The sequence below is a fragment of the Triturus cristatus genome, chromosome 4_2 (genome assembly GCF_964204655.1).
Source record: "Triturus cristatus chromosome 4_2, aTriCri1.1, whole genome shotgun sequence".
In the NCBI taxonomy this organism is placed as follows: Eukaryota; Metazoa; Chordata; class Amphibia; order Caudata; family Salamandridae; genus Triturus; species Triturus cristatus.
Window position 1 is genome coordinate 147493751 of NC_140586.1, and position 144179 is coordinate 147637929.

Sequence of the window (144179 nt, forward strand, 5' to 3'; positions counted from 1 at the left end):
TTTGCTTTGTAATGCAAAGACCTTCGACCACCACCTTGAATGCTTCCCAGACAGTGTCTATGTCCGCTATGAAGCCTACAGTATGTTTAAAATAATCCAAAATTTCAGAATGCATTTTGGCTAAGAATACATCATTCCTCAAAGCCCCTGGTGATAGCATCCTTTTATTGGGTGTTTGCTTTGGGCCTCGAAGCTGCCATTTTAGCAGGACCAAAGCATGATCGGAATGTGTTCTAGCTAGGTGCTGCACATCTACATCCTTAGAATTGTGTCACGTGGAGAACTAATAGTCAAGCCTTGATGACGTTATAGGTGAGAAAATGGAAGTACTCTCTTTTGTGCTGGATGACTCAGCCACCAAAAATCAATCAATTGGTGATCATTTTTTATAGCACCGATTGCTTACTCTGTAGCTGAAGAATATCTGACTGAGGTATGCAATCTCTCCAATTGAGTAACCAATGCAATGTTAAACCTCCTGCCCCAAATCATTGTTTTGGAAGATAATGAGGTAACTGCTGCCCATAGAGAATAAAAAAAAACTGGGGTTCATCTATGTTAGGGCCATAAACATTAAGCAAAGTTGTGAGTCTGCTTCCCTGTTTAAGGGTGAGTTCTGAGCACTTGCCCCCTGCACTGACTCCCTGAGAAGCCTGTGATTGCTCGCCCTCGCTACCCTGAGAGTCAAATGTGGAAAGGGTGTACTTGGCCCAGTTTTCAGAGCCTTAGTAGGATGGACCCCTGGGCACGAGTGGCAAACAATCTCAACTGCTATGGCTGGGGCCTAATAGCCCATGTTTCCCCTACAGTTTCCCCGAACGGAGTCTGATAAAGTTTGATTATTCCCAATTTTCATCATTATTATAAAGATCTAAAAAAAATGTGCATTATTGGCAGGGTCTATCTATACTAAATACATGAGACATACAAGTAGACTATCATTACGAGTATGGTAGAGATCACTCTTGGAGGAGGGATTTCATTCCGCCATACTTTGAGTGGTCGGGTGATTCTGCAGCTAGGATTACCAGGTCTGGAAATAATGGACACAGTTTCACTGGGTACAGATCTGCACAAGGTAAAACTGCAGAACACTTGTCATAGGATGCATGCAAATGCATAGGGCTGCATAGAGGTGGTGTTCACTGACAGAATATCGGAACCAAAAATATTGTGTGCGCAGAATATCGTGCCAAAAATATTGAGGACCGAAATATCGAGAAGGTAAGTGTAAATAGGTAAGTATAGATTTACTATTCTTAACTCCACATCTGCATACCTTGAAGATATATATATTGTCAAGGTACACATATGTGGGGGTATACATAGTAAAACGTTGCTTATCTATAGAAACTTACCTTCACAATATTCTTGCCCTTGATATTCTTTACATAATATTGCGTCTCACAATATTTTTGGTTCCAACATTCTGTCTAAACACCAGTGTGTGAGCAACTGAAAGCTCAAGCGAGGCTCGAGCCTGAAGCTTGCCTCTGGCTCAGCTCAAGGTCCTTTTGGAACACCAAGCCCTTAATGAGCCGAGCTTTTGTGTAGCTTCTGCCTGCCACCCTCCCTCTGCACAGTATGTGGTGTTATGGCCAGAGCAGCCGACTTTGGAATTGGGGAACCAGGTTTGGGCCTCGGTGCTGGCTCAACATCCTGTGAATCTGGACAAGTCACGTAATATTCCTGTGACCCCAAAAAAAATTCATGTGATCTTGTGTAATGTAACTGGTGCTCACATACAGCACTTCAATACCTTTGGGTCCAATTCGCACTATATAAAAACTGCAGAAAAACACACAAAGAGATAAAAATAAAGCTGTAACATAAAAGAGGAGAGACAAATAAATAGCCATTTAGTGGTTGATCTCTCCAAAGTGAAAGCAGAAAACATGGATAAATCATGGATTTCCACTCTTAAATTGTGTGATCTTAGCCAAATATTTTATTTTGCCACAATCCTGTTTTCTTCATTATCACATATGAAAGCACTTCCAAATATGTGATTTCAGCATATCCCTTGCACAAAAACCTATTGAGTTTGACTTAATAGACTATAATGTTGCTCCATAATAATCTGAGTCACTTACAGGGTTTACATGACATCTGTCTTGACTCTTAGTTCACTAATGGTTCATGTTTAAAAACTATCCCCTTTAATAAGTACTTCTCAGTAAAATTAAATAATGTGATGTATTAATGTCAAAGCGTCATGTTTCGACATACATTTTTAAAAAAAATGTAAGAGACTTTATCAATCAATCAACAAAGCTTTATTTCGACATGTGATATCATAAAAGCACATTTGCACATAAAAACACAATTCAGTGAAATACATTTAAGAACAAGTCGTAAAAAACGATTTTAAATACAATAAATAGTGAAAAGATATATTAAACTTAAGCAGCTTTGTGAGTATTATAAAAAGTTAATCAGATAGCCTTCTGCCTAATCAGCCATGCCCAGCCGAGGAATTTAGCCACCCCGCATGCTATGGTAGTATTAGCATCATTTTAAAGAATTCTGAGTGCTACAGAATGGTCCCTCGTCCCCAGCTGCAGGCACACGGGTTTAAGCCATTTCAGTCTGGGTTTTAAATAAGCTGGGCATATAAAGAAAAAATGGGAGATATTCTCAATTGCGCCTGGACAGTTTGGGCAGTCAGCGGAAGTTTGATGCGGGTGATTCCATCTGCTAGTGCGATCACGGAGGGGAAGGGTCCCGAACCTAAACTGGACAAAAAGTGATCTATCCCTAGGCTTCGTAATAAAATCTAGGTAAGGTTCCAGGCGGGGCATAACCTTGTGTTGGCGAAACTCCTCAGTGAGTCTGCCTGGGTTTAGATCCCTCTGCTCCTGGAAATTAACCCATGTCCAAAAGGCTCTCCTAGTAGCTTCCTTTGATAACGGTGCCCCGGAGTCCCAAGCGGTTGTGAGGCCTATTGCCACCAGAAGCTTCTTTATGTTAACAAGCCAACCTATTTTATGGGCTCCATGAAGGTTCATAACCTCTCTTAGGCCATCAGCATATCTGGAGAGCTCAGGGGTGCGCCATAGCCGTGCCCAATATAAAAGAGGACGCAGAGTGACTAGGTCTTTGATAGATCGCCGTCCCAGATCACTCAATAGTGGCTAGGTTGGGGTGCCCTTTGGGAGCGATACAAGCTCCTTAAAAAACTTGTTTTCTCCGGTAACAAGTGCATCAACACAACCAAAACCCCATAATTCTGCACCGTAAAGGGCACAGCCTACAGCTTTGGCAGCGCATATTTCCAGAGCTGGAGCGATGGGTTTAGTAATGGAGGCACGAAATTCCCTCCCTATGGCTCCTATTACCCGCCTATGGTTTAGGACCATTTTATCAATGTGAGACTGCCATTTGAGCTTGTCAGAGATTCTGATCCCCAAATAATCAAACTGTTTGACACGCTCCAATGGCTTCCCTTCAAGAGTCAAGGTGGATCTAGATGATCTGCTCGGGTTAAAATAGAGGAGTTTGGTTTTAGCAGTGTTAATGACAAGGCCCCTCAACTTGCAAAACAAAGAGAAACGGTCCAATAGTTTCTGTAATCCTGCTGGTGTTTTCGATATTAGAAGTGTGTCGTCCGCAAAAAGTAGTGCAGGAACTTTATCCCCCACCAGGACAGGGACATCAGCATTAACTTCAAGCAGGAAAGAAACAACACCATTCACAAAAAGTGTGAAAAGTGTAGGGGCCAATACACAGCCCTGACGAACCCCTCTGTTCACCGGGATTTTATGAGTTTTTTGCTCCTAAGACCCCCATCTAATGCAAGCGTAGTTACCTTCGTGCATCCGAATCAAAAGATTCAGAATGTATGAAGGAATCCCTATCTCCTCCAGAATCAACCACAGGCGATCACGAGGGACCAGGTCAAAGGCGGTCTTTAAGTCGATAAACGCCAAGTACAGGCCGCCCTTGCCAATGGTGACCACCTTCCAGTATAGGAGCACCAGCCTGAATGCCTGGTCGATTGTGCTTGTGCAGGTCCTAAAACCCGCCTGAAACTGTGAAATTATATCATTATCATCAGCCCATGTGTGGATCCTCTCCAGGAGGACCCTACCAGCCAACTTTTGACCAGTGTCAATAAGACTCATTGGGCGATAGTTGGCTGGGTCCCCCCTTGGACCCCTCTTGTAAATAGGGATTACCTCGGCTCCCTTCCAAGAATTCGGTACCGGTGAGCCCTCCAGCAGAGCGTTAATAAAAAGCTCAAAATAAGAGGCCCATCCCTCGACATTGGCTTTGAATAGGTCACCCGGGATGCCATCTGGACCTGGGGCCTTTGCAGAAACAATCTTGTTAATTGCTGCCTCAACCTCCCTTTTCTCTATCTTAATGAATGAGACCTGGACAGGATCAATAGCTGTGATCCCAACTTGGGGACATGGGTCACCTGTTTGCTCATCCCCTACATATAGTTTCCTGAAGTGCTCAAACCAATCCCTATCTGTTATGTGGTTGGGAATTTGGTCTTCTTCGCAACTATTAGATCTTCTCACTGTAGACCAGAAGAGCTCAGCGTTTTTAGAATGGCACGCATTTTTTAGACTATCCCAGCGCAGCTCTTCCCATTCTTTCTTTGCAGCTGCGAGGGCCTGCCTATAAAGCAGTCTTAGTACCGGGTCATCGAGGGCAGAGTCAGCACAGAACGACCGTTCGACGCCAAAGAGAGCGTGAGCGACCGCCCTAACAACACCCACTGTAGCCTACAATAACGGGATACAGGTTCAATTGAACAGTTACTCTTGGGATCAATTAACCCTTCTCTCCTCACCGTAAGACCCTGTGAATACTAGGGTCTTTTTCACTACTTGGGTCCTGAAGAAAGCCTGTTTGACCCTCCGGGGCATAAGAAGGGCTGAAACATGTCGACCTTTTTTATGGACACTTTTTTAGAATGCACAGGGTCCTAATTCACCCTTTGAGTGCACATTGTAGACCTATAAAATCTTCCTACATCCAGTGCAATTAAAGATTTTTTACTGGCTCTGCGGGATTTTTAAATATATCTTTTTCACAACTTGTCACTTCACTAGAATTCACTCCCTTTTTTATCTACGATTACTACCAATACAACCAGTGGTACATTCTCCAGGTGGAGGAAGCATTACAGTAAACCCGATGATGATGCTGTCACGTTACAAATAACGAAGCGGAGAATGAAAATATACCGCTAACATCGATCTCTGTATAACGTGATTGAGGGTTTTTTAACAGCCCCTTATACTGCCTTTACACACCCTGGTTCATTTGGGACCAGTGATCCACCCCCCTATTGATTTTTGGATACTTGAGACAAGGAAGCTGAGTGGATCAGAAGCTCTTCCTTCTCCCTCCAGTTTGATTATTATTATAAAGCAGTCTTGCCAGCCGAACATCGCCCGGATTATTAGATTTAATGGCGAGGACCAGGCTATCTTTTTTCAATCTACAATCCCTGTTGAACCACTTCTGCGCTGACTTGGCACTCGTCTGACGCTTTTTGTTGTGATCTAGAAATAAAGTGCCGATCGAACCAATGGTTTCCACGTAAACTTTCACTGCAGCAGCAGGGCCAACCCCATCCCTGCAAACTGTAGAAAGCTTAAGAGTCTGATCAGCAAGAATTTTTTTAAGAGTGATTAGTTTTACGTCACTCAGAATAAATTTAGGCCATTTAAGGAACCTTTTACAGTTAGATGGTAGCACTGTCTTGGTCAGCATTCGTGTTTCAGGGGTGGGGATTAGCTCTTTCCCATGCCACACTTCCAGCATTTTAAGGGACAAAACGTTGTGATCGCTATTTATTGTTGGTATTATAACCATGAGACTTTATCATATTTTACATGATGTTTGGCGTATGATTTAAACAGCAAACATTTTCAGAGCTCATCCCGTGCATGGGCTCTAAGAGCTAAGCCAGGCCCTTGTCTTCACTCTGGCTCAGTTCTCCCTGTTAATAGGTTGGCTTCCCCACTTCTCGGCCTACATCCATTCAATGCCCTGCAGCACAGCCTCCCATGGCCAATTCTTGTCCCCTGCCCCCACCCCTCAAGACACATTAGCGCCCACTAATATTTACCACCTGCATAATGCATATGGTAAATGTCAGTAGAGTAGTACATGGATTTGGGGAAATCATAGATTGTCAAGGGTATTTCTGAGTCTGTAAAGTTATTCTTCATTCGGGAACTATAACTCATAGCATTTGGATTTAAATGCGGGGTTTTCAACCAGAATCAGAGCAACTGACCGAGTTTTCCCACACCTAACTTCGACCAACACATCATGAGGGTCCAAGTCTCATCTCATCGTGAGGCAGCTTTTGTTTTACTGGTGACATTTAGAATTCTAGTTCTTTTTTGTTTGGAATTAATTACTGAAATCTATTGATTTTGAGTATATGTAAGATATTTAACCTAATGTTACAGTGCCTGTTAAGAATACCACTTTGTTTATTGGTAGAAATGGTTAGGCCCAAACTATCTAAACTGGGGGAGAAGAGAGAAATAGCAGAGTTGCTTTCCTAAACATCGGAGTAGCAAAAGATTGCTCAACATCTGATTAGTTAGAGACTCACAGTGGCTCTTGGAGCATAGAATGTGGGAGGCCGAAATTACATGCACTAAGCGTAAAACTTAATGACCTGAATAGGATCAATGAGTAATAGACACGTTACTTTCCTTCTGTAACAGCCTTATCTAGTAGAGACTCTATCTAGCTGCAGATTCTTTCCCTTAGAATTATGCCTAGGCGTCAGACTGGATCTGGACATTTTTTCGTGAGCAGTACGCCTGTACACAGATAGGTGGTGTCGCTCCACTCTGCGTGGCGTCGGCAGCCTCATCTATGCTGGAAATGATGTTTGTGGTGCCTATATAAGTGCCACTCCATCACGCTGACGTCAGTTTCTTTTTGCGATTATCCACACCAGGAGTGTAGAACCACAAAGAACACTGATCACTGGTTTGTGGAACTAGGGCCCTGAAAATGGAGCAGCCCTGTATCTATAAATCAGTTTGCAGAGTATGCGGGATGGGTAGGTCTGTTAGGATTCTGCAACTAGAGTCTCTACCAGATAAGGCGCTTCCGAAGGTAAGTAACTTGTCCGTCTGATAGAGACTTATAGCCTCAGATTCCTTACCTTAGAATAGACACCCAAGCATTGCCTTTCCGGAGGTGGGTCTGCAAACTTGATTTAGACTAGGAAGTCCTGCAGGACTGAACAAGCAATGTGCCCATCCCGATGGACCTAACTGTCCAGGCTGCAGTTCTCGGTGAATGTATGCAGTGAGGTGCACATTGCTGCCTGGCAGATGTCCAGGACCAGAGCTCTGTGTGCTAAAGCAGTGGTCGCAGCCTTTTCTCTGGCGGAATTAACATGCAAACCCTCTGGGGGTTGTTTCTTGGCCAATGCGTAGCAGATCGTAATGCAGAATATGATCCATTGGGAGATGGTTCGTTTCTGTAAGGCCTTCCCTTTTTTGTCTCCGACATTTCCCACGAAGAGTTGATCGTCCACCCGAAAAGGTTTTGAGCAGTCAAGGTAGGACGACAAAGCTCTTTTTGCGTCCAGACGGTGGAGTATCTCCTCTTCCTTAAAGGTAAGAGGCGGAGCATAAAAAGCAATCAATGTGATGGGGACCACCTTCAGCAAGAAGTTTGTTTGGAAAGAAAGAGACATATGGAGCTGGGATGACAGGGGCTGCAGTTCAATTACCCTCTGGGCAGATGTAATTGCCACCAGAAAGACTGTTCTGATGGTGAGAAACCTAAGAGGGTAGGTATAAAGTGGCTGAAAGAGAGAAAACATTAGAATGGTAACAACAAAGTTAGTATCCCATTGAGGCACAACAAAGGGAGCTGGATGAAATAACGGTTGCAAACATTTAGGGAACCTATTTACAATTGGGGACTTGAAGAGAGAAGGCTGGTCTGGCAGCCGCAGGAAGGGGGAGATAGCAGATAAATAACCCTTCAATGTGCACAATGCAGAGCCCTGCTGGGCCAGGGTAAGGATAAACAAAATAACTTTGGAAAGGGTTGCAGATAAAGGCTTAACCTGTTTGCTTGTACACCATGCCACAAATTTGCTTCAATGGCCGGCATATACAGTCTTGGTGGAGGGATGCTGAGCTGCCAAGATAACATTACAGAATTTGGGTGAAGGCCGAAAGCTGCCAGTTGTTACTGCTCAATATCTGTGCATGAAAGTGGAGCATTGGCAGGTTCAGGTGGAGAACCATCCCTCTGCTATGTGAGAAGATCCTTCAAAAGGGGCAGCCTGATCATAGGACCGATGGCCATGCTCAACAGCCCAGGATACCAGACTCTCTGAGCCCAGTCAGGAGCCACCCGGACGACTAGGGCCCGGTTGTTCCTGATGTTCTTGACAACTCTGGGTAGGAGTGGTATGGGCCAAAAGGCGTACAGGAGATTGGAGCTCCACTTGAAACAAAAATTGTCTCCCAGCAACAGCCGCCTTGGAAACTACAGCACACAGAACTGCGAATTCTCATGGGTGGCGAACAGATCTAACCATGGCTCTCCTCACTGCTGAAAGAGACCATACACCAGCTCTGAATGGAGATACCATTTGTGATCTGCTAGGCATCTTCAGTTGAGTTCGTAAACTCTGATGTTCAGAGACCCAGCTAAGTATTGAACCACCAAGGAAATGCCCTTACGTTTCAGCCATACTCACAGATGTCGGGCCACTTGACAAAGTGTCCACAAACCCACACTGCCCTGTTTGTTGGAGTGCAACATGGTGGTGGTCTTGTCCATGAGCACCTGCATTGGCCTTCCCTTGATGGAGGGTCGAAAGGCTTTCAATGCCAGTCGGATCACTTGAAGTTCCAAAAGATTGATGTGGAGTGTGCAGCCCAGATTCTTCTGGAGACAAGAGACTTCTGACCTCCACCTCTCCCAGATGGCCGCCCCAGCCCAGAAGTGATGCATCTATCGCTACTGTCAGATCTGGTTGGGGAAGGGAGAGGGGTCTGCTGCTGAACCAATCACGGTTTGTTAACCACCAATGCAAATCTTTTGCAGTGCCGTCTCAGATCTGGACCATGTCAGAGATATTCCCCTGATGCTGCGCCCAATGGAACTTCAGGTCCCACTGCAGAGCATGGGCGTGGGTCACACACAGGATGCAGGAGGCCATGATGCCCAGGAGGCTCAGAGTCAGTCTAGCCGAAATCTAGGATAGAGGATAAAACATCACTATCATAGCCTGAATATCTAGATGTGTCGATTGGGAGGATAAGCCCGAAACTACACTGTGTCCAGAACAGCTCTGAAGACAGGATGCATCTAAAAAGGGGTCAGGTGTGACTTTGGCATGTTCAGAGTAAGCCCCAGTGAGTGCAGGTGGTCTGCTGTAGTCTAGAGGTGGGAGACGACCACCTGGGGTGAGTCTGTATTCAACAGCCAGTCGTGGAGATAACGGAAGACTGCCACCCTGATCGCCACAGATGAGCTGAAACCACAGCCATCATCTTGGTGAACAGCCAAGGGGCACTGGGAAGGCCAAAGGGGAGCATGGTGAACTGAAAGTGCTTGTTATCTACCATGAACTGCAGGTATCTTCAGTGGGCAGGCAGGATGGGGATATGGAAGTATGCAGCCTGCAAGTCCAATGCTACCATCCAGTCTCCCGGGTCCAGGGCAGACAGGAATTGAGCGAGCGTGAGCATTTTGAATTTCTCCTTTTTCAGGAAGAAATTGAAAGGGTGCAGGCCTAGGACAGGATTAAGACCTCCATCTTTCTTGGGCACCAGACAGTAGCGGTAATAGCAACCACAACCTACTACTGATGCTAGCATCCTCTCTATGGCTCCCTTGGCCAAGTGAACTGTCTTTCCTGGTGGAGTAAGGAGATATGGTCCTTCATCTGCCTATCGCACATGGGTGGCATGAGTAGAGGAGTAGTCATGGAGGGGAGGGCCCCTTCGGATAATCTGTAAAACCCAGTGGTCAGATGTTATTGACCTCCAGTGATGCAGGTGATAGCATATCCTGCCTCCCACTGGATGTCCTTGAGGCAGACGAAGTGTGGGTCTGTCACCAACATTTTCTGGTGACAGGCATCACAGGCCTTAAGTAAGCCTGCTTTATGGACATCCCTGCCACACCAGGAGACAATGCCTCAAAAATCTTCGACGAAAGGGTTGCAAAAAGGTCCGTCATAAAGTGACTGGAGATAGCTCTTCTACAGATCTCCGCTGACTGGCATGGGAAGAAAAGAACAGACGTCAGTACGCTGGGGTGGCACCTATATAGGCTGCGCACAAGTCACTTTCAGCACGAACAATGCTGACAATGTCACATACTGGCATGCAGGGGTACTGCTTACCCGTCTGACACCTGGGGATAATTCTACGGTAAGGAACCTGCAGCTAGAAGTCTCTGTCAGAATCCTAGGCACACTAGTTAACCCAAACTCACAGGGAGTGATTTTAATGGAACATTTGGTTTAACAGAAAGATGAGCATGTGATTCCTTGCATACTGATCTGTGGACATATGTATGCATAGTTGGATGGAGCAATGGATGTATATTTGGGTGGACACTACAAAGCTCTATAGGTTGCTCTGTGACCCGGATAGTCCCATAGAGCCTTTAGGCAGAGAGAATGGGACACTGAGAATTAATCCAGATAAAGCTTTTGTTCGTTTTGCCCTGCTCTGAAGGTCACATGTGCATTGATGTGAAGCCAATAAGGTGAATTCTCGTTCGGTTGATGGTATCTGAGAGCTCCTTTGTAGATTTCAGCCTGGCTGCAGTGGTCTGGGCACTGAAAGGCATATCAGCAGGTAGGTAAAGATTGAGGATGTTAGCTTTGTCCAGGTGAGAGAAGACACAATTGTTGCCACTTATACAGATGAGGAAGCAGTAAAATTTCAGAACATGCATGGTTAACAGTGTGACCTACTGGTCTTGCCTGAGTACTCAGATTAACTTGCCGTAGCGAGATCAGTTGTAGTTTTTTTTTTTACTTTGGCCTTGGTGACTTACTGACTAAAAACATTAAGTATTCTTGCCTGTAAATGTTCGTGCCATTGCGGCTGTGTACATTTATTTGGAATTTTCAGCAACAGTGTGTATCGATCTGAAAGCTTGCGTGATTCTGTTTTGCTGTACCTCATTGTATAGGTTTATCTATACATTTCTGTGCAGATTTGTGTGTGTGTGTTTAATTATCTGTGAGTATCAGCACCTTCTCTGAAGTGGCGGATGGCACGGATTGGGGGTGGCAGGGCAGAGGAGGAAGTGAAATTAAAATCGAGAATTACCTCTTCACGGCCACTGTCCCTCCTCTGTTGCTGCATCTCTTCCTGACGAGTCCCGAAGCAGGAAGCAAATAGTCTCCCCTAAACCAATCGCAATGCTGCTGTCAGCAGCGTCGTAATTGGTCTGAGCATTGTGGTTCGGCACTTAGACAGGGAGTAGGGGCCTGTGCATGTTCTCCACCCAGGCTGTGCAATACAACCTGGTGGAGAACATGCATGGTTGTCTGGCCAGCCCAAGATGGCCGGCCAAACCGCCATGCACACTTCGGGAGTGCTCACCGCTCCTTCCCCTGCTGTTGACAGCCCAGCCTGCCTCGCCCTGTCCCACACCTACAACTGAGCCACTATCGCAAAATAAAATGATAACAATATTGCGTTATTATAATTTTATTTTTCCTTTTTTGCACTGCTGAAAAGCAGTTGAGCCACGCTCCTCCACCTTAGCGGAGGAGCCACCACTGACTGCCCCAATGTGTCTGGGTGTTTTTCCTTTTTTGCACTGCTGAAAAGCAGTTGGGCCACGCTCCTCCGCCTTAGCGGTGGAGCCACCACTGACGGCCCCAATGTGTCTGGGTGTTTATCCTTCTGTGACAGTGTTTGTGTTATCGCCTGAGTTCAGTGGCAGGGTATACCTGTCTGTGGATCAGTGTGTGTCTTTCAGGATGTTTATTTGAAGCTTGCTTCTGTGCGTTTTCTGTAAAACGAATGCTCTTTATTATATGTTACCTTACTGGATTACATGTGAGCGCGCCTAAGCATTTCTTTTTGTTAATCCGTGCCATGTCTGTGCGTTTCTCTTTAAGTGGCAGTGCCAGCAAGTCTGTGTGTTTCCTTGTGCGTTCCTCTGCCCGTCGCTCTCCGACTGTTTGCCTCCGTCTTTGTAGGCATCTGGTTCAGTACCTGTATTGTTTTACCAGGTCTGCTTCTCTGCTTTCTGTCTCTACAAGTTTTATCGTTCGGTGTATGCCTTTATACTACCTGTTTTTAGGTGTAGGTGTCTGTGTTGTTTGTCTCATAATTATCTGCTTCGAAATTCAATGTGTATATTTCTCTACTCAAACAAGTGCTTGAGAAATTAGAAAAAGACAACAGGTCGGTCTGGAAAGTTTGCAATAACAGTCACACCCTCAAAGTAATTACTGGTGCCAGGGTGTTAGGGATGTTACGCTGAACCACTGCTGTGAGCGGGTGATTGTAATCTGTACTCTCTCCCAAGGAAAACATTCATCCTCCCAGTAAGCTGCTTTCGTCCTTCCCTGAAACTTTGCCCCAGATCCCGCACAGGTTGCCATGGCGAGCGGTCTCCAGCCATTCTGGCTCCATCGGAGCACAGGTACGTCCACCAGCGAGACTGTCATCCAGAAGGTAAAGGAGCACTCAGTCGTGAGTGGCTCTTCCAGTGGGGGGGTCGTCGGAGACTACCACTCCATGGTCGACGGGGCCACCGATTTTAGCAGCAATGACTACGCAGCTACGTCCTCTTCCACCCACGTGACGACCAATGACGGCCATTCCGCGCAGTCGACCGACAGCGACTCTGATAGCGCCCCGCGAACGTCATCCACAGAAAGGGTGACGTTCCAGGAGAACGGAGCCAATCTCGACACGACTCAGGACGACGAGTGTGCGTCATTCAAAGACAAGGTGAGAAAGAGACTGTAGTTGGCCAGGGGACATGCTCGTTTGTGCTGGGTGAGTCGGAGGCAGGGGAAAGGAGTGTTAACAATGAGTTAGTGATGGAGAGGCGCTGGGGGAGAAAGGAGAGATGCTTCTTCGAACCCAATATGTAATATGAAGAAGAAACTATTCCCTGAAACATTCACGAGACACTATCAGACAGACTTCTAGATTGTATGAGGGATACATAGGCTCCATTCTTTACTGTCCATCAGTCTACCCAAATGGCCCTAAATTCAGCTTTCAGCTGACAAGGGCGATTAGGCACTCGGCTACTGCACCACGTGACTGTCACGTGACTTTCTTGGTGCAGCCTCTGCACTGTAGTGCATTAAACATATTGCATGCCACTTTGGAGAGTCTTGTGAGCTTCTACTTTTATTCACTGACTGACTGCCCTGTTCCTTGGCCTCACTTCCTTCCTGGCTCCTATTCGCACAGTCCTGCTCTCCAGGCTTCCTTTACTCTGCCCATCACTTCCAGTGTCCCTCTCCCTGTTTTACTTCCTGTTCCCAAGTCTCTGCCCCCGCCCCACTAGTCATACATCTCTCTTCCGCCCTCATTGTCTCTGGTTTCCTGATCCCTTTCTACTCCCATCACTGTCCCTGGCTTTCCGTGCTGCCCATTCCGCAGCCAGCATTTCCCAATAAAAGTCCTATAGTCACTACAATTATATTTTCTCTTTCTTCCTCTTACTCCCCAACCAGGAGGAGCAAAGATGCATAAGCAGGTTGACTATTCAGGGAATTATCACAGACTGTACCCTTCTGAAGCGTTCCCCTGGAAAGACCCTGAGGAGAGTCCACCGTGCAGGTCCATGAAGGGAACAGTGCCCTTCTTCCATTCCGTTCCCTTCTAGGCTACCTTGATGGTAGATTCATTGACAGAGATGTTTCAACAGTGTTTGTCATAGCTCATCCTGTGATAGACTTTATGTTCATGTTGGGTGCAGTAAAAGGTTTCTCAGGTTTGCAGCTGAACCAGAGAAGGCCTCTGAGAGGTAATGGCGCTATCAATGGATGGGAGACAGCAGCTGACCTCTCAGACAGTCCTGCTAGCAGAGGAGGGTAGATGGCAGTTGAGATAGTGACGACCTGGTACAAACAGTAATGCTAGCACTCGATATTAGACTGTTTGTGAGATGTAGAGGGTTTCTGAGTGACAGTCATTCTAGCAGTTTGCGGTAAACCACAGCTAATATGAGAAAGGCCTTTCACAGACAGCGATTATAGCAGCAGACAGGAGACATCACCTGCGTCTGCTGCTAATACTGACATCAGAAGACGCGTGCACCTTCCAGTAAGACTCCCCCGTTGCCCTATTCTCCCTAAGTTGGTGGTTCTTTAGGGCACCCTGACCCTAAGCTTTCCTGGTAGACAACTGTTGATATTTTCAGGGATTGATCCCATGCTAAGGCCTTCACAGAGGAAGGATCTCCTTCAGTAATTGGCACAGGTTAGAAGCGGATCAAAGGCAATGCAGCACTGCTGGGTGAACTTGGCAGTGGCAACTCCTCCGATAGGGCAGAGGAGCATCGCATCCCCTGCCAGATGCCTCAAAATGTGAAAAATAAAAATATAATAAGTGTTTATTATCTCTTCTTTCCTGTTGCGTCGTGTTGGCGGGGTCATCGCGGGGGGGGGGGGCAGGCAATCACAGGAGGAGTGGTGGCATGGTGGCACTGCACTCACTGCGCATGACGGTCTGGCCTGTTGACCAGGATGGCCAAACCGTTATGCGCACTGACATCTCCCCGACCCGAGCTACATTGCTGCACTACCGGGTGGAGAGAATAGCAGGTGTAGGCTCCCAGTCCCCTTTGGAGTGGAAAACAAGCCTGCTCAGGCCAATCCCATCGCTTCTCGTATGCATGAGAGAGTGCTGGGATTGGCCGTAGGGAAGTCCGGTAGCCTCTGCAGAAAGGAGAAGTGCGGCGATCGTCAAGGGGAAGATACGTTCTTTTTTTCCTTAATTTTGTTGTCCGCCCGTCTCCCCACCTCACACCCTTCCCCTGCCCGCCACTCTGCCGTAAGAGCCGTAGCCATTGGAACTTGGACAGCTGTGTCGTAAGTGTAAGGATTTCCGGGTGCGATGACATGGTATTACTATTATTTTGCCTTCAGTGGCACTCTTAGGGAAGCACTTCGGTTAATGCAAAATTACCACTTTTTAACCTGTTTTTTTTTTAAGCTTGGTGAATATTAACTTTCACCAAAATATGCTAGGACTAGAGTTAGAATGGTAAATAAGCCTCCTTGACTTCTTTGGGGAAAGTTGCACTATCCTCTAATACTCTAGGACTGGAGTTATAATAGTAAATTTGACCTCGCTGTGTCCACCACACCCACTACTGTCCTGAAGGTGCATCTCAAAAGCTATTGAAGCTGCTTCCATTTTGCAGATCCAGGAAATATCCTGCATTGAAACTGTTAGATAGGAGGAGGTTCTGGGCATCCCCCATCATCTTCATGCCTACAGTTGAAAGAGTCTCTGAGTTAAATACAGAGATTTCATATAACCATGAAAAATCTCCTGGTCTTATGACCGTCTTAATATCTGGCTACTCTTATCAAATAAATAGCTATCAATACGTTTTCTTGCCCCCTTAAGTATAATATCTGTTTCAGGGGTCCGTGACATGATTGAAGCTGGAACTCCGAGCTCTGATTCTGATGTCGGGACCAATGCTGGGACTGGTGCCATAGGCAAAGAGTGGGGTAAAGTTGGCTTTTTTGATTTTTCCACTGAAGTTGGCGATAGTGCCAGGCCAAGAGTAAGAAAATGGTTGGTTGAAACCAAAGCCAATACCACTGACACTACTGCAAGGGTAGCACGAGCAGCTGGCACCACAGGAGTGCTAATGCAGAAGAGTTGGACCCTCTGTCTTACCCCCGTGACTGATCTTCTTAGGGTGCTTGAGGAATAAAAGAGTTAGGTTTTGTTTCAATTCACAATTATGGTGCAACCCATTTAGTCACACGGTTAAGCTCAGAGTCATTTAGTAGTATTAAGTATGGATTGATTGCAAATTCAAAGCCAAAGTAATATAAATCAGTCTGAATAACATAGTAAAGCAGTACAAGATTATCAAACGAAAGCCAAATCAGCAAACAAAGTTTATCCTCAATAATGAGTGACAGATGAGGACTTAAGTAGCAATTGTGCAAAGTGTAAGAAAAATAGTATGTTAGTGGGATTGAAAGTTTCAGTTCTCTTACCTGTAATGCTTGAAAAATTCTAATTTTCTCCAACTAACCTACTCTAAAGAGTATTCAATGAAACCCAGATTAGATCCAATAAAGTAGAAAGGTATCCGCATATAAGATCTTCTATAGAATTTCCTTAAAGCAAGAGTATTGCTTGGCATGAAGCTGCGCAATGAGAATAGAGCATAGAGGTGTTTACCTCCTCTAGTCTGAAAAGAATCAGAACAAAGCTAAAGAGCATTCCCTAGTTATAACCACAAGGACCCTTGTAGAACAGTATCAAAGGTCCAATTAGTGACCACCTTCAAATGATGCTCCTTGGCAGGCAAACTCTTAATTCTTCTTCTTTGATCCACATATTCGAAGCGACCTTGGATTCCATCCACAGACAGTAGTCCTTCCTTCTGCTCATTAATTTTTATTACGCTCGACTCCCCTCAAGCCTTCCTATCTTCTTCACACAATGTGCCTTTCTTTATTCAATAGATCGCGCACCAGGCACCTGCAGAGGAAATAAAAACACTGCACCCAAAGAAAACATTCACGTTGAAAGTTAAACATTGCGAAATCCAAATGCTTATGGGCTTTGTTCAAGTTAGCAAAAGCTAAGATTCAGTACACATTGTAACCACATGAATACAGATACATAGGCCGTTACGTTATAAATGTAAAATGCAATTCTGATTGATACATGTTGCATTATATAATAAATGCAAAATATCTTTAAACAATAACATGAATATATAAAGATTCATCAATATCATTAAAATACACATGTGTAAATATACATGAGAACTGCAATTTGTTGTTACTGTATAAGAATCATTAATGTACACTCATATAAATGTTGAGGTTACATGGTAAATGCACTTTCCATATTGCTTTAAGTGCGCTTCACTTCATTCGTCATACCACACCACATGAGTACATAAGGCCCTTAATATATGTATATGTGGCCTAATCAATAATAATGAAGGTGGAGCCAAAATTACTCTGCTCCAGGAGCAGTAGCACTAATGTCCCAGTCTTCAAATATTGAAACTTGCCCATATTGTCTAAGAAAGCTCTGAATTAGTTCAACTGAAACACAAGGAAAGCTGACATAAGTTTGCAGCTTTTCAAGCATGGGAATTGATTCAGAAGATATTTCAGGGTAATCTCTGAACCCTCCGTCATGTTTTCTTCCATTATTTTGATGGCAAAAGGTGGAAGATAGTGGATGTTTTGTATGTTTCTTATGATACAGAGGCATTTATTTTCTCAGGAGAAGAGCTTTTCGATTGCGTCCTGGTTGTTATTTGGACTTTGTTCCCAAGTACTTCAGGACAGGACTGATATCCTCTGCTCCACAGACAACATTTATGGACCTGCTTGGTGATTTCCTTTGGCATCTTACTTATCCACAGGTCGAGCCACACAATTCCACCTGATGTCAATCGATCGACATTGCTACAAAAATAAATTCTGGTTGCTGTCTAATGCCTCGGTTGAAGGTACAGATGGGTAATCACCTAAAAGAAGTAAATGGACTTCTATGGCTCTGACACTCCTTGCTAGATGGTCTCTACATGCATGGGGGAATAACCTCATGTTTGGCACGTTTGCGCAGAATTCCAAAACACCTCATAACGCATGAACTGAGGTATCTATATGAAGAGGTTATTCATTTACTTTGAGATTTTCTATAGAAAAGTCCAATTTACTGTTGGACTATGACAGTGCCATTTACCATGCTGCCCACATATAAATATTAGGCCTCCTCTAGCTGGTACACAATGAAGCAGCAAGCTAAAATCTGGGCCTGCAGAGGAGGGACCCCATCATCGCTGGGCTTAGAACCATACATTGGCTTTCAGCTCAGAGCAGAATCATCTTCAAGTGCTATGACCATCATTGTCTAGGAACTTCATGACAACACCCCTGTATTTTGGATTGATAAGATAGGTGGCCTACTCCAAGGTAGGCCACATGGTCTGCTTAACAGTTAAAACTGTGTGTGCCTAAAACAAAAATTGCCACATTTTCGTGACCACGTTTCTCAGTTTGTAACAATCTCCCGCTTTTCCTATGTGGTAAAACAAGTTAAATCAGGGTTAGGAAATGTCTTTAACTACAGTTGTAGGTTTTACATGCTGGTTACAAGTTTTCTCTGAAGCGTTATTAGAGACATACGCTAAATAAATAAATACATGATAAACCAACACATTATAACATCATAACATAACTTACTCCCGCTATTTCCCAAAAGGTAACACCATCTAAGAAGAACACAGAAAGCATCCTTACAACTACTGCATCAGTTCTTACCTTTCTGCCATTTCCTACAATGCACCTCAAATGCCCCATTGTGTCTGTTTTTATCACTTTCTTATTAGCTCCAGTCTAAAATAATGATAACTACGACATAACTGCCAGCAACAGTGGATCGATACTATGGGTAATGCTGAAGTCCACATAGACACTGATCTCAACAAAATGGGGTTGACCATTCTAACCATTGTGCAAACCCCTTTTTGCACGGTGGTCCAAATTATGAGCTGTGCAACTTTTATCACACTGTAATTACCAGGTGCAATAAAGCCCACAGCCCTTACATTTCAATAGGTTAAACCTACTATATGTTGACAAGGGAAAAAGGCCCAGTAATTACTAGGACATGCAGATTTTGGTGCAGTAAATACTAAAATCCACATGCTATGCCCCATTTATAAGACAAAACTTGTAATAATTGCTAGTTATTGCATCCCATAAAATATGAACCCTACTGTGTCAGAATTTATCGGGAGCAATAGATAGCTAAAACTGTTCCAGATCACTAGTAATCAGCGATGCAGAGCCTGATTCACAAAGGTAAACTTACCCTTTTGTTGACTTTTTTCGATTGTTTGCTAGTCACAACGGTATTTTACTAGTAGTATTTTTACAACTGCAGAGTCTCCACACATATAAAGATAGGACCATCCTAGACTCCGCAGTCGTAAAGATATTGTTAGTAAAATACCTTTGTGAATAGCAAACAGTCATAAACTTACACATAGGTGAAAGTTTACCTTTGTGAATCAGGCCCATAGTATTTTTGAGCAAGGAGAGTATAGGTATTAGACAGACTAGTACTGGATAGAAGCTTCACATTCCATCAGCTTCTCTGTTTCTGTGTCAGATTACACCATGAGAGTCCAACGTTGGTCCACTATGGTTGTATCCTTTCCCAGTCTTCAGGTTTTGTGACCGAGAGGTATGAGATATACTTACACACAGTGGGGCAGATTTATGAGCCCCTTGCGCCACTTTTGCGTCACTTTTAACATTGGAAAAGTGACGCAAAAGTGGCGCAAGGGGCTCATAAATCTGCCCCAGTGTACCTAAGTAAAAACTATTTGCATATTCAGTGGTTATCCTGGCAATCTGATATGGCTCTGACCCTCAAGCACAAAAGCTGGAGGATTTGTGCGCCAGAAAGAAAGCAATCCACTGCCTGATGGATCATGATTATCATTCAAAATGTGGTTAAAGCACTCTTTACATTTTTTGGGCACTTGCAGATCCGGTTCCTTGAGGAGGAGAAGCGGATTCTACAGGAGCGGTGGTCCATGCTGGAGATTACTGACGATTCCTCGGATTCAAGTCGCACAAACCTGGATGCCCTCTACAAGTCATATATCGATAGGCTGCTGAAGGAGTTGAACACCATCTATGAGGAGAATGGAGACAGCCAGTCCAAGCTGGTGGACATGGTGGGCTCCGTCCATGAACTTAAAGATAAGTAAGAATTATTTGCTTCTAAACTTTGTGGGGACGTGCTGAATTGTGCATCATTTGCTACCCATATGGAGATGTTCAGATTCTCCAACACACTATCAGATTGGAAGATTCGGGCTTTGTAATGAGTTCCAAGACTTCAACATTGTGCACAGAAGAACCATTTAGCAAGAAGAGAAGACTGTTAAAAACTTAATGATAGAAAAAGAAATATGGAGAGGCAGTAGTCATGGTGAGGGACAAAAAGACACAATAGGAAAAGTGGAGACGGTCTTAAAAATTGAGACATAGGGTGGTAAGTGGGACACTACAAGGGAGACATCAAGAGGAAGGTGGCAGGTGAGAGAGAAGGTGACATGAGTGGAGAAGAGAGGGCAAGAGATAAATAAGCAGAGTGAGGGGTGTGGAGACCTGGTGAGGAAGACAGAGCAAGGTAGACATGTACACATTGAGAAGGAGACATGGCAAGAGAAAAGATATGACTGGGAAGCAGGAGACATAGTAAGAGAGAAGAAAACATGAAGGAAACATGATGAAGGAGAAGCAAAAGATTGCCAGAGGCTTCAGAGGGATACAAGATATAGTGGAGGAGAAGATGAGATGGGAAGAGAGAAGGTACAATGAGGGGGTACAATCTATAGTTACAGAGAAGTAGAGACATGATGAGATAGAAGAAGGCACTGTGAGGGGTGTAGAAACATTTTCAGGCACTTGTGAGTGATAAGGAGAAGTGGGGTGGCAGGAGGAGACAAGGTCAGCCAGAATAAGGCACAGTGAGTGCGACAGTGAACGAGTTGGAAACTGAGGGAGAAAGAAAAATAGTGATGGAATAGCTGAGACACGGAGAGGGAGAAGGAGGCATGGTGGGGAGCAATTTGGCACAATTGGAGAGATGGAAAGGGGCAAGGAGAAGAATACAGCCTTGCGGTTGAGAGCATGTTATGGCAGTAGAGGAAACCGAAAGAGGTACAGTGAGGGACAGGGGGACATGGTAAAGTAGAAGGAAAAATGCTGAGTGAGACGGAGACATAGGGAGGAAGAAGGAAACATGATGAGTGAGAAGGAGATATGATGTGGATGAGGTGTCATAGTGAAGTAGAGCGAGGCTCAGCAAGGGAGGACACAAGGTGAGGGAGGAGTCACAGTGAGGAAATAGAATAATACCATGAGGGAGAAGAAGATAAGGCAGTGGAGAAGGAGGCATGGTAGCAGAGACGAAAACATGATGAGAAGAGGGGAGTGAGCGATAGGGGATAGACAAGTGGGAAGTAGAGATGGCCAATGAGTTGGAAATGTGGCATGGTGAGGGAGAAGGCGCAATGTCGAGGAAGCTGTGATGGAAAATGAGAAATGGAAATGGTAAAGGTATAGTCACTGAGGTGAGATGGTGAGTGGCAAAGAGACATGCTGAAGGAGACTGAAAGAGAACAAGTAAGAAGGATGCTCATTTGGCCATGGCATCCTGGTAAGGGACAAAGGGGCACTGCAATGATGAAGGACACAAGGCGAGAGAACAGTTATAGTGAGTAAATGGATAAACATAGAGAGGGAGAATGAGACATGAAGAGCAAGAAAGAGCAAGAAAGAGATACTCAAATGGAGCACCCAGTGAGGGTGATGGTGGCACAGAAAAAGTTTAGAATGGAAATGAGATACCAAGTGAGAAGGAGACACAACAAAGAGGAAGGAGGCATGGCAGTGGAGGAGACACAGACAGGGAGACAAAGCAAGCGAAGGTGAAACACATTCAGAGAGTAAAGAGATGAAGAATGATGGATAGAAAGATAATGAGAAGGAGGCACAGCAAAGATTAGTAAGGTACAGCAAGGGTGCACTAACGAGGTATGGTAATTAAGATACTGAGGAAGGAGACATAAAAGAAGAAGACACGTACATTGAAAACGAGCTAGCTATCAAGTGAGGGGTAAAATGAAACACCGTCAGTGACAGGTAGACAGAACAGTCAAAGGAGAAGTACAGCTCTGTGGATGGAGATATATGTTATGGTTGAGGGAGACAATGAGTGGGTGGGAGAGAGAGGGTAAGACTGCAAGAGCAATTGAAGACAAATGGAGAAAAGAGAAGACCTTTTTGAATTAGAAAGAGGTAACTGAGAAAGTGGCAAAAGTTGGAAATTATTTAGATAGCTTATCTTCAGGCACAATTGGGCTTGAAAGGTACTGTGCAACTTATGCCACAACCAAAAATGGAGTCCACTCCAAGTGCATGACCGACATGAACAAATGTAAGCATTGCCCTCTCTAGTGGAAACAGATTACCAGAAAGGCTGGACACACAGAATTAGATACTGGTCACTGGATTGACGGCAATCACACCCACCAGTGATACAGGCTGAATGTGAGTGGTAAAGGGAGAATAAGTGTCATTTTCCCCTTGCTAAGCTCCAAACTTTTGTAAGAGAAGCCAAAGTAGTTCTAGATCTTTGTTGACAAGACACACTTAGAATGGCGCCCAACACAAGTGTAGCCTCCGCCGGGAGGGATGCAGAAGATTTTTTTTTAAAACAGAGGGACGAGATAGAGGAGACGGCATATGGGTCTTAGGAGAAAATAATTCTGGAGGTCCTCCTGGAGGCAGCATATTTGTGTCTAGTACTCAAAGTTTGGCCAGAACACGTCTGGACATGGCCAGAGTAGAAGGCATTGGAAGGGTAGGCATAAAGACGAGAGAACAGTAGTAGGAGACCAATTTTCCCTAATGAAGCTTCCTCTGTCCTACGCAGAGCTACATGGAACCTGGGCCTTGTATGCAACATACCCATACACCTGTATGCCACCCCCCGGGGAAAAGCATGAATATTTGCGGGGGGCATCCCCCCCCCCCCCCGCAGCCCTGGGGACCGCCACCCCCGGGGCTTGTTATGAAATCTATGGGGGGGTCTTGGAAGCCACCCAAGCCCCGGAGACCGCCACCCCCGGGCTTTTATTTATTAATTAGCGGGGGCATGCCCCCCCCCGGTGCCCCGGGGACTGCCACCCCCCGGAGCTTTTGTTTTTAAAATAAAAAACACCTGTGTGGCACCTCCCCGGGGTCCAAAAACCAAACCAGATTGCTTTTCCACATGGGGAGCTGCATCTTAGCGGCTCCCCGTGTGGAAAAGCAATGCCGGCTCCCACGGGAGGCGGGGAGCCGGCAGGACCGTGGGGGAATTGGGGACCCTCCCCCGGTCCCCAACCGATGTGGCCAGTAGTGGCCAGGGAGGGGGGCCGCGTGGCCCCCTCCCCCATAATTAAAAGTAAAATAACAAAAAAAAAACGCAAATGCAGGCCCCGGGGGATGAGGTCCCCGGGGCCATAAATGGCCTCAGGAGGGGGGCCACGCAGCCCCCCCCTCCAATTATTCTTTTTAAATAAAAACAAAACCACTGGCCATGCCCCAGGGGATGGGGTCCCCGGGGCCAAATATGGCCTCGTGAGGCGCTATGCGGCCCCCTTCCATTAAAAAAAATAAAATAAAAAAGGGGTGGTCAGACCCTGGGAGATGGGGTACCCAGGGCCCATAAAATATAAAAGGAAGGGGGGGCCACACAGCCCCCCTTCTTAAAAAAAACAACAACAAAAAACACGCGATCGTGCCAGAGGCCCCGCCCCCTCCAGCAACAATCTTCAAACGCGCCCTGTAGCGCGTTTTAAGTTGGGGAATTAATTCCCGTTTAATACTGGGGGTCCCTGGGGGCCAACTAGCCCACCAGGAACCTCCAGTAAGTCCCATAGGGCTGCATTGCAGAGAGGTGGTCCAAGCCATGCCCCATATTACACCTCTCTGCAACGCAGCTCTGTGGCGCTTACTGGAGGTACCTGGTGGGCTAGTTGGATCCCAGGGACCCTTAGGGTTCAAGGGGACTTAATCCCCCAACTTAAAACGCGCCACATGGCGCGTTTGCACAGTGGTGAAGGGAGGGGGCGTGGCCTGATGTGATGTGTGCAAACAGGCCCTGTGGCGCGTTTTAAGGTGGGGAATTAATCCCCCTTCAATCCTGAAGGTCCCTGTGGGCCAACTAGCCCACCAGGTACCGCCAGTAAGCGCCACAGGGCTGCGTTGCAGAGGGACGTGGCCTCAGACCACCTCTCTGCAACGCAGCCCTGTGGCGCTAACTGGAGGTACCTGATGGGCTAGTTGGACCCCAGGGACCCTCAGGATTGAAGGGGACTTAATCCCCCAATTTAAAACGCGCCACGGGACGCGTTTGCACAGTGGTGAAGGAAGGGGGTGGGGCCTGAGGTGACATGTGTGCAAACACACCCTGTGGTGCATTTTAAGTTCAATCCTGAGTGTCCCTGGGGCACAACTAGGCCACCAGGTACCTCCAGTAAGCGCCACAGGGCTGCGTTGCAGAGAGGTGGTTCAGGCCATGCCCCTTTTTTTTTTTTTTTTTTTTTGTTTTTGGTCCTCATTTTCCGCCCTTGGTTACCAATTAGGGGCGCAAGAGAGTTGCGTCTCCCCAAGACAACCATTGAAAATATAAGCAGGGAGGTAACATTGCTGCAGTCAAGTACCCATTGCTATTGATATCGAGGGCGCCCTGATGGATATACAGCACATGGAGTTCCCCAAGCAGCTTAATCATTGGACCATGGGGGGAAAAAAAAAAAAAACCCCATCGCCCGGTATACCAATTACACCCAATTCAAACGAGTCCAAAAAATTATTTTGTCAGGGTTACCAACTCTTGTTAAATACACTTTAGATGTTTGTAGAACTGAAGTGCGCCAATCAAACACAGTTGATGGAGTCGGGTCCTTCCATTTCCTACAAATTTCTCTTCGGGCCAACAATATGCAATAAAAGAGAAGGTTCTTCGCCGGACCCCGAACTTCATATGAAACTCCAAAAATTACAAGAGAAGAGGTTATCAGGACTTCAAAACCCAGAACCGATGAGAGTGATATACTAATCGCCTTCCAATACGGGATCAGAAGGGGACACTCAAGGAACATATGTATATCTGTGGCAGCAATCAGTCCACATTTGGGGCATGCCACTGGAATGCCCTTAGAAAACTTTGAGAGTCTCTGTGGCGAATAATAGGCCCTATGTAGGGTAAAAAGATGGTTCCTACGAAGCCAAGCAGGTTTCACTATGTCCCACATAATCTTAAAAGATGTAAACCATAGACTCTCAATATTCTGGTCGGTAATGGTAGAGGCCCACAACAGATCTGGTAGTTTGAATTCGCCATCCATCTCTTCTAATAATAACTCATACCATGTCGAGACCTCCTTTCGGGCTGGTGGTTTATCCAATAACTGCGTCCCTAGGTTACTATCTCCTCCTAGTAAACAACTGCCCCTAGCAGAGATCTGTGAGTGTGCCCAACTTGTAATCTGAAGGAACTTAAACCCAGAGAGGCCTGGTCATATTTTAGATAACAGAGCCTCCCATGGAAGCAAACACCCTTCCAGGAATAAATCCCCCCAGACCTCCAAACCTGCCTCCCTCAAAGGTATTGCAAGGCTATCCATCTACCAATCTGGGGAGCCTGGTGAATTCCACAATGGTGACCTATTTATAAAATAACCAATCTTTAGAGAACACCTCAGTCTACTCAAAGTTTTTGCCATGTCACGCAGCACCTTCAATTTCACTTTTAAAAAAAATTTCGGATCTCCAAACTTAAACAAAAACCCCTGATGGGTCACCCCCTCTCCACTGAGTAATGCTGCAAACATACATCCAATATGAGAGTTTGTGGGCATTTTTAGCAACATCCTGGCATCGGAAAGCTGAAATGCCCATGCATATAGTTGAAGATCAGGCGCCGCTAAGCCCCCCTTCTCTCTACGCCACCTGAGTTTTTTCCAGGCAATCCTGGGTGTATGGTTATTCCATATAAAGGAGCTAATATGTAGTTTAGTTATTAGGGAAGGTTAAAAAAAAAAGTGGAATAGTATTAAACAAAAAAGATATTTTTGGCAAGATAGACATTTTTATTACATTTACTCTGCCCAGGATTGATAAAGGTAGGGAAGACCAAGATCGCATAAGTCTTCTACATTCTTTAGCAACATTGGAAAAGTTTAAGGATGCAATTTTATTTATATCTCTAACAATATTAATCCCTAAATACCGTAGACTAGAGCTCAATTGAGCCCCGGCCACAGGTACGGGATCATTCCAAACCATTATATCGGTTTTGGAAGCATTGATCTCATATCCTGATATTTTCCCAAAATCAAGTGCCAAAGCGATCACTGTGGGGAATGCCGTACTTAACTCTGAGGAGAAGACCAGGATATCATCTGCGTATAAGGCTACCCTCTTCTCCCACCCCTCATAAGTGAAAGATTTAATATTACGCTCATCCGTCAGCCGTTGAGCGAAGGGTTCAATATATAGATCGAATAGGAGGGGGGGAAGAGGGCAGCCTTGACGCGTACCACGCGATATGTTAAATGGCATGGACAGCTCTCCGTTTATCAACAAGGGGGCGGAAGGATTCTGATATAGGAGTTTCACAGTTCGCCGGAATCTCTCCCCCATGTTAAACCTACTCAAGACCCTCGACAGGTATGCCCAGTTCACCCTATCGCAGGCCTTGGTGGCATCTAATGTAAGTACGGCCAATGGGAGAGACTCTGTTGTTGCCATATCGATGGCTGCTATGAGATCATATGTCAGCTCATATAGTTGTCGGCCCCTCACAAAACCCTTCTGATCTGGGTGTAAGACCCCCGTTATTACTGCTCCCAACCTATCTGACAAGACTGACGTAAATATTTTATAGTCAGAGTTTAAGATGGAAATCGGTCTATATGAGCCGCAGCTGGAAGCAGGCTTTCCTGGTTTCAATATAAGGGTAATGGAGGCTTTATTCCACGAGGAGGGAGGAGACAAACCTTCCCGAAAGATCTGATTAAACAGAACTGTAAGAAAGGGGAGGATTTTTGACTCCAAGGCCATATATATTTCAGATGGCAAGCCATCCGGACCCGTTGCCTTACCCTTTTTACACTTTAAGATAGCACGCCTAACCTCTTCTTGTGTAATCTCACGATCCAAGGAAATGCTCTGTTCAGGGGTCAATACTGAAAGGGATATATCCTTCAACCAATCCTCTGCTTGTGCTTCATCAATATTCTTATCTTCATGATATATGTTACTAAAGAAATCTCAAAATGCTCGTCTAATATCTTCATCGGAAGAATATATTACTCCCCCAGAGATGACTGAGTCTATATTATTTCTAACCTGGTCGGTTTTTACCTTCCAAGCTAATAGCTTCCCTGCTCCCTCTCCGTATTGGAAATGAGCTAAATTGCTCGCTTCCCACCTCTCGAGAATCCTTGAATTCAATACAGAATCCAATTCTCCTTTCAAGACAACTAACTTACACTGCCATTCCTGTAAAGTGTTAGCAGGAGCGTCCGGATATAGCTCTATTTCTGCTTGTATTTTAACCATCTCAGCTTCCAGTGAGGCTACCAACTCTCTATGGATCCTTTTCTTGTATGTGGCCTTGTTCGTTATCATGCCTCTCAAAGATGCTTTAAGAGTGTCCCAAACCCACTCAGGGGAGGCCGAGCCAAAATTATTATCCCAAAAATTCTGGACTTCAATTTGGAGAGAGTTAATAACCTCTGACGATAAAAGCAAAGAACAATCAAAAGACCAGCTTCTCGTAGGGCTTTTAAAAAAGCCCCCTAATTCTAAATATACTGCCGCATGATCCGAAAGGTGAAATGGGAGATACACAATACATTTCGTCGAGCTAGCCAATTTTTGACTAATCAAAATATAATCGATTCTCGACTGATGGTGATACTTGTAGTTGCGGAATGAAATTGCTCTTTGTTGCCCAAACTTTACCCTCCAGATATCAATATACCCTAACTGTTTCATATTGTCGAGCAGAAAAGACCTAGTTCTAGACAAAGCTAAAGCTCTACTAGACGGGGATTTATCCAGTAGAGGATCTAAGACTATATTAAAGTCTCCTGCTATGATGGAAGGCTCAGGAAACAAAAGCAAGTGGGAAAAATAGTTTTTAGGACTGAAGGCTCATCGCAATTAGGGCCGTAATATCCTACTATAGTAATAGGAGATCCAGCTACTATTACCGATACAATAACCCATCTACCACCTGGATCCACCATCTTAGAAATTAATCTAGCTTTTACGGATTTCTTAAAAAAAATTGCTACACCCCTAGTATGTGATGTTTGCGAGGTCGGTACCCAAAGGTCAATCCATCTGTTCTTTTTGACTACTGAGAGCAACTCACATTCCGTTAAATGTGTCTCCTGGAGTATAGCTACCTGCGCATCAGAGTCGCGCAGATATTGCATTATCTTATTCTTTCTTGGACTAGTGCACAGGCCTTTAATATTCCAAGATATAAACTTCAAATTATTCATGACAAAGAGATCCTCTCCCCGTCAACACCACCCTCCTCATGCAAAAATAAACCCGGTAACTACTCCCGCTCTTCATGACTACACTTCTACTACAATAACTACTCTCCAAAAAATAAGCTAAAGCGAGAGCGAAAATGAGGAATTTTTTTATTTTTACCCAATGCAAACCTACCCTGTGCCCTACCCAACCCCACCCCCCCGTGGAAAACCCATTCCCTTGCCCTACCTATCTGGAAATTCCAGAAGGTGGTGCCCCCTCACTAACTCCCGTCCTAGCCAACTAAGTCTAGTAGCCGTCTGCTGTTTGCGTGCTAATACAAAAAAGTACCAATACGTGTATATACTACTAGATATCTATTCTCAAAATAACTTTTTCATACCATTTCAATTTTTTTTTCTTCATATATTCACACTACAGCTGCTCTGATGTCCCCTTATCTTTCCCCATGATCATTAATAGCTCATCTGCTGCCGGCACCGATGTAATATTGTGCATCTTATTTTTATACATAATTTTCAATGCAGCAGGAAAAACTAACTGGGCTACTGCGCCATAGCCTCCGAAAGCTTCAAGCCTTCTTCCAAATTCCCATTGTTTATCTAAGGTGGACCTAGAAAGATCAGACCGAATCTGAAAGTTGTATCCCTTCCCACTCACAGATTTCTGCTTAAGGGCCAGATTGAGAATTGTCTCCTTAAGAGAATAAGTATGAAAATTCACCAAGATCTTCCTTGGCTTGGTTCTTTGAGGATTTTTCTTAAAAGGCTCTCTGTGGATACGTTGAATGTCCAAGGATAATTCTTCCACTGATTGGTCTAGCCTTAGAGACTCTTTCAACAATAGAATAATGTATTTCTTTATATCTGAGCCTTCACTATCTTCCGGGACATTTAAAATGCGGAGGTTATTTCGTCGAGCATGATTCTCCAATGTTTCCATCCTCACGGCCAACATCAAGTCCTCTTTTTTGAGCTTAACAATATCTGCCTTAGCTTCATCTAGATACAGGGACAGCTCTGTTACAGTGCTTTCCAGTGTTTCTGTTCTTATAGACAGACCACTGATCTTATTATCTAGGGACTCACAAAAACTTCTTATTTCCAACTGGTTTGCTGCTGATGTTTCGAATCCTTTTTTAATGTCTGCAGACAGAGATGGAAACATATCTTGAAGAGAATTAATGGATGATGATGGTACCCTATACTGGTCCTCGTCTCGGGGGCCAGACAGAGGAGATATGCAGTTTTGGGAAACTACGTGTTGTGGAGTCTCACTACTCTTACTGGACACTCCCTGTAGAGAATTAGGAGAAACTGCTAAAGGTGTTAAATCTGAACCCAGGGCAGGAGAGAGAAGAGGATACGAAAGCCCCAGATTTGCCGGAGTACCGTTGGAGGACTCACTTATATTTAGAGTACCGTTTGCCCTTACGCCCCCCTCCGTCGTCCGACCCACATCTTCTAAAACAACCTCATCTGTGATGGTTATGTTATTTTCCAGGACCACAGCCATGCCACCAGGTATATTCGCAGAAACTACGGAAGTTGCCTCACATGGATCTAGTGAGACCATAGGGGTCAGCTCGTTTCCTGAATATTCTTTCTCAAGATTTTGCTCTGCGAGATGTAAGACCTGTGGGACAACTTTAAAGTAGGATCGAAGGGACGGGGTTATTTTAGATCCTGCGTTGTTAGTGTATTTGGGATTATTAACAGCCCTGCTAGTTTTATTAGTATATGCTCTTTTAGCTTTAACCTGCCCCGATAGAAAGGATGAAACTTTATTTTTATTCGTAAAGTTTAAGTCAGGATTAGGTTGCTCGAGCTCCACATTTAGGGCTGAATCAGGGGTGGTTTTACTTTTTGCTGTTTCTATTATTTTATTTTTTCTTCTTAATCCCCTTAATCCCCTTAACCCCTTTACAGGTTAATCCAACCTTTCCTTTTGCTTCCCCTGAGTCTTCCACAACAGCTTCACTGCCCACGGGTTCCGAACAATTCAAGGAGACACCGGCCCCCCCCTTGGAACCTCCTACCAGCATTGTTGTCTTGCAGCTGATCTCCCTCTCTCCATTCGATGTACTGGCGCAGGCACCAGCCGAGACACCACGCGAGTCTCGGATGAGGCTGCGGATTTTTTGCCCTCGCCGCAGCTCCAGGGCAGCCAGACTCCAATGCCGCAAGCCTGCGACAGCTCGCTGCGGCACCAAAGAAGCGGAGCGAGGCTGTATGAAACGCTGTATGAAACGCTGCGGAAAGGCTCGATCTGCTGAATCTGGAGAGCCTCGTCCCGCCCCGTCCACACACATGGGGCTCAGCGCGGGCGTGCAAGGGAGGCAGAGATGCAAACGCGGAAATATCAAAATATCCAGATGCCCAATAAACAGAAACACTCAGGCCCCCAAGAAAAGGTACCCAGACATAAGAAATAACGAGCCACGGCAAGTGGACGACTTAAATTGTTAGCTGAAAAAGACTGCTAGACGGGAGCTCATGAGCGGAGCACCACGGCAGCTCAGCTCGCCGCCGCCATGTTTTCCCCCTCTCTGTACTGAGGTTAAGGGGGTGGGGCCTGAGGTGACATGTGTGCAAACACACCCTGTGGTGCATTTTAAGTTGGGGAATTAATTCCTCTTCAATCCTGAGTGTCCCTGGGGCACAACTAGGCCACCAGGTACCTCCAGTAAGCGCCACAGGGCTGCGTTGCAGAGAGGTGGTTCAGGCCATGCCCCTTTATATACCTCTCTCTGCAATGTAGCTCTGTGGCACTTACAGGAGGTACCTGGTGGGCTAGCTGGACACCAGGGGCCCTCAGGATTCAAGGGGACTTAATCACTCAACTTAAAAAGCGCCACAGGGCGCGTTTGCACAGTGGTGAAGGAAGGGGCGGGGCCTGAAGTGACATGTGTACAAACACACCCTGTGGCGCATTTTAAGTTGGGAAATTAATTCCCTTTCAATCCTGAGGGCCCCTGGGGGTCAACTATCCCACCAAGTACCTCCAGTAAGCGCCAGAGGCCTGCGTTGCAGAGAGGTGGCCCAGGCCATGCCCCTTTTTACACCTCTCTGCAACACAGCTCTGTAGTGCTTACTGGAGATACCTGGTGGGCTAGTTGGACCCCAGGAACCCTCAGGATTCACCCAACTTAAAACGTGCCACGGGCTTGTTTGCACAGTGGTGAAGGGAGGGGGCGGGGCCTGAGGTGATATGTGCAAACACGCCCTGTGCCGCGTTTTCAGTTGGGGAATTAATTCCCCTTTAATCCTGAGGGCCCCTGGGAACCAACTAGCTCACAAGGTGCTTCCAGTAAGCGCCACTGCGCTGCGTTACAGAGAGGTGGTCCAGGCCATGACCCTTCTTACACCTCTCTGCAACGCAGCTCTGTGGCGCTTACTGGAGGTATCTGGTTGGCTAGTTGGATCCCAGGGACCATCAGGATTGAAGGGGAGTTAATATCCCAACTTAAAACGGCCACTAGGCATGTTTGCACACATGTCACACCAGGCCCCCCCTCCCTTCACCACTGTGCAAACGCGCCCCGTAGCGCGTTTTAAGAGGTAGTTTTAATCCCCCCATGTGCTAGGGACTTACAGAGGAGGGCATGCTAATCACGGGGGTATCCCAACGCATAGTGTTCCGTAGTGTATGTAGGTGCTTTCACTGTATTCTAAGTGTGTTTTAGCATGTCATCAGTGATGTCACTGACTATGTCATGAATGATGTAATATGTGACGTCATCAGCAGTGCATTGCGGGGGCGCGAGTTATAGTTAGCTGAACTAACTATAACGGGGGAGTTTCACGGGTTTTGTACGAGTGCAATGTCCAACTAACTATAACTTTCCCTAAAACCTATGGTTTTTTCAGTGAAAAAATATATATATATATATATATATATATATATATATATATATATATATATATATATATATATATATCACAAAATACGTAGCCGATAGATGCGCTCTCAGTAACATAGAACTCCACAGCCAGTCTCTTCAAGAGGTGTTTTAATACGACGCGTTTCAGCTCCTTGCAAAGCCTTGATCACGTAATGACTTGTGCAAACAAACAGGGTGACTGATAAAGTTAATCATGGACATCGACAAGGGACAACATAAACAAATACCATACTATTGTGTGTATGGCAGACATGTTGGAACGGTATAATATAGATAGAAACTCATCAAAGTTGTATCCTATATACACAAGTTCCTCGGAACATAATGTCCTTATATATACATAGTATCTATACCAAGTATGTCATAAGACTAGGGTGATAAGGACGATCCTTAAGACCATAGGCGTGGTGTCACAACATATGAAAAATGAATATTTGACGGCCAAAACCACAACAATTGTTGAATATTATGGACATAAAGACACATAATGACACAAAATGATATGCTCCCAAATCGTATACATATATGGAGGCAAGATGATGTAAAATACATCATGAGCGCGGGTCAGCTCGTGAGCTAGTGCATGCACTAATAGTGCTGTTGCCACGTGTAGGAGCAAAGGTGTCCCTGTCTGCCAGACATGAGCTAGTGCATCTGTGCAAACTGATAGACAGTATGTCGTGTTGTAGGAAGGCAATATCAAAGAAACTCTATATGTGAATATAGGGCATGTTTGTGTTTGACCACATTGTGAGGGTAAAGTGCAAATGCATTACAAGTGTACATGTTGGACCAGTGTCCAGACTACTCAATGGTAGAAACGACCAACACCGTCAATCTGCCAAAAGTCTCTGTGGAGTCACATACTATACCCTTCAGACGCCCAATTTAAGTGATGATGAGGGGAAAAGGGTAGGTTGCCCGTGATACGTGAGTGCCGGTGACTGGGCCCCTTCCTTTCCTCCTGTGGAAAATAAGACAATAAGGAAAAATTAGGAAAAAGTATAAAAACATGTAAAAACACATTACCAATTAGCAATGATACAGTGCATAAATACTATTCTCCTTTCAATGCACAGTTGCAACTAAAGACGAATGGGATGAGAGAGAGAACAGAGGAAACATAATAGTAGAATATGCATTTCTGAGACAGCATAGCAAAAGACATAGAGAATTAAGCCTGATCATAGGGAGTAAAAGGTATATAACGTCAGTGATTATTCTCTAAGATGAATTGCCAGTTCCTCATCCTGGTTGAGTCCCCCAGGATTCTTGGTTTGGAAATTGACAATGTACTTAGATTCCTTTTGTCTGAGTTTAAGAACTCGATTGCCACCCCTGGGGTTGTTGAAAATTTGTTCCAAAATGAAGAATTTAAGAAGAGCAGGATTCGAGAAATGTTTATCCCTGAAATGTCGGGCAACAGGATATTTTTCATCTTTGTGTACGATTGCCCGGTAGTGTTCTAAAATGCGTTTTTTGGCCATAAGAGTGGTACTGCCAATGTACCACAACTTACACGGGCATTCAATCACATAGATGACAAAAGTGGAACTACAGGTCAGGAATTGATTGATCTCCTTGTTAATCCCGTTGCACTTGGCACTCTTGCAGAAAGGGCTGTTTTTACATGCCGTGCAATGGCCGCAAGGGAAGAACCCTTGGAGACCGTGTTCCTGTCTTTTGGGATAGATGGTAACATCACTCTGTACTAGTTGATCCCTGATGTTCCTCCCTTTCCTGTAAGTGATGCTCGATCTGATGGGAATATTCGCACCAGCGATATTATCGCATTGGATATCCCAATTCTTAGTCAATATTTTTTTGTATATTACTAGAATCAGAATTGTATGTCATGATCAACCTGGTATCATTCGCAGCTTCCTCATTAGTGATAGGAGGTTTATCCTCAATGGTAGAGGCTCTACTGATGCCATCCGCCCTGTCCTTGGCTCTACGTAATACCCAATTGGGATAACCTCTAGCCTTAAAACGATCTAGCATGCGAATGCTCTCAAGTTGGTAGGCTTCTTCAGTATTGCAGTTTCTCTTTGCCCTCAACAGTTCTCCAAAAGGAATGCTCCATTTAAGAGTGTCTGGATGGCTGCTGAGGGCATGAAGAATGCTGTTGCCTGCGGTGGATTTCCTGAAAAGGACAGAGCAAATGGAATTATCTTTGATGTCAAGCCTGACATCGAGATATTCAGCCATCGTGCTGCTGATGTTACTAGTGAGGACAATATTGTAAGTGTTGATGTTAAGCTGTTCAATAAATTGGGTAGCTTCAGACTCAGTGCCCTTCCATATGATGAACAGATCATCAATATAGCGCATCCAAGTAGTTACATGTTCAAGGTGTCCTGCCATTTCAGGGTTCGCAAAAAGTTCTTCTTCCCAGCGCCCCATAAAAAGATTCGCAAAACTGGGGGCGAAGCAAGAACCCATCGCAGTACCGATGTTTTGTCTGTAAAGAGCACCATTGAACAGGAAGATGTTATTGTTGAGACAGAACTCAATCATGTCTAGTATCATATTGGTGTGCTCTCTGAAGCGAATGGGCCTATTTTTAAGAAAATAGTTACATGCTGCCAAACCCTGTTTGTGATCAATGATGGTGTATAGAGATTGAACATATAAGGTGATAAACAGAAAGCCTTCCTCCCAGCTTAACTTTTGTAATTTATTTAAGAAATCCTTGGTGTCTCTCACATAACTGGGCAACTTGATAACAAAATCCCTAAGGAAGTGATCTACGTACTTGGAAATGTTTTCGGAGACACTCCCCCTGGATGATACAATCGGACGCCCTGGTGGATTGATAGGATCCTTGTGTAATTTGGGCAATAGGTACAGCACAGGAAGAATGGGATGGTCGTTCTTAAGATAACAGTATTCTTCCCATATTAAAATGCCTTTGTCATGCCAAGTGGTCAGTTTCTCCCAAATGGTAGTGATGCTGTTGTTATAGATCTCAAACGAGATCGACATGTAATATTTGTCGTCTGACAGTTGTCTCAAAGCCTCATGAATGCATTTGTCCCTATCTAGTATAACGACATTCCCGCCCTTGTCAGCTGGGCGGATGACAATCTTAGTATCCTCTGCAAGTGATCTTAACGCCTCTCTTTGTTTGTATGAGAGGTTGTTGGTAGTCCTATTCTGATATCTATTCTTGTGTCTGAAGGTGCAAAGTGCCTGGCTGACACTATCCTGGAAAGTGTCTATGCTATCGTGTGACATCATGGGTAGAAATGTTGATTTGGGTTTCAAACCTGTAGCGCATGGTGAATCAGTGGATAACTCTAAGCTCACAATGAGTTGTGTAGTGGAGAAGTCACTGTCAGTTGTGGATGTACATGCTTGTGTGGATTCTATGATATTATTGCTGTTGTTAATATCTGATTCTTGTCCTAACTGTATCATGGTGATTAGTGTATCTATATCACCAGAGTTAATGTTATCCTAGCATTTAGACATGGAAGTTCTCACCCTTCTATTGCCCCCTAATCTTTTCAACTTGTGCCATTTCAATAGTTTTAATTTCCTCGTAAATTTGAAAAGATCTATTCTGGTCTCAATTAAATCAAATGGTTTAGAAGGACAAAACGACAAACCTAGACATAAAGTTTGTTTCTCAACATCACCCATGACTCTGCTGGAAATATTAATTATAGTCTTATTAACCATTTTGTGATCCATTAGTAGTTTTTCTTGGGACGTGATCTTCTGTTTCCCATGTTGCCCCTTGATCTGCCTCTTCTGCCATCGCTGGTGTATTCGTTTGCTTCTGTTTCTCCGCTTCCGCGTCCTCTGCCCCTCCCCCTCCCCCTCTGTCCTCGTGTCTGAGGTGCGGGGGTTTCTTGCATAGTCCGTCGGCTCCGGCGTAAGTGTTGATATTCCTCCTGACGGGAAATGGAATTAGTGGTAGTGGCATTCTCCACTGAGATGTCAGATTCCGTATTGCTTGTAAGGGAGGTAGTAGTTGCCTGGCTTTCTTCTTTGTCAGTGCTGGTAGGCAAGATTGTTTCTTTTTGTTTGTACAAATGATCGTATTTGCGACTAAATGTGAGAATCCATCCACTCTCATAGTCACCATAGTCACGGTTGAGTTTTCTTTCTTTTCGCGCCTTGATGTCCTCCTCATACTTTTTAAGGCGGTCTTTCATGGCGCTCATCGCTTTATTCGCTTTCTCCACATCAGGGTTTTTTTTAATGTCTTCCATGATTTCCTGTATTTGTTTGATTATCTTGTCGCGGTCTATCCAAGCGTATTTTACCAAGATTTCAAGCATTCTTTTGGAACTTAGAGCAGAGTTCTGAGACCATTCTTGTAACATTTCTGGATTGGGCATTTCATATGTTGGCGTAGTGAAAATGCGCAAACCCCTGGGAACCATGTCCTGATCGATATAATTTTGTAAGGAACTTGCTTCCCACCATTTGGAAATCTCTGTTTTTTTCAGTTTTTCTAATTTGCGTAATTTGTCATCTATAAGTGATGCCGGAACAGTCTCCACAGTTGTGGCTGCTCTTGGCTGTCTCTTTGCAAACATTGCGTGTGCTGCCGCTCTTCTCTCATCGTCTTCGTCCATGTTGCTGACACCTCTGAGATAACTCTTCTAGAGAGCTGGGAGTCCAGATTACCCCTGTGTAATCACAGGTTCCTCCTGCCGCGTGATGCGTGAAGTCTCACTCTGCCATCAATTGCCGAAAATTGTACTGACAGGCAGGTGATGTATCCGGGGGTGAGGGGAAGGGGGGTGTTAGTTGGAGTAGCAACGTCCGTAATGCGATTCACCCCAAACAATGAAAGTCCTGCAAAACCCGGAAAACATGCATACAAACTTCACTGTGTCCGCAATATCAATAAGGGGCACCTAGCGATCACAATGCTGCTTCCCTTGGGACGGAGGTCAGGAGCCACCCTGAACAAAGGAGATCCACCCCCTCACCACCAAAAGGGCAGACAAAGTCAGGCTACAGGCTTACCTCCGATTCAAAAGCAGTCCACACCAGACCTGCGAAGTATCCACAGCGGCCGGCCCAAAGTACGGTCTCAATTTCAATTCTCAAAATCTCGCTCCTTCTGACCATATGGGACCCGAGGGAGGTGGCGCATATGCATTTGAATCGGAGGTAAGCCTGCAGCCTGACTTTGTCTGCCCTTTTGGTGGTGAGGGGGTGGATCTCCTTCGTTTTTTCGGCAATTGATGGCAGAGTGAGACTTCACGCATCACGCGGCAGGAGGAACCTGTGATTACACAGGGGTAATCTGGACTCCCAGCTCTCTAGAAGAGTTATCTCAGAGGTGTCAGCAACATGGACCAAGACGATGAGAGAAGAGCGGCAGCACATGCAATGTTTGCAAAGAGACAGCCAAGAGCAGCCACAACTGTGGAGACTGTTCCAGCACCACTGGAGGGTGATTAATTGAAATGGACGGACATGTGGACTGCATATGCCACGCCTCTGAAGAAGTGCGGAAGCACTGAAACGCGTCAGGCGTTAAGAAGATTAGCTGACAATAATGCTGTTGTTACGTTCGGCATCCTGAGCCTGCTTTTACCCGGGAAAATGATGGTTGTCGGAGTGCGTTTTCAACCGGAGGGTAAACCTGGAGCGTTTATGTTTTGCGGCAGCCCAGCTGCAGAAAATGCACCACCCCGCGATCATGGGGGCAATGGGGCTCCATATCCAATGGAGTTTCATTGTGGGGACTTCCATAGGGATTAATAAGCGGGACCCACATGCCGAGGCCCATCGGAGGGCTTGAAATGCCGCAACAACAGACTACATGTCCCACAATTCCATTTGGGCTCATTTGAGCTGCCCATTGGAGGGTGATTAATTGAAATGGACGGACTTGTGGACTGCATTTGCTACACCTCTGAAGAAGTGCGGAAGCACTGAAATGCGCCAGGCGTTAAGAAGATTATCTGACAATAATGCTGTTGTTACGTTCGGCATGCTGACCCTGCTTTTACCTGGGAAAATGATGGTTGTCGGAGTGCGTTTTCAACTGGAGGGTAAACCTGGAGCGTTTATGTTTTGCGGCAGCCCAGCTGCAGAAAATGCACCACCCCGCGATCATGGGGGCCATGGGGCTCCATATCCAATGGAGTTTCATTGTGGGGACTTCCTTAGGGATTAATAAGCGGGACCCGCATGCCGAGGCCCATCGGAGGGCTTGAAATGCCGCAACAACAGACTACATGTCCCACAATTCCATGTGGGCTCATTTGAGCTGCCCATTGGAGGGTGATTAATTGAAATGGACGGACATGTGGACTGCATTTGCCACGCCTCTGAAGAAGTGCGGAAGCACTGAAACGCGTGAGGCGTTAAGAAGATTAGCTGAAAATAATGCTGTTGTTACGTTCGGCATGCTGACCCTGCTTTTACCCGGGAAAATGATGGTTGTCGGAGTGCGTTTTCAACCGGAGGGTAAACCTGGAGCGTTTATATATATATATCAAGAAGCAGTATCTTTAGGTCATGATGGTTCATTGCAGTAGGAAGAACACACGCCTCTCATTGAATCGGTGTTTACATCTCAGCCATCCTACCACAGTCAGTAGGCGTAAAGACAGGGAGCCAAGAAGCGCCCTGACATGTATTGTTTATGGAGCTGACTCTGGTTACCGCAGACACATTCCCACATGACCCAACAAGACGGTATTCGACAAATTAGTTCTTGTACCTTATTTCTCTTATATGCATTTATTGGAAGTGCCTAGAAACATGCCGCGCGCCAGGAGTAGTGAAGTGACATACATGGGATAGGTAAGATGAGCCCGAGGACACGAGGGCAGAACCTACACCAAACGGGGGAGAGGTAAGATGTAGGTTACAGAAACATACAAGGAAGGCTGGTACAAAAGAAACTCTTGTACAATCGTGTAGATTGCTTGCAAGCCTGTTAAACTTGCTTCGTGTCGTCCTTTGGTATGGGGCCCACAGTAGAGCCATATTACCACCTGAAGTGCCATGAGTCAGGGTATGTGCCCTTTTGGCACTACACCAAGCCTTCACATTGCAATGTCTGTGCAGCACAGCACAATGGTGCTGTGCAGCTTGTTGGGTGCATGTTAAGGTGGCCGCCTTCCAGAATTGTGCAGTCATCGAATTCTGCACTTCATTCGTTCAAAACCACCCAGAGTGGTGATAAAGTATATGTTGTACTGTATTTTCTTGTAGCACTTTTATAGCACTTAAATACTCAATACCCCTTTGTGGGATACCGAAGCACATATTTGAATGCATAGCATGCTACAACATGGGGAAGTGTTGGATTTGTTTTGATCCAATGTGGGAAACATGTTGGTGTTGTCGTCAGTGACCAGACAGGTGCTCTTAACTTCGGGTGCAGCACCTAGCAGTGTGATGGAGGAGGTGTGAGAAATAGGCAGCACACACTTTATAATCATGATTAAGACTAAAATATATCGGCAGCTGAATAACACCAGCCTAGAAGGAGAGGCAGTGGTGTGCTATGTGCCTTTACACAAAAAACATGGGGGCAGATTTACCTTAACTGGCGCATCCCTGCATATCAGCAGGGATGCGCCAGTCATTGTGCGTCACGGCTCCGCCACCATGGATGCGCCGCATTTACAATGCGGCGCACCATGGGGTAAAAACGGACAGATGCATCTGTGCCTTAAAGGCGGCGCATTGCTGGAGTTGCGTCGCAAGCGCGACGCAGCTCCAGCAAGGCTCTGGGGTGCCCTATCGTTACAATGCTGCATCAATCCTTATGCCTGCTTCAAGCAGGCGCAGGGTTTTGACGCAGCATGGGCTCAAAAGTGACTGAGTGAAATCTTGTAGATTTCACTCAGCCACTTTTAGGAGGCGTTCCTGCGACGGAACGCCCCCCTGCACAGGAACGCCTACTTCTGGCGCAGGGCTTTACAACGTGGCACATCTCCCAGATGCGCCACGTTGTAAATACCCCGCAGCATGGCGCTGGTTTTGCGCCGCCGCTGCATCACAAAAGTGACACAACGGCGGCGTAAAAGAGGCGCAAGGGGCTTGTAAATCTGCCCCATGGTAATCAGAGAAGGCGCAGTAATCCATATAGCAACATGCAGAAGGTACAGATGCTGTCAAATGAGTACAATTGTGTCAAACGGGTAAGAATATGAGTAGGTGAGATGAGCAGAAGAAACGTTTTTCATAGGTAGGGACACTGCTGTACAAATGGAGTGAGCAGCAGAAGACACCCGTTTTTCATAGGTAGGGATACTGCTGTGCAAATGCAGCGAGCAGCAGAGACACCCGTTTTTCATAGGTAGGGATATTGCTGTACAAATGCAGTGAGCAGTAGAAGACACCCCCATTTTTCATAGGTAGGAATACTGCTGTACAAATGCAGTGAGCAGCAGAGACACCCGCTTTTCATAGGTAGGGATACTGCTGTACAAATGCAGTGAGCAGTAGAAGACACCCGTTTTTCATTGGTAGGGAAACGGCTGTACAAATGCAGCGAGCAGCAGAGACACCCGTTTTTCATAGGCAGGGATACTGCTGTGCAAATGCAGCGAGCAGCAGAGACACCCGTTTTTCATAGGCAGGGATACTGCTGATCAAATGCAGCGAGCAGCAGAGACACCCGTTTTTCATAGGCAGGGATACTGCTGTACAAATACAGGGAGCAGCAGAGACACCCGTTTTTCATAGGCAGGGATACTGCTGATCAAATGCAGCGAGCAGCAGAGACACCCGTTTTTCATAGGCAGGGATACTGCTGTACAAATACAGGGAGCAGCAGAGACACCCGTTTTTCATAGGCAGGGATACTGCTGTGCAAATGCAGCGAGCAGCAGAGACACCCGTTTTTCATAGGCAGGGATACTGCTGATCAAATGCAGCGAGCAGCAGAGACACCCGTTTTTCATAGGCAGGGATACTGCTGTACAAATACAGGGAGCAGCAGAGACACCCGTTTTTCATAGGCAGGGATACTGCTGAACAAATTCAGCGAGCAGCAGAGACACCTGTTTTTCATAGGTAGGGATACTGCTGATCAAATGCAGCGAGCAGCAGAGACACCCGTTTTTCATAGGCAGGGATACTGCTGTACAAATACAGGGAGCAGCAGAGACACCCGTTTTTCATAGGCAGGGATACTGCTGAACAAATTCAGCGAGCAGCAGAGACACCTGTTTTTCATAGGTAGGGATACTGCTGATCAAATGCAGCGAGCAGCAGAGACACCCGTTTTTCATAGGCAGGGATACTGTGGTACAAATGCCCTGCATGACAGATTAAAGATTTGGAAGAGGAATCGAACTTGTCAAACAGAGAAGAAACTACACAGTCTTTAAAAGATCAAGATTTCACCTCCTCCTACTAGGTCCAAAGAGGCCACCATTTTCTTTTACCAGAGATTCATGGACCAAGTCCCTCTTATGCTTCCATAGGTTCCCAAAGCACAAGTACCGGCCCGGGAGTCCTGGCTAGGTCATGGCTGAGATCATACCCAGATTGACTGCCTGCACAGGAGAAGTTGGGAGATGTAGGGCTTGGAAGGTTGCAGCCATGGCCCGCCTCCTCTTACCCTTCCATTTTCTACCCACCGGGTGATCCCAGTACTTGTGTCTTCGTTCCCGCGGTTTCCCAGAATCCTCAGTGCGAGTGTAACAGCACATCGAATATTTTGTGTGTTACATGGCTTTGCTATCGAACTCTGATCTGTGGTTGCCCTTGTGATGGGGTTTGTCATGTGTGTGGCAGTGCTTGCCCTTACACCCATTGGGTAGTGTGCAAATAGAGGCCAATGGGCAGTGTAGAGGAGGAGACACACAACAGCAACACAGCAAACCACGCCAACTTCACAGTGTTCCAAGCACCCAAGAACCCTTCCTTGAGCATACAGGACCCTTCAGTTGGCCATTGTGGAAGTAGAGAGGGGTACCAAAAGTCTAGGGGTGTTAAAAGTCTTGTGGAGCTGGGGCAGTGTCAGCCACATGTTAAGTCAGTACCCCTGAAAGACATATGAAGGGAGGGCCGAAACACTCCTGCTACAAGCATGTCACAGCAAAGGACTACCTGGAAACCTCCTTAATTCACCAAAGCCAGAGAAGCGGCGAGAGAGTGGAAAAGGCAAAGAAGTGAGAGCATGTCAAGGAAAAAGAGTAAAAGCAGGCAAAAGAAGGAAAATTAGATAACAGTACATGTAGATTGAAATGGGAAGTCATAGAAATGAAAAAATATAGCAGTCACCAATTCAGAAAGTCAATTTTTGTCATTATAATCCCCATTCACAAAACGTAATCGGAGTGACATGATTATTAGTTCATTTACTGCGATTACTTCTGCGACTTTTAACATAATTCGGTAGAGGGGGAGAAGGCAGACAGAGGAAGGTGAAGTTGGTAAAGAGGGTTAAAGGAGAAAAAGAAGAGAAGGACAGGTGGGGCAGGTAGGGAAAGGGAGGGCGTGGTAATGTGAAAGGGAGGGGTACGTTGAAGAGTGAATGCTGGGGCAAGGCAGAGAGGCGGAGTGAGAGTGCACAGTGCTTCCATTCAGCGCCTCCTCCCGTCAGCCTCCACTAATGCAAACACCAAAAGCCTTAGGAAAACAGGCCACCCAGAACCTGTTCTACCCTTTTTCATGTTCAGAAATGTTTCTGCTCTTGTGATGCCAAGTATGTGACAGCGAGATGTGGATCTGGGGAAGCACTCCAATGTGGCAGCCCGTGATCCTTGCAGGGGGTCGCCATAGGAGGGCGGCCACCTTAGTGCCACATGATGGCACACTACTCAACCTAATGTTTGGGACCCTCGGGGTCTGGCGCGTCCCACGTCATTTCCGGCATTGGGCAAATAAGCCTTTAGCAATTTTCTCCACGAACAAGGTGGCTGGTGTCTTTATTTTATCGGGAGATTGCTGTATTTGTGGGGGGGGGGGGTGTTGCAGATATTGGCACTATGCCAGGGAATGGCTGGCCGTGCTAGCCTCACCTTCCCAAGGACCATCAGGGTTATGCTCACCTTCTCGCCACACCTTTCCAGAGATGCTCGCACCGCTGTTCCCGCTAGAGGAGCCCTACACGCTGCTTACCTCTGCACCCCTCATCCTGCCAGCAATGCCCAGGCTCCTGCCTACCACTGGCCACATCAGATTGGCATGTTTCCCTGTACAGCTCCTCCTGCCAGCACCCACATACCCTGCCTAGCCAAAAATACGTAAAACGCCTCATTCTGTCAGGAATCCAAAGGTCCCTTTACACCCGTGCTTCGTCCTTCTCAGGGACACTTTGTTCAATGTGTGCCATCCCTCGTATTGTCCTGGCGGGAGCTCTGAGCCCACTGTTTACCTCACACTCAGGGACACTCAGGGTCCGCAGTAACGTGACTTCCTCTACCTCAGTCTGCCAGTGACCCTCTGCACCTCTGCTCGTGCCAGGAACACCTTGGCTCTTACACTAACTCTGCCACCCGCAGGAGTAGTAAAGTTAGGAGTCCTAACTTTACTACTCCTGAACTGAGAAAAATCCTAACATTAAGACTTTCAGTATTCACAGAAGGCTTTTGGGAGTCCTAAAGTTAGGACTCCTAACTTCTGTGAATACCGAAATGAGTAAGTGCCTTCTGTGAATACCAAAATGGTAGTAAGTTTAGGATTTTGTCTTAAGTTAGTTCTGTGAATCGGGCCCCATATGAATAACTACAATGACCATAGTGAAGTGCGAAAAGAGAAAAAGGGAGTCAAACCCCCCCCCCTTTTAAGCAACAGATGAAGAGTGAAATAATTACCATAAGGCCCACAAAGCAGTGAAACTCAGGAAAGGCTGTTAAAGGCATAGTACACACCATAGGGAAAGTGATGCTGGCTTGTTGTTGCTTGGCCAAACCATTCTGCTTTTTAAATGTAGATATTTATAACATGTTTGTAAAAGGCCCTTTCATCTCTTCCTATGTTTATTAACTAATGAGTCAAAATAAACATTGCTCTCGCACCGGGTGCGTTTTATGTAAAATCCGCCTAAAATGGAGCGCGGCATTCCGTAGCTCTATCTCTGTTTGCAATCTAGCTAGCAAAGCCGCGACCAAAGTTTACCTATTGTGTTTCAGCGGGAAAATAGGTGGTAAAACGTAGGCGTGGACTTGTTTGCATCTTTATTGAGGGATTGTAGTGCAACCATGCCAAGATTTTGACAATCTTCTGCTACTTAAACACTCATTAAATATTACAGCTAAACACCTGGGGCCTGATTAGATCTCGGCAGACGGGTTACTCCATCACAATGGTGACAGAGATACAGCCTGCCACAATATAAATCCCATAGGATATAACAGGATTTATATTTCAACGGACGGGATATCCGTCACCGTTGTGATAGAGTGACCTGTCCGCCGAAATCTAAATCAGGCCCCTAGTCCGAAATGTGAGCTCAAATTTTCAAACTTTGTTTGCCATTTTCCAGTTTTGGGACACCTTGATGTTCTTGTTATAGTTTCTTGACGCTGATGTGGCCGCACCTCCACGCCCATAACACTATCATTAATTGTAGAAGCTAGGTTTAGTTTGACCTCATTGCTCATCGCCCCTGCCCGCAGCAGCTCCAGGAGCGCCTCCTATAGGCTATCCAGAACATCTCTCCTCCTACTTGCAGATGATTGAGATCTTCAAATACAGAGGCATATGCCCCACAATCAGTAGCCCCCTTCTGTGAACAGTTTTCACAAACAGTTATCTCATGGCCCATTCTGTGCAATGCTATATACATGCACTAGTATTGTGTTCCTTGTTCTCTCACTAGAGCACCCCTTACAGCCGCGGCGTTCCAGTCATGTCTAACGTTCCTGCAGCTTCTGTGCCACATAGAGTGCCACTCTCACCCTTCGCACAACTTATCCAGTCCCAGTAGGGCTTACCCGAGTGTTGCCTGGCTCTCTTTTTACCAGGCCTTAGAAAGGATTTACCACTCATACCTTGCCATGAAGGCCTGGCGGTCTGGGATTTTGTCACCCAGAGATCAGACACTCTGTCTTTCACCTTTCAGGATCTGGGCCCTATACTTTACTGGCCTCTATCTCAGACCTTCATGTCTCACCCCTTTTCCTCTGCCCAGGTAGCAAAGAAGTTGTTAACTTTAAGGTGGGATACCTGTGGCTCACTGCCATATCCTTTGTTTAAAGGCTGCTGTCAGGGTGGCCGTGTGGGACATAGTGTCGGAGCGAGGGAATACCCTTTCTTAGTTGACAGGGACGTTGAGTTGTTTCAGGTGACCTCATATTCAACAAATAATCTCAGTACATCCTCCGCTACCCTTCCTTACCATACATCGAAACATCATTGGGTGTGAACCAAGAAACAGGGTGTCTTCCAGTAGATTCTGTACCATGAAGGCCTAATGCAAGAGGCTCCGTAGAGACAGGTAGTTGGAAACTCACCCCATGATTCCATCAACCACAATCTGAGCGCTACCTGCCTCCGTTATCACGCTCAGGGACCTTCTTATGTGATTCCTAGTAGCTGTATTATTTATGACTTTACAAGATTTACCACACCCTCATGATGGTAATATGGAAGCAGTTTGCGATTTGAATTAGCAGCAGTGATAGCGGTATCTATTTGCGACTATACAAGATTTACCACACCCTCATTATGGTAATATAGATGTAGTTTGCGTTTTCTATTATGTTAGCAGCAGTGATAGCTCACTCTTGACTCAGGTATTAGATTTTGGGATACCACTGTGATATTTTCCACTGGGCATCTGCAGTAAACAGCTTTTGTGTAAAGCAGAGTAATTCACCACTTGTGGTACTTCACTATTCCCGCCGCACTGTTGCGTGCTGCCACACTTTACCTAATAAGGCATATTTTCTCTCAAATCACTTTGCAATTTCATATCTCAGAGTGCTTCCCATACAATACAATGTCATGCTAGATTGAGTAATCCAGCTCAACCATCTCTTTTATCCTACACCTAGTATTTACCTTCTTGAGCCTGAAAGAATGAGAGGCGTAGCTAGCCCTGCGAAGATTCAAATGTATGAAGTGCAGCGTAAGCACAAACGCCTTCAGCAGCATCATTACCTGGCTTTGCTATCTCACTGGCTTGTGAGAAGTGGCAGCAGTGTGGAAGTGCTTCCAGATCAACCACGTTAGACCCATTTCAGGAGAGGCTAAATCTTGGGCTTGTGATGGTGGGTTCATGGCATTGTACTTACACTCAGAAGTATGCATGCACGATTATCCCAAAGGTTTTTACAAAACCAGTAGGAGCATCCCTTTTTGAAACACGCTCAAATTAATTTATGAGACCAGAAACCATTTTGCAGAAGAGGATTTTCAATGGGTCTGGAGGTTGAGTGGCTGGGACAGCCGCGGCCCGTGCAGGTAGGAGTGGTGGACCGGGTGGGGGGGGGGGATTTCGACAGACGATAAGGGAAAACTCCTGCAGACCTCCTGCAATTCAGGAAGGCCCATAAAACTTGGCTATTTGCACAAATCTAGATTCAATGTTCCTCTTCGACAGCACTCAGAGCCTTTTAGCGCCATGAAGCCACCCGGTGTACGCGCGCTCTATAAATTATTATAAACATTAACATTAAATTAATAATTCATTTTTCCTCATAGTCATCTGCCGAATACCCCCCCCCCCCCCCCAGCCCGGCGCCACCGCATTAACCTGCATAGGCTGCAGCTGGGTTGGGATAGTGCTTTAGGTGAAGTATTCATAACAAAAGAGAAATATGATGCATTTTTAATTCTCCTCTTCTGCTGTGCGAAACTGGGTTCATTTTAGGAGCATTAAGATTTCTCTTTAATGTATCCATTGGCTCTCCAGGCTCTGTCCTTGGCCTCTCCTTTACTCACCTCTCCACCACCTCTAATGAGGTCATTCTCTCTTAATTTTGGCTCTCATGTCATCTTTATGCAGGTGTCACCGATATCTTTTTCTTGTTTCCTATTTTCTCACTCCTCATAGGGCCAAGGATATCTAAGTGCCTCAGTGCCATTCGCCACTGGATGGCTTTATGAGTCTTAATGCGGAATTCCTCTAAACTGAAGTGCTGTGTTTTCCCCCCTAATCAGCTTTTGCCTCTTTACCTGACTGAATCAACTTTCCTCGATATCTTGACGTTTGCCTCCTCTTCTAGGAACATTGGCGTTCTTTTTTGCCTATCAATGAACATGAAATCCTTCACATCCACGAATTCCATTGCTGCATTATACCAAGTACAAAACATATGCAGGATCTGGCGATTTGTCCACATTTAATACACCTAAAATAGTCCTCCACTCTCTAGTGCTAGGCAGATTGGACTACTCTAATAGCCTATTGGTGGGCCTCCCAATATTCCTTTGCCAACATGACAAGGTCTTAAAATTTCCATATGTGAAGTGGTTGAGTGCACACCCACTTCCAATTTATGCAATGCTCTAGGCAATGTTGGTGCATGTTATCTTGGAACAGGCTCCGTCCATGCGCGTGGGTATAATTCCTATGACTGGAACCTCGTCAGGCTCTTCATACCAAGATGCACAGCTGAGAAAGGGTATATGAACCTTCCAATAGGATAAACACATTTTTATCCGCACTTTCATCCAATTTATTAATAAACTGATTACGGATCGAATAAATTGGATAAAAGAGCGGATACAAATGCGTTTATCCTATTGGAAGGTTCCTATACCTTTTTTCAGCAGTGCATCTTGGTATGGAGAGCCTGACGAGGTCCCAGTTATAGGAAGGTATTAACATTTGCCACTAGAACTGTATACAGTTTCCTTAGACACACCTAGTTCATTACATCACCCTCTAGCTGTCTCCTAAAATCTGAGACCATATCTAAGCAACTGGCTCTGGTATACCTAGCGGTTAATGATGCTGGTCCTCACTATCTCGCGGACATCCTATCTCGATACACTCCAGCCACAGATCTAAGATCCACAACCTTACTTTCCTAACCACACCCAAGCTGCCCACTGGTCGCTCATGTTTGGTCATTTTACCTTGTGTGCTGTCTGCTTTGGAACTCTCCATCCGTAAGCATTTGTGCATATCTATATCCCCAGGAGTTAAAAAAAGGATTGAAATATCATCTCCTGCTAATAGAATAGAAAAAGGGAATATTCCAAACACATCTAAAATCTCCACAAATAAGTAAAAAATATCTGCCTCTATGGTCTCATCAGTGTAATTAAATGTGTTTATCTTTGTTAATCTTGACCTGAATGGTTAATCTTGGTTAAATATCATACACACTGCTCCAATTGTTTTATGTACTGACAGTTTTCTTATGTACAACGTTTTGTTATGGCTGCTAAACAAATAAAAGAAATTATGCTCATTACATATATAAATAACTTTTTTTCCCTTTTAGGATATAAGAATCTTGCACAGTACTCCATTACATTTTTATTTGCTGAAAGATGCATGTTAAAGTACAACAGACATGCACCATGCAATACGTTTTGTGAGATTAATTGGTGGTGTTGCCTAAAAAGTTCAGTACCTGCTCCACCACAGGCGGAGATTGGTAAGGACTGCCCCATTGCCCCACCGCTAGTGGCGCGCATTGCAACAATGTTTGTTGACGCCCCCACAATGACCACCTCCGCCAATGATTCGCTCGCTACCACCATTTGACAGTGCCCCTCGAGTCTCCATAACCACTGTCTCTCAGATTCATTTAGTTTTATAGCGCCACTCATGCCAGTGTAAGATGTCAGAACACTTTACATCACACACGCACTGCACAGACCTCACACACACACATTGCACAGAGACAATCAATCAACAGTGTGTAAATCAGTGTACAGGAAATGTGACATAAGAAATAGGCCTACAAAGAGTAGGAGTCACATTTCACCCCTACTGGTAGGCAGGATAGTTTGAGTGTGCTTGTTCTGGGGAAGAACAAATTCAGAACTTAAAATGTAACACCATTGTTAGGGGTTTTCTTTAATAATAAGAATTGATTTCTACCCAAATGAACCCCTTTTGCAATATAAGGACAACAACAAACTGATCAAAAAATATGTAGCTCTAATATTTTCCTTGCAGTTTGCATGCAGCTCTTTGATGGCAGTTAATAGCTCACTGCTCTATATTAGGATTTTAGCTTATAAACTGCAAGTATCAAAAGGATCTCTGACAAAAGCGGTAACCCGTTCTTTGCAGCAGGCACATTAACCCTTTACGCTATGATGAGTCAAAACTTTCACTAGACAGAGCTCCTTTCTCTCTCCAGGAAGAACATTAATCACCGGAGTTGTCATTTTTATTGATGCCTGAAAATTGCTGGGACAATATACGCAGCATCAGGTGCCTTTAAAACGATGAACATAGCGCCCCCACCCCAAGTCAGAGCCCGGTGCAGTGGCACCTATCACACCGCCCTAGAGCCGACCCTCCCGCTAGGCTCAAATTGGTATCTATGTTTTACCGAGCTGAAGCAAGTGAAGGCTGCTGGTGGTCTCCAAGCTTGGTCTGTGTTCTGCCACAAGTCAGGGCAAGTGAAGACCGCTGTCACAGTTCATTCCCTGTAGCTTGTTCCAAGCTTGGCCGCGATTGACGTCGCCTTCAACTGCCTTTGTGCCCTGTGTCGGAGGTCTGAGAGACCCTACTACACAAGCAAGTTAAGAAAGATTCATGCCGGCTTCCACAGGTCTTTGAGCTGCAAGCATGGTTTCCATGGTAGCACTTGACTGCTGAACCCCGCCTTTGTCTCGAGACCGATGTACGTCAGTTGCATTTTCATCCGCATCTCCGTGTGGAGAGCAGTGAGTATTGCTTATCCTTTTTTATCGGTGTTCACCAAGCCCAGCCAACACTCTAGGCTCCATCTGTCACAGACGTTTGGCACCTGCTAGTGCGATAGAACCCACTCCCCCAAGCATGAGGCCATCAAGTTACTCAATTTCACGTGTTTAACATCCACCACCATGTGTAACGTCTGCTTAGCACCCACATCACACACGATCTCTGCTCAGCAGCCAACTCAAAAGCAACCTCGGTTCAACATATCGCTCAGCGTCAGCTGAGTATCCACTGCAAACAAACACTGCTCAACATCACTCCCCACATGCAAACTCTGACCACTCTTCCCAAACACAACCTATGAGCTGCTTCCACCAAAATCACAACAGGCTTAGGTGGACCTGCTGCTTCAGCTGTGCCTCCAACCTCGCAAACGTCCAAACCTGGCTCAGCTAAGTGTCCACTCCAGCTGTGACCTCCATTCCTTATCCACTTTAAAGGTATCTGTGGTAAAGGAAGATGCAGGGTAGCCAGTAGTAATGTCAAAAAAGGATCAGGTTTATTGATGTCCCAGGCTACAGGTAAAGTAGGTATGACGGAAGCCCCACCGGGAGCAGCATCCTTGCTGCTCAGCAACACATTCAACTGACACTCTCTCAAACCAGCCACACGCCAGCATTCGAATTACAGCACAGTCACTCAGGCTGAACAGCAGGGGACATAACACTAAGGGGAGAATGCATGGCAAAGAGGAAGATACCAAACAAACCTCCACTGACGTTGCACCCCACATGCAATTTGTACTTTGAACCAACCACCACAAAACCTGTGACTGGCAGTTCTTGATGGAATATAATCAGTTTCACCAATGCAATTCTATATCAGTATAATCCAATAATGACTTGTACTCCATTACCTTGCTAGAACAGAATCTATTGTAGCCAGAAGAGTGGTCCTACTCCTGTCCTGCCACAGAAAGCGTATCATATGCCCCACTTGTGTAGATTGTCTTGCCATCACACCATTCTAATTGGGTGTCATCTGTCCATCTTTGGAATATCGTGAGCTTCTCTCCTGCCATCACATCTGTCTACTGATGTAATTTCACCTGTCTATTCAAGGAAAATATTATGTGCCTCTTGTTATCATATCTATCTACCAATATGATGTCACAGTTCGTTCACGGACTGTCTTGCGCATTTCTACTGCCACCTCTCCTGTCTATTGATATGATGTCAACTCAACTGTCCAGTGACAGAATGCCTTATACCTATGTCCTGCCAACATATCTGTCTACTGGTGGGATGTCACCCGTCCATCGACGGAACATCAATTCCCTCTTTGCAGCAGCTCAGTCACATCCTATACCAAGGGTGTGCATGAATGGAGAACTGTGTTCGCCCCATTGCGGTTAGATTGTAGCAGATGGTTAATGGTGGGCATTTAACACACCTTCTTACTGCTCAGCTCTTCAGACAAATGACAGAGATTTACTGAAGGAAGTGTTTCTGCTTAGGACATGAGACTGGAGATTTTGGGGTGCTCTGTGCTCAATTACTACAAGCCAGTGTCAATTTGCTGTTATTTGCCTCTAGATACCAAGAAAGAACTGGGATAATAAATTTAGTTTTACTGTCTGATCTGGACCAATTCCTACTCTACCTTTCCATAGACAAGAAATTTGCTAAGAAATTATAATATGTATAGTGTTAGCTGTAGGGACTTTGGTTACAGCATATGAAGAATCAGGTAAGGTAGTAAGGGTGCTTTATCACCTACAGGATACCTAGGCTTATTTGTGAGTATAGCTCACAACAGGAATGAAGTTCATTTTAGATTCGTGTCTGCGAAACCTTGTTTATTTGACGATGTCTAAGCTTTGATTTTTATCAAGCACGCGAGTAGGTCTTTGTGTTTTTAAAGCTGTGTGGGGACTGTGTTCCTTCTGGGCATTTGTGACAATTGCACAAGTCACTTTACCTTTGTATTCTGTGCATGTGCATTGTTGGAGTGCATTTTTCTGTTCTAGGGAAAGAACAAGCTCAGTTCAATATGTTCCCATTAAAGGTGGTCAATGAGTTTCTCACAGATGATCTTGCCAAGTATCAAGCCTTGTTTCGGCACCATAAGTTCCAAGTTTCTTTTCGACTTGGAAGCAGTAGGAGTGAAAATTGAACCTGATGAATCTGGGGCTATATTTCTGTCCGTGTGCAGGCTCAGAGCGGGTCCATGCACCTTTTTTTGCAGAAACCTCATGCCTAATGAATGCTTGGCCGACGCAGGCTACCTCACGTCGGCCGAGCATTTATTTTGCATGTGAAGAGGCTCTTTTATCTGGTAACTTCGGGACCCAAATCAGGGAAATGTCTATCGGTCCTTAGAGACTGAACAATCACGTTCCAGGGACGTTTCTGATGTGGAGTGCAGTGCTCCAAACCACCAATATTGCGATGATATGGAAACAGCAGTGGGATAACACACCGTTGGATTAATTTCTTGAGACCCCTGCATCCGGAAACACAAAGGCGAAGTGTAGTAACAACACAGAGTTCAGAGACACGTCTCACGACATAACGTGTCCAAAGAGAGAGGGGTTGGCATTCCCTACTCCTTCTACAATATCAGATGGTGCACTAAGATATTATTCTTCATGGCTCCCTGATGAAGGCTGTAGAGCCGAAAAAGCGTGTAGGTCGCTATTGGTCAAAATCTACTAGCCATGTTGTATTTGCACATGTTCTGAGCTGAATTGAGTTTACTCCGTGTGATTGTCACAAGCCAAGATAAAGAAAAATGTTTGGCCAGTGATATAAAATTAAATAGATGCGGTCTCATTTGGGCCACTATAATTGAATCCACCAGAAAGTGAACAGGTACATATTAATGTTTAGGTGAAAAATGAAGATATATATGTATACCTCATAGGTTTGTTTTACATACAAATTCACAAACCCATTGTACCCACTCCAGAAGGATGAATGTGGAAGGTTGATTGAATATCCAGGCCCACTTCAACATTTTCCGGATGGAGGAATATATTGCTCTTTTAAAATATTCATAATTATGAAGAATGAATTTTGGATCATGTAATTATTTATGTACATTTGATCATGATTGTTGTATAACCTGTTTTTTGATACCATTAAATTATTTTTGATACAGATCTGGATCTGGGTTTCCGTTCTTCTATATGTTTGCCCATTTTTTCAACAGTTGCCTTATTAATTATATGTACATTAGTTGTTTAATCCCTGATTTAGGAACTTATTCAGTTACAGGGGTGCCCTCTTTTTTGCACAATTGGTGGAATGTCACTTGGCCATTGATGCAATATCATGTACTTGAGTCCTGCCACCATGCCTGTCTGTTGATGGGATGTCACCTGTCAATCAACAGAATATGATGTGCTTTTGTCATGCCACCACCTCTTTCTGTCGGCAGGATGTCACCTGGCCATTGATGCAATATCATGTACTTGAGTCCTGCCACCATGCCCGTCTGTTGATGGGATGTCACCCATCAATCAACAGAATATGATGTGCTTTTGTCATGCCACCACCTCTTTCTGTCGGCAGGATGTCACCTGGCCATTGATGCAATATCATGTACTTGAGTCCTGCCACCATGCCCGTCTGTTGATGGGATGTCACCCGTCAATCAACAGAATATGATGTGCTTTGTCATGCCACCACCTCTTTCTGTCGGCAGGATGTCACCTGGCCATTGATGCAATATCATGTACTTGAGTCCTGCCACCATGCCCGTCTGTTGATGGGATGTCACCCGTCAATCAACAGAATATGATGTGCTTTTGTCATGCCACCACCTCTTTCTGTCGGCAGGATGTCACCTGGCCATTGATGCAATATCATGTACTTGAGTCCTGCCACCATGCCCGTCTGTTGATGGGATGTCACCCATCAATCAACAGAATATGATGTACTTTTGTCATGCCACCACCTCTTTCTGTCAGCAGGATGTCACCTGGCCATTGATGCAATATCATGTACTTGAGTCCTGCCACCATGCCCGTCTGTTGATGGGATGTCACCCGTCAATCAACAGAATATGATGTGCTTTTGTCATGCCACCACCTCTTTCTGTCGGCAGGATGTCACCTGGCCATTAATGCAATATCATGTACTTGAGTCCTGCCACCATGCCCGTCTGTTGATGGGATGTCACCTGTCAATCAACAGAATATAATTTGCTCATCAGCTGTCACTATGCTTTTCTGTCTATGGAGTGTTCACTCTCCATGGATGGACTGTCGTATGTTCTAAGACCGGTAATTCATCTCTTCTGTCCTTAGTAAATGATATGTTGAAGCATAGGTTAACATCGATGTATGTCCAAAAACTGCCACCTCTTCTATCCCATAGATTGAGTATTGTCGCACTGGCGTTTGCTATGTTAGTTTGAATGCATGCTCTGTTTTCTAACATATGCATCTTTTGATGCTCTAAGAACAAAGCAGAGAAGTAAAGGAATGAACATATTAACCCCTAAGTTGTCTCTAACGCTCACTCTCACTTTCTCTCCCAGGCTCGAGGATGAAATCAGTACCCACACACAGCTTGAATATGACTTTGTGCAAGTTAAGAAGGTAAATTTGGCCCAATATCAGTCCCCCGTCGGCTTTAGCTTCACCCACCAGACTTCTACCAATGCAACTTATGAACTGGCACCCAGGGACTGAAGGCCATGGCCCTACGTCTCGCTCTCTCACTTGCCATCTCCCTCTGGCTCTTTCTCTGTCACTTTCTCTCTTTCTGCCTATTTCTGTCCCTCTCTGTCACACACTCTTTCTTTCTCTCAGTTTTTTTGTTTCACCCTCCTCTACTTCTTTCTCTCTCTCTTCCTTCTTCTCTCCACCGCTTTGTTTTTCTTTGTCATTTTCTCTCTCAGTCTAGCTCTCCCTTTGTCTCCCCTCGTCTCTCTTTATATCTTTTCCTGTCTCTCCTTCTTTCATCCGCTGTCTGTCACTCCGTCTGTCTCTGTTCCTTTATATCGGTTTCTTCCTTTCTCCATCTCTCAGTCTCTGTCTGTTTCTTTCCTTCTCTCCGGATATTTCTTTCTTGTTCCTTCTAACTCGCACTGTTTCTCTCTCACTCTTAGTCCCTCTGCCTCTCTTTGTCTCGCGTTGTTTCTTTCTCTATCGCTTTGCCACTCTCTTCTTCTTCTCATTCCCTACATATCTCTTTCGCTCTCTTTCTTTCTTTCACTCGGCTTCTGTCTCTCTGTGCCTTTGACTCTCTTTGCCTCTATCTCTTTCTGTCTCTCTTTCTCTCACACTTTGCCTCAGTGTGTCTCACTCTCTTCTTCTTCCTCTCATTTTATGAGATCATATTAGCGATATCATGAAACTCAGGAGGAGCGCCAAGTCTACCAGTATATTTTTTATATTAAACCATTTACTTCTGAATGCAGTAATGGTCCGCTTTATCTTTATTTGATGCTCATTCCCTCACTCGCTCAGTGCCAACTTCTACGCTCTTGGGTGAGAGGTCCTGGTCATATAATCTCATATGCCGCAACAGGCATGAGACGCACACAGAACAGTTTGATAAATTGGTCAGTGCTTAATTTGTGCCGGTGCCTTCCAGTGCTCAGCACCGGCACTTAATTGCCAGCACCGGGGTTTATGACTGTCTGTCACATGGTAGTGGTGTCTGCCAATGTAGGTATGAGCACAACAACTTCTGTTTATTACATTTCCAATTATTAGTATTTGCCTCTAAAGCCATTCTTATAGCTTTGGGGCTTGTAATAGTATGAATTGTCACATTTTTAAGAGTGTGATGATTAGTAGTGTGTTTGTGCGGTCATTGGCAGTGCTGCCAGGGGCAACGGATGGTGCAAGCTCTAGTGTCCTCCTGTCGAGGGCCCGGCACTATGTTTTTTACAAGTTAAGCACTGATGCGCCCATTTCAGTGCATGTTGTTGACTCAGACTCATAAGCCTTGATGTTCTGATCTCTCGTTACAGGATTTGGATAGCTGCAGCCTGGAAAAAAGTGAACTGGAGGCAAGAAAGAAAGAGGTCATAGAGACAATGGAACTGATGAGAGACGTTTATAAGCATGTAAGCAATGCATACCTTATACATCTTGGATGTAAACAACAATGCTCCTGCTCTAACCAACCAGTTGAGATCGCCTGCAATGAGTCCCACAAAAGGAGTCCTGAGCATGAGTTCGGACAGGCGAGGTTCAGGCCTAGCCACACTGTCCTAACTTCAATGGATCCAATACAGCAACCTCCGACGCCAAAACGAGTCCCCGACAACTCATTAACTGAAGTGGCTCCCTTAATCAAGAGCGCTCATGGCCACCACCGCCACCCCAATCATAGTCTAAACCAATCAGATCTATCCACTCAAACACTTAAACTATGGTTGCGTATGCACCGGAACACTGCAACGCCAACCCCCTTACAAAACAAGGAGTACTGGCTGCAAGTTCCCAAAGGGAGCCTAGAGGCAGGCACCGCTCTGATAATGCTCAACCCAAGCCAACCTAACCACTTACTGGAGCCTCAATGTCTCTTAGGTCCCAAAAGACAGATGTTCCAACCAACATACATTTCCTGATAGCAATCTGAAACACAGACCATTTGTTACCTGAGTAGAGTCCCAAACTAAGCACCCCATTCCCAAAGCCAGCACGTCCCTGATAGGAGAACTCAAGACTGTCGGTCTCCAACATTACCTTCAACTGAGCAGATCCCCTACAAGGAAATGTGCCCGTCACACTGTCAGGCCGCAGACCTGAGCCAAAACATCTCCAGCAACCACATGGGCCCACTAAGTTGCAGATTCTACACCACTGCAGAGTCTTCCTATATGAGGCCCCTGTATAACTTTCACAGAAACTGCACTTAGATTAGCAGAGGTCGGGGGAGATCAGTGGATGGACTGGGAGGAGGGAATCCACTATCTGCCGTCAGCAGGATCGTAATTGCAAGAATTATGTGGTTAGTTTTTTTAATTTATAAAGATTTACTGAAATCTAAACACCCCGAAAAAGGTTATCAAGCAAGCCCTTCTCTATCAAGAACCCCCAAACTAGCACATCCTAAAAGAGTCGACTCCAAGGATACCCCCAGACTCCAGGATTGTAAAACATGATCCCACTAGACCTCCAAGTACTAGACACTAGCCAAGCAGGTCCATTTCAAGAGCACCAACCCAGGCCTCCACCCAGCAAGCATTTACACAGAGGAACTCTCAAACATAGGTCCTACATCATGCATTCCTGTGTCCCTTCTCCAACATGTAGCCTGTATCAGGCATCCGCCCCAGAACTTTCCAAACATAGGTCTTGTACCATACGTCCTCTCTGCAACATAAGTCCCAAACCAAGCATCTCACTGCAACTTATCAATTCAATGTCCTGTAACATGCTTCCACTCAGCAACTTCTCATACATAAGATCTATAACATGCATTTGATTTGCATCTTATCCAACCAGTTTCTAGCACAATGCATCCCCTTTGCAATATCTCCCACATACGTTCTGCAACATGCATTCCCTAATTAACTTACACAGCATATGTACCTGCATAAAACATCCTTCCTGCAGCATCTTCTTGCATTAGAATTGTACCATGCACCCCATCAGCAATTTCTTGAACATAGAGCCTATACATCAATCCCCTCTCCGTGTATTCCGACATACACCTTGGACCATGCACCCCCCACCATCAACTTCTCCAACATAAGTCCTGTACCATCATTCCCTTGCAACTTCTCCAAAATAGATTCTGTACCATGCATTACTTCAGCAACTTCCCCTTCATCTGTCCTGTACTATGCATCCCCACAGCAATGTCTACAACAAAAGCCCTGCATCATGCATGTCCTCACAGCTTCTTTAACATAAGTCATGTACCAGCCATTTCCTCAGCAACTTCTCCAACATAAGCTCTGTACCATACATCCTCTTGTTTACTTCTCCAACATAAATGGTGTACCATGCACCCCTTCAGTCACTTCTCCAAAATGAGTTCTGTCCCATACATCCTCTCGTTTACTTCTCCAATGTAAATTGTGTACCATGCACCCCTTCAGCAACTTCACCAAAATTAGTGCTGTACCATGCATCCTCTTGTTTACTTCTCCACCATTAATAGTGTACCATGCACCCCTTAGGCCTCTTCTTCAAAATTAGTTCTGTACCATAAATCCTCTCGTTTACTTCTCCAATCTAAATCGTTTACCATTCACTCCTTCAGCAACTTTTCCAAAACGAGTTCTGTAACATACATCCTCTTGTTTACTTCTCCAATGTAAATTGTGTACCATGCACCCCTTCAGCAACTTCTCCAAAATGAGTTCTGTCCCATACATCCTCTCGTTTACTTATCCACCATGAATAGTGTACCATGCATCCCTTCCAACTTCTCCAAAACGAGTTCTGTCCCATGCATCATCTTGTTTACTTCTCCAATGTAAATTGTGTACCATGCACCCCTTCAGCATCTTCTCCAAAACGAGTTCTGTACCATACATCCTCTCGTTTTCTTCTCCGATGTAAATTGTGTACCATGCACCCCTTCAGCATCTTCTCTTCTGTACCATACATCCTCTTGTTTACTTCTCCGATGTAAATAGTGTACCATGCACCCCTTCAGCATCTTCTCCAAAATTAGTTATGTACCATGCATTCTCGCAGTAGCTTTCCCAGTAGGTCCTTTGCCACACAGCCAGTCAGCAGCGGCTCAACCCAGGGATCTCCACTGACAGAGACCGCACAAATCTTAATCTCCTCTAACCTATAAGGGCATGTGCCAAGCGTCGACTTGACAGAACCAAAGAGCCCAGCATTTTCCACCCTCAGTAATCCGTGTCCAGATCACTTCCTAACAGCAGAACAAACGAAGACAAAAAAAGTTCTATAATGAGCACCTCCCTGACAAGAGTGCTCAACCGAATACTTTGCTCAAAAAGTTGACCAACTATGGGGTAGATTTACTAACATTTGCACAAACATTGCCCAACTTTCTATTCACAACTTGTTTGCCAACGACATAATCGGCCACATAAACGCAAATATCTGGCAATTTTGGTATTATAAAAGCGATTTCACTAAGCACCAAGGCACAAAGGCTGCAGAACTGTAACCTGCATGACTCTAGTGCCCATGGCATATTCTCGAGTCCACCTGCATTTCAGCAGAGGACTGCTCTTGAGTACTTGCTTGATATTGTTCTTTTTTTATTGTTACACTTATTACGCATTTTTTAAAAAGCATGTCACTCATCTCAAGTTTTGCCCCTTGTTTTAGCCAGTTTTCATTTGTCGTTAGTATCCCACATAATGTTAGTCGGCACTACTTTGCATGACTTTAGTAGGTATGAATTTGCGTAGAACCCTGTAGGTGTTTGCCCAGCTCTTGCCCGTATTGCCCACTTTACATACATTATCAGGTTTTACAGCTGCGTTCGTGGACCTTTTTAGTGCAAAAACCTTTAGTGTGCGAAAGGTGACTGACACCATAATGCGCATCACACAGCGACCTGCGATCACTTGCACAAAACTTTAGTAAATTCCTGGCCCAAATAGCCTAAATCCAGAAACGTGCTGAACCAAGCACCCCATCCTAAATGCACCCCTAACATGCACCATCCATTACCTTACTTGCACCACCCCGTGATTCTGAACCCAGCAAGTCCACCAGTAACCTACACCATCCATCAGTTTACTTACAACACCCAGTAATCCTGAACCCAGTAGCACCGGTAACATGCACCATCCATCAGTTTACTTACACCGCCCAGTAATTCTGAACCCAGCAACCCCATAACATGCACCATCCATCAGTTTACTTGCACCGCCCAGTAATTCTGAACTCAGCAATCCCCGTAACATGCACCATCCATCAGTTTACTTGCACCGCCCAGTAATTCCGAACTCAGAAATCCCCGTAACATGCACCATCCATCAGTTTACTTGCACCGCCTAGTAATTCTGAACTCAGCAATCCCCGTAACATGCACCATCCATCAGTTTACTTGCACCGCCCAGTAATTCCGAACTCAGAGATCCCCGTAACATGCACCATCCATCTGCTTACTTGCACCGCCCAGTAATTCTGAACTCAGCAATCCACGTAACATGCACCATCCATCAGTTTGCTTGCACCTCCCAGTAATTCTGAACTCAGCAACCCCCGTAATATGCACCGTTCATCAGTTTACTTGCACCACCCCGTAATACTGAACCCAGCAACTCCCGTAACATGCACCATCCATCAGTTTACTTCCACCGCCCAGTAATTCTAAACCCAGCAACCCCCGTAACATGCACCATCCATCAGTTTACTTCCATGACCCCATAATTCTGAACCCAGCAACCCCCGTAACATGCACCATCCATCAGTTTACTTGCACCGCCCTGTAATTCTGAACCCAGCAACCCCCGTAACATGCACCATCCATCAGTTTACTTGCACCGCTCTGTCATTCTGAACCCAGGAACCCCCATAACATGCACCATCCATCAGTTTACTTGCACCACCCAGTAATTATGAACCCAGGAACCCCCGTAACATGCACCATCCATCAGATTACTTGCACTGCCCTGTAATCCTGAACCCAGCTACCCCGTAACATGCACCATCCATCAGTTTACTTCCACGACCCCGTGATTCTGAACCCAGCAACCCTGTAACATGTACCATCCATCAGTTTACTTACACCGCCCAGTAATCCTGAACCCAGTAGCACTGGTAACATGCACCATCCATCAGTTTACTTACACCGCCCAGTAATTCTGAACCCAGCAACCCCGTAACATGCACCATCCATCAGTTTACTTACACCGCCCAGTAATCCTGAACCCAGCAGCACAGGTAACATGCACCATCAGTTTACTTACACCGCCCAGTAATTCTGAACCCAGCAACCTCCGTAACATGCAGCATCCATCAGTTTTCTTACACCGCCCAGTAATTCTGAACCCAGCAACCTCCGTAACATGCACCATCCATCAGTTTTCTTACACCGCCCAGTAATTCTGAACCCAGCAACCTCCGTAACATGCACCATCCATCAGTTTACTTCCACGATCTCGTAATTCTGAACCTCGGAACCCCTGTAACATGCACCATCCATCAGTTTACTTGCACCACCCGTACTTCTGAACCCAGCAACCCGCCCCTTACACGAGGGCTTTTACCACGTTGCACTCCTTGAGTGTCACTGAGCACTCCTCACTCTCACCTCAGTTTTACACTCACTGTGTCCCCGGATTGGCCTTTGCCGAGCAGACAACCCTCCCTACCTGCCTCGAGCAGTACAAGTGAGGCCTCCCTCGGAAGCCGAGCAAACTTCCGGTGTTTGCCAAAGATTTAAAGTGTCCGAAGAATAATGAAGAACCTTCTCTCTGGAATGAAATCTTTCAGCGCCTTGAACTAGCCTAGAATGCCAGACAAGCACAGCCGACGCTCCGTTAATCAATCAGAACAAAAAAGTGTTGACTTAAATATATTTATATGAAGACATGTGGTGTTTTTATAAGGAATACTAAAAGGCGAGCACGGGGAGGAAAAGGCGGGAATCAGAGCTGGTGGAAGCTCCAAAGAGAGGAGGAGGTGCAGCGGAAAATACAACGAGGTGTGAGGTGTGGCGAAGGAAAAGGGTAGCAGCATAAAAGGCGAGGGAGAAGTGGGCTTCAAATAAAAGGGTATGAGAGATTTCGGTGGGAGCAGAAAAGTGAAAATCAAATTAACAGAGCGGTCATAGTAGTCAAAGGCAGGAGAATTTAGAGTTTATATCGCAAATCTACTGCCTCTGAAGATGCTTGAGGGAAAAGATAGAAAAGATGAATCTGTAGAGAGTGAGGGAAGTAAGATGAGAAAAAAAAACATACCACAGGAGAGCAAAAAAGTGTGGGTGGGGGGTCGTGATTAAAGTCCCGCCACTGATCTGTTCAGCGAGCTGGTGATTGTGCTTTCTAGTACAAACTAGGCCGATTCAGCTTTGAATCCTTCCGAAGATGGCGAATTGAGTACTGTTAAAGTGGGTTAAACATACATCTGCTCAGACTCGTCCCTCCACATAATTGGGGGAGACATTAATGATGTCATGTGTATTGAAATGAATAGGTCTAGAATTGTCTCATGCACCACTGAGGAAACACCCATGGCCCGCTTTGCCGTGACCAGGAGACTCACAGACCTGTGGCTCCATCTCCACCCAACAATTAGGGACTTTTCCTACCATTCGGGTGTACATGGGGTGTTCTCCAGACTAGATTATGTCTTCACACTGGCCTGAGAGGTGGGATCGGTCCAAAGTGTCAAATCCCTGGCTAGAGTGCTGTCTTACCACTTTTCCCCCTGGGTCACCCTGGGACAGAAACCCTGGGGTACCAGGGTGGGATGGAAACAACGCATGGGAGTTGCTGTATAAGACTATAGCACGCGCACTTCGCATGGAAACTGAACTCTGCTTCACTGAAAATAAAGACTCTGTAGACTCAAAACAGTGTTGGGGGATAGAGCCCAGAGCATTATCGCTTTCAAGGAAAAAAAAGTGGTGCAAGAGGTGGAGGCCTTAGAATCCAATTTGAAGCAGGTGGAACTGACCAATGCAGCATCCCCAGACCCCATTCAGCTGAGAAAGATAGAGCCTATGCGTGATGAATATAAAGCACGGAAACATAATGAGGTGCGTAATCAAATACTGGTCACTCAACCATGCCTCTATGACACCAGGGACAAGACGGGGAAATTGTTAGCGTTGCTGGGCCGCCGACAGATATAGGCTAGATGGGTAGACAGCATAGAAGGGGCATATGGTCACACCTACACAACAGATAGAGACATAGGAGGAGCTTTCACAACCCTTTATGAGACTTTATATAGTGTGCAGGCCCAAGTAACGTAGTCTGAAATAAAAGAGTATCAGCGCACAGTGTCTGTACCGACCCTTGAAGCAGATGACCATGATGCACTCGAGGAGAAAATTTCCCTTGTAGAAATACAGGCAGCCATAGCTAAACTGAAACCTGGTGAAGCTCTGGGACCCAATGGCATCCCAGCAGAATGTTTTAAGAGTAACGCATTGGAACTTGCCCATCACCCCTTCTCAACATGTACCTGAGCACAGGAAGATGGAATACTTTCACTCGATCTACGTAAAGCCATGATAGTGGTGATCCCTAAAGTTGGGAAGCCACCCTCTAGGTGTGGGTCATATCGCCCTATCTCATTGCTTAATATAGAGACTAAATTCCTCGCAACAGTACTGGCCACAACATTTGCAGGTGCCATATCCCCTCTCATCCACAGAGACCAATCAGGCTTCATGCCTGGACAGTTGACTAGGTACAACCTTCCCTTGCTTTATAATTGGTTGACAGAGGCCCAAACTCAAACAGACCCTCATGTTTGTATCTCAATAGATGCAGACTCTACAAACCTTTGGCCCCCAGTTTTTGAAGTGGGTAACGCTCCTTACAGTGCCCCTATGACTGTTGTACAAGTGAATGGAGTTCTTACCCTGGACTTCCCCATTCAGGGGGAGGGGGACTCTGCAGGGTTGCCCCCTGTCGCCTCTACTGATTACTCTGGTGCTGGAGCCTCTGGCATGTCTGGTCCAAGCACATCTAACTATTAAAGGTTTCCATGCCCCTGGGCACCCGCTAGATAAGGAAAAATATCTTGCTATAAGCAGATGACATCCTTCTTTATCTCACTTGTCCAGAAGAATAAATTCCTGCAACATTCTGAGCTTTTAACAGTTATGGGGCCCACTCAGGATGTATCATAAATTGGGACAAGTCAGAGGTCGGTTGGACCCATCGGTTCTCCCTAAGAGGCTATTCATTGATCAGGAGGGATTTCAGTATCTGGAGATTTATGTGACCCAGGTCATCGGGAAAAAGGTATTAGAGTGGAATCTTTTTTAAAGTGCAGACCACATTCTGGGCTGACACGTAACGCTGAAGGAAACTGCCCCTCACGATATTGGGATGGGCAGCCATGCTCAAGCTGGTCACCCTCCTGAAATACCCCTACATCCTCCAGGACACCTACTTTAAAATCCTTGAGGAGATCTTTACTAAGATCGCTGAAGAACTTAAGATATTACTGTGGGACCACAAAAGGCCAAGGGTGGCACTCAGGACGCTGCAGCGGAACCAATGCAACGGAGGTGTCGCCCTTCCTGACATCTAAGCCTATTACTGGGCATACCACATAATTGCTATTGATGATTGGATCCAGGCTCCAGGGGACCATCCTACTTATGCACTTGAGCGGACTCAGTTTGGCAGGTGCCCTTCCAGCACTACCTTTACTGGGAAAGGGAATGGGTTGCTTCTTTCTTGCGACTCAGGTGGAGTTTGAAGCCTGGGTTTGAACAAACAAATTAATTGGGTGGACTCGCAGAATCACCCGGGAAACACTGTTATGGGTGGGTACATATCTTAATGAGGGTGGGGAAACTCTGGGGCTTTCCCTCCTTGGACCTTATTGGCATCTCCAAGGTGGGGGATCCTATTGAGAGCGGGGACTTTATCTCTTTTCAATCCCTCCAGAGGGACTATTAGCTCCATGACACGCAACGCTTCCAATACGCGCAGCTCAAGCATTAATGGGGAGTAAAATATATAGTGTTGGACCTGAATATGCACCCCTAGAGGGCCGGCTATTAATGGGAGAGATGACGAAAAAAGCTGTTTCCTCGGTTTACATGACAATTAATATTAATGTACCAGACAATCTGAAGATAGTGAGAATCAAATGGGAATCTGATTTGAAAGAAATTGATGATCTAGATTGCGAGACAGCCCTAATGCAACCCCCTAAGGAAGTGGCAATCAAATCTAGATTGAAACTCATTCAATTTAAAGTTTTGCATCAGGGTTATTTTGATTGTGCATGATTGCATAGAATTGGGAAGGCGATGTCTCTGGAGTGTCTGAGGTGTACAGGCCCGAGAGGAGACTTCCCACATATGCCGTGGGATTCCCAACCATTCGTATGGACTGGGAGAAAGTGATGCACGAGCTTGGTAGGGTGGTGGGGGTGCCACTCCCTAACAATGCCAAATATGTCCTCTTGGGTGCACCCAATGATGTGGATGTTCTCAGCCCGAAGCTGCTCTTCTGTAACCTAGCTCTAGTGGTGGCGAAGAGGAATGTGCCGAAACACTGGGGGACCTCTCGAACCTCCCTCTATGTCGGAATGGAGGAAGGGGATGGATCTGTACGTAATTGCTGAGAAGGTCACCTACAGCACCAGAGGGTGCCTACGTAAGTTCCGTAAAGTCTGGGGTCGGTGGATTGCATATCACAATCTTGATGTTATGGATGAAGAACCTGGGACTGCACCTACTCAAACCTGATGATGGGTTCATCCATAATGATTGCAATGGCTTATTGTTTGTTGATTACTTACCTGCTCTCAGAATACCATGGCTGGCAAATGTGATTTTTGGTGCCTGGACTGTGCTCGCCTGTAATGTTTGCTGGTTGATATGGACACATGTTTGTGTCCACTTGTGTTGCTCTCTTAAAAACTCAAAGAAAAATATTTTTACAAAAAAGCATACATCTCCTATTTACAGAGCTAAGAAATCATAGAAGTGCAGTATGGAGCGTTATACACAGAACAAAATGTTATTGTTGTTTTTAGTATTAATATTGTTAATGTTCTTGTTGTTGTTATAACACTGAAGAACTAACATACCCTTCAGACTAGAAAACAATACAAATATAATATTATATAATTATATAATATAATATTAAGAGCCCTGGGAAACAACAGAGACCAGGGAGGGGCAGACAGAGAAGATGAATTTTACATCCACTATAGAACATCTCAACCCACACTCACCAGGAGCTGCACTTAGAACTGGTGCAGCCCAGAAAGGGTGATCTAAGAATCTTTGGCCACCGCAGGCTGGCGGAATTAGAGGCATCAGGCAATGTTTATAGATATGGCAGCAGTGATCACTGTAGGGCCTTCGAGGCCATCTATCGTGCACCTCATGCCAGTGGCCATGGGGGGGACAAATGCACATAGTGATGCGTGGTAAGAGAAAGAAAGCAAGAGAAGATGAAAAGATGGAGAAGGGTTGTAAGGTAAGAATGAAAACAGCATACGAATGGAGAGAAATAAAAAGAGAAGTGAGGGAGATAGGGAAAAGAATGCCGGCGACCCTATGAAACAAGCATTGGCAAAGCCAATAGGTCTCACCGTTGAGACCTATTGATTTTGTCTATGGATTTTAGCCTTGCTGTACAGCATCTCTGATGCTGTCCGACATGGATAAAGAAAAAAATGAATTAATCAAAAAAGCATGAACAGCTATGATTTTTAAGTAAGCCTAAATAAAAGAAATATGCCGCAGATGGACGCGGAAGCAAAACAGTGGATGTGGGCGCAGCATTTGTATATTTTACAGAATAATGAATTAACCAGCAAGGGTACAAATAGTAAATAGAATCCAAATGTTTTCAGCAGAAAGGTCCAGAGCCCGTTCGTCTGGCCAAAAAAGTCCTTTGCGGATTTTGATCCACTATTGCGGAGCAGGGTGCCCCGCAACCGAATTTCCTCCAAGAACTTTAAAATCCCAGTGAGGAATTATTTAGAAATAAAGCGCTGCACAGTTCTGACAGGGGTGATCTGGTGGCAAAAAAAGGCTCTAGGGCATATAACCGGAAATAAACTGCTTCTAAATGTTGCCATTGGATCCAGTTTAAAAGGTACAAATTATAGTGAAAGTAAAAGCTGCTAGGTGCAAATGTGGAGAAAGGAAACGGTATCAGGAAGCTTACATATCTGAAAAAATACAAAAAGTGATTTGTTTTTCTCATGGTAAATGAGTGGTTACTTTTTTCCATTTCTCACGGTATTCAGATTTCACAGTGAGATACTTGCTTCACTGTAGTTTGGAACTTTAACACTTGAACAGCTGGTTAAATGGCCATGTTAGTTAAACCTTTTTTGGGACCAATTCCCACTGTCATTCTCCGAGGTTGATAATATATTGTGCATACTAATACTGCTTAATATTTATAGTGTTATATAAAAGCTGTTTGTTTATTAGAGGCGCCTCTTATATAACTTAAGCATGGTTGAGCCAGCGTTTCTCTACGAGGAGGACATTTTTTTGAGTTGGGCCTCTACCTTTTATAACACTCCCGCCCCTCGGATGAAAGATACGTCTACATTATACACAGACCCAGTAATTGTATTATAGTGTAAAGCAGTATGGCTGCACAACGACCACTATTAATTTTTGCATCGTGAAATAATCCGAACCATACAATATATGTAACGTAAAATATACTGTAGCTTTCCCTTACTACCTCACGAGAGCCCAGCATGCATTTCAGCATATATCACCGAGAGAAAACGGCATTTATATAATTTTAAAATCATCTACTGGGCATGCTCAGAAAACATTAATTAGGAGATTCGAATGTTCACTGTAAATTAGCAAAACTTAAACGTGATATGCCAGCAGATTACTGAAGTGGTTTAGTGCTGCATTTAAAAGTATTAATCAGGGTCTTGTTCCTGGCAAGTAACACCCTATGAGACAGACTCAAGTTACACCTGTTTAGCCAAAACTCAACCTGAAAGTATTGGAGCTCTTTAAATGAGCACCAGTTACATTACACACCAAGATAGTAACGATCCTCAAGCAGAGATAGCTTATTGGCAACAGCTTTTCAACACAGATGCCCCGAGCGTCGCATTGCGTGTTAACTGCGACGAACAAAAACAAGTAGATAGTAACCTGACCCCCACGCGGAATGCAGCTGCCACCCTGTATGCTGCTGCTTGCTCCGGCAGGCAAAACACAGTGGGAGTGAACATTAGAAAAGAGGTGGGACATGCACCCGCCTTTAGCCATTTGGGTGCTTTCATTATTGAAAGACACACGCAAAAGCCAACCCAATGCGTGGGGGGAGTCAGACCCACACAGAGCAGTTACAAGAAGCCTCGCAGAGCAGTGCATGCACGCTGTGCTAGGCTCGCCCTAAAAAGCAGGGAGAAAACACTTGGAGAGGTACTAAAGAAGAGAAATATATAGAGGTGGATTGCACAAAGAGTGCAAGCAATGACAAGGTATGTAGCCACGACACAGCCCTTGTTCTCGAATTTGCGGGATTCCTGATGCAGTAATACTTTATGTGGGAAAGCAGGTGAAACTCAGAGAGAGGTAGAAGATGTACTCAAATACTGATTTCTGCATCCTTTGCCTTTCTCAAATACCTGCCTTCTGTTGGACAACCCCTCTACCCGAAGAGCAGGTCTTGGGCGTCATAGCTTCTACTTTGTTATGTTTAAGGAGCTCGAGGAGCTGATGAATGAAGTCGAAGACATTTCTGTGACTGTGAAAATGGACAGCGGGTGCCCGGTGAACCTGGAGCACATTGTGCAGGAAGTGAGAGAACTGTACGAGCTTCTGGCCATCAAGAGCAAAGAGGAAGCCGAGGCCTTCTCCAGGCGCAAGGTAAAGTGTGACAAGAGAACAAAATGTAAACAAGGAGAGCGTATATTGCCGCCACAGAACGATGCAGAAAGGATAAGGTAGTGCTTGTAGTATAACTGTAAAAATAAAAAAGTACAAAGAGACGAGCACCAGAGAAGAACATCATTCCAACCATTCAGATCTGTCCATTTCAAATCCCGCACATTACAGAGACACAACCACAGAGGCCAATAACAACAGAGAATGAAGTGGAAGGCGAAACAAAATGGATTCCACATGGAGTCAAAGGGTGGGGAAAGTGACATCATGCACCCACCCTTTAAGTCCCTGATGATATCATAGGGTTGACCACATGCTCCACCCTTAGCCTCTCATCGCATCACCATTTACCCTTGAGGTTCCAGGTGGAGGCCAAGAAGTGGAAGAAGAGTCTTAAAGCCCTCTGTTTCTGTCATCATGACCCCTGAGATCCGCGCTAGCAAAGCCAAAGCCAGTTCTGCAAAAGGACAAGTCAGGACTAGAAACTTCAGTGCCTGCCTGGCTCTCATTGATATCCATGTGAAACATTAATGGGCAAAATAAATAAGAAGGGGTGGAGAATGGCTGCAAGTGAGCTGACACTTAGGCCAGTTGTCTTTACAAGAAGCTGTTTGTCCTCTTGGTGGTTGCCTTGTTTTTGATCCAAACAGTGACTTTTGTTCTCTGGAATCCCTTGGGCAGCTGGATGATCAGGCAGCCAAAGCCCGAAAATGTGGGAGTGATTTGCTGTGCAGCAGAAGTGCCATCGGAGACCTGATCGTCAATATCCAGAAGATGAGGTCAGAGATCTTGACTCTTCAGAATCAGGTGAGCCCACATGTTCGCGAGAGGCTGTGGTGGACCTTCAAAGGTCAGACCCTAAAACCAGAGATCCACGAATCCTAAGCAGGGGTCAACCAACCAGTAACTAGGGGTCCTACAATCTACACCTGAAAACAGGCATTCACTAGAATGAGAACCCACACAGTTCAAAGTGGCTTGCGAGAGAAGATCCTTTAAGTGCTTCACATCACCATAAAGTTCTCTTCTGATTCTTCCCTTTTATGATCTTCTTTGTTGGGGTGTTCACATTGATCAGCATTCAGAATTCTAGAGTGCCATTTACAAAACTTTCTGACAGCGGTATTCCTTTATTGCTGCTGTTCCACATCCAGCATGGAAAACGATCATCTAGTTATAATATATTACCGCGGGGGAAGCTTCCTTATAAAAAAACTCCAAGTCATGTTGGTGGGAGGGCATTTTATTTAGGGACCATTTTGTCTTTGCGGCACCAGTTCTTTAATTCGTCCATACGCGGTGTGCTCATCCTCTACAAACCTGTCCTGACAGGTTCTTCTTTGGAGCGATGTTGAAATAAGCACTTGCTTTCTAGGGCCTTAATATAAACAATAAAAAATCCCAGGCGAAAATAGTGGTGCAAGGGCAGAATAGCTATAAAAAAGTATATTTGTCAAGAGTTACCCCTTAAAGAAATTCTTCACTAAAAAGGGACAGTGCAGAAATCCAAAGGTTTACAAATGAAATTTCCAAATCCTTACAAAATTGATGAATGTATCCATGCTACAAGAAATATCTATGAACTTCCACACAGAGGCCCAAAGTCAAAAGTAAACGAGGACATTTTCAAGCCAACTAAATTGAAGTTCAGACAATTCCTACACTTGAAAGGTCAAAAAATGTTCAGACTGTGTCTAAAAGTCTTAAATGTGAAAATGTGATCTACATTGAGTAGTACTACTCCACCACAGTTAAAATAGTGTCTCGTTTTTTCCTGTTGCTAGAGCATGCATCTGGAGAATTCTCTTTCTGAGGTTGCGGGTGACGGAGAGCGAGCAGTCGAGGATGCCAGCGCCAAGCAGTCTGAGGTCGAAGTGGCTCTGCAGGAGGCCAGGAAGGACATGGCTCGCCAGCTGCTTGAGTTCAAGGAGCTGATGAACATCAAGCTGTCACTGGACATGGAGATAGCCACCTATAAGAAACTTCTAGAAGGCGAGGAGAGCAGGTAAGCTGCAGAGACTTAGGATGTGGTACAAGACATACAGCCTTTTGTGTCTAATACGGGTGAGGGTGGATCATTGCTGATATCCTTCATTTGGAATGGGGAATTCTGGGATAATCAGGAGACTATGGTACTTACTTTCAAGCAGAGAGTGATAAGGGTCCCCCCTAATGGTTCATCAGATGTTCACAAATATGCTGAACATCCTTTATTTTATTGTACAATTTTCCAAAAGGATATTCTCTCCTAGTTAAAGCAACTTAGTTAACTTGCAAAGGTTGACCAGATAAACACACATATGCTCCTACCTCTTCTATAATAACCTTTCCATGGGCATTAACTTATAGAACACCACCCATCTTTATGATTATGAGAAGATTTGTCATGATCAGGCTATTATTCTCTTGACAGAGAACACAAAACTGCCCCTTTATCTCACCATTAATAAAAGTAGGCACAGTTTATAAACTCTCCATCTTGATGTGATGTTTGATGGGAGGCAGAAGAGGGGTGATGGTTTTGTGCTCGGAGAGGCCTTACACTTTGCCTATTTTACTAATGCTGAGATCAACCGAATACTAGGTGAAGTATTGGTAGTTACATTTTCAAAGAGAGGGGAATTATTGTGTGATCACAAGTCTTTTGATAAGTATATTAAGGTAATTGCTATGAGATACATATTATAGAAGAGTTAGGGTACTTGAGTGCCTGTCTGAATGATTATCCACCTCTTGGTGACGTAATCGATTCAACTTGGCGAGACAGCTCTCTGGCGGATAAAGTCATAGAGTTATAAAAATACAGACTCTAATCATATTTGGTCAATAATTGTGAAAATAATGGTCAGGACTTTCCTCTCTCTCTGCCGTAACACAGAAAGCACCTTAGCAGGTGTAGCCAGAAGCCCTTCACTGTCAAAGCATGCTGTGCCAAAGCACAACAGGGCCTAACTCAAGGGGCCTACCTTCTAATCTTGACTTTAGTTCAAGCAAACAGAGGCGAATCAAAACAACCAGCAGCTTTCACTGGAAGGTGAATGGGATTTGAAATTTCCTTGGTGTGGTTGAAGTTAATCCTGTGCAGCCGTTTAATTCAAAGCCAGGACAGCTTGCACACAGTTCACAGTTGGGAATGGACACACACTAGACTGCTTTCCAGCATACCTAATCAATTGGCTGGATTGGACTAGGACAGAAAATAGACCTGGGCACCAAAATAAAAGTGGCCCAATTAGCGAATTAGAAAGCTAAAAAATGGCCCTTGATTGCATATTGGGACAGTCTTGAACTTGTAAAGAGGCAGTGTAAGAGTTTTGTAAGGTATGGAAGACTGTGGGTATTTGGACTTGCTGCAGGCAATATTTGTTTTAGTTACAGGGAAATCAACAGTAAAACCCCACAAGCATTTGCAATGCAATTGGTCTCGGCTTTGGAACCTTATACGTTTTTAGCTATGCAGCACATTATCCAGGGTGCTACAACATCTAGTTTTCTTTAACCTTCAATTTTTTTTTAATAGTTTTATATAGCGCGAACTAGACACAAGGGTTTTGGGGTGCTTAACATGAGCCTCTGTTACATTATGCAAGGACACATGGGTGGGTGGGAGCCTTAAAACAATGGGGGAGGGGGCATTTTGGTAACTGGTTTGGAAACCACAATATTAATGCTAACAAAACCCTGCCGTCCAAAGATCAGACCCTCCTGGAGGTGAAAAAATGCCAGGGAAATCCTGGTGATTAGGATTATTAAGATGAATCCTACATAAACATAGTGTGAAACACGACCACGTAAAGGCTGATTTCTGTGAATAAGAGGCATTAATTGCGTGAGGAGGTAAAAACTAAATAAGCTCACATAGGCACGCCATGCACCATGATTGGGCTATGTTGTGTCTGTGGGTGGTGTAAAGAGAAAAGCACTGAATGCATGTGGGGTTAAAGACAAAGAACCTTCAACACTGGAATTAATCCCAATTGGTACACAGTACACAAACATTTAAGTGTAGCTGAAAGGCAGAGCAAGACAGCAGTTTGTCAAAATCAAAGTGTGGCCAATGGGTCACATTAATGAGATTAATAATGCCATAGTGAGAATGCAGTCCCATGCAGTATGCTGTGATATCCCAATGGGATGAATGTCGCGCTTTATAAATAAATAAATACAGCACAAGCAGTACTGAGTGCGACCCCTGGCAAATTAAAATGGAAGTGCAGGACGCGATGACAGATGGGCAAAAACAGGGAGGTCAGGGGATGATAGCAGATTGCCAAAAGCATAAGCACTATTGCAACCTGGTAGGAAACATTAACAGAGGTCTGCGCACACATCGTAAAAGCAATCGAGGTTGGGAAAAGATGCATGCACACAAAATCGCATAGGGGTGCACTTATATAATCCAAAAACACACACTGACTGGAGGTAATAATGCACACGCTCACATAGAGAAGGCAATAAATAGTACATGCAAAGACACACACGAGCAGACACACAAATGTACACACACCACGAACCGACACTAACACTGCACAATACACACAAACACATTTCCTTCTACTGGAGACACTGATCTCCCTTAATCTGTTTCTGTGTGACCTGCATGCAACCTTTCACTGACAAACACCCGTGGAGGGACGGACATGCTTTGACTGGATTCTGCCCTGTTGTTGCCTCACGCGGTGCCCGTGTTATCTTCCGCCCCCTCTCATGGAGAGAACTGCAGACGACACGTAACATGAAAATATTGCAGTTTATTCAACAGCTTGAGTGGTAGCTGTTGGGCGTAAGCCTTTACCTTCACACTGGATCCGCTGATGTAAGTGTATGCCTCTATGCTCTCTCCCCGGTCCTTCTTGTACGAGGGGCCTGCAGCTTGTATGTGGAGGTGGGCTTTACCGGAGCCCCCGGGGCCTGATTGTCCTGGGCCCATTCCCGAGAATATGGCAGTACGGCGCTCCACTTCTAGCGCCGCCAGCTGCCGTGAGCTCCTGCCTGCCCTAAGTAAAGCGCATCGCAGGATGCGCATTTGCATTACAGCCGCCATGCTTCCGCTTCCGGGTAATGGAGCCGTGTGAATCACCACTTAAACGAGAGACTGGACAGGTCAGGCAAAAAAGAGTGCAAGTCCACTCAGCCAATCAGAGGAGAAGACAAGCATTTACAAATGCAATAGGACTCGTATTTACGCAAGCCCTATTGCATTGTAAATAAAACTGCGGTCGTGCAAGAAGGCAGGAACGGGAGTGGGTGGGGGGTTGTGGTGGGCAGAGAAGTGACGGACTGCGGGAGGGAACGGGGGGAGGCAGGGGAACAGAACTGTTTTGAAAGTAAAGGGGCCGATAGCCATGGAGGGACAAAAATGACGTCATGGCCGTCAGGAGGCGAGACTACCTTGCCGAACACCAATGATAATGCGGCATTTACGATTTCGGCCAATTAAAACGATAGCTGGCAAGTGGGCGGAGCTTCCCCCACTATACTGTATTCAGCATCTCTTGACGAGACAGCGCATGCGCTGCCTAGGTAGGCCGGGACCTAAAAAAGACCATAAAGGACTACAAACAGTAAAACAAAATGGCCCACACGTTGACACTTAAGCCTACCCCTTTGGGCTTTGCCTGACTGCCCTAGGGGCAAATCTGATCCTGTCAATATTCAAATGTGCCCCATTCATACTAAGTGTGTGCACATTTATCAAATGAGTATTAATAATGGAAATGTCAATCATGAGTCTGGCTAGGATTGCCCATCAAGGCTCACCGGTCTTATTCTTAGTGTTCTGAATGTCAGCCGACAAGAGAACTGAGGCACGAGACGATAATGTGATTCATCCAGAACATACAGCTGATCAGTTGTGAGATCCTGGTCTACATCTCAGATAGTCCGTGGAAACTGAAGCAGGGGCAGAGCTTGAGGGGGGTGTGAACCCCCCCCCCCCTCCCAATATATACAATTCTGGTAAATAGTTGGGCTCAAGTGCAGTCAGTCGGGTTTGGTGAGGTATCTGTCGGATTTAACCAGTTTTAACATACACACAGACAAAAACGCCCACACATCTCTCCATCTCTGTTTTGAAAATCTTCAAAAATATTGCTTATTTTACAAAATGTGATTCCTCTCACTTAGTACTCTTACTGATCAGCATTCTGTCGCTTTCCATTGACCTTTAAGCCCTTCTCATGCGCCCTGTGGTATAATGTATTTTAACATTATACTGTTGAGAAATCTGATGTTCACCCCCGCCCCATCTTACTGACCACGCTACGCACCTTGAGCTGAAGCCCAAGCAGAGCAGCTGCAGCCAGAGTGTAGTGAGTTAGAGAGTCCACGCTGAACGCAGACAGTCCTTCCGGTTCATTGACATCACTTCCTGTCTCGGCCCCAAAGCACAGCATGACTGCCAGGTACAGGGGATTCGTTTCACAAGGCCTGGTTCTCATCAGCAGAGCTAGCCTTGGGGTATTACACCCTCACACATGTTCAGGGCCGATGAAGACGGGGCTGAGGGGCTATTCCATATATTTTTTAACTCCAGCACAAGGTGTATGTGGGTCGTGCGTCATGTGAGGGAGGAATGAGTCATTGTGGTGGGAGGGGCTTCATCCTCAATCTGCCTGGCACTGTTTTCTCACTCTTGCTGCCGGCCTTAATCCACTGCAGCTCTGTGAGTCCCTCCGGCGCTCCTCTCACTTTCTCCTGCCCAAGTGCCCATCCCTCCACGGGGCCTTCCAAGGCCGCGGGCTGGTGAAGCCTGAAGGAGGGAGGCGAGGTGGGGATGAACTTTCATCCTCACCACAGACAGCCTTAGATAAGACTCTCGGCTCACCTCCTGCCAGCCCGCAATCTCCCCAGCCTTGCACATTCCTGCGGTGAAAAAGGTGGCATATTACAGCATGGATATGGGTTCCGAGAAGACTGGCCCTCCAAGGGGTGTAACGTCCAGATATCACCAGCCGTACTCAGACAGGCCTGCTTTTGGGATGGGGCCAGAGTGTGCTTCTCTGCAGCCCCTGGGGCTTATTTACAAGCCCCCTTGAGCCGCCGATGCGTCACTTTTAACATGGGAAAAAGTGACGCAGCAGCAGCGCAAGGGGCTTGTAAATAAGTCCCTCTGGGGCACATTTTAAAGGCCATTGCGCCACTTTTGCGTCACTTTCCCCGTGTTAAAAGTGACGCAAAAGTGGCGCAAGGGGCTGGTAAATCTGCCCCTCTGTCTTTAGTTACCTGATTCAGCCTAAGTCAGAGTTCAGTTGTAAAGTTACCTCCCGTTCTAAGGTGCGTGGATCGAATGGCCACCGAGGCACCCCTTCTGTAAAGAGAACCCACTCTTTCAATGGCGCTTGTCTCTTACAGCTGCAGAGATCCCTTCAGAGTGACGCCAACCCTCTCCTTCTATGAAACATGCCTCTAACACCATCACGGAAACATCTAGACTAACGACACCCTTGTCAGTCAGGGAGTGAGAGCTTGCCCACTACCAGTGACAGCTCCAATCTTACGTGACATCTTTCAGTGTAAGAGTCTTGGGGATCATTTGAGGTCTGGCGGGCTGTATGGCCAGCAACAGACCCCGAAACACACTAATCACACCCAGGCTGCCAAATTTAAATTTGCATTCCAGCTTGATGGACATATTTCACTTGGGGGGGCTCTCGCGCTCATGGCAAGAACCACTGGAGGAAAGAATGCAATGGCGAGAGGCCCGTCATGCATTGGCAGTCCTACTGTTCCTACCCCAAAGCAGGTGCCCCTATATGGGACTAAGCTATGTATGTATATCACCTTCTGGGAGTTTCTGTCAGTGTACCATTTCTGTCCGAGACTGTCATGGTTGCCATGTCAGATCTGGATAGCACCCATGCCCGTGGGAATGGAGGCAGACATAGGGTGCATCCTCCATTGTGATTCTTGGCGGTGTTGGGTCTGCCGCACAAGCTTACCTGATGGTGGCAGCTCTGCCACAGGGAACATTTTCTGGACTCTATACAGTGGAGGAAGGCCAAAAGGAGGCCCATCACCCCCCTTGTTTCAGTGACGCCTACACATCTTACTGCAACACCTCCAGCATGAAGAGTTTTCTCATTCAGTAAAATGAGCCCGTTGTGGTTACCGAAGCGCCTTCACTGTAACAAAACACTGGTCCCTATATGATAGACACTTGGGGCGATTTTCACAAGGGAATAGTGAAGCGTGGTGTTAAGCAAACATTGCTAACGCCACCATCTGTCATTCTGAAGAATGCAGGGATGCGCCGTATTCACAAGAATGCGCACACTCCCGTGTTTCCCATAGTGCTGGCGCTAAATCTAGCTGTCGAGCGCCAACGTAGGCACCCTTGCATGGTGCACGGGAGTCTGTGTTGGGGGGAATGATTGTTTATGTGCAGGAAAGTGTCCCTTCCTGCACATAAACAATCCAGAATGGCGAATTGTAACTTCTATGTGTGTTGCATTGTGCAGCACACATAAAAGTTGCATATCGTCATTTTTTTAAATGATTGTTTATGTACAGGAAGGAGCACCTTCTTGCACATGAACAATCATTCACGGCGATTTGCTGTTTCTATGTGTGCTACACAATGCAGCACACATAGAAACAGCAAAAATGAGGAGAAATTAAGCATTTCTCCTCTTTTCGCCATGTTAAGACCAGGTTTTCCCCCAACTTATTTTTTGCACTGCCTCCTATTTAAGCCACCCTTGTAAATAGGGGCAGTGTCAAAATCAAGCACGTCCTTTTCATGCGAAGTGTAGCGTGAAAGGGTGACTTATTTTCAAGGCGGCGTTAAGCCACGTTACAGTGCCTTGTAAATAAGATGAAGGGTTTATCGCCACAGGAATATCATAACAAGTGATGTTCATGTGGAGATAGGGGCTGTAAATATGCCCCTTTGTGTTTACATATGCATGCCATCACACGATCTCTTAGGTGGCAATAAACATTTCTTAACCTAATGAAGTCACCCTTCTTGGGACCAGGCTTGCATCGCCCTCCTCCAGATGCATATCATACACCCCAGAGGTGAATTTCACACCAAAGATCTAATCCCCACAGACAGGCACTTCATGACATCAAAGACATATAGACATATCGTAAGCCCTGGGAAGCGTCAATCACACCCCGCAATGTGCCCCTGATCCTTTGTGAGACATCTGTCATGCATCTTTCTTATCATAAGCATGTGTACCCCCATGCTAGCAAAATACCCCCGAAAGAAGTAATGAATCACAGCCACTGAGAGTTTCAGAATGCACCACTGGTTGACAATGACTGGTCGCTTATGGGGTCGAATATTTAAGATTAATGAAAGTGGCTCGAAGAGCTCCTTATATCGATTTGTTTCCCTTTTCCTGCAGGATCCATATTTCGCCAGCAACAGTGGTCAGCATACAGTCTCACCCATGTAAGTATTTACTGATCACACACCACTAAACAATAGATCAATTCTGTGTTGCTCCCTTTTCTACATTGGATCAGCTTGGTGAGGAGCAGTAACTCCTTTTCTCCTCCATCAGCTTACACAGGTCGCTCATCGGAGTGGGCCGGCTCCACAGCCCCCCAGACCAGGCAGCAGAAGAAGAAGCGCTCCCAGAGTATGCTGATCAGGCCCCAGTACAAATGATGTTGGGGTCTTGGGACCCGAGGCTGCGGTCGCGGCAGGTTCTGCAAGAAGTCTGATATCCCACCTCTTTCTTTCCCCCAGTTTCTTGCTTCGAAGAACTGCAGAAATGAGAGCAAGCATGAACTAACATCTTGAGTAAAAGTCAACTTTCGGTTGGGACAGTGAGGTCTTGAATGTGAAGGGATGGGATCATGCAGGGTGTTTTACCTCAGCCTTCAAAGACTACATCATTTACATTCCTTGACACCAATTCTGTACTGTTCTTGGAGTGAGGGAGGTAGCCTTCAAGAGTCAATTGTCCAGTATTGGACGAAGGAGGAGGGTTGTGTCGCTATGTCTAATAGCCCCTGTAAAGACATGCAGTATTATAGTTTAGTTGAGCTGTGCTTGGCTTTACTCACTGAACACACTATGGCTCAGGTCAACTAAAGTTTGCTGGGGCACTACCTTGATGCAAACAACTGCATCAACAGCAGACCTTTGACATCTACGCATCCAAGACCTGGAACAACATCCCCGTATTCATCAGGAACTCCCCAGCGCTGCTCCAATTTAGGAAAGAGTTGAATACTCACCTCTTTAAAGATAACCACATCACAATGCATTAACTGTCCAAAGCCCAGCTGCGTCTCCTCTCACTCATCAACTTTATGCTCATCTTTGACCATATACTGTGCTCTGCTGCCTTTTGGTAAGGTTTGTACTATAGAAATACCATATACATACATTGCATGAAAGTTAGAAAGTCTGGGCTTATAGGTTATCCTCCACCACTGGAGTTTGGACCTTTCAGATACCTCAGGTCACTCCAATTGTCCTATATCTAACCCAAAACATGCCTCAGCTTCACTTATCATTGAGAATGTATCAATTTTATGAGCCATTTTAATCCTAAACTCCTTTGTCATGTAATAAAGTTAAAGGGCCTAACAAAGTGCTTTGATGGCTGAAAGCCTTATTTAGAGATTGGCGGACTTGATACTCCATCACAAAAATGGTGGATATCTCGCCCAGTGTATTTTAAGTGCATCTTAGCCTGTGGCACTTGTAATACAGCAGTCAGAATGTTCAGCATGTTTTGACGAAGTATCCTGTCCACCAAACTCTAAACAAGGCCCTTAGTGTTTCAAGGCTTCAGGAAGTATTATAGCAATATATGTACATAACCTTCTGTCTTTCTCTCTCTCAGTTTCCTTCCTCTCTCACTCACTGTTTCCAGATATCCCCGAAACACACCTCCACAATCAGTTCTTGCCTGTATGTTGGGTCTGACAAAGTGCTTTGAGCACTCAGTGTTTAAAGGCTGCAAACATTAGGAGAGCAACAAACATACTTAACCATCTCCTTTTCTCTATCCCTTCATCTCCCTCTATCCCTTGCTCTCACACTCTCACCATCTCATTATCCTTCTCCCGTCCTATACACCCCCTTCCTACACATCCTCAACCAATTCTTGCCAGTATTTTGACATTAATATGTTACAGCCAGGTTTGGTGGCTTAGTGGACTAATGTGTTCGCTTTAGGGGCCTGTGTTTGACCTTATGGCCACAGGGTCAAATCTTTGCGGGTCCACTCAGCCTTTCATCCTTCTGAGGTTGATAAAATGAGTACCATTGAGTTGGGTAACAAAAAGCATCTGTTATGCAGCACCAAGATACCCTTCTGGGTGAAAGTACACTTTACAAATACACATGTTAGGGTTTTGATGAATTCCTCTGGTGTGATGGGAGTCCTCGGGTGCAGAAAAAAACACATGCTTTTGCCATTGTGCTAAGATGTTCCTTTGGCTGAGCAGAAAGTAACGCTTGCCTAACGACTTCTTTTAGGTCTGACTAGAAAGAGCATTAGCTGCCTCTGCGAGTCTAATGATAAGGTACAAATGGTGGTATTCTGAGTTGCGCAGATTTCGGGCTGATATCCCTCCTCCACCCATCAGAGTAGCCTGTACCATGGACAGTGATAACTCTAGGGGGCCGAAATCTCAAGATGATACATTACATCTTGTAATCTTGATGGAGTTGGTTACTCCTGTTACCAGTCGTGATGGTTAGGTTAGGTTAGGCTGATTTGTAGAGCGCACAGCTGCCCCAGCAAAGGGGCGTCCCAGCGCTAAAAGCAATAAAGGCAGCTAGCAGCAAAGAGCCCATCCGAGCGAGCGAAAGAGAGGTCCGAGGGCCAAAGGGCCACAGAGCACAGACTGAGGGCATGGACTACCAAACCTATGGAGATGGAAAAAGATGAGTTTTCATGGTACCTGTAACTCTTGTTTTAAGCTGTATCTCGATAAGGGGGACACTTGTAATGAAGCCCTATGTAGGGGACTAATAGAGATGGCTCTACACCATAGGAAGTACTGCATGGTAGTATCTGACGTCACAGCACATGCTTAGATTTAGCACTCTTTCCTGACGGCCTACACCAGCATCTTAAACAATTAGACCAGATTTACTAAATTCTCATACAATGCAGCACACCAGCCAGAAATGCAGTGCTTCATTGTGTGAGACGAGAAAGCAGGAGAGCGCCATATATGCAGAGATATGGCACTCTCCTTCCCTCTCCCTAACGCCAGCACAGAATTTTCCTTCCAAGCACCGTGTACACACCTTTGTGTCATAGTGCAAGGGTGTGTGCATAAGTCTAGCATAGGTTTTGTACTGTAAGGGTTCTCTTCCAGTGCAAAATACTACGCCTAGACAACTTTAAAAACTTTCCCTACTTTGTATGTGTGCTGTTGAGTGCAGCACACATGCAAAGTCAGAACTGAAAGGAGAAATGAAAACATTTCACCTTTTAACACCTGCTTTCAAGAGATGTTGGGTTGTGATGGAAAACCCTGTCTCAAATGTTTTGTAGGTAGGGTTTTGATCAAAAAGCATTTGTGGTTGCATAAGAACACCCACATACCACCCATGTAATGCCCCCTTGATGCTAAGTAACCATTACTTTTTGGCAACTATCCGTCACAAAACAAGTTTTGTGCTGGAAAGTAAAAAACTAAAAAACTAAATTTTGCTGGTTTGCTTCACTTTTTTGACACAAATACAGTGCAAAATGTTTGTAAATCTGGCCTTTAGTGCATTGTTTGCAACCTCCCCATCTGTCTTGCCACACTTAGCACACAATACAAACACTACTGGTGAGAAAAAGCTGAGAATAGCTTTATCTTTAGTTAATAGTGTATTTGTTTTAGAGATCTGACTTTGACGTGCATGATTGTCTTTCATGCGTGCTTTGGACACTTCAGGTAGATGAGTCAGATGTGGCAAAACCCAAGCACTGGACATGTTTTATCACCTTTAGCTGCACAAGGATAAGCTACAGGGAACAAGTGGGGTTTTTAAGTGCATAAACTTTAATGTACACTCAGCGTACGGCCTACAGTTAGGTAGCATCAATGGGTGTTTAAAAAAGGCTGAAATTATAAACTTAATTGAAAACATATATAGTATTTTTTATAACTAGTGCGCTCATATGAAAATATATGTGGTAACAGTTTTTAAAAGACATTTGTATTTATAAAGTAGATTTAGGGAAATAGCAATTGCTTTACATAACTCAGTCTTGGCTGCTATATTATTTCCGTTTTTTTAATCTATTGACATTTATTTATAATCAAGCTTAAAAGTAGAACTGTAAAGCAGGCTCTAGGAAAAAATCTATCGAACGTAGGGCACCACCATTTTGTTTATTCATTTTTCTGTGAAAATGTGAAAAAAATACAAAAAATGCAATACGTTTTTAAGTGTGTCTCTTTTTTAATCTGTAATGATATTAAAGTTTACTGCTGCCATGAGGAGTGGATTGGAAAAAGCACCCTTCAAAGTGATCCAAAGGATGCGTGATCCATGAGTGCCACCTGACAGCAGTTCCCCATGAGGAGTCTGGGCCCTGTCTGGTTCCTGAAGCAGGGTCCTCATTGGATGTCTGCTCTGTGGATTTCTACATTCAATGTACACCTCCAAACAGCAGTGCTTCCCACTGGACGACTGACCTGTGTAGGAATTTTAACAGTAGTGCTCCCAATATGCGTCTGTTTTGCATGATTCCCAATGAAAGTGCTGAAGATTGGGGGCCTCATTTATGAGGCCGCTTGTGCCGCCGGAATGTCACTACCTGTGACCTTCCGTGGTGGACCTGCTCCATATTTACGAGGCAGCACTAACCCACTTTTTTTGGCTTAATGCTGCCTCATAAATATAATTCCCTTTAATGCAGTTTTCTTCATTAAAGGGTCGTGCAATGTGTTGCTGGGGGCATTCCCAGAAGCATCCATGGCTTTTTGACACTGCCCCAGATTTACGAGAAATCATATGTCTAAGGCAGCGCCAACACCTCACGCCTTCCCAGGGGAGGTGCAAGGGAGGAACAATGAGGAGAAATATCTTTATGTCTCCTCGTTTTACCTTTTTCTATGTGTGCTGCATTCTGTAGCACTCCTAGAAAGAGGAGCAAAAATAATCCTCCCCGCATCGCAGGCACGCTTGCACCATGATGCAAAGGTGCCTGCTTGGGCGCATGGCAGCCCATTGTGTGCCGGCGCAGGGGAAAAGGACAGGACTGCACCATATCTGATAAATACGACGCATTCCTGCCCTTTATTTTTGCCGTAGGGCAGTTCAGCAGGAAGCCTGCAGCGCAGCCCTGTGGCAAAAAATCAGAAATGAGGCCCCGGATGTGTGCTTCCTAACAGCAGTGAGCCTCCCAAGCCATTTGTTCCATGTCTGCCTCCCAACAGCTCTCCTTAGATACCTGGCCCCTCTGTCCTCCATACCTTCAGCTCACATAAGATGCAAGGATCCTAGTATGGCAACAGAAGGCACAGTGCTGTTGGATCCCTGATCCCTGTATGCATCTTGAATCAACATTCCTATTAAATATGAAGCATGTATATCCTGCTGCCTGTGCCATACTTACTTCTAGAATCAGTTGTTCTACTGGATGCCTGATCCTCGTCGGCCTTTGCCAGATTCCTGTATCTTCCATGAATCTTCTTTCCCATTTGATGCATCATCTACTTTTGTTTTCCTTTATCGGTCTTGGCATTGTAAATCCCATTTATGAATGATCCATGGTGCAGTGCTTCCTGTAAGTGTCTGGTACGTTGCTGTGTGCGAATCCATTTTCTGTGTGCATCTAGGACACAAGGAGCTATTTATGTGTGTCTAAACTATTATGTAATTTAGGTACAGCACTGAAAAATAACATTTAGCCATTTGTTTAGTAGTGTCTTTCATCACAAATTACAATTTTGGAGCGAGTCCTCACAAAGTTAGTAACACATGTTCAAGTCCCCAAAAGGTTGGTTCTGTGCACATGATAAAATAAAGCTATAATTGAATATTTAAAGCAGGGTCCTGGATCATGATTTCTTTCTCAACATTTTTCTGTAACTATGAGTTAAGAGCACTGGGAAAGGTTAGTCCCCGCAAGGCAGCTATCCACACAACCCCCACAAGGATGGTAACACGTGTGTCTGTGTTTGGGTGGGATGTGTGTGTGTGTAGCAGATGCACCAGCTAAATGAGCCATCATCATGTAGCATCAGAAAATCTTGCATTTCTGAGTGGTCGATGAACTCCTGTTACAAATAAAATGCACACACGTTGTTAATAAATGAAGATTCGGCCTCAGTGTTTGGCACAGAAAGTGCGTCTTTAACAAACGTCTGCAGGTGCAAGTTACAGATCTAAACCAGCTCTTCACTGCACTTTGTCAAAATATTATTGCAAACCCGCTCAGCTTCCAAGTAAACATACTCACTTATAAAACTGGCAAGCACACTCTTCGGTCGTAAACTCACATTACCTTGGGCAGACTCCCTTGGGCAGCTCAAACTTTTAGCTGTACTTGTATTCAAACCAATCACGTGCTTTGTCGTAATAGTCTAACCAGTCACAACACAGCCGTTTTTCAGGCAAGCAAACCAATCACATGCACATCCATCTGAGGACTGCCATCCAATCATAACAAAGAGCAGTCCTTCTTTGAGAGAGATCACTTTCTGTTCTCTACGGGATCCATGCTTAATAGCTGAGCCCCGCCCCCACCCCCCCAAACACCAGTCGTAGTCAGCTTCCATTCCAAAGTCCAATTTGTCCAGAAGGTGGTGCCCAGGTGCTTTCCAGAAACAAACATGGCCTCCTTTAGAATGAAAACACGCTGGTCTCGCGCACCATAAAGGCATCTTTTAATACGCACGCCCACATTTAAACCTTGACCATGCACTACCAGAGGCAGTCAATTCTCACCTCTCATAGGAGCATGCTCCCTAAGTTCACATGTAGCAGCAAGACTAAGTTCACATGTAGCAGCAAGACCAACAGGAAGGACATGTGATATTAGTAAACCCTTGGCAACGAGGTGGGTCCCTAGAAGGGTCTGCACACTGAGGGGCATATGTACAAGCCCCTATCACCACCACAACGTCACTTTTACCGACGTTGTGGTGGCGATAGGGGCTGCGCCATATGTACAGGGCACCCTTCCAGCCACTTAATGTGGCTTAACGCTGCCTTGTACATAAGGCACCCTTCCACGTGATGGTTAGCGTGAAGGGGGCGTGCAGTGGGTGTTGTGGTGGGTGTTCCACTGCAACACCCATTGTATTTGACACTGCCACTATGTACAAGGGTGGCGTACATAGGAGGCAGCACCAAAATTAAGACCAGGAAAACCCTGGTTTTAAGTTGGCGAAACGAGGAGAAATGCCTTATTTCTCCTCGTTTTAAGGCCGCACACTTGGTAAAGCAAAATGCCATGGTTTGTTTATGTACAGGAAGGTGTCCCCTCCTGTACATAAACAAACCTCTAAAAAATGCAATTCTGTCACTTTCATGTGTGCTGCATGAAGCAGCACACATAAAAGTGACAGAATTGCATTTTAGGATTGTTTATGTGCAGGAAGGGACACCTTACTACACATTAACAATCCTCCCCTGTACGCAGACACCCTTGCATTCTGGTGCAAGGGTGCCTGCGTTGGCGCTAAATTGTTAAACTTAGCGCCATCGCAGGGGGAAACGAAAGGGTGCAACACATTCTTGTAAATATGGTGCAGTCTTGGGTTTCAGAAGTGGCGGAGAGTGTCGTTAAGCCAAGGAGGCTAACGACACGCTCTGCCACTTCCTAGTACATATCCCCCTGAATTTCTCATCTGTCCCTCACACGTGAACACAGCGTGGGTTGCTCAGTCACCCCCTCCTTTGCCACTATGTCGTGCTGCCTGAAGTCTCTTCCAATGGGATGTTGGCACCCCAGCACCTTCAGAAAGCTGAAGCCCACAGCCAACTTTCATCGCACTTGTTACTTTTTCTCTTTATCTTGTTTTGGGCGGTTCCCATTAGCTGAACCCCGACTCTGGGGCACCCCCTTTCTGTCTCCACTCCCTTCTCAATGAATCCCTTGTTCTCTGACCCTGGTCTGGTGTCAGTTAATCCTCTCTTTGTGGTGTCCCCCTCAGTTTAACTCACTATAGTTTTTGCATTGTTTATGCTTTTTGCTCTTCTCACCTTGCCATGATGTCATCTTCCTTTGATTTTAGATTGTGTTTCAAACATGGTAACAGTTGCTGTGGCAACCGTGGCCTGCAGGCTGCTGTGGGCTGGGAAGGCAGCCATCCTCGCCGCATTCCTTCCTGGAAAGGTAATGCAGGCAGGTCGGGGAACGGTAGTATGAGCCTGTGCACCTGAGGGGAGGTGAGGTGGGTGTCTGCAGTGCTTGAGTCACTGACAAAGGGGACTCCTCTATGCACTATCTTGCTAATAAAACTCTTGATAAAGTAGATTGGGTTTCCCAGCACTCACTCGTTGCAACCAAAGTCATTTTTGCAGAGCTGCTGTTAACCCTTGAGGAGCAGGGCTTCAACCTTTAGTCTATGTTATGATAAATGTTCATACATAAAATAGAGCAGTGCCCACGTACCGCAGTCAACTGTACCACAAATGCTCTTGTGTCCTCATTACCTCCTTGGTCCCACCCTCACCGGCCGCCACGACAATAGGAGTCTACAACCCACAGCTGGAAAAGGCGGTGTAATTATCCTGCAATCCAACATGAGGCTTGAAGCTCTAATCCGAAGTACACCTCCGACTTGGCAGGCTCTTTCTCTCAAACACAGAGCAAGGAGGAAAATAACAATTAGGGCCTTGTGCAATGTGGAGGCAGACAGCAAAATATCACTGCGGCTTGCGCTGTCTGGCAGGGTTCACCGCATGCTCCTCCCTACTCGTCTTCCCGCCTTTTTTCCTCTTCCAGGCCTTTCTTGATTGTGTCACCAGGTCTCATCCCTCCTTTAATAGCCTTTTTCCTTTTCTTTCTTGTGTTGTGCTTCCAAGAAAGTGGAAGGTGGTGTTAGTTCTAAGTGGGTTGAGTGCCGTGTTCAGAGATCTGGGTGAAGCACGTAGGACATTAGTTTGAAACGGTTTGGTTCAGACAATATCTTTCTTCCTTACAGGGTCAATAAAATGACCAAAATTAAATGGGAGACAGTAGCATCTAACTTTAAGGACCAGCGGCGGCCAGCACAAATCGGTGGTGGGGGGGCACGGGCAGGGGGGTAGGACGCAGGGGAAGTGGATGTTAAAAAGTAAAATAAAAACCCTACCTTCTCGGTCGCATTGTTTTCTTCTTTGCAGGTGCGCTCATATGATCTCATAGTTAGTCAAAGGCACATTGTATATGAGAGATAGTGAGGCTCAGATGGAGACCTTTTGGCGAGGACGAGAGGCGCTAATGAAAAAAGGGAGAACACCAATTCATGTTGGTTTCTGGAGATGGGAGAAATCCAAAGACGTTCTGATGTTCAGACCAAGAGATGGGATTATCAAATGAAACAGCCAGGTTCTACTGTGAGAAGGTGGAGAAGTACTGAGACACGTGATGTGTGATTCTCTTTATTTAATCAATCTTTTTATTTTGATGATCAAACATGCCAGCGCAATGACAGCAAATATCATATTGCACATTATTGAGACACAGTACAACAGTGGGCTGGCACCACTGGCTTTCCAACATTCATTATTCCCCGGTCTCCCCGACATACTAGTGTTATTCAGCCACATAATACACGTATTTTTAACACAGCTCAACAGGATTAACTCAGTCAATAGATGCACATAACATCCCTCTATATGCATGCCACTTTCCCCAAAGTTTGGTCCATTTTTTTGGGCAGCTCCTGTTTTCGTAAACCACCCTTTCGGTCTGCATACACCAGCCCATGTCTGCCTTCCACTCCTTCAGAGTCGGAGTGGACGTAGCCCTCCACATCCTAGCTATATTGCATTTGGCCACCATAAAGTCCTGTGTCACCCAGAGGCGATCTTTGCTACTCAGGTCTGCTTCATCCCAAATATTTAATAGGCACCACTTTGACGATTTTGTCATGTCCCCCCTGCACACATTCATAATACAGGTCATCACCACCTTCCAATAATTCTGGAGTGCTGGGCAGGCCCAATGCATATGAAACAAGCAATGGCATAGCCAATAGGTCTCGCTTTTGGGACCTTATAAGTATTTACTTTTGCAGCTTAATATCCTTGGTGCAACAACATCAACTGTAGCATGGCTAAATACTTATAAGGTACCAAGAGTGAGACCTATTGACTCAGCTGGGGGGCACATCCCAAGGACCAATGGGCCAAAACAAACATTGCTCCTATTTGTTTTAGAAGGCCGGGCAAGGATCCTGAATAGCAGAAGACGCATTTGTCATTTAAGAGCCTGAACACACCATGCCACATATCGCAACGTATTTCTGTACTTTCAGAAAGGCAATCGCACACTCTGCACTGAACATGGGGAAACTTTCTTTCACTGCAATAGCAACGTGAACCCGAAATTAAAAGTAATCATTTGAAGGAAAGGATTATATAACAAGCCAAATTACATCCTACCTCTTTACAACAGAAATATGCTTAAGAAGCAAACACGACCAAATAAATGTACACAGTAAATTACCAGAAACATTGAAAGAGGTCCAATATTTTACAGAGATGACCTGGACTAATGAAAGTGCACATTAAACCAGTGCAGTTTAAAATTAACTCTCTACCAACAGGGCAGCCATTTTAGTGCACAGAACACTTAGATACAAGTCTATTCTAAAGGCGTAAAAAATCAAAATGTCATCTTTGTTGAAAGCACAATGACTTCAGGTCTCAGTAAGACGTGTACTCTTTTAAATACACTACAGTTCAAACAGAAAGACTGGCGAGATAATCTATGCAGGTCGGTTAAAGGCAAAATGGAGGCATTTCCAAGAGATGTGGCATGCAATCTCTTGGATGCAAATAAAAGGTGATCTATCTCAATGAGCGGATCTACAAAAATACAGAGGGGCTCATTTATGAGCCCCTGCGTCACTTTTGCGCCACCGGTGCGTCACTTTTTGTGACGCACCAGTGGCGTAAAACATGCGGCTTGATGCGCCATATTTACAAAGTGACGCATCTACCTAGATGCGTCACTTTGCAAACCCCTGCGCTACATTATACCTGCATCAGGTATAATGTATGCAGGGTGGGCGTTCCCACGTAAGTAAGCATCATAGAAGTGACGCAGTGAAATCTACGAGATTTCACTGCGCCACTTCTAGGGTGCAAATGCGTCAATATCTTACGCCTGCCTCACAGCAGGCGTAAGGCTGAAGCAGGCCCTATCACATGGGGCTTGCCCCATGTGAAAGGACACATTGCTGGAGTTGCGTCACTTTTGTGACACACTCCAGCAATGCGTCACTTTTGCGCCTACAGATACGTCAGAAATACTGACGTATCTGTGACTCCTTGCGACATGATGCGTCATACTGTAAATATGACGCATCACTGGAGTCGCAGGGAGGGCGCAGTGAAAAGTGACGCATCACTGTTTTCACGCAGTGATGCGTCACTTTTCATAAATGAGGCCCAGAGTACATTACACTCCCAATCGAGCCTACGAAGCTGTGCCAAAGTAGGAGGAAAACCAATACAATCAGGAATAGGTGTTCCAATGAAATTAGTATTACATACATTTCTCATTAATACCAAATCCCTCTCAGGCCAAGTCTATATTCCATTTTAGAAGAGAAAGACTGAATTTCAAACAATGCGCAAAAAAATAAAACGCGTTATCGAAGAGAACACAAAGACAACGAGAAAAGCAAGTCATGGAAACAGATAACGATAGGAAGTAATGTGTAGGGAACAGATGCAAGACAGTGAAGGTAAATGAGCAATGAACTATTAAGACAAACCTAATCAGGCTTTACACTGATATGGTGTGATCCGAGGCTGCTCAAGACAAAGTAACTAACGTGACGTGCCAAGAAGACCTAGCTTTTCAGTGGGGAGCCAAAACTCTGCAAACTAAAAAGAGGACGACATGAGATAAGAAGGCATGCACATGGTATTTCCCCTGTGAAAATGTTATTTAGTTTCATACGTGTACTCCTCTGGAGCTCCGTCACTGGTAGTTAGAAATATCACTATATTTAAAAAACAATTACGAGGACGGCGCCGAATCTCAAGTGCTTCTAAGATACTAGTTATGACATTCTCTGTAATGCTATAGATGCCCTTCCAACACTCTCAGGCATTTGCAAGGGACTTCACCAGAAATTAGACAGAAGCATAAGGACGGGTAATGGAAATTGTTAGAATTAACACGCATCTATCTGGCGAGAGGAAGCAAAAGTGATGGCAGGGACGCGCTCTGTGGTGGGGGAGGGGCAGAGCGAGGCGCTTGGGAGAGCAAGGCTTAATGAGCCATGAAAGCCACATAGCGGCTGCGCGCGTGCACGCACTCGTGAACGCAAGCTTGAGGCCAGGAAAAGATTGTGGTAGCATTTTGAATAGCCACTAACTAAATTTCTCGCAGAGCAGCGCATGCGCCGGCTCAGCGAGACCTAAAAATGAACCCTCCCGACCACATTCTCTGGGGCACATCGCCGACTCAGCCCTGTCCATTCTATGATGTGGGATTCTCGAATGTTCTGTGAAGTTTTAATTAGTGGTCACACTTTAGCTTTAGTCAGATTCCTTTTAGACTCAGGGGGGTACACATCTCTTTATTGTATTTCTGTTGTGTGGGTTTATGCTATACAGTACTACCCATTTTAGACACCTTCCTGCTTTACTGCATCTAATTATGGTTTCCCAATTAGTGCTACTTAGTTTAGGCTTACGTTAGGAAGTTGTGATTTACTAATGTATAGGCCAGAGGTTCGGAAATCATATACTGATCAGCTAATTTTATTCCTTATTTTCTTCATTGCTATTACGGAATTCCTTGTATGTTTTATGCTATTCAAGGTAAACTTTGTCAGACGATTTGGACTTCCAGTAGTGTTTCTGGATTTTTTACAATATATTCCTGATACTTGTATACATCAGTTTGGCTTTGAATTTATAATAAGACTACATTTAATCCTGTTTTTCCCATTTTGGGTCCTCACTGTGTAGCCAAATGGGCTACAGTGTAAATTGAACTTTTGAACGTTGTTAGCTCCTCTTTATTTTTCAGGCATCTAAAAAGGTCCATCACTGAGAAATTTGGCAGTAGCTTTTCTGTTGCTGCTGGACGACATCTAAAGCATTACTGTGAACCGAGTGTTGCTCCTCTGTTACCCCGCGGTGGACTCTATCTCATTTCCCTGGCTCTTGTAATGAGTGCCTTTATATGGGTTGATCCTATATCACTTCTGGGTGGACTCTGCAAAACTTTTCCCTAGGCTGCTAGTCATTAGTGCAGTCATATAGAGTGATCCTCTGTCACTCCTCAGTTGACTCCCTAGAATATTTACCCTCACAGCCTGGGATCCTATGCATTTCTCCCCTGATACTCAGCCACACCCAAAAAGCAGAATCTGTCTCTGTGCCTCATTCCACTGCAAACATAAGTGCAGCTACATGTCTAGAGCAATATGAGAACTACATTCCATTACTCATTATGCATGGCACCAAACTACTTCTCACATAGTCCACACTTCTAAATCATTCCATTCTTCCAGACTAGGGGTGGGTGGAATTTGCAAAATCCACTTTCGCAAATTATCGCGAAAATGTTAAAAATTATCGCAAACACGCAAAAATATCGCGAAGATGCGGAAGTTTTTTTCCCGCATGTTTGCGAGATTTTCTGCATGGTTGCGGCTCGCCAACTTACCCATGTGGTTGCTCGCGGGCGCGGCCATCTTGTTTTCAGTTGTCTCGCGGTGCATGATCGCGAGAAGAAAGACATGATCGCGCGACGCATGACGTCACTGCGTGCGCGAACTGTCGCGAGACAGCGCAAATGGCTAAAAACAATACAACATCTCATGGAGAACGCGACCGGATCAAGAAAACTTGTCGGCGAATACAGAGATTCAGGTAAGGCGATCGCGCGAAAATGTATTATTTTACAGCACGAGCAAGAAACAAATTATCGCCAAGCTGCGGAATGCGGAAATTTTGACATTTTCGCGCTTTCCACGGAACGCGAAAATGTCAAATTATCTCAATTTCCGCGAAGGGAACGAAATTTTAGCCCAGGCCTATTCCAGACATGACAGTAAATGAAGTGGATGCATTCTATCCCTCCACGGTCCTCGTCCCTTTACTACACGCTCAGGCGCAGTGACCAAAGACCAGATGAGAGCAATGTTCAGGTTACCACGCATGACAGCAATATGCAATCCACATATTTCAGCACTGCAATTCAACACTCTTCCAACCAGGCACACCCCAATAGTGTAGCATACTGTCCATCCGCCAGTGGCCTTCAGTGCCTCATCCATGGATAAAGTGATATATATATATCCATATATATATATATCTATATGAATATATATATATAAGTGATACATAAAGCAACTACAATACAAAAATGCCTAGAAAAGAAGTTAGGTTAGAATGTTCTCAGTAGTGAAAGCAATAGTCTATAAGGGGTCTGTACGGTAACGAAATTAGAACATGACATTTGCAGGGGTCATGCTGCCCAGTGTATAAGGAGCATGGGCCAGAGACTAAGGTAGATGAGGAAAAGCAGAAAAGGTAAACAAGTATGAAATTCTCACAATAAGAGTTTATGTTATATTATTTTGAGTTCAGCCGTGAATGTTGCCAAAGCTTACCGGTACTGTCCACTGACATTTGAAACCCCATGTCAGGAAGTAGTAGTTACCCACCAAAGGGAATTTAATTTATGAGCTAAATAACCAGGTTTCAAGAAAATTTCAAACTTTTGGAAGCAAGGCTCACTACGCAAAAGATTGTGTAATCCAACGTGTGGCAGAACTATTGGAGAAGGTCTGCACGATATATGGGCACTGCGACAAGGATCTGATGAGACACAAGTAAAGACTTACTTAACTTCACTAACAATATTTCTGGTGGATATGTCATCTTCTTGCAGATGCCTCACCTTATTAATATCCACCATGTCACAGAGAGGATTGAGAAAGCTTTTCCCACAGGAACAGGTTTTCAGTGCTGTGGGGTGACACCATGGTACCATGCCGTAACTTCATTCGCCAAGGATGTGATGACATTGGGAGATATAATGTGCTGACTGGTGCATTGGTATTTGTTTCAGGAACTTTTTTCCACACCTCACTGAGGTGTGCGAGAGAAATCGAGAGAACATGAGTAGCAGAGGCAAATGCAGCACATAGGGGCATATTATCAAGGACGGCGTTAAAATTATCGCTGGTTTAGCGGCAGAATACTGCCTCTAAAGCGGCGATAATGGGCTTGATAATATGCCCTGGAGAATTCCAATAGAAGCCCATGTTCACACCAGACCATGGACTTCTATTGGAATTCTCAAGGACATATTATAAAGCCCATTATTGCCGCTTTAGCGGCAGTTTTCTGCCGCTAAACCGGCCATAATTTTTAACGCCGTTCTTGATAATATGCCCCATAGTAAGTTTATATACCTAGGATCTTATAAATGAGGGAACTATATAGTCAGAGGAGGAGAGAGGGCTGTAAGGAATCTGCATAAAGGTTATGTATCCATCTGAAATATTTTAATAGATGATAACGTTTTCTTCTGATGAATACACATTCAAGCAGATTCTCCACCTTAAGAATGAGTCCTGAGAGGCAATAATATTTTGCAAAAGTATGCAACGATCACCATGTGGCTGCATGGCAGATGTCACCCACTGGAACGCCTATGCTGAGTCTTGAAAGCAGACATGGCCCTGGTGGAGTGGGCATGAATAACATGGAGGGTCTTTGTTGGCTAAGGCATAGCAGATCTTGATGCAGAGTATCATCAAATGTGAACTGGATATTTGGTCACCACCTTGCTCTTCTTAGTTCTAGTGAAGCTTTCAAAAAGCTGACTCGGTCCTGTCAAGAGTGGTCACTGGAATAGGCTACTGAGCCGCTGGTGTCCAGTTTATGCAGTTGTTACTACTCTCTGTTGGGATGAGGGAAGAAAGATGGGAGGGTAATCGACTGATGCGTGTGGCAGACGCCATCTTACATAGATAGGATGGGCAGGTATGGAGTCTGCAGTAATATGGTGGAAGGTGGCTGAACTCAGAGGGTTTGACGTTCCCCAACCGTACAAAATGAAGCCATTTCTACCAATAAGATAGCATTCGGTCTGAGAAGTCAACACAAGATTCAAATCCCATTCAGAAACAACAAACATAGTGGGAGGACACAAATAAAGTAAACCATTCAGAAAATGCATCATGAGTGGTCATCAAAACAAAGATGGCTGATCAGGGAGACACTTGATAGTGGATAGGGCAGCCAAACAACCTTTTATAGTGTCCACTGGAAGGTCCTGTTGGGCATGGGACAGTGCAAATCGTGGAACATCAAAAAAGTGTTGCTGAAAAGGATTCTGGCCTTCCACCTTGCAGAATGGAACAATCTTGTTCCAGTGCATAATGGATTTTGTAGCGGGTTTCCTGCAGCCAAGATGACATAGGCCACTTCAGGAAAATAGACAAAAGACTCTAGTTGGCACTGCTCAGCATCCAGGCATACAGCCACCGCATGTGGGTATTGGAATGAACGACCAGACCATCCTGCGGCAAGAGCAGGTCCAACCTATGTCGGAGAGGAACAGGTGGCCAAATGCTGAGTTCCATCAGATTAGCTTACCAGACCCTCCTTACCCAATGTGGCGAAGTTAGGGACAGCTGTACTAAATATTTTTGCATCTTCCACAGGACCTTTGACAGAAGTAAACGCATAATAGATCAGAACCTGAGACCCACTTAACCTGAAGGCATCACCCAGGGAATCATTCAAAAGCAAAAATTGAGGACACTTTCTGTTCTGGGCAGTGTAGAACAGTTGCACCTATGGATACCCCAATCTGGAGAAAATCATCTCTGTCGGCTCTGGGTGTAGCTGCCACTCATCTAGAGAGAAGTGACTCAAAGCAATTTTTTTATGTTGGTCAGACCCATAAAATGAGGTGCTATTGGTAAAATTACTCTCACCACTATGCCCATGATCCCACCCTGCCCTGTATGTTGATATAATGGATACTGATGGTATTGTCTAACAGAATCTGAATGGTGCTCACCATAGGGTTAAGGGAAGTAGGCCTTCATGGCAAGGTGGACCGCCGATAAATCCTGCACCTTTCTGTACAAGCACAAAAAACAACAAATGCTTTGAAACATCATATTATGCAGATAGGTGCTCTTGTCCAGTGAGGAAGCATGTGTAACCAAGGTAGCCTTCACTTGTGGAGAACTGAATGGACAACTTACCAAAGCGTTAGCAGGGCACTAGTACAGAACTAGATGGACTGATCTAGAGATATGCACCCGGGCTGAGCAGCTCCCTTGATGTTGGAGCCACTGTTTTCTCAGGCATCACAAAAGGGCTAACATAAACCATCTGTCATGTGGCATCAACAGAATACTTAAGGTCATAAATCCAATCAAGAATAAGACATGCAGAACTGTCACTTGCATGTAGGTAAGAAAAATTGAACTTATCGCTGGAGGATTTGGAATACCCTGAAAAGGAGGAGAAACATTCAGGCAGGTCATGTTCAGGACCTCCCATATGACCGCAGTCTTTGTGTGGGAGTAAAATGAGACTTCTGGGCATTGATAGTAAAGCTCAAGTCATGGAGAAGAGTTTTCATGTGCTGAGTATGGTCCTTGACCAGTGCCGGAGGTTGCCCTCACCAGCAAGTTGTCAAGTATGGAAATGGAAATACATGAACTTCTAGCTTTCGCTTTGTAGCTGACGGAACTGCCAGCATTATCATAAAAATATAGGGGCAGATTTACAAACCCCTTGCGCCTCTTTTACGCCGCCGTTGTGTCACTTTTGTGACTCAGCGGCAGCACAAAACCAGCGCCATGCTGCGGGGTATTTACAACGTGACGTATCTGGGAGATGCGTCACGTTGTAAAGCCCTGCGCCAGAAGTAGGCATTCCTGTGCGGGGGGGATGTTCCATCGCAGGAACGCCTCCTAAAAGTAGCTGAGTGAAATCTACAAGATTTCACTCGGTCACTTTTGAGCCCATGCTGCGTCAAAACCCTGCGCCTGCTTGAAGCAGCCGTAAGGATTGACGCAGCATTGCAACAATAGGGCACCCAAGAGACTTGCTAGAGCTGCGTCGCGCTTGCGACGCAACTCCAGCAATGCGCGGCCTTTACTGCACAGATGCGTCACGCATCTGTCCGTTTTTGCCCCATGGTGCGCCGCATTCTAAATGCGGCGCATCCATGGTGGCGGAGCCGTGACGCACAATAACTGGCGCATCCCTGCTGATATGCAGGGATGCGCCAGTTATTGTAAATCTGCCCCATAAGGTGCAAAATTCAGTCCGAATGGTAGGGCAATGAATGGACTCTCCTGTGATCATCTTGTCAACCGCAGGTAAAATCTGTGGGCTGGAAGGATCGGGTGGTGAAAATAGGGTCCTGGAGGTCCCGAGATGCCAAACAATCTGCGTATTCAGGTGCAGCAAGACTTGGCTCGTGCATCTTTAACTTGTCCAGCAAATAAACAATAAACAACCAATAAACAACCTCCATCCTTCTTGAAGACCAAGAAGGTAAACAAGTAGAATCCTATGGCTGTTTCTTTCAGAAGCACCCTCACCCTCGTCCACAACCTCAACTCACACAGACACCTCGAGGTGACCTAGAGGTGACTCAGTTCGCAGTACGTACTATACAAGAATAGTATGCTGCACAAAAAAAGAAACACAACATCGTGGAAACAGCAAACGCTCTTAGGCAATGCGAGATCAAGTAAAATGTGAAATGTAAACAGGAACTACATGAACTGTTTTTGTCATTTTTCAGAAATCAATCAGTGTTTTTGCCTTTAAAATTAAACACAAAATTGGGAAATGTTTCAATGTCATTTTTAAATTACTTCCGGGTCACTTAAAGTCCTGCCTCTGGTAGCCTCCCCTTGATCTCACAGCACTACACCATGGCTGTGAGACCCAGAGGGCCCTCTCCTCCTAGAAGTCACAGCGCTACACCAGAGAGTCCACAGTATGACAGTTTCCTACTTCAAATGGCATCACTACTGCACAGCAAAACACACAAGATGATGGACGGAATGTTGCACATTGGCAAAACATTCACCCCCAGTCACAGATCTGGGTTTAATCCATTGTTATTTTGCTCACCACGCCACCCCAGTTCAGACATGGCCAACAAATTAAGGAGAGCTGATCTAACGGTCTAGCTTGGTTGGAAAAACATGCGCACGAGCCAGTCCATGAACCTGTCTGGTATGCAATTTGTGCAACAAAAATCATAAAAAAATATGACAGAATCTCTTCAAATCTGCAAAAAGTGTATTTCTTGAGCACATGGAAGTATTTCACTATAGTACACCGGAAAGGTATTTATTAAAAGTGATACTTTTTAAACATGAACTTGGAAACATTACTGCCCCCACCCTACCATTAGCGAAGTAAGAGGCAAGTCAGTTGTCATATACACCCTATGTTTGGCCTGGATTGCTATTATACATGGAACATCATTATAGTCTATTCAATCAATGTATGATGTTCAAACTGAGATGTACGAGAATAGGTGGATGGCTGGAAGAGATGAAGAAAGGGAGAGGGCAGGAAAGGAGAACGTTCAAACCTTTTCCTCATACGTAGAGCAAAAACGTGAGCTTAGAAATCCTTTTAAGGTCACATATCAGAGACCTGATGTGTCACCATGATGCAAGCATATCAACACTTTAAGTGCGAGTTCTTGATGCCCATGTGTTAAGTTGTACCTTTAAATGCACTTTAGGGATTGGAAACTGACCTCTTACATGCAGCCATGACCGTGAGCTTAAATGCACCCCCGGTGCCTCACATTCATGATGCAGTGCTTCGAGGCCAAGGAGAGGAGCTCGAGTCCACCCTGGTGGCATTGTCCTACAAGGGTGAGGGGAGGATACCAATAATGAAGCATGGCACTATTATGTGTGTGAGGTTTTCTCTTCCATAAAGGATGACTTTCCGTAGAAAGGAGAAAAACATTTTATTCACTTCCGTAGTCTGGATTCTTGTACGGGACAAAAGTTTTGGCATACAGTACACTATTTCCTCTTTTTCTCAATTGCCACCATACTTTTTCCTTGTGTTTATTGCAGTTGTAAGAGCGGCATATAAAGGGACCTCCCTCAACCGGCCCTGGCAAACTGCTTAGCCGCCCCCCCCCCACTGGGGTGAGGGGGTGTGCAGCCGAGCAATTTGCGAGGGCCGGTTTCAGCTGATTTTGTTACCGGCGGCCGATATTGCCGACACCCGGTAACAAAAACGGACCCCAGGGGCCCAAAACCGGCCCCCACCCTAGCGGACTACCGGGGTAACGCCCGGTGCCCGCTATGGCCAGTCTGGCCCTGTTTGGCTATGCTATCACTGGTATTCTGCTGGTGCTTTGCACAGAGGGTCTATATTACTGAGCTCTCATCCCTAACCTAGGCCTCACAGCCATGACACAGTGCTGTGAGAGCCAGGAGAGGGGGCAGCATACTTTGGCACCACCAAGTTGTGAGTGGATACTAATAATTAGTAATATAACTTTTAAAGGTGTCAGAGGAGAATGACAGGGATCTTGTAGCCATGGATCAAGGTAGATGCCATCCAACCCTTTTAGCCTGCATATCATTGCAATATGCTAGTTTCACATTACTCAGTTTCACATCCCGCAGCTAACATTCCTTCAATATGAACATGAAGCAAATAAGACAAAAGGCATTCTTCACTTACTCTTAAAGGATCTGCAACAATATTTCCATATGCCTCTGGACAGCCTCCATCTAGCTCGGTTTTACGTAAGCGCTGAAAACGCTCATCTTTAAAGAACTTAACACCACAATGCACTAATATCCGGAAGCAGCAACGACAGACCTCCTATGCCGCACCTCGCGCCAGTTCCTATATGTACAATCACTGTGCAAACTACCCCTACGCTAGTCGTTGAGTGGCGTCCCTATGCTCCAGATCAGAGAATAATACAACAAATGGGGGTGCGCAGCTCAAGAAGTCCAGTAGGCAAGTGTAGATAGAAAGATAACTTCTTTATTCCAAAAAATTCTTTTAAAATTCATTCATTTAAGACAATCCAGCCTGGATTGTCTTAACTGAATGAATTTTAAAAGAATTTTTTTAGAATAAAGAAGTTATCTTCCTATCTACACTGGCCTACTGGACTTCTTGAGCTGCACACCCCCATTTGTTGTACCATGATGCACTAACACAGGCCCAACTTTAGCACTGGTGCCCTGTGCGACAACCTTTTTTGGCGCTCCACCCTGTTACCTCCTTCTCCACAGATTCCCTCCAACAGTGCACCTTGTTGCTCCATAGCTCCTCGCACATGCATTTCATTTGTTTTATAGTGCTACTCACACCAGTGTAGGGTGTCAAAGCACTTTACTTCACACAAACATTATACAGAGACAATTAATCATACCTATGTAAATCAGTCTATAGGACGTGTTACATAACAAAGTGAGGATTACAAGGTGCAGCAATTGCATGTCATCCATGCTACCAGGCGGTATTTGTAATAGTGTTTAGTCCGGAGGAGCACAAACTCTGGATTTTAAACGTACCACAGTGTTTGGGTTGACTTTACCAACGAGAATATATTTCTACCCAAATGAACCTTTTTAGCAACAAAAGGATAATGAGAGACTGTGGAAATAAACATAACGTTCTTACCTGTAACATGCAGTTTTTGCATGCAGCTCTTTGATGACTGTTCATAGGTCACTGTGCTATATTAGGATTGTAACTTATGAACTGCACGTAATAACAAGATCTCTGCTGTAAAAGCAGTAACCCACTGTGCTATATGCACATTCAATACAGTTCTGTGATCTGTATGGTAGGCAATCTTTGCAGCAGGTATATTAACCCACAGTGCTTCCATATCATGAAACAAAACTGCACTAGACAAAACTGATCCCCCCCCCCCAGCAGGAACATTAAACGCCAGAGGTATCTTGACATTTTTATTGTTGCCTGAAATCTCCTGGACAGGTGCTTTTAAATGTGTAAATTATTTCTAACATTTCCAAATACAGATCCCCCCAGCCCCCACCTACCCAGTGCCAGTTGTGACTGTACTGGTTGCACCGCCCTAAAGTCGGACCTGCACTAACAGTCAACACATCAGCTACCCCTCCAAACACATGTTGACTGTGTCTTTTCCTTTAACCCTGTGCATAGCTCTACTGGCTTTCTGTTAGGTTTGCACTATATAAATACAACATACATACATAATAACATAATACATACTAACCTGGAAAAATAATTACATTGAAGTAAAGATACGAGTTTTGAAGAAACTTCAGCCAAGCTTTTCTACCCAGTGTGACCAATATAAAGTACTATAATGCACTTCTGCTTAATAGAGCTTTAAAATGTGTGTACTTATTTTATAATGGCTATTGTGTGTGTTTTATTGTTTTATTGATATCTGCATCAGGAAAGTTGCTCATTGCAAAGTCACTTCCAGGAAGCCAGAGGATTAAAAGTTAATTAATGGCAGTTCCTGTGAGGTCATATGTAAATTAGAGGGGACTCTCAGATTCTCTTTTTGCCCAGGACCTGAGAAATTTGGAATAGCTATTACAACAGTGTCAAGGAAGAGGAAGAAATTGTAATACCGCCTGGAATTAGTCAAAAAGCGCCCCTGGTGCTGTTGTTTTGTCCTTTTCCATCTGTGTTGACACTTTTAGATTTTACGTTGTAAAATTGCCTTGCAGTTTCCCCCTTGCCGAATCCCACATATGGCTCTGAAGTTTAGTTGCTCCCGCACATACCCAAACATAACCAAAGTATAGCCATAATGGGAATCTTACAGTATAGAGGGGCAGATTTACAAGCCCCTTGCGCCACTTTTGCGTCACTTTTAACATGGGAAAAGGGACGCAAAAGTAGCGCAAGGGGCTTGTAAATGTGCCCCAGAGTGTACAAGAGTGGTGGGACAGCAGGAATAGGCTTGTTCAGAACTTCAAGTTTTAGCTACAGCTGAGGGACAGGGGCAGACTGGGACAGAAAAAAGGCCCAGGCAACAAAATAAATGCAATCCTCATTAGTAAATCAGATAAATAAGAAGGTGGCCCACCTTTGCAAATAGGGCAGTCTTGAATTTGTAATGACACGTTGTATAGATATTTAGTATACAAAAAAGTGATGGATGGAATGCTTGAGTTAATCTCAGCCACTGGTAATTACTCAGGCCACATCCCAATCTACTGTTATTTTTCACACCATGCCACCTCAGTTTGAACCCAGCTAATCACTCTTAACCCTGCTCCAATGGGAACAGTCCAGCCATATCGGCCAAGCCATGTCCTCCCTGAACTGGAACACAAGCAACCCAGGACCCGTTGTGCCCTTGTTATGGGCTCATCAGCTGGGTATGGATTGGTTCCAGTGACAGAGTGTGCACTGGACCCATGTCTGGGCAGATCAGGTGGTGAGGTGAACAGATGATTTTATTCCCTTGAAAGTAACTAGGGGCATAACATAAGCCCTTGCAGCCCCTGCTTGCATGGACTGCAGCCCCAACCCTTCAGGGATCCCAAACCGTTCATGGAGCCGCCATTTGGTCCAAGGACCTCAACACTCTCAGCAGATACAGACCCATCTCTTTCCTGCCTCTTCCAGCTAGTGATTGAGAAAGCCATCAATACCCAACTCGCAGACCACCTAGAACTCCATCATCTCCTTGGCAGCTCTCAATCAGGCTTATGCACCAAACCCAGCACAGAGACAGTCCTGATTGCGGCCACTGGTTACATCAGAAGCATCCACGACTGAGGAGAAACTGCTGCACTCATGCTCCTCAACCTCTCCACAGCTTTTGATATGGTCTCCCATATCACTCATTTGAAAGCTTCATGCTTGGGTGTCTGTGGGCCGGCCCTCAAGTGAATATCCTCCTTCCTCTAAAACAGAATTTAACGAGTTAGACTTTCCCCTACACCTCAGAACCCAAGAAACTAATCTGCGGATTTCTTCAAGGATCATCGCTCAGCCCAACACTCTTCAACAGCTACATGAAGCCCCTGGCGGACATCGTCAGAACCCACGGCATCAACATAGTATCCTACGCTGACCACGCACAGCTCATCCTCTCCCTTGCCGACTCAACCAGCACTGCCAAAGCAAAATTCGCCAACTGCATTAGCAACGTCGCTGCTTGGATGAAAAATAACTTCCTCCAGCTCAACACAGACAAAACCGAAATCCTAATTATCTGCAACAACCACTCCACCAGGAATGCTGGTTGTGTTGGTGGCCCTCCAAACTTGGCCCCCCACCCACCCCTGAGGACCATGCCAAGAACTTTGGGATCATCCTGGACACCAACCCCTCCATGAGCAGACAGACCAACGCATCTCCTCATCATACTTCCACAGCCTGCAAATGCTACGCAAGATTTTCAAGTGGAAATTTCAGAATACCAGACCAACGGTTGCCTAGGCTCTTATCGCAAGTAGACTTGATTACGAAAAATGCCCTCTATATCGGAATCCCAGTGCATGTCCTACGCCGACTTCAAACCAACAGAACACTGCCACCAGACTTCATCCTGAACATCCAGCAAAATAACCACATCTGTCCACACTTCAACAATCTCCACTGGCTCCAAGTCCAGGAAAGATGTAAGTTCAAGCTACTGCCGAGAAAGGTCTCCACCACACTGGTCCAGCTTACCTCAACCACCTCCTCAACTTCTACCAACCCACCAGACACCTTCGATCTGCGTTCCAGGCATGAGCACATCTCCCTCACCTCAAGAAGACCAGAAGACAGTGACGGCCCGTGTAGGGCGTTTTACCGGGGCGGTGACGTGGCGCAGAGGAGGGGCAGGGTGGGGGGTTGCAGAATGCGGCAAACGGCCGATTTCAGGTAAGTTACGAAAAAAATTAATAAAACGAATTTCGTTGCGCGCGCTGCATCGCATTTGGCGATGCAGCGTGCGCAACGGGCCGTCACTGCCAGAAGCAGAGGACACTGTTGCTCATACCTCCCATCCAGACCTGGAAAGACTTCCCAAAACACCTCAAAACCTTCCCCTCCCTCGTGGATGTCTGAAGGACCCTCAAGACATGGCTCTTCCAGGCAAAACAGGCATGATCTCCTCTTCCCCTTCAGGTCTGCCTTACTCAGTGCCTGGATACCCTCATGGGCAGGGCTTTAAGTGGGCCGGGTCTCACCGGGTCTGAGCACGGGCAGTTTTTTTAAGGGGGCCTCGAAACGGATCTCTGTCGGGCTCTGTTTTGTGCCCTGGCACAGGAGGTCCGTTTTTTCCAGACTGCAGTGACTGCAGGCACATCGATGTGCACCTGCTCACACTGCTCTTCTCACTAGTAGAGGAGTTACTGCATGACGTCATGCCAGGTGAGCTTTGTAGGAGAAGGGAAATCCTTTAAAGAGAGTCATTTTCTCTCTGAATGTCCCTTCTCTTTTTGAAACTCAGGAGCAGCAACATTGTTGTGGTGTCACCAGGGCTTTAGGTGGAAGCTTTTTCAATATTATATACAAGCCATAGTTGCTGCTTATTTATCTTTTGCAACAAAGAACCATTGACAAAGCCAATAGTCCTGCCTTGTTGTAGGTATGATGTTACTTGTTGTATCATATATCTGGATGCAATGACAGAAACAGCAAAATACAAGTCGGACGGTACACTATGCTAAACACAGATTTTTAGCTTTTGTGTTTTTAAGCCACGCCCTTAATTTCACTGGTCACGCCTCTTTGAGAGACACCCCCCAGTTTTTTCATCCCACTTAAAGCCCTGCTCATGGGTGATTAGCTGAGCTCTACAAATTCACGTAACATAACAACATAACAAGGCCAATGAATATCTGTGAGATGTGTGAATCTAAGGCGGCTCTCTTTGCATTCTGCAGGTGGACCCCATCATTCTACTTACGCCACTGCAAGGAACTCATTTCTGCAGCTAGCGCCCAACCCTCTGAACTGGCTTATGGGCACTGGAAACCACAAACAGCATATTTTACGTCGTTTTTCTACAGTAGAGGATGTATCCCACTTGGAGTACCAAACAGCGATTGGAAACTCTGACTGGCGACGTACGTACTACTGGTGCGACACGTATGTGCACCAGACACTTTGCCCACATAGCTATCTTGCCAGACTCAACACACAAACAAGTCCCTGGTGAAGTGCTGGGGGCGGCGGGAGGGAGTCTCGCCTCTTCCGCCCCCTTATCTCCCCAATGCTATTCTTTCCGTCGGTGTGTTTGTTTACACGCACTTCTTCAGCATGGTCTCTCTCCGCCCGGAAAGGAGACGATAGTAATTGCAGGTTTGCAGCTCGCATATCGGCTTGCAGCCAATCAGGGGAGGACGAGTGTTGTTCCGCCACACTGCCCCGGGGTAGGGCTGGGGCGCGCGCCCTGCCTCCCTCCTGCACTGACTGCGCTCTCACCTCAGTGCGGAAAAGGCGGCGGGTTACAAGCGGTGTACTCTCAATGCTACCTCGCCCATGGCGTGTGCATATGTCGACTGTGCCCTGTATAGCGCCTTCGTTCTCACCTCTGGCTTCTTGAGGGGCGCAGAGACATGTTTTCAAAGTGGGAGCTGTTCAAATCTCGAGTGTACACTGTGAAATAAAAAGCTGTACTAAGTGTCGTCAAATACTGTGAAAAGTGCGTTTTGGGGAACTCCGGCCAGTCTCCCAAAGCCCCCTCCGCCCTCACCCACCAACCCACATTAATTTCTATTGCTTAAGGGCGCTTCAGGCCTGGAGCTTTCAGCACCTACTAGTGCACGGGGTCCCAATGGCTTGAGGGGCTCAGTGCACCCCAGTTGTGAGTGGCGGGCTCCTACTTCCCGACAAGGGTTCACGAAAGGTCTATTCCTTGTAGGTTTTTACTACCCAGGTGTTCTGGCTACGCCACTGCACGCGCAGCTTGACCACCGACTGTCTCTGCCCCAGCTCTCCCGGCCCTTTTGGTGACATGTGACGAAATCTACCAAAGTATTTCCTAGGCCACTGTGCTTTCTAAGTCAGCAGAAACCGGTTACACTACTTTATTTTGATAACAACTCATTTGCATGGGAGTTACATATCTGTCCTTGTCTCTGCTGACCCAAGTAAGCTCCGTTTTTATCAGAGATGAGCTGAACTCTCCAGTGGCGCGAGGCCTGGAATTCGAGAGGTGTGATGGGTATATTTTTGGCCAAGATCAGCTGTCCCCAGACTGGTCCGGCTTGAATGGGGGCGATGATGAACAGGATATCGAACCCCGCATCCTGGTATCGATGACATCTCCTGTCTGCAGTTACCATTTTGTATGTTTACAAGCAACTAGAAAACATGTGCGTGTTGTGAGCACCTGGCTGTGAACAGCAGGGCAAAGACAGCTGTCTCGACGGGATGCGCAGGCAGGGGGATATTTCACTCCAGGCTTTATGCACTTATGTCGACATGACGTCATTCCCTTCCAAAACTGAAAAGATGTATAACAAAAAAAACAGACGTCTACTTGCTATGTAAACGCAATTACGATACAGTACGTGCGCTACACACTCAACCCCTCTCTGGCGCACACACAAAATCGCAGACACACAGAGACCTGCAGCTTCATTGTAAGTTGTTTTGAATCGCAGGCAAAACGACATTTTGTTGTTGGGGCGCTCCCTTTTCTGCAGTATCTGATCAGAGACGCTTTTGTGGCGGTCTGTTGCTAGTTGGCGTCCTTTCGTGGCCATCTGTGAGGACCCTTCTGTGAGTTGCTTACAGAGGCCGAAAACTATACTCCCCAGAATGCAGCATTTGTAAGAGCGGTGATCTGTGATGAAAGGAAACTCCACGGTGCGCCTGACCATCAAAGGGATGTAGAAGTGGGTTACAGGAGCGTACGCAAGGAGACCCGCTTCACCGGTCCTTAAGCAGTGGGTCAGGGTGGTCCTTTTCCTAACATCACATCACGTGGCATGTTGGCATGCAGAGACAGGCAGCAGGAGCTTAAGAGCAGCTACTATTTAGCCGCTCCATCAAGAAGTTGTGCGATGTGACAGCCGCAGCGCGGAGGCGCCCTCAAGTGGTAATCTCTGGAACTGCAATGTAGTTATGGCCTCAGTCACTGTATACAAATCCGTACAGGACAAAAGCATCATGCAGGGAGTGGGACACGATATACATTATATAAAAACAACTAAACGCTTCTCGTATCCTACAAAATATCCAAGCACTGTAACCAAAGGCTTTATGTACCTTCTCTCCTTTCCAGCCACGAGAACACCAGTGCACCCTTGGCTGGTAGCTGCTGTGTCAATATAACACATCACGGCGACCCAGGATTGAAAGAGTAAGAAACACACACAGCCAATTCCATGGAAAGGCAAAACACACCAACAGTTGTAAAAAGACAGTGGCAGGGTAAAACGCAGCCATTTGCAGATACACAAAAAGACGAGCTTCACACACACGCACATCCATGTGTGCAGGCGCAGCTGCACAGAGGGCTGCCTTCACACAAACGATAAACACAATTTGAAGTACTCCTATTTGTACATTCAGACCACTTCTACACAGATGGATACAAGAGCAACGGAAACTGATGGACTCGCACCTTTACTACACACAGACCACACACACACACACACACATCTAAAAGCACATAAACAATACATGCATTCACACGGACATACCGTCTTCATGCAAATCAGTTTATGTAGGTTATACAATTCAGGGAACTATTATTTTCAAAAAATTATACAACTAAAACAATATTCATTCCATATCATTCATACAGCAGTGGTAGTAACTAACTCATGTATGTTCTCTGACCCCTTTGATTCTGTTTTCCTTTCGTTTTCATTCTGTTCTTGATTTGCTTTCACTGGATGTCACCTTTTTTGTTGGTGTCTTTTGTGGCCAGGCGACCATGCCTAGGGGGTGGTGTGACTTTCCTCTTTGCCCCTCTTCACCCTTGAACCTTCAGATTCATACATAGCAGACATTAACCGAACTTCTTTCAGGGCGACCAGTCCTGGCATCCAGGTAAAGGGTTGAGAAGTTATCTGTGACTTCCTGAGGTGAATTCCCTGTTTGCCCATTCTTTGGCCTGTAAGGGCCTGTGAGCCAGAAACACATCCTGGCAAGCAATCCCTATACTGTAGCAAAACCTTGCATCCCTCAAGCATCCATATGACACTTCCCACTTCTTCCACCACCCCTCCTACCTACCCCTCTCCTGCCACCAGTCTGCCATGACTGAGTCCTTTAGTTTCCCTCTCTTCTCCTTTACTTTGACTTGAGTTTCCTAAGCACATCCACTGTTGTGTGTTTCTAGGAAGACTCGTCTTCCTTCCTTCCCTTGCTGCTCCTGGGTGGACCTCTACGTTTTCTGCTGGCTCTGATTTTAAAGGGGAAGCTGCAGGTTCCTTGGGCTGCACCCCTGCTGTTCCTGCCCTCATGGCTTCCAGGGGTTATTGTTGTTCATTGCGGAGTTGCGCCTCCCTTCGGCCCCTATTCATGAGTCCTAAGGAAGAGATGCAGTAAACCGCCCTGGTTTACTGGAAGGAGCCCCTACAGGATATATAATAATAATCCGTACTTGTAAAGAGCGAATATATCACCGCTCAAGGGTTTCAAGGCACTAGGGACCATCAGGGTGATTGACAGAGATATTGCCCAGGGTCACATGATGCTGAGCTGTTGCCAGAAGCGGGGATCGAACCCCAGTCCCTGTGTTTCGGAGTCAGCCGCTCTGGCTGCTGCACCACACCTCTCACTAGTATAGGATTTGGTCATTGGATTCCAATGCAATGGAAAGATGCAACATACGCTGTGGCTCCTACTGTCTCGCAGAATATCTATTATTTTATTTTAAAAGTTTTATATAGTGCTAGCTTAACCCGTAGGTATCAGAGCGCTTTACATACACACTGTAAAGAAACAGAACGGAAATTGCAATACATAGTAGGTAGGCAAATACAGCATGAAAAATAAGGTGGTTTACACAGTCCGGTCGCCAACTATCCTTGAATGTCAAGAGGGAGGGGTGAACTCGGATATTGAAGTCTAGGTTAGTTGACGTTGGTCAGGAAAGTATTTGTTAAGGAGATGCAGTTTCAGGTCCCTTTTGAAGCAGGAGAAGGGGGGGTGCATCTGAGGACTCTCATGCCTTAGCTGCAGACAGTGGGCCCCCATTCGAGCTTCTAAAGAGAATGAGACCTTGAACACTTGGAGCATGAACTTTAACAACCACCCTGAGAGCTGTCACCATGACTGCGGGGCAGTGGCGTAACGCAAAATGATGTGGCCTCCCTGCAGAATGTGAAAAGGGGCCCCTGAGTTTCGCATATCTCACAGATAACCATTGGCCTTGGGCTGATGGGGGCCCCTTAACCCCTTGTGTGCGCCCGACGGCTCCCGGCCGTCGTGCATTACGGTGGGCATGTGCGCACGACGGCCGGGAGCCGTCGTGATTACGAACGCCATTTATTTCTCCCGCACAGCGGGAGAAATAAACCCGCACGCAAGGGGTTAAGGAGCTGGGCGGCCATTGAAGGGCACGGGGCCCTCCTACACCACAGGGGCCTATATTATGCCCCTGCTTCTGAGTTCTCTCCTGTACAACAATTGGATTTAGAGTCATGTTTTATAATGTCTAGCTTCTGTGTGAGTGCCATCCGAAATGCTGATTTCTTATTTTTTGTGTCACTGAAAATCAACAAGCAGGTGACGTATGAAGGCCACTTGCATCACTGAGCGTCATGCAGTCTGAGCCCGGGTTGCCGGGCCACCCATCACCGCCGTTATCATTATCACTGCCCTGGCATGGTTCTCCCAGTGGACCAGAATCTCAGAAGAAAATCCTCCCTGTTCCATGGGAGGCTGCGCCTCCCTTCAGCATCTGTGCTGCGGAGCCGGCATATCCACTACAGACGTCCCTGTACTGCACCTATAAGAGAAATTGATTTTGAAAAAAGGTCGAAAAATCATGAGAAAATCTTCCTGAGGAGAGAAGCTCCAGATTCTCAACGATGCCTCAGAAAAAAGGGAAATGACATCAGGGGCCGGTGGCGCACCTTATGACTCCAGGGACGTGACAATGGAGTCGCTTCCAGAGCCAAACTGGAGCCGGCGCCCTCCCCACCCAATTGGCATGGAGATCTATTGATCTATTCAGTCTGACTCATGGGATATTCTAAAGGAGAGGAATCTGCAGGTAGAAGTAGCCATCAAAAATCAGCGGCTAGAGTATTTAATTGGAGCAAGCATTCAGATTTCCACTTCACCATTCACTTAAACTAAAAAATTACCACAGTCGGCATTCAATTTACGATACAAATGATAAGCAGCATCCAGCATAATTTGTGGTGCATCCACTGCCGGACTGGGAACCAAAACTTGCCCTGGTAAACTGCTCGGCCGGCCTGTGTGGGGGAGGGCAGTGCGGCCGAACTGCTTGCTGGGGCCGATTTCGGCCGATTTTGTTACAGGGGCCGATATTGCCGGCCCCCAGAAACAAAAATGGCCCCTCAGGGCCTGAAAACCGCCCCCACCCCGGAGGCCCACCAGGGAAATGCCTGGTGCCCACTACGGCCAGTCCGGCCTTGGGTGCATCATTATACACCTGCCTCAAATAATTTTCACCATGAGCAGTTTTCATTTTCACCATGAGTAGGTTGGGGCTGTCATAATAAGCCTGTTCTACTGAGCCCTATATAGTCTCACCTTTAGGGATTAGCTGGGTGCAAATTGGACAACACCTAAGTCCTTTCACCATAATATTTAGAAATGTGTTAAACCAGGTAATTTCTCTTTAGGGGATGGCCGTGTTCGACATAAGACCATGATAATAAACTGATGAAAAGCTTTAAAAGAACTGGTCTTGAAGTTTTGTACAAGTCCTGCAATATTCCATGTAAAAAGACAAAGAGCAAATGGTTGCCTATTACTGCTGGGAAGGAATAAATGCTTGCAGGGCTTAATGGAAATATTGTCAGCATAAGACTGTTGCTTCACTTTCCTTATGCGCTAAAGACTGCAGCCAGTTATCTCCAAACTACAACCAACTTCTTTCCTTTCGTATCTTCTCTGTACCATTTTTGATTTCGGCCAACAATTGGTTCAAAATTGACCCAGATCCATCACAAATGGTTTGGCTTCCAAGAATGCATCCTAGCTTGATAAATGTCTTGGCTTTCCAGAATGAATCCTAACTTGATAAATGTTTTGGCTCTCCAGAATGCATCCTAACATGATAAATGCTTGGGCTTCCTAGAATATATTGCAACATCACACATGGTGTGGCTTCCCAGAATTTACAGTTAATTGTTCATGACGCACAATTATTTTTGCCTACTTTGCTTTTTCCCATCGGCTAATTTCAGCCTCCATTGAAGGTTTCAAATGTTTTATTTGCATTTACTTTATATTTAACAAACAAGACAGAAAGTGAATCGTAAACCAGAAATCTAAATCTTTTTGAAAATAACCCTGCCACCTCTTTAGTCAAGACGGTGAGGCCATCTATCCTAGATCAAAGCAAGTTGGACATGCACTCCAATTAAATAAACCAATTCTGCAAAGTTGTGGTGTGCTCCTGGGGTATCAACCCCTGACTAGGGTGTAATGATATATACGTGAAGCGGCGGCGCTGATTTCAGCGACGGCCCCTGGGCACAACGTCCTTACTCACAAAATAGTGAGTTATTTTTCATAAACAAAATATTCATCCAATACTCAAGTTTAGAATTCTCATGTGGAATTTTATTCATTCACTCCAGATATCCTTTGTTTGGGATGTAATCCATCAGGATGGAATTATTCCATCATCCACATGTTCACAATATCCCGGGATATTGTGAACATGTGGATGATGAAATCAGCGCCGCCGCTTCACGGACATCTATCCTAGTGCATTTAACAGAGTGATTTCCCAGATTGTTTACAGAAGAAATATAGCCGATCCCCTTATTAGTAGTAATAACCTAAAGTGATAAATAATAGAGAGCTGGGAATCATTAAACGGCTCATCCATGGCATTAGCTAATTTCTTTAGCACTACAGGAGAGAAAATACATTTACTTTTAGTGTCTCATTTTACTTTAACTTAAGTCTCCTTATTGTATTGTACTCATGTCAACGTCAGTTTGTACAGTGCTCTCATACCAGTCTGGGTCTTGTTCGCGCTTTATAAAACTTTTTAAATAAATAAATAAGGGAGAGTTTGCATTGATGAATCTTCAAACAATATTGCATTGGTCAGGAAAACGAGTCTTCTTTTCTCCATTTAGTTATGAATTCCACACGCTACGGTCCACTCAAACGTTTGCACTTTCTATTTCAAGAAACCTAAGAGCTCTTTATTTTAACTAATGCTAATATACTTTGGGGCAGATTTACAAGCCCCTTGCGTCACTTTTGCACTGTTGTTGCGTCACTTTTGTGATGCAGCGGCAGCGTAAAAGTTGCGGCCCATTTACAACGTGACGCATCTAGGGAGATGCGTCACGTTGTGAAGCCCTGCGCCACATTAAACCTGCGTCAGGTTTAATTTATGCAGTGTGGGCCTTCCGTCGCAGGAAGCCCCGTAAAAGTGACGCAGTGAAATCTACAAGATTTCACTGAGTCACTTTTACGTCCATGCTGCGTCAAAACCCTGTGCCTGCTTGAAGCAGGCGTAAGGAGTGACGCAGCATGTTAGGCATAGGGTGCCCCTGAACATTGCTGGACTTGCGTCGTTCTTGCGACACGGCTCCAGCAATGTGTGACTTTTCCGTCAACAGATGCGTCAGAATTTCTGACGCATCTGTTAAACCTTGCGCCATGGTGCGCCGGATTGTAAATATGGTTCATTCACGGTGACGCAAGGATTTGGCATGTTGGCCCAGGGAAAGTGACGCATCTCTACAGATGCGTCACTTTCTTGTAAATCTGCCCCTTAGCATCTCTGGCACCCATGGGTCGGCATCCCTCTCTGAGAGGCTAAATTTGGTTGCAGGTTGGATGACATAAATCCGGCAGTTCAGTCTCTGGCCCTTTCTTATAGTTGATTAAATTTAAAAGCAATCTTTTATCCCATAATCATGATTGTCCAGATTGCTGCCCTAATGCATTGTCTTTTAAGTACATTTCCAAGCCCCCTAGACTGGTACATTATAACTTTCCCAACAACTGCGGAGAGCCCACTTTGCTCTCCAAGATGCTGGAGTCTACATCAATGGCGTTTATGTGTTGGGCAAGCATATATAACCAGCCTCACAACGCTGCATCTCAGCACAGTTAGTACCTGGACATATGGACGCAGACATCCTGCCAGGGTACCACTTGTCCACAGTGCCATAAAGCTGGTGATTTAATCAATGGATCAGTCGATCAAATAGGATTTGTAAAGCGCGCTTATCACCCATGAAGGTATCCATAACCCATGAAGGTATCCAGGCACGGGGAGGGGGTTATGCTGCTCAGGTGGTTTAGACCCCAAGCCAGGTTTTTAGGCGCTTGCTGAATTCCTGTAGGGTGTGGGCGGTTCGGAGGTGGAGGGGGAGACCGTTCCAGGACTTGCCTGCCAGGTGTAAGGAGGTGCTGCCGCCACTCCTGTGAATGGGGGGGGGAGGGACATGTGTGCCAAGCAGAGGAGTGCAGAGCGTAGTTCTGGGTGGGTTGGTGGAAGTTCACCCTGTGGTTGAGGTAAGCTGGTCCCTTATTTACGAGACACCCGGCTGCTGACCGACCACTTAGCCCACGTTTCCTTTCTGTCCTATGTGCAGCATTAGGGCTCGGTGGTTCATCCACAGGCACATGGAGAGGTGGATATTCCCTAGCAGTGCAGACTGGCGCCTTGCTGCACACGGAGCCGCGCCCAGTGTGTCAGCACGGGCTAGCGTTAGCCTAACCAGAGTGCCATGATGAGTTATTCTGTTCTCATAGTGATACATAATGTTTTACCATTTTGCACAGTAACAAATGCACATATGCAAAGCAGCAGGACAGCAGAGGGATGAGATTTAACAGATCTGATGTGAGTCACCCTCAGAGCTCTCACCTCCTCGCCCACAGCTGCCTCCTGCCCAGTGGCCTCTGGCTTCCCAGGACTGCTCCCATCATGATTCACGGTGGCTCCTAGAAGAGGGTGTGATGAGGTGTTATTAAGTCCTCCGTTTGAAGGGAACGAGGCACCAAGCTCATTTGTGATTACAAAGTGCTTCGTCGCCACCCCGCTAATAACCGTAGGTAATCTCCTACTCAGCAGCCCAGATGTTTCGCCTGCACACACGCCTAATTTATCCCAGGTACATGGCCTGCTGCATGCATGCCAATTCACCGAAAAGCCAAGAGGAGCAGAAGTGACAAATTGCATCCCTGATCCCTGATGACATTTCAGGGATCGCCCCATTAAATGGCATCCTTTACCTCTAAACCACCTCTTGTTATATGCTAAGGGCTGAGCTATGTGCAAACAGCTGGGACTAAAGAAATAAACATGGCCCTCTGAGCCCTGCATACTCTCTGCATCTTCTGCAGCCCACAGGACCTCTGAGACCAGGGGTTTTCAGGGCACTTGCAGTGGTGCCAGTGGGCAAGCAAGGTTTGCAGCTGAGGCCTGAGCCTCACAATGACAAGGAGGCATACCTACTGAGGTGAAAGTCTTGCAATGACGGCCAGGGGTAGCAGCGGAGGGCAAAGCCTTGCAATCACGGCCAGGGTTAGCAGCTGAGGTCAAAGCCTTGCAATTACAGCCAGGGGCAGAAGCTGAGGTCAAAGCCTTGCAATGACAGCCAGGGAAAGAAGCTGAGGTCAAAGCCTTGCAATGACGACCAGGGGTAGCAGCTGAGGTCAACGCCTTGCAATGACAGCCAGGGGTAGAAGCTGAGGTCAAAGCCTTGCAATGACAGCCAGGGTTAGCAGCTGAGGTCAAAGCCTTGCAATGACAGCCAGGGGCAGAAGCTGAGGTCAAAGCCTTGCAATGACGAGCAGGGGTAGCAGATGAGGTCAACGCCTTGCAATGACAGCCAGGGGTAGCAGCTGAGATCAACGCCTTGCAATGACAGCCAGGGGTAGAAGCTGAGGTCAAAGCCTTGCAATCGCAGCCAGGGTTAGCAGCTGAGGTCAAAGCCTTGCAATCACAGCCAGGTTAAGAAGCTGAGGTCAAAGCCTTGCAATGATGACCAGGGGTAGCAGCTGAGGTCAACGTCTTGCAATGACAGCCAGGGGTAGTAGCTGAGGTCAAAGCGTTGCAATCACAGCCAGGGTTAGCAGCTGAGGTCAAAGCCTTGCAATCACAGCCAGGTTAAGAAGCTGAGGTCAAAGCCTTGCAATGACGACCAGGGGTAGCAGCTGAGGTCAACGTCTTGCTATGACAGCCAGGGGTAGCAGCTGAGGTCAAAGCGTTGCAATCACAGCCAGGGTTAGCAGCTGAGGTCAAAGCCTTGCAATGACAGCCAGGGGCAGAAGCTGAGGTCAAAGCCTTGCAATGACAGCCAGGGGTAGAAGCTGAGGTCAAAGCTTTGCAATGACGACCAGGGGTAGCAGCTGAGGTCAAAGCCTTGCAATGACGAGCAGTGTGCGACCAACCTTTGCTTAATTCATTACGGCTCCCTTGAGCCAACGGGCTGACGAGCCTTGGATCTGCACCTGCGCCATGAGAGGTACTTGACCTGTTTTAATTACATTTTGGCGGTCCACGCGGCACCCCTTTACGCTGACCTGCTCCCTGCTGACGAGAGGCAACTACCTCGAAACACGTGTCCAGGTATGGCTAACGCAACACATACTGTTCTTTATACATCGTGGCATAGGCGTACCCGCCGTCGCCACTACATCTACCACAGTCCTTTGGGGCAACTTGCTGGTGTGACGAGCAGTGTGCGACCAACCTTTGCTTAATTCATTACGGCTCCCTTGAGCCAACGGGCTGACGAGCCTTGGATCTGCACCTGCGCGCCATGAGAGGTACTTGACCTGTTTTAATTACATTTTGGCAGTCCACGCGGCACCCCTTTACACTGACCTGCTCCCTGCTGACGAGAGGCAACTACCTCGAAACACGTGTCCAGGGATGGCTAACGCAACACATACTGTTCTTTATACATCGTGGCATAGGCGTACCCGCCGTCGCCACTACATCTACCACAGTCCTTTGGGGCAACTTGCTGGTGTGACGAGCAGTGTGCGACCAACCTTTGCTTAATTCATTACGGCTCCCTTGAGCCAACGGGCTGACGAGCCTTGGATCTGCACCTGCGCGCCATGAGAGGTACTTGACCTGTTTTAATTACATTTTGGCAGTCCACGCGGCACCCCTTTACACTGACCTGCTCCCTGCTGACGAGAGGCAACTACCTCGAAACACGTGTCCAGGGATGGCTAACGCAACACATACTGTTCTTTATACATCGTGGCATAGGTGTACCCACCGTCGCCACTACATCTACCACAGTCCTTTGGGGCAACTTGCTGGTGTGACGAGCAGTGTGCGACCAACCTTTGCTTAATTCATTACGGCTCCCTTGAGCCAACGGGCTGACGAGCCTTGGATCTGCACCTGCGCGCCATGAGAGGTACTTGACCTGTTTTAATTACATTTTGGCAGTCCACGCGGCACCCCTTTACACTGACCTGCTCCCTGCTGACGAGAGGCAACTACCTCGAAACACGTGTCCAGGGATGGCTAACGCAACACATACTGTTCTTTATACATCGTGGCATAGGCGTACCCGCCGTCGCCACTACATCTACCACAGTCCTTTGGGGCAACTTGCTGGTGTGACGAGCAGTGTGCGACCAACCTTTGCTTAATTCATTACGGCTCCCTTGAGCCAACGGGCTGACGAGCCTTGGATCTGCACCTGCGCGCCATGAGAGGTACTTGACCTGTTTTAATTACATTTTGGCAGTCCACGCGGCACCCCTTTACACTGACCTGCTCCCTGCTCACGAGAGGCAACTACCTCGAAACACGTGTCCAGGGATGGCTAACGTAACACATACTGTTCTTTATACATCGTGGCATAGGCGTACCCGCCGTCGCCACTACATCTACCACAGTCCTTTGGGGCAACTTGCTGGTGTGACGAGCAGTGTGCGACCAACCTTTGCTCAATGACGAACAGGGGTAGCAGCTGAGGTCAAAGCCTTGCAATGACAGACAACGGTAGAAGCTGAGGTCAAAGCCCTGCAGTGACAGCCAGGGGCAGAAGCTGAGGTCAAAGCCTTGCAATGACAGCCAGGGTTAGCAGCGGAGGTCAAAGCCTTGCAATGACGACCAGGGTTAGCAGCTGATGTCAAAGCCTTGCAATGACGGCCAGGGTTAGCAGCTGAGGTCAAAGCCTTGCAGTGACAGCCAGGGAAAGAAGCTGAGGTCAAAGCCCTGCAATCACAGCCAGGGTTAGCAGCTGAGGTCAAAGCCTTGCAATGACAGCCAGGGTTAGCAGCTGAGGTCAAAGCCTTGCAGTGACAGCCAGGGGCAGAAGCTGAGGTCAAAGCCCTGCAATCACAGCCAGGGTTAGCAGCTGAGGTCCAAGCCTTGCAATGACGAGCAGGGGTAGCAGATGAGGTCAAAGCCTTGCAATGACAGCGAGGGGTAGCAGCTGAGGTCAAAGCCTTGCAATGACGGCCAAGGGTAGCAGCTGAGGTCAAAGCCTTGCAATGATAAACCAGGGATAGCAGCTTTAGTTTAGGTCTTCCTGTGACATCCTGGGCCGTAGCTGGTGTACAAGCCTTGCTGTGACATCCATTGGTAGAGGCTGACAACTAAGTTTTGCTATACGGACAGCAGCTTTTGTCAATGCCTTATGATGACAAGCAGGAGTAACAAGTGACGTGTAAGCCTTGCAATGACAGATAGGGGTAGAAGCTGACACATCGAAGTCTTGCTATGACAGCCACATATAGCAGCTCTCGCCTATGCCTTGGTTTGATGTCCACCTTCTGTTGAGGTCAGAAGGATGGCCGAAGATGAAGCGCTATTATTATCTGGAGCCAAATTACTTTTATTCACTGCAGAATACAAGTGACATTTGTTGTGAGCCAGGAGAGGTGTGATCCAGAATCTCACTGTAAGCACGCAGAGCTACATACAACAAGAAACACAACCCGAGGCACATAAACCGCTGCACAAAAACAACAGCAGTCCGAGCCACGGGAAAAAGTGGATTTGTATCCTCAACAAAAGGCAGGCTCACGATTTCCCACACACAAAACAGGACATAAGAACAAAGGCACACCTGCACAGAAAACAACACGCACAGGCGGAGCAATATATACAGCTGTATGTAGCATCAATAGCCCTAGCCACAAACTAACACATTTGCCACTACGTAAACGGACAGGAACCACACCAAAATACAATCACACAGCTGCACACTCAGAAAACATAAGCCAAAGGCCTCCTAGATAATTTTCGGGCCTTTTGCGACCAACGTGGCCTTGTTATTAATACAGACAAGACTACGTTTTTAGTGCTAAATCCCCTGAAAAAACTTGGGCGATCCCCCTACTTAACAATGTATCCCTGGAGAGGGTCACTGTATTCGATTATTTAGGTATCCGTATCTCTGATACCATGCAGTGGACCCCACATCTCCATAAAATGCTGCTAAATCATAAGAGGGTTACAGGGGCACTGTATAAGGAGCAGCGATCTGCCACGACTCGACCTATTGCACCTGTTATTGACATTTATAAGGCTAAGGGTGTTAGTTCTGCCCTCTACGGTGCAGAGCTTTGGGGCACATCCAACATAGATTCACTAACAAGGTCTGAGAATAAATTTTTGAGGGGCATTATGTCACTTCCGCAGAGTACCCCAATGATACCTTTGTTGCTTGACCTAGGTTGCCAACCCATCAATGATCTGGCAAAACTCCGGCCGTTGCTTCTTTGGGCTAGACTGTGGTGAGTCCCAGAACTTGCTAAGTATGCGAAGGGCCTAGCGGAAGTAATGTCAATGGTGGGATGGCAAAAAATAAAATGGCTTAAAGATGTTAAACATCTCCTTGGTAAGCTAGGTCTTAGCGAAGCCTGGGATAGTCGGTCCTCTCCCCCGAAAGCGACTATAAAGACCCTGTATTGGAATTGGGTTACCAATAGGGTTAGTACTGACCCAACTCTTGGCAGGCTAACGGAAGAGTTCCTAAGACATAAGGATGTTCCATCTCGGGAACTCTACCTAGATTTGGTATGGAAATCTTATGATAGGGCCTTATACTTTAGGTTTAGGGTAGGGTCTCTTCCAGTGCGTGCCTTAACTGCCCATTGGAAGCCCCCGTTCCAGACAACTCCTTTTTGCCCCTTTTGTCAAACTAGTGTAGAGACTGTACCACACATCTTGTTTGTTTGTCCAGCCTATGTGCGCCCAAGGCAAGCGTGGCTTAAACCTATATGTCGGTGTATGGGCACTAGGCACTCAAGTGAGGCACTTCGTATTCTAACATCGGACACCCGACCACTGTATGTTTGTGGTCTTTCAAAATTGTTATCGTGGACATGGTCCATTAGAGTCAAAAGGCTAGCATCTAATGTTTAATCTGCTTTTTAATTGAAGGATTAACCTCAAATCTTAAATTTTTAACCCTGTTTTTTATTCTCTTTGATATTTGAAGATTTTTATAGAAAAAAAAAAGAAAATTCTAAAAATGTTTTGGAAATAATGTTTGGAACTAATGGTTAATTTAAATTTGTTTTTGTATAAATGTCTTTTTGTATTAATGTGATGCTTTTATGATTTGATTTATCGAAATAAAGCCTTTGAACTTGAACTTGAATCTCACTATATGCACGCAGAGCTACACAACCCGAGGCACATAAACCGCTGCACAAAAACAACAGCAGTCCGAGCCACGGGAAAAAGTGGATTCGTATCCTCAACAAAAGGCAGGCTCACGATTTCCCACACACAAAACAGGACATAAGAACAAAGGCACACCTGCACAGAAAACAACACGCACAGGCGGAGCAACATATACAGCTGTATGTAGCATCAATAGCCCTAGCCACAAACTAACACATTTGCCACTACGTAAACGGACAGGAACCACACCAAAATACAATCACACAGCTGCACACTCAGAAAACATAAGCCAAAGTAAGAGCAAAATACACAGCAGTGGAGCAATAACACTAAACATACAGAAACAAGAAGCAAAATACCCAGCTGGACAAAGGGCGGGCATACATTAAGCTACCACTCGTTGCAATTTCAGTCAATTGTAAAATACGTCAATCTGTATTTGTCTTGCGTGTTCCCAGACGCTGACATGTCTGCATGACGTCATGAGGCCCAGCGACGGCTCCTGCCTTCGGACATGTCTACATGACAACATGAGGCCCAGAGACAGCCCCTGCCCTCGGACATGTCAACATGACGCTATGAGGCCCAGAGACGGCCCCTGCCCTCGGACATGTCCACATGACGCCATGAGACCCAGATACGGCCCCTGCCTTCGGACATGTCTGCATGATGCCACCCATGAGTCCCAAAGACGGCCCCTGTCCTCGGACATGTCTACATGACGCCATGAGGCCCAGAGACGGCCCCTGCCCTCGTACATGTCTACATGACGCCATGAGGCCCAGAGACGGCCCCTGCCCTCGGACATGTCCACATGACGCCATGAGACCCAGATACGGTCCCTGCCTTCGGACTGCATGATGCCACCCATGAGTCCCAAAGACGGCCCCTGTCCTCGGACATGTCTACATGACGCCATGAGTCCCAGAGACGGCCCCTGCCCTCGTACATGTCTACATGACGCCATGAGGCCCAGAGAAAGCTCCTGCCCGCAGACATGCCTGCACGTACGCACGGCCGCTGAGGTAGGGCGGCTACTACCTTCAGAGCGTGTTTATCATTCTTAACCTGACCTTTGGCCTTGACACACTTAAAATATTTGTTCTTTGACCTTCCTTTTTTCAGAAGGTCCCTGAGGACTCGGAGGGGGAGTGCAGGGGACAGGCCCTGACAAGACAGGCTATAAAAAATGACAAATGGCGGTCCAGGTGCGGAGGTGAAGTCATAAAAAAAACCTCGCACCTCCATTCCTCTTCCCCCCACCCCCTTCGGGCTCTCCCCTCCACTCCATTCCCGCCCTGCCCTCTCGGCTCTGTCCCCCCCCTCAAGCTTCAGCTATTAGACCTTCACCCACTAGACACAAAAGGGATGGGTGCAAATGCTTGAGTTAATCTAAGCATATTCCATTCCATCGTTTATTAGTTCAGCTCTGTGATTCCTAACTCTGACCAGCCGTGTGCAAATTAACATTGCTCCTTTTCCTGCGATCCAGGGGGCATATCAACAACAACCGGCGATAATTATCGCTGAGCGCACTTAGCGCTCGGATAATTATCGCCGGCTAGCGCCGATTTTTATCGCTGAGATAGCTTGCTATTAGCAACGCTTATCTCATCAGCGATAAATATCCTAGCACTAACTGGCTAACGTGAGATTTTCGCTGGAAACCCAGCGATAATCTCACGTTAGCTTGTTGATAGGGACTCACATATTTAGCCATGATATCCTCCTTCCATAGGATATCATGGCTAAGTCAGTCCTGAAGCAGGTGCTAGGAAAGTAGCGATAACAGGTGTTATCGCTACTTTTCCTGACGCTATGCTTCATAGTGTTAGGCTTGCTGATAGGAGAAATGTCGCTTAGCGACATTACTCCTGTCCTGCCAGGTCAGGAACGCCCACTTTGCATCTCATTAGAGATGCAAAACTGGGCGTTAGGAATCCTGACGCTAAAGCAAGGTTTCACGCGTTAGCGTGGCCTTGCTGATTAGGCGATAAAATTATCGCCGAAAACGGCCGAAAAAGGCCGCAAAAGCGGTGATAATTTTTTATCGCCTGCTCGTTGATATGCCCCCATATTCCTTATAGAAGTGGACTCTAGGAACCACCCTGCCCCCTCCCGTTATGTGAGGTCATCAGTGCATCTATGTACACACAGTGCTTGATTCATAAAGTTAAACATAGGCTTTTATGTAAGCTTACAATATTTTTGGTATACACAAACTACACTTTTAATGATATTAATAGTCATTTCACAACTGTGAAGACTACTCGGCCGGGCGGAGCACTCTGCATATAAAAAGACATGACGGGCCTGTTTTTGCTCATAAAAAGATATGACGGGCCTGTGTTTTTATGTGCCGAGTCTCGCCATGAGTACCTGAGTCCTGCCGAAACAGAGGCTATGGCAACACTTAACTTATGACAAGATGGAGGTTATGTGAGGACTTTTGTCATGTCATGATAACGAGTGTGTCAAGACTTGAGTCATGCCGACATAAGGTTAATGTCATGTCTAATGTAATTTTACAATGAATATTGTAGCATTGAGTGATGGAACGCCGAAATAAAGCCATGTCAAGCGAAGACAGAGGTTACACCGCAAACAACGTCATGCCTGGATGATGGCTCTGACGTCATAAGCGAGCAAACCTCAACTGCAACGCTGGCAGATTAAACAAGCCAATATGAATGAGCCTGGTTAGAAAAAGAAAGTTTGTACAGAAAACAGACATAGGGGAGTGTAGAGAAGCAATAACACCACACTCCTGACGGAGGGATGAAGTATTGGGGAGTTGTAAGTGAGGTACATACCTACAGGTTTTTATTTCCTTATTTTAATCTTTGTTTCTTGTCTTGTTTCTCTAGTTCAACTCGGCAAGAGCGCTGGGCTACATTTTCTTGGGGCCTCTGGTCGCACCTGGCTAATGCCATCTTACCTGATGGACATAAAGGCCACCTTTGTTCTGAGCCGATGTTCTGTGGAAAGATGTTATGTTATGTTATGTTAAAATGCGTTTATATAGCGCTCGGCTACTCTAAAAGAGCGTCCCGGCGCTTTCCACATACAGCTGCAGTGTATAACAACATAACAAGAAAAGCAGAGGCCCCAAAAGAGAAAAGGAAAAAAAGTCCACCTAAACAGAAGAATTAAAAAGCCAGGTCTTCAAAATCTTTCTGAATTGAAGCAGATTGGGGGTACTGCGCAATGCCAGTGGGAGCGAGTTCCACAGCTGGGAGGCCTTGTGGCTGAAAGAGCGCCCCCCAATCCGTGCCTTCCTCACGCGTGGAACCACAGCCGTGAAAAGGGATTCCGAACGCAGTGAGCGGGCAGGACAATAGAAAGCCAATCTCTTCTGGAGATAGCCTGCGCCTGAGCCGAACAAAGCTTTATGTACCAGCGTCAGGGATTTGAACATAATCCGCTTTCGGATCGGGAGCCAGTGCAGCGTCTGCAGAAGACCAGAAGCCCGTGCGCGTCTATGCAAGCCAAAGATTGCGCGCGCTGCAGAGTTCTGTGTCACCTGCAGACGCTGGACCAAATAGTCGGGAAGACGCAGAAAAAGGGCATTGGCATAGTCCAGCCTGGATCCGATGAGCGCCTGCACCGTAATCCGTCTATGCTCCGCAGATAGTAGTGGAAGAAACCTGCGGAGCATTTCCAGAACCCCGAAACAGGTGCCAGCCAGGCCAAGAACATGCGATCTAAGAGAAAGCTGGTTGTCAAGCTTAACGCCGAGATTTTTGGCCACCAAGGAAGACTGCGCCGGGGGACACATGGCGGCCGGCCACCACTGCCGCCACTCGGGATCGATGACACAGCCGAAGAATAACACCTCCGACTTACTGGAGTTGGCCTTTAGACTGTTCCGTTGGAACCAGCCAAAGACCATATCCAGACAGTCCCGTATTCTCTTCCCATCAAATGGCTGATCTTTAGCACATGTGAAAAGGAGTTGCGTGTCGTCGGCATAGGACACGATCTGGGCTCCGTAAGCCTCCACCGCGGCCGCCAGGGGGGACATAAAGATGTTGAACAATGTCGGGCTCAATACAGACCCCTGGGGGACCCCCACTCCCAATGACGGCATCTCGGCGGAGCTCTGGGACACCCAGACCGTCTGGCGGCGGCCCTCTAGAAAAGATGAAAACCATCTGAACACCGTCCCCCTTAGGCCGATGTCATGAAGGGGACGGTGTCAAAGGCCGCCGACAGGTCCAACATGACTAGCATGGCCTTGCCACCCACATCCAAGGTCTCCCTGATGATCTCAGAGACCTCCACCAACGCCGTTTCCGTACTAAAATTAGGACGGAACCCGGATTGGGATGGATGGAGCAAATTATTAGTTTCCAAAAAGCTCGACAATACACCATGAACATGTTTCTCGGTGATCTTAGCCAAGGCCGGGAGAAGTGAAATTGGCCTGTAATTGGCCAAGACCTCGGCATCAAGGCCAGGCTTTTTCAGAAGGGGGATCACCATCGCCCTTTTCCAGGTGCGAGGGACACACCCCTCCCTCAAGGAGGCATTGAGGATCGGGTTGACCAGGGGATTCACCACTGCCGCCATCCCGGCCAAAAATTTGGCAGGGCAGGGGTCAAGTGGGGAGCCAGATTTAAGACTGGCCAGCAAAGCCCGGGACATATCGCTGGAAACAGGAGGAAAGTCAGCCAGTACTGCCATAGGCAGGGACGATGTTCCAAGTCCTGCCTCGAGGCCACAGCAACCCTCCGCCACGCTCTCCGAGAAGGAGGCCTGAATTGCCTTGATCTTGTCGGTGAAAAAAGTGGCAAGATCACATGCCCACGCATCCGATGATACAGGCGGGGATGAATAGGGGGAGGGGGCCGTGAACTCCTTCACAATCGTGAAGATCTCCTTACAGGAGTTCGCCGCCGCCTCAATCCTCCTGGCAAGATATTCCCGCTTGGCACCAAGAATGTCACGATGGTAGGCCTTCACCGCCGATCTATAGGTGAGTTTGGCCTCCCCGTCATAATGAAGGCGCCAGGCCCGCTCAGCAACCTTGCATTGACTGCGAGCCAAACGCAACGCCTCCGTAAACCACGGCGCCGACTGCCGTATCACCGAGGACCGGGGGTTACCCTTGGTGCAAGATCGTCTAATCTCTCAGTAAGCCATAGCTGCAGGGCCTCAGTGTCTCTTTTCGGATCCCCCGAGAGGGGACAGGGATGTTCCGTGAGCGCCTGCTCCAACATATCAGGCGTCACTCTGTACAACGCTCTTGAGGCCGTTCTAGGCACCGTGGGGGCGCAGATGTCAAACCGCCCATTTTCCAACACGGAAAACTCAATCAAACTGTGATCCGACCAGAGCACCGGCCGTATTTCGATGTCAACAATTGGGACAGAAGAGAACACTTGATCGAGGGTATGCCCTCTCTCATGTGTAGGCCCTGACACAAACGGTGCCAAGCCAAGCGGAGATGTAATATCCAGCAGTTTAACCCCATTCGGATCGTCCGTGACATCGAGATGAAAGTTGAAATCGCCTGCCAGTAAGCAGTGCTGTGCAGACAATGCCAGCTCCGAGATGGCAGTCTGTAGGTCCTCCCAAAAGGAACCCACCGGGCCAGGAGGCCTATAGACCAACAGACCCTTGAGTGCTTGAACTGGAGACAGTCTAAGCGTGAAACCAAGGGATTCAGAGCCCTCAATGGAGTTAACAGGAAGAACAGAGCAGGAAATGTTCTTCCTCACCACCACAGCAACTCCGCCCCCCCTACCCTTCGCCCTATCTTGGCGGAAAATATTAAAGGGCGAGGGATCGCAGTAAAAATGTCCGGATTGGACGCCTCTCCCAGCCAAGTTTCGGTCAGGAGCAGGCAAAGGGGATTATCCCTGACAAGAAGATCGTAGATATACTGGGCATGTCTTCCTACCGGTCTTGTGTTCAACAGCAGGCAGAGATGTTTCGCATGTACTTTAAAAGCCCTAGGGGCGCAGCAGAGTGACCCAGTGGGCGACCAGCCACATGCTGGGCAGCGACGTTTACCCTTATGTCGACCGGGGAAAACAGAGCGACACAGGCTAGATATAGTACGCAAGGCTCGAAGCGTAGCAGAGGTATAATATAACATACTCCCCGCTTCCATTCAGAATCCTCAGCCGCCCCGCCGCCTCCGAGACGCTGACGAGTGCAGACGGGCAGGACTCTGGTACGACTCAGGCTAAGCGAAGGCTACCACCTGCGCGTGCCGCTGCGCGGAAGGGGCGACTTTAAGTAGGCTCTCCCGTCACCCTACGCGCGCGAGTCCGCTCCAAGATGGCGTCCGCCGCTGTAAGTAATGCCCCAAACCAAAATGGCACCCAAGATCAATCCCCGGATCCCGGACCCACCAAAGTGGTGGTGCTTGGAGGCGCAGAGTGCGCTTTTTAAATGCAGTGAGGGGCCAGAGGGCACACGCTACGAGCAAGCAGCAGCACGAGGCAGTACAATTAAAAGCAAGGGTAAGTGCAGAACAAATGCAAACCCAAATACAAAACGGGAAAGTTGTTAAAAACACGGCGCTAGTGCAGCGCGAGCTTTACAAAGTGGTAGGTGGTCAGGGACACCGCCACGCAAGGAGCCGCCTTAAGTAGGCCCTCCCGTCACCCTACGCGCGCGAGTCCGCTCCAAGATGGCGTCCGCCGCTGTAAGTAATGCCCCAAACCAAAATGGCACCCAAGATCAATCCCCGGATCCCGGACCCACCAAAGTGGTGGTGCTTGGAGGCGCAGAGTGCGCTTTTTAAATGCAGTGAGGGGCCAGAGGGCACGCGCTACGAGCAAGCAGCAGCACGAGGCAGTACAATTAAAAGCAAGTATAAGTGCAGAACAAATGCAAACCCAAATACAAAACGGGAAAGTTGTTAAAAACACGGCGCTAGTGCAGCGCCGTGTTTGGCTATGGTGGTGTAGGCCTTCCATAGCCTACTGCGGCCACCCTCATCACCTCTTTGCATGGCAGATGTTTGTGGAATAATGACAAAATTGGATGCTTGAAAACAACACACTTGAAGAACATATACTGGATGTCTTGCCTGCCTCCCCCTAATATTTTCTGAAGATTTCAGGGCGATTGCTAGTGAAATGCATGCCCTCACTCTGTCACCTGTTCAGTCACTCACTCACAGCACCACCAAACTACGAGCATCGGTCCGGATGTACAAGGCCCCTTGGCAGCTGCTAGACCAACCACTCACAAAATCACATGCAACTGCATTCAAGCTTTTTTACAATCTACAAATGCCCTTTTGCAAGTTGGAAGTCTTTTCCACTCCCAAAAATGGCTTTTTGTGACCCGTTTCAGGTTGCAAACAAATGGGGGCTTGTGAGGGGCACCCCATTCTATTTACAAGTTGCAAAGGCATGTATCAATGGCTTGTGGTCGCTACTGCAATCACAAACCAATAGTCAGTTACTAACCCCTGAGGCGGGATAGTAAGTGATTTGTAAAGCAGAATGGTCCCCTTTGAGAATTGTGCTGGAATTTCTTGAGGGGAGCAAGTACCAGCAACGGCCCGTGCAGGTAAGAGCGGTTAAGGGGTAGTACTTCGACTGACAACGACGACGATGAGGGAAAATTAAATGAATAATTAATTTTCCCTCATCGTCTGTCGAAATGCCACCCCCACCCCACCAACGCGCACCACACAGCCATCCCCGAATTTAGCCCATTAGAGGCCAAACTCCTTATGGGGATCTTAGGAAAGGGGAGAATATCCCAAATTTACAGCTTCCTGGTTAACAATACCCTATCGACAATAGAACCTCTTAGAGCCCGTTGGGATCATTGGCTTGGTCCTCTCGAAGAGGAAGATTGGAGAAATGGTTTTTGGAAGTGAGGGGTAAAGAGGTCCCAATCCCTTACTAGCCGGATATTAAGCGTAGATTCTTCTTGTTCTGGTTCTTGCCCTTGACAGGGGAAGAGACCCCTAGCCCCCTAGTTTAAGCAAGATTCAATAGGTTTGACTGGGCAAGATTCGTTTCATCTGATTTTTTCAGGAAGAAATTCCGATTCTGCGCTGGTTTATCGAAAGGTGTATATCAGTTTATTTGCACTCTATTCGTAAGAGTGGGTGAGAGGAAAATGAAGAAAATAACATAGCCAACACGTGTTTCCCCCCTTACATGGCCATCCGGCCTTGGGCTTCCTCAGGGCGTGTAACTTCTTATTAGGTACTATCAGCGACGCGGTTGGTTACAATATCAGTGGGATTCTCAAATCTCCGGCATAATGCCTGTTCGGGTTGCCGTGTTCAGCTTCACGTTGGTGTCAAGATTGGAGAAATGTCCTGGTGGAGGACACTCACTATATCTGCTAGGCTCTGCCTCATTCAGATCTACTACATTCACTGCGCATATCTTACCCCGGTGCTACTCCACAGGGCAGGCTTCCTCCCAACCCCACAATGTCAGCGGTGTAAAGTAGAAGCAGCTGACTTCTATCACATGGTTTGGTCCTGTGCTATCCTCTCTAAATATTGGGCGTCCATTGTGACCGAGTTAAGTGGCGTACAGGGGTGGGAGGTCCCCCTCAACCCCCATGCCCTTCTCCTGGGGGTGATGGAGGGACTAGATGGTGCCCAGGCTGATAAATTATTCCTAGGAACAGCCAAAAGAGACATAGCAGCGGCCTGGAAGGACTCAGCATCTCTCTCCTTAGCTAAATGGCACAAGGGTGTAGATTGGTGCGCAATCCAAGAAAAAGCTGTCTACGAATCAAGAGGGTGCCCAGCTAAACATGGGTGTATATGGGGCAAATGGATGGGACCGTTGGACTGTATATCCCCTGCACGGATGAACTAACACCCCACGCGAACAGAATGGGGGATCACTTGTAATCGTACAGTAATACCTGATAAGTCAAAGTGGTGCTGTGTTTAATTTGCTGTTTTAAAAAAATGGCAATAAAATTGTTTATAAAAAAAAAAGGTTTCTATTTGGTAAGGGAAATGCAAGGGAAATGCAAGGACGAGGCCTGCTAACCCTTGCAGGCCTCCATCCCTACATTCGCAGTCAATGACGGGGGTCTCATTCGGCGAACTGCCTAATTAATATTCATGAGTATTGTGTGGTACATGCTTTCAAATGGACAAATTGAAATGCAACCTATTAGTACATAGTTCATAGCCCAAAATCCATCCCTGTCAACAAACCCGCCAGTGTGTAATTTGCACCTCCCTTGGTTTGTGAATGAGAGTGGCGCTTCTGGCCCAGTGTTCCTAAGGGAGGAGATGTGGTTAAGCAGCAAGATGGCGGACTATGGACAACAGCTTGTACTTGGACAAATCACGTGACCTCTCTGTGCTTCGTGCACTATATCTTTTAAAATGGAGGAGTGGGTGGGCTGAGAGGGCGGAGGAGGCTTGAGGTGTGCGCTTAGAAGCAGCTTATACCATACAGGCCACTAGCAAGTAGTTCTTGATAGGTTTCCTCTACGGAGAGCACTCTATCCAGGAAGCAGGAGTTTCTATATAAGGCAGGCGATTAAAAGACAGCCTGGGCCCATTCAGAGCCCTTATTGGGCGAGCCTCTGTATGAGACACTAGCAGATGGATTCGGTGTCCAGATGAAGCTATGGTTGGAATGGGGCAGACATGCTGGGACAGGGCGCGCAGGGGCACACATCAGGCTTTCGAAGGTGCGAGTCACAATCAGTGAACAGTATCTTATCTCCAGATCACATTCCTGGCTGAACTCCTTGCAGCTATTTCCAGGGCTGGTGCAAACAAGCTCGGTCCTTTGCCTCCCTCTAGTGGCTATAGTCTGTAACAGCTACACGTTAATTTGCATCCTTATTTTTCTTGCAAATTAAGGGGTAGATTTACATGAAAGTGCCGCAGCATGGCAACGCAAGCCCTTTGGCTGCGCCACGCTACGGCACTTCAAAGTACAGGCATGTGACATATTTACAATAATATGTTGCATTTCGGTGCTCTCCCCTGTGCTGGTGCACAAACAGCTGCCATGCGCCAGCGCAGGCACCCTTGCACCATGGTGCAAGGATGCCTGCGTCATTGAGAGATTGTTTTTGTGCAGGAAAGGGCACCTTCCTTCACTAAAACAATTATTACAGGCATTTTCCTCTTTCAATGTGTGCTGTAGAATGCAGCACGCATTGAAAGAGGAAAAAAATGAGTAGAAATGAAACATTTCTACTTGTTGCACCTCGCTATGCCACCCTAGGGCGTAGTATTCTGATGCATTTCCAGGTTTATGATTTCTCGTAAATCTGGAAATGTGTCTGGTTCCATGGGTGCTGCGTGGGAACACCCACAGCAACACTCATAAAATGCCCCTATCACGCAAAGTGTTGCATGTAATGGGGTCGTATTTACAAGGACAGGAAAAGTCACGCAGGGTGGAATTAATTAGTATGAGTTAGATAGAATCACAGAATGTTTACATGCATATTATGAATTTATAGGAATCTATTCACGAAAGTAGTGCACTGATGAACTATAAATGTAAAATATGACGATGTATTTTTTAATATGTTTGCTTTTATGATTTTAATGTCCAAAATCGAATAAAGCTCGTTTTTGATTTGATTTGATTTAATATGGGGCAGTGAAATGCACCACCGGTGCATCACGAAAAGTGATGCACTGGTGGCGCAAGGGGTTTGTAAATCTGCCCCTAAATGTTTTACTTTGTGACAAGGCTAGAATGGGAACTCAAAGCAGCCCCGGCAAATGTTGTCAGGCCAGCCCCAGTATGGTCCTTAGCGAGTCAGCCTGTCTACTACAAAAGGAGTTTGGGGTGGGGGGTGGTAAGGGGGAGAATCTCCCCCTAGAACATTTGGGGAAAATAGCAAAAATGCACCATTTTACCACATATCTTTCTTTATATATTGAATTGTATTCATTTTTAAAGCATAGTAAATGATGACCTTACAGTGTACCAGGACATGACAGTCAATGATCATCACCCTCCAACAGTGCCTCTTTATAGCACATCTCTCACATGTATTTCATGTGTTTTAAAGCACCTCTCCTACCAGTGTTGGATGCTGGAGCACTTTACATCACACACACACACACACATACATACAGAGATAATAAATTAACATGTGTGTAAAACAGTGTAGACCACAAGGTGTAGGATTCACGTCATCCATACTGGTAGGCATTTTTAAAGAGTGCTTTGTCTGGAGAAGCACAAACTCATGATTCAGAACATAACACATTAGTTAGGGCTGGCTTTACTATTAAGAATGTAGTTCATCCCAAACAAACTCTTTTTAGCAACTTTCGGATAATGAAAGAATGGGGAAAGGCATAACTTTCTAACCAGTTCCATGCAGCTTGCTAGCAGCTCTTTGATGACAGTTCATATCTCACTGTCCTAGATTATGATTGTCTTTTATGAACTGCACAGTAACAAAAGAAACTCTGTGACAAAAGCAGTTACCCAATGAGCTGTGCACTGAAAAAACTGTTCTTTAATTTGCATGGTATATGTTCTTTGCAGCAGGCACATTAACCCTCTGTGCTAACTTAGATGAGTCAAACCTGCCACTAGACAAAACTCTTATCTCTCACCAGCAGGTACATTAATCTCCTCAACACTTGTATTGTTGTCTCAAAAATGCTGTACGTGCAAGGTACTCTGCATCGTGCGCTTTAAAACCTGCTGCACTGCTACAAAACCGGCCCTCAGGAACAAAACCAGCCCCCACCTTGCCAGCCTCCTGAGGAAACGCCCGATGCCCGGTGTGGCCAATCTGGCCTTGTTAGTGAGCACTAAAATCAAAGCAAAGAAACCTCTTGAGGGATTTCCTATTTACAATTAATGTTTTCGACTCTTTCAGTACATGTTTCCTGTATCCTTCAGACATGGCGCAGGGAGAACAAAGGGGCTTTGGGAACATGGGCGGATTGGGGTGAGGTGTATAAAAGGGAGAGACTGTTACCGCTGTGGTAGCACTTATGAGGTTCCCTCCTTGAGTATTACGTCACTTTTTAAAGGTCATATCCTAAGAAAAGCATCCCTCTCTGTAGCCCACTTCTGCAGCATTGCTATTGTGTCCAGTATTCGCAACCACGCAGACAGTATGTTGGTCAGTTCCAGAACCCTCATCTGAAGTATTTAAGAACTAATCTAAAGTATTGTTGTTAGTTCCAGTTGCCTCATCTGGAGTAGTCTATCCTTTTTTTTTACAGATTTATCTATATCTGGGGTTGTCTAGGGCCCTCGTCTGATGTTTTATGCCCATAGCTCGTGGCCACATCTAATGTAATGTGGTCAATTGTACAGCTCTCATTTTAGTAATGAGTTCAGTGCTGGAGATGATATGTCTGGAGCATTGTGATAAATTCTACAAACCCTTTCTGGAGTACTGTGTTCAGCGCTGGATGGCAGAGGCTGAACATTGCATGGAATTAAAAAGGAGTCATTTGGTGTATGAGACATAGCTCTGGAGGCCACATATGTCCTGTACATAGATACGGTTTATCAATCAATCAATCAGTATTTATAAAGCGTGGCTAATCTCCCGACAGGTTATCCAAGCACCTGCAGGTCCCGGAGGCTTATTCGAACAGCCAGGTCTTCATTCTGGATGCCTCACCTGAAGTATCACCTCCGGCTCTGGACAGTATATTTAGCGTGCCATGCCCAGTAGTCTTATGGACACATCTAGAGTAGATGTTTCAGCTCTAGAATCCTTGCCTATGGACTTATGTGGAGTCGTAAATGAGATAAAGATGAGTACAGTAGGCTAGATCAGGGCCGTTTCTACCATTAGGCAAGACTAGGCGGCCGCCTAGGGCGGTAAAAGGGGTAGGGCGGCAAAAAACATGAGTTCGGGAATATCTAATGCATTAATTCTTCTAGCCTGATTGACAGGGGGAGAGAGTGATGGTAGTAAAAGGGATGGGGCAGCATTTTTCAATTCTCGCCTAGGGCAGCAAAACACCTAGAAACGGCCCTGGGCTAGATGTTTCTAAGGAAGTGACTTGGAGCATAAGATCACGTTACAAGACAGCAAGATGACATAAATGAGGGTGGGGATTGGCGGAGGTAAAGTTTCTCAATGGAGCAGCCTCCTAGGGCACTCGGTCCCCTCTCTGACCCGGCTTCAATGACATGCTTTCTAGTGCACACACAACCGACACACTACAGACAGACGACATGAACGATTCATGAACATACACAGAAGAGGTCCAGCAGGGCGTGCAATAATACAGACAAAGCAAGAGAAGAAGCGGTCTAAGAGTTCCTCGCACACAGAACTTTTACAATACGTGGAGCAGCGGGACAAGCATCCCCCACACACATGACTGCAACAACATGGGTAGCAGTACAAGATACTGGTATAAGCAGAAAATTGTAGGCTATGCAAATATGATATGTAACAGTCGGACTCCTGTGAATATAAAGTACTTCACAATGTTTCTCCTGTCTTCAATTTTATGGGTGCTAGTGGGTATCACCTTCTGATCCTAAGGTGTAGGTATGTATACTACTGCAGAGCCTTCTCCCTGATGGAGAACACTCTGCAGTAGTATAAGCAGAACATTAACATCACAGGGAACAAAAGTTCAAGCTCACACACACACGCACATATGTACAATGGTTGAATTCTCTTCCAAAATAACAACTGTTCTTGATAGTCGGGGGATACTACGCATTCCCCATTTTTCTTACCTCCGCTAAGGAAAGACCCACTCAGTGCAAAGATGAAAACATGAAGGCAAAGCAAGGCAGCAGCAGCACAACCTACCTATGTCACACACACAGAAAAGATTTAAGACACACTCTCTACTCATCCGTAGACCAGGTGCCATAGGGGCAGCAATAATTCAAGATCCCATCATGTACAACAGGTAGGCAACGGGCAAAAGCACTCCAAACTTATGCCATTAAAGCAGAACAGAACCCTGAAATGGCAGCACCACAAGAAACAAGAATCCCTGACACACACAGACACACAGCAGATCAAGAACGGAGCACACATGCAAGTTTCCCCCACACATACCCATAGCAAAGGGAACAGCTCTGCAAGTTCCACAGAGCATACGCAGCCTAAGCGTCAGAACTGCGAGCTTCCCCAGCATGCACAAACATGCATGTAATAATCAGCAGCATTGCATGTCTCACGCATGCATGGACACTCGCGTAGCACACAGATCGGAGCAGCAGTACAAGAATAGACACGGAAGGGGCAGCAGCAGTTCGAACTTTTCTCACACAAAGAGCAGCACAACCAGAAGCAATGCAAAGTTCTAGGAAAGAAAGAACAGGCCCAGCCAAGTGGCTTAACCCCTTCAGTGCCCATGACGAGATAGTCTCGTCATGGAGCGCGGTTGCGCTGTGCCCATGACGAGACTATCTCGTCATGAACCCCACCCGCTAATGAAACGCCCGGCACAGGGCGTGGAAAGGGCGGGGCACTCAAGGGGTTAAAGGCAAGCCCACTTCAGACGTACAACCGATACCCAACAGGAATCAGTAGTGCAGTCAGCGGCCGCTCTTCCACTATGGCGGAGCGTCACCCTCCAACCCCCTGCCAGCAGCCCAAAACATGAAAAATAAAACAATAAATGCTTTTTATTACAGTTTTATTTTAGTTGTCGGAGCCAATGCTTGGGGGTGGGGCCAGTGATGACAGGCTGGACAAGGAGTGTTTTGCACTGTAATCAGTGCACATGACGCTTTGGTCGGCTGTCTCAGGACGGCCGAACCATCATGCACATTTACGCTCTCTCCAACCCCAACTGCGTTGCTGGGCTGGAGACAGTGGGCACAGGCTACCTGGGAGCGCAAATCAACTGTCTTGATAGGATTAAGGGCTTTTCAGATGTTCAGTTCTTGCACACCCCGTGATCATTCTCTTGAAGATGTATTGATTAATCTAATGGGCAGTTCAGAGAAAGCCTCTGGGTGGGATGTAATATGTCTGTTTCTGGAGCTATGCTAGTCCTTTCCTCAATATATGTTATGTCCAGTGCAGAAGAGCCTATATTTAATTCTGAATTTACTAGTAGCCAGTGGAGTGCTTTAAGAGTACTGATATAGTCCCAATAATAAAGGATGAAGCGCACCCTGGCTCCATGGTTCTGAAGTCTTTGGCTAGGCAATGACTTTGTTGGGAGACCAGTACACATAATTTTGCAGTTATGGAGGTGTACCAGGGCAAGGGCTCGCTTCCTCGTCTTGATTCTGTGGTCAGTGTCTCAGGTAGGACATTTTACGGAGAAGGCCCCTAGGTCACTGAGTGTGTGGACTACTTAACTAATCCAATTTTAACTTTCAAGCTGCAGTCGGGATGATTGGCCCCTTTGCAGTGCACTACTGGAGATTTCTGCCCGGTGCCTGCCTGTGTTCACGTTTCAGAAGTATTGTGTGGTTCATTGTGTCGTACGCCATGGGCAGGGCAAACGGATTACAGCAGTTGTATATCAGTGCTTAATTTGTAAAGCAATAAGTGCCAGAGCCCACGTCGGGAGGCTACTGCAGCTCGCACTACCCCTTGCCACTGCCAATGCTGTCAACGACAGTACCAGCACAACTTCTAACAATCACACTCCGATAAGTGTGACAATTCAGACTCTTCCAGGCCCCAAAGCTATAAGAACAGCTTGGATAAAAGGTATTAATCGTTTGTAAAGTATATTGAATTAATAAACAACTCTTGCTGTGCCCATCTCTAAATCAAGCAAACAGCTCCACCATGTGGCAGACAACCCTAGGTGCTGGTGTTGGCAGTTAATTGCTGGTGCCGAGCACCGGAAAACACCAGTACAAATTAAGCACTGATTATCCTCATCTATGGAAAGAAGCTCATCCCTTATATTGGCTAATGCGATTTTGGTGCCCCTTGCAGATGGGAATACGGATTGGTGGTCATGGAGAAGGTGGATAAATTCCAAGTTTTTCTTCAAGTTGTCTTGTTACTTTCCTTTGCAGCTGGGATCTCAGTCTTTATTTTGTATTCTGCAGCTCCCGCCTGTGAATACGCAGGCAATCTCGGCTCTGAAGTGTCCATCTCTAGGTACTTACAGACACTTGAATGCCTTGCTCTGCTATTCCCAGCTGTAAGTAAGTGTGGTAGCTAGTCTCCACGAAGCCAACCGTGACTGGCTAACCATAAGGTATGTAGAAGAGGTTCATTCTTCAAAGACAACCTTTAGTTGTGTAAAGGGCTCAGTAGAGTTTACCTATCATTACGTACAGCATGCTGACCGTGCGCTGCCGTGTTCACTTCTAGATATGCGAATGGGGCTAAAAGTCTAAGCGTCCAGGAGAGTCCAACACTCTAGACCCTACACAGAGAGCTCAGTGGCCACACTCTGGCCAGGAGCATGGAGGGGAGCTCAGTCTGCATGGCCTGCAAGGCCCAGTTTGAAGCATGTAGAGGGGAGCTCCGACCCCACGCCTGCTTTACAGGGCCCAACTCGAGGTATGGAGAGTGTACTCAGTCTCTATGGCCTGCAACAGCCACACCTCGTAACATGGTGGTGCTCTCAGCCACCATGCCCTGGAGCGCTGAGGGGATATCAGTCCTCTGAACCTGGTCATCAGTGTGTTCACCTTGAGGTTTGTAGAGGAGAGTGGTCTTCTTACCCCTCAGTGAAACTGAAATGTACAACTCAACACACAGACGGAAGATCAGACCAGGCACTGCACTGCACAAGTCAGCAGAGCTCTGTCATCGGCAGGGGCGCTGGCACCAGGGGCGAGGGAGTTGCTGCAGCGCCCCAAGAATGATCCCGCAGGAGTTCAAAACCTACTATGATCAATAAAGAGGCCTTTGATGTTATTTTTTATCAAGTAACACTTGTAACATTGCTGTGCATTCAAACACAGAGATCAAATGTCGGGCAATGTCTTCTGACAAATTGCTGCTTACTCTATATCTATTTAACACGGAGATTGGTGTCTACTTTGACCTTCTTTCACTGCAAAGTGAGTGAATTTTGCAACCAACTAACAATCCTCCTGGGGCTCAGAGACGGTTAAACGTGAAGGCTGCAGTGTGTCTAATGTATTCTAAGACACAACAAAATTCATATGCATGTCAATGAACATTTACAAACATTTCCAAATATATCTGCTGCAGGCAAAGAGCAAACTACCTCTGAAGATACATCAACTTAAACATTGCGAAAATATATGGCTGCAAACAAGGAATATTATATGTGATCTAATTCTGTAGTGTGATGGAAACAAATATTTAATAGGGTACAAACAAAGCGAGACCCGTTTGTAATAAATATGCTCAGAAACCACATTTCCACATGCGGGTGGGAGAGGCACTGGAATGACCGTTGCAGTAGGGGAGCTAGGGTTGGTGAAGAGACAGATTTGACAATCTCGGGGGGTCAACAAAAGGGGCCTCGCGGCCCCCACCGTGAAATGCAATAGTTGTGCCGACACGCCAGCAAGCCGGTTCTCGCCTCAGCTCTCCATTCCATAATTATTAGTCGTGGAAATCCCTCTCGTCAGCTTTCACCACAACAAGGGGAATCTGCCAGCTTAGTGAAAAGCGAGAGCTGCGCCGCGGGCTGCTGGGCGAGGCGGGCAGGGCGAGGCTGCTGCTGGCCGGGGCGGTGCCCAGGTGGGGAGATTGCAGTGGGCGCGGCCTGAGGGGCGGGGCACACCCAGCGGCTGCGTGGGGCGGCGTGCTGTTGCAGTGGCGCGCGGTTTTTATTACCATATATGGCCGCGTGTGGGTGCCGGCCGCAGGCAGGGTGCTGGGAGGTGTCCCTACCTGAGAGAGGCGCCGCGCCTCGACTTGCCGGTGCATTCCTCCCTCCCTGCGCAGGGAGTGCCCCAGCTTCAAATGGGGAGGCGGTAATCTCTCGCTGTTCGTTTACGAGACATTCCTGTCGGGCCAGGAGAATCGCCGCAGCGATGGCTCGAGAGATAGGCGGGGTGATTGATAGCTCGGGCCCGGGGCGAGCATGTAGAGGCCTCCTTTTGGTGGTACCACCTACCTGTCCCACCCCCGTGACCCTCCATGAGCCAGGGGAGTCCGGTTCTTGCTATAGAAAGCACACGCATGTAATAAATGGCAATATACATGACAGCATTTTAAAACAGAAAATTGGTATTTGCTCATTGCCTTCTGTTGAAGCAGAGGCACATTTTCTACGAGCGACAGACAAAATAATGCATTTTTTTGCTTACAAAATCCGGAGTCTCGCCCTGAATCGTGCCTATTGGCATGAAGGTGGCAATGGCGACGTATGGGAGATAATATACCCCAGTAGGTGCCTGGCGGCCCCAACCAGGCGTGGCCAGTTTACGGGCACAGGGGTCGGCTGTTGTGTGCAGGGTGAAAAATATGAGTGTGGGAGTCCACTTATCTAGGAGTTCGAAAGGGAGGATGGGTGAGGGTGTTAAAGTCACTGAAGCTGTAGAAACAGGAAAAGGACAAGGTTGTACATCTATGTTTGCGCCCTTCGCTTTGTAATAATGTGCACCGCAGTGTTGGCTTGCCTCTCCAACTCTGCTCCTGTGCTGTACACCGTTGGTATACTACTAAACACCATAGTGTTGTGCCCTGCCTGTCACAATGTGTCATGCACACAGTTGTGTTGGGTCCTACTCTGTCACACTGTCCCTTTGCAAAGGAGAGATGGTCTGATTCTCACACGAAGAGTGTGTGCCGAAACGTGTTGGTTTCTTCCTTGCACTGTTCCTCAATGTCCAACAATGCTGAGCTCTGTGCTCTGGTGCACAGCATTGTTTGTGTGCATGTTTATTTGTTTAGTGGGTTATTAGACATTTACACTACACACTTTACAAAGGAGAAAACCGTTAAACACACAATAAAAGCAATTCACAATCCAGAAAAAGTTCCATAACTCACTTTTGCACAGCAGTGTTAATATCTGCTCCTTATGTTATACCCCGTAGCTTTGCCTCCCTCTCACGCGATCTCTGTGCACTGCAGTGTTGGCCTGCTCTTCCACTATACACCATTGCATAGCAGCTTTAGCCTGCCTCTCACGCGATCTCTGTGCACTGCACTGTTGGCCTGCTCTTTCACTATACTCCATTGCACAGCAGCTTTGGCCTGCCTCTCACGCAATCTCTGTGCACTGCAGTGTTGGCCTGCTCTTCCACTATACACCATTGCACAGCAGCTTTGGCCTGCTGCTCACGCGATCTCTGTGCATTGCAGTGTTGGCCTGCTCTTCCACTATACACCATTGCACAGCAGCTTTGGCCTGCCTCTCACGCAATCTCTCTGCAGTGTTGGCCTGTTCTTTCACTATACTCCATTGCACAGCAGCTTTGGCCTGCCTCTCACGCGATCTCTGTGCACTGCAGTGTTGGCCTGCTCTTCCACTATACACCATTGCACAGCAGCTTTGGCCTGCCGCTCACGCGATCTCTGTGCATTGCAGTGTTGGCCTGCTCTTCCACTATACACCATTGCACAGCAGCTTTGGCCTGCCTCTCACGCAATCTCTCTGCAGTGTTGGCCTGCTCTTTCACTATACTCCATTACACAGCAGCTTTGGCCTGCCTCTCACGCGATCTCTGTGCACTGCAGTGTTGGCCTGCTCTTCCACTATACACCATTGCACAGCAGCTTTGGCCTGCCGCTCACAAGATCTCTGTGCATTGCAGTGTTGGCCTGCACTTCCACTATACACCATTGCACAGCAGCTTTGGCCTGCCTCTCACGCAATCTCTCTGCAGTGTTGGCCTGCTCTTTCACTATACTCCATTACACAGCAGCTTTGGCCTGCCTCTCACGCGATCTCTGTGCACTGCAGTGTTGGCCTGCTCTTCCACTATACACCATTGCACAGCAGCTTTGGCTTACTACTCATGCGATCTCTGTGCACTGCAGTGTTGGTCTGCTCTCCCACTGTACCCAATCGCACAGCAGTTTTGGCCTGCCTCTTCCATTGCACCCCTTTCCACGGCAGTGTATAACTGCCTCCCACTGTACCCCCGTGCATAGCAGTTTCGACCTGCCTCACACTGTACCCTATGCACAGCAGTTTTATCTTGCCGCTTACCTTGCCCCAGTACACAATACCTTTGACCTACCTCTAACCCTGTACCTCTCTTGTGAGAGCCCTCTTCACTGTAGTTTTTAACTGCTTCGCACATTGTACCCCTGCCACACTGTGGCATGGGCCTGTTTCTCATACGGTACCCTTCTACCCATTAGTTTTGGCCTGCTCTCACAATGTACACCCCCCACACCGTAGTGCCGGTCCTTCCTCTCACACTGTACTCCGATGCGCCGACGAGCTGGCCTGCCTTGCCCCACTCATGGAGGCCTAGAATAGTAAGCTGGGTGGAGAACCATTACATGTCTGGTAGCGCACCCCAGATTAATCTTTAGTGCTTAATTTGTAAAATAATAAGTACCAGGTCCCAAAGGTTTGCTCAGAGGCCGGTGGCCTGCGCTATCGAATGCCACGGGAGCTGAATACCAAGGATGCGTAGTGTTGATTTCACCTCATGCCTCTTTAATGCACCACCTGACACTCCCTGTCCCTTTGTCTTAATCTTGCAGCCCCTTTTCATCTGTGCTTTCTTTTTTGCCACTGTTTTTCCATCTTTCTCTTCCTCCTTATTTCCCCCTTTTTCTTGTTTCTCAGCCGCACACATGAACACGTGAACAGCCAATGGAAGAGGGACAGGACTCAGCACTGAAGTCAGAGCTAGTGATCAAACGAAAAGGAAAGAAGGGGAAAGGGTATAGTGAGAGACACCCAGCCTCCTCCACCAACAGTGGATCAAAATATTGCAGTGGACACAGGCAAAGACACCAGGTGCTCATCGAGGAAGCCACAAGAAAGGAGGTTTGAAAAGGGGCACAGTTTCAGGGCCGGACTGGGCACCCAAAGCAGCCCTGGCAATTTGGCCAGACCAGCCCCCACCCTGGGGAGCGGGGGTGCAAGCGTGGAGCACTGGTGCTTAACAAAACCGGCCCCCAGCACTGCTGCTTTTGTTACTGGGGGCCAATATTGCATCGTCGCTGCAAAACCACCCCCAGCAACAAAACCGGCCCCTGCCACTCCAAACCGGCCCCAACCCTTCCAGCCTCTTGGGCAAATGCCAGATGCCCGCTTCGGCCAGTCTGGCCCTGCACAGGTTGATACAATAGATACATCATCCATCACTAATAGTCCTTCTGGTCTATGGTAAGGTATGCGAGGGCTTTGGGGACAAACACTGTTCCTCAAGGCTTGCTTTGGGGAGCATGGCAGGGAACCATGAGGAGTAGCTGAAGTCGGGGCGAAGGCAGGAGGGCTTCGAGCAGGGGGTGTTGGGTATGGAGCAGGGGATATTAGTAGTGAGCAAAGGATGAGCAGTGGCGATGTTTACGGAAGGAGTCTTTTCAAGGGTCTTTATTAGTTATGCAGTCCCACAGGACATTGTGCATGTTTGTGGAAAAAATAGACCACAAGGAGGTCATTACTGCAGCCAGTGACCAAGCAGATACTCAAAACATATCACAGTGGGGCAGCTGCCCCTATGAGAGAGCTTATGGGCCACCAGACACCTCTGGATCCTTTTTAGGTTTTTCTTGTCTGAGATGGTTCCTAAACATTTGGAATTCTTCCGCTGGCACAATACAGGCAGGGACCACCATAGAAGATTAAAAGAGCCCTCTTCTCTGTCTGTCCCTCGGACCTCCTGTATCACAGGCCCGGGTATTAGAGTAGAGATTTATTTGCACGCTTAGGGGCACACTCTGTTTGCACTAGGGTACACAGGGAGGGTGCCCCATGGAAGTTCACAACTACCAGTGGCATGCCTTCTAGACACACCCCAGTCTTACAAGTCTCCTCCAACATACCCCCACGTGAACGTGCCACATAGTGCACAGCGACATCTGTACCGAACACCAGGCACCATGCTGCAAGAAACCTTAGGCCAAATGGAGAGGTGGTGCTTGTTTGGGCCCTTAGCCCTGGTGCCCTGGGTGCCCTTCACCTCCATAAGACACAATGGCAAAGCTTTGGCATGCAATGTAGATGCGGCCATGTCTTAATACTTACCTTGATCATGCCCAAAGGTTCAGGGTGAAATTCGCATAGCAACGCCTGACGCCATAGCACAGGACGTCCGATAACAGATAAATAGAGAGGAGACATTCAGGACTCTTCAGCCACAGGGCCAAGATGGAAGCCTCTTACCAACAGCAGATAGTTGTGTTTAAATCTTTTTGTGCCCCCCCCCCCAAAAAAAGCATGTCACAAGCATACTAGTGAACACTTCTTGGGGTGCATAGGCCAATTTCTTGGACATTGGCATGGTTCCATAGATGTCTGTTCACTATTGCTGAATTGCGGAGCCTGAATCTAGACGCATGCCGAAAAATAGTCTTATGAGCACAGCAGCAGACATGGGCATACGTGGCCACATGGCTAAAACTGGGACAGTGCATTGCATGACGGTGCCTGCAAAAGGTTGGCATAGGTGAAACAGACATGTCACGCCACTAGCCTTTCAGATTCAAGCGCCTGACTGGAAATGTCCCAGACCCCAGTTTCCTGGCAGGTCCCTATGGTTGTATGTAACACAGGCCCCTGTGGAGCTGACGGGCCCCACCCTTCAGGGGACTCCCCCCAAGCCCTAAGAATATTTCTGAGTTATGGAGTATCGATAGTCCTCTATTACATTTCTTTTTTTGTTGGGGGGGAGGTAGGGCATCCTCTTGCGTTAAGTCCCTAGACTCAATCTCTCTTTTAATGTGTGGTCTTTGGGTCCATTCCCCACTTTGTGGACAAACGCTTTGAAAAAATTTAACTTTTGCTCTATTTCATCTTGTTCCTTTTCTGTGCTCTCACCTGGCACAGAAGCAAAAACACTGTCTGCTCGCTGCCTGTGAAAAAAAGAGAAAAAAGCCCCGGAGGCCAGAAACGCTGCAGTATTCCATTAACACCGAACTAGTTCTTACTGGTTCCTCCCCACCTCCCAGATGCGACCCAGCTTTAACATGACAGAGAAAAATGACACACCCTAGCCCTCCCCAGCTACAACTTATCCCAAAGCTTACACACCTCAGCACAGCATATCCACACGGCGCGGGAGCCCTCCCCTGGTACCGCACTCTCCAAAGACAGCACACACCCCTCTGAAATACCAGGGCCTCGCAACAGGGCCTCCGACGCTTCGGTGCACAGCGGCACATTCCAGCCCAACCCTGCCGTTAACATGCATCGAATCCAAACATCAAGTGCAGTGTGAGCCAGGGCTCGGTTGCGCACAAACACAAAGCAGATACGTACAGCACTTTGCAGCACTGGCCTCCTACAGCAGGCCGGGTTACATAAACTCTACACCAGTGCAGTGCAATTTTGTACTTGTCGACCAGTGCAAAAACATTGTTATTCACTGACGAGTGCAAATATGCATTTTTTGTTGGTAGGAATAGCGTTTTAGCACTGGTCAATTGGTGCACAATTGCAATAGACCTTGTGTGGTTCGGGTCAAATATTCACAGTTTTAGCAACCAGTGACTCAGCAATAGTGTCTCCTGTTCCCTAACGCAAGCAAGAAAATTGGGCCCTATTCCACTGGTTTTATACTAAAATCAGCCATTGCAGTCTAACAAACTTGGGGGCATATTATCAAGAACGGCGTTAAAATTATCGCCGCTTTAGCGGCAGGAAACTACCGCTAAAGCGGCAATAATGGGCTTGATAATATGCACTTGAGAATTCCAATAGAAGCCCATGTTCACACCAGAACACACCAGGGGCGTGGCTTGGACGGCAAGGGGGATGCGTGCCTGAGTCAACCGCTCCGTCATGCCTGGGAGAAACAGCAGCGATCCTGAGAGTTGGCGCCAGACAAATTGGGCCACAATGAGATTTTTAGGCTCGGAAAGTCTGCGGCAGATGATGGCAACAAAGACGGGTGACCGTTACTGAAAATAAGAGTGAACTTGCCGAGTTTCCATGATCGCGAGGCAGCGAGAAAATGGCGCTGCAAAAGCGAAACTTAAACTAAGTGAAACCGAGCACCGTGAGCCCGGGAAGGAGGGAAGCTGTGCGACTCCACCACACTCGGCCCACACTGCGCCGCCACATAGCCCCATCCCCACCGCGCTGATAGAGACATAACTGTACGCGTGTAGGGGGAAGGAGTAACAAGGTAGCGAGCGCTGCCGCAGGGAACGGATTGGTGAAAGGGTGAAAGCTGGCCGGCAATGAGCCTGAGTGAGGGCAGTGTCAAAAGTATCGGACCGCACGCCAGACCAAGCGGTTTTGAGTGAAGATAGCTGGTTTAGTCGGGGGTGAGGAGCGCCACATGCAGGCACGGACCCGGCGGATGACAATCGGAGCGTAGCCAGACCAAGTGGAAACAACACCGGAATGAGGTGCGGAATGGGGGATGTGTCCTGCGGGCGACAGAAGAGGCAAAAATCACCGGCACCGCCATTACAGAGAAGGTGTTAAGCTATTTAAAGTAGAGCAGTACAAGAAGGAAAATGGCAGGCAACACACAGCCGCAAAACCGAAACCGAAACCCAGCAGGCTCACAATGAACATCAACACCGCCATCTAAGGGGAGGAGCATGGTTGATGGTTTCGTCGCCATTACCACACGGAGGGGGAGACTGAGATCTCAAGCACATGAGAAGTGCAGAGCGCCCACACAACCGAGGGATAGAAGGAGCTCTGGGAAGCATACCCTCAACTCGAGGAGTGCCACCGCTATAACTGGAGGAGAGCGGAGAGCGGAGGACCGGGTGAGGCACGCAGCGCTCACTGAACACGTCAGCTGTCTAAACATAGCCCTCAACTTGAGGAGTGCCACCACTGTAACTGGAGGTGAACCGAGCCATTACCACACGGAGGGGGAGACGGTGATCGTGAGCGCATGTGAACTGCAGGGTGCCCACACAATCGAGGGATAGTAGGAGCTCTGGAACCGAGCCCTCAACTCGAGGAGCGCCACCGCTGTAACTAAAGGAAAGCGGAGAGCGCAGAACCGGGTGAGCAGCGCTCACGGAACAGGTCAGCTGCCTGAACACAGCCTGAACATAGCCCTGCAACCCGACCGCTACCCTCCGAGGCACGCACACTGCCAGTGCAATACAGGGAGATTACAGGGAGTTTTTAAAAAAAGGGAGGCCAGGAAGCAGCAAAACCGGGCCCCCAGTGAGAGTGCGAGCACGAACTCAGAGTGAAGCACCATACGCCACAAGTGCATCCTAAGCAAGCGCGTCACACCTTGACCAGGCCCTACATGACAATCATCCAAAACCACCTGCCTGCTACAAGAACACAAGCGGAACTGCCAGAAGGGCGACCACAGTGCAATAACCCTGCAAGTGGAGTGGCCCCAGCGTGTAACAGAGAGCAAGTTGAGCTTACAGCAGACACTGTAAGAGGAGAGCAAGGGGGCAGACTGGAGATCAGAGAAGGGTGATACCCTCCCAGGGCATCTCCCAACCAATCAACCAATTGGCAGCAACCGAAAGAGGGGCAGACTGTCCGAGGTCCGACTATCCGAGGAGAGCTGTGAAGGAAGGTGCAAAGCGGATCACCTAAAGGGACCCCCATGCAAGGACCACAGAGAGACTCCCTACACGATCCGGGAGGACCAATAGCACGAGAACAGACCAGAACAGACCCCCCTTGCACTGCAAGAGCAACACCCAGCAAATCAACGGTGGAGCCTAAACAGTCCCATCAGACACAAGGGAAGACAACTCGAAAGCATAAAACGCTGGTCGTAGTACCAAGTAGAAAGGGAAGATTTGTCCAGCAACAGGAGAAGAGAGGACTAGCAAACATAGGGACCGAGGCAAGACTTCAGCAACAATTTAAAAAAAACAAAGGTGAACCCACGTTAACAGACTCTCCTATCAAGCAGAAACCAGACATCAACAGCACACTAGAGATGATTCTAAAAAAGCTGGCGGATGTTCATGATCTGGC

The 144179-nt window shown here is 46.4% G+C and overlaps 1 protein-coding gene across 1 annotated transcript; it reads left to right on the plus strand.

The window, feature by feature from the left end:
- The first annotated feature begins 12461 nt into the window (after window positions 1-12461).
- Window positions 12462-81809, plus strand: LOC146833202 (keratin, type II cytoskeletal 80-like). Its single transcript, XM_085600862.1, has 9 exons — window positions 12462-12950; window positions 19732-19952; window positions 54493-54553; window positions 55936-56031; window positions 68259-68423; window positions 69123-69248; window positions 70226-70446; window positions 77798-77844; window positions 77957-81809. Exons 1-9 carry the CDS (start codon window positions 12597-12599, stop codon window positions 78061-78063), a joined length of 1398 nt encoding a protein of 465 aa, XP_085456988.1. The 5' UTR covers window positions 12462-12596; the 3' UTR covers window positions 78064-81809.
- The last annotated feature ends 62370 nt before the right edge of the window (window positions 81810-144179 follow it).

Excerpts from the sequence above, each read along its gene's own strand:
- LOC146833202 (XM_085600862.1), top strand. The coding sequence starts at position 12,597 with ATGGCGAGCGGTCTCCAGCCATTCTGGCTCCATCGGAGCACAGGTACG. Across the intron at positions 54,554-55,935 it reads ACTTTGTGCAAGTTAAGAAG|GATTTGGATAGCTGCAGCCT; the intron begins GTAAATTTGGCC and ends CTCTCGTTACAG. Across the intron at positions 68,424-69,122 it reads AGGCCTTCTCCAGGCGCAAG|CTGGATGATCAGGCAGCCAA; the intron begins GTAAAGTGTGAC and ends TCCCTTGGGCAG.